This window comes from Daktulosphaira vitifoliae, unplaced genomic scaffold (assembly GCF_025091365.1).
Source record: "Daktulosphaira vitifoliae isolate Bord-2020 unplaced genomic scaffold, ASM2509136v1 Scaffold_1, whole genome shotgun sequence".
In the NCBI taxonomy this organism is placed as follows: Eukaryota; Metazoa; Arthropoda; class Insecta; order Hemiptera; family Phylloxeridae; genus Daktulosphaira; species Daktulosphaira vitifoliae.
In genome coordinates, this window is record NW_026099572.1 from 65,050,960 (window position 1) to 65,195,138 (window position 144,179).

General features: G+C 27.3%; 10 protein-coding genes and 1 long non-coding RNA gene across 17 annotated transcripts; 5 read left to right on the forward strand and 6 right to left on the reverse strand.

The window, feature by feature from the left end:
* Positions 1-5,575: 5,575 nt before the first annotated feature.
* Positions 5,576-11,747, reverse strand: LOC126896249 (T-complex protein 1 subunit eta). The gene is made up of 7 exons (XM_050668888.1): positions 11,581-11,747; positions 10,556-10,975; positions 10,303-10,494; positions 9,927-10,091; positions 7,207-7,340; positions 6,248-6,552; positions 5,576-6,180 (listed from the first exon to the last, which is right to left on the reverse strand). Exons 1-7 carry the CDS (start codon positions 11,581-11,583, stop codon positions 5,777-5,779), a joined length of 1,623 nt encoding a protein of 540 aa, XP_050524845.1. The 5' UTR covers positions 11,584-11,747; the 3' UTR covers positions 5,576-5,776.
* Positions 11,748-14,704: 2,957 nt separating this feature from the next.
* LOC126896267 (uncharacterized) lies at positions 14,705-15,567 on the reverse strand. Its single transcript, XM_050668916.1, has 2 exons — positions 15,204-15,567; positions 14,705-15,140 (listed from the first exon to the last, which is right to left on the reverse strand). The coding sequence occupies exons 1-2, from the start codon at positions 15,565-15,567 to the stop codon at positions 14,890-14,892; spliced, it is 615 nt and encodes a 204-aa protein (XP_050524873.1). The 3' UTR covers positions 14,705-14,889.
* Positions 15,568-15,569: 2 nt separating this feature from the next.
* LOC126896270 (biogenesis of lysosome-related organelles complex 1 subunit 5-like) lies at positions 15,570-18,382 on the reverse strand. Its single transcript, XM_050668920.1, has 4 exons — positions 18,216-18,382; positions 17,650-17,732; positions 17,396-17,584; positions 15,570-15,749 (listed from the first exon to the last, which is right to left on the reverse strand). The coding sequence occupies exons 1-4, from the start codon at positions 18,232-18,234 to the stop codon at positions 15,570-15,572; spliced, it is 471 nt and encodes a 156-aa protein (XP_050524877.1). The 5' UTR covers positions 18,235-18,382.
* Positions 18,383-19,383: 1,001 nt separating this feature from the next.
* Positions 19,384-24,299, forward strand: LOC126896259 (sideroflexin-1). Its single transcript, XM_050668902.1, has 8 exons — positions 19,384-19,772; positions 19,887-20,060; positions 21,294-21,392; positions 21,479-21,554; positions 22,988-23,073; positions 23,130-23,257; positions 23,316-23,500; positions 24,117-24,299. The coding sequence occupies exons 1-8, from the start codon at positions 19,621-19,623 to the stop codon at positions 24,168-24,170; spliced, it is 954 nt and encodes a 317-aa protein (XP_050524859.1). The 5' UTR covers positions 19,384-19,620; the 3' UTR covers positions 24,171-24,299.
* Positions 24,300-25,020: 721 nt separating this feature from the next.
* Positions 25,021-62,749, forward strand: LOC126896239 (protein split ends). 5 transcript variants are annotated; one of them, XM_050668857.1, is made up of 17 exons: positions 25,021-25,043; positions 41,090-41,338; positions 48,883-49,074; positions 50,274-50,447; positions 50,603-50,782; positions 50,862-51,007; positions 51,080-51,305; positions 51,394-51,520; positions 51,595-51,897; positions 51,989-57,968; positions 58,034-58,329; positions 58,539-59,639; positions 60,224-60,446; positions 60,524-60,738; positions 60,810-61,001; positions 61,081-61,239; positions 61,340-62,749. In XM_050668857.1, exons 2-17 carry the CDS (start codon positions 41,181-41,183, stop codon positions 61,466-61,468), a joined length of 9,801 nt encoding a protein of 3,266 aa, XP_050524814.1. In that variant the 5' UTR covers positions 25,021-25,043; positions 41,090-41,180; the 3' UTR covers positions 61,469-62,749. The 5 variants fall into 5 exon arrangements, with proteins under 5 accessions (XP_050524814.1, XP_050524813.1, XP_050524812.1 ...); XM_050668856.1 differs by lacking the exon at positions 25,021-25,043 and adding an exon at positions 25,397-25,419; XM_050668855.1 differs by lacking the exon at positions 25,021-25,043 and adding an exon at positions 26,366-27,004.
* A 1,703-nt stretch (positions 62,750-64,452) lies between these two features.
* LOC126896268 (39S ribosomal protein L13, mitochondrial) lies at positions 64,453-67,858 on the forward strand. 2 transcript variants are annotated; one of them, XR_007701808.1, is made up of 6 exons: positions 64,453-64,624; positions 64,756-64,879; positions 65,189-65,343; positions 66,166-66,423; positions 66,786-67,364; positions 67,446-67,858. XR_007701808.1 is itself a non-coding variant. In XM_050668917.1 (5 exons), exons 1-4 carry the CDS (start codon positions 64,601-64,603, stop codon positions 66,406-66,408), a joined length of 546 nt encoding a protein of 181 aa, XP_050524874.1. In that variant the 5' UTR covers positions 64,453-64,600; the 3' UTR covers positions 66,409-66,423; positions 66,786-67,858. The 2 variants fall into 2 exon arrangements, 1 of the variants encoding a protein (XP_050524874.1); XM_050668917.1 differs by having other exon boundaries at positions 66,786-67,858.
* A 1,161-nt stretch (positions 67,859-69,019) lies between these two features.
* Positions 69,020-99,263, reverse strand: LOC126896272 (uncharacterized). The gene is made up of 4 exons (XM_050668922.1): positions 99,021-99,263; positions 79,755-79,834; positions 69,870-70,106; positions 69,020-69,174 (listed from the first exon to the last, which is right to left on the reverse strand). Exons 2-4 carry the CDS (start codon positions 79,785-79,787, stop codon positions 69,022-69,024), a joined length of 423 nt encoding a protein of 140 aa, XP_050524879.1. The 5' UTR covers positions 79,788-79,834; positions 99,021-99,263; the 3' UTR covers positions 69,020-69,021.
* Positions 99,264-108,447: 9,184 nt separating this feature from the next.
* LOC126896281 (uncharacterized) lies at positions 108,448-110,046 on the reverse strand. Its single transcript, XR_007701816.1, has 2 exons — positions 109,747-110,046; positions 108,448-109,517 (listed from the first exon to the last, which is right to left on the reverse strand). It is a non-coding gene; the product is annotated as an uncharacterized LOC126896281 (long non-coding RNA).
* A 7,563-nt stretch (positions 110,047-117,609) lies between these two features.
* Positions 117,610-123,510, reverse strand: LOC126896266 (larval cuticle protein A2B-like). Of its 2 annotated transcripts, XM_050668914.1 has the most exons (4): positions 123,343-123,510; positions 120,444-120,524; positions 119,764-120,088; positions 117,610-118,018 (listed from the first exon to the last, which is right to left on the reverse strand). In XM_050668914.1, the coding sequence occupies exons 1-4, from the start codon at positions 123,415-123,417 to the stop codon at positions 117,876-117,878; spliced, it is 624 nt and encodes a 207-aa protein (XP_050524871.1). In that variant the 5' UTR covers positions 123,418-123,510; the 3' UTR covers positions 117,610-117,875. The 2 variants fall into 2 exon arrangements, with proteins under 2 accessions (XP_050524871.1, XP_050524872.1); XM_050668915.1 differs by lacking the exon at positions 120,444-120,524 and having other exon boundaries at positions 123,343-123,502.
* An 8,160-nt stretch (positions 123,511-131,670) lies between these two features.
* LOC126896257 (uncharacterized) lies at positions 131,671-134,366 on the forward strand. Its single transcript, XM_050668899.1, has 3 exons — positions 131,671-131,857; positions 132,683-132,805; positions 133,086-134,366. The coding sequence occupies exons 1-3, from the start codon at positions 131,834-131,836 to the stop codon at positions 134,043-134,045; spliced, it is 1,107 nt and encodes a 368-aa protein (XP_050524856.1). The 5' UTR covers positions 131,671-131,833; the 3' UTR covers positions 134,046-134,366.
* A 7,464-nt stretch (positions 134,367-141,830) lies between these two features.
* Positions 141,831-143,631, forward strand: LOC126896275 (cuticle protein 16.5-like). The gene is made up of 4 exons (XM_050668925.1): positions 141,831-141,966; positions 142,041-142,131; positions 143,135-143,404; positions 143,506-143,631. Exons 1-3 carry the CDS (start codon positions 141,955-141,957, stop codon positions 143,392-143,394), a joined length of 363 nt encoding a protein of 120 aa, XP_050524882.1. The 5' UTR covers positions 141,831-141,954; the 3' UTR covers positions 143,395-143,404; positions 143,506-143,631.
* Positions 143,632-144,179: the final 548 nt, after the last annotated feature.

The window sequence follows — 144,179 nt, forward strand, 5'->3', positions numbered from 1 at the left end:
TAAAAACCATATATTTATAACCATATGATGTATGAATTTTTGCATTCAACTTTCACATGTTTATATAAAATTTATTAACTCACATACTTAATATATATTGTAAAAATTGAATATACTCATGAGTACATTAATTAAAATATAAATAAATTCAAGTATTCATGAAATGTATTTATCCTAAAACCTAGGTGAAACAACCTCTCTATGTAATGTGCATAGATTAAAATAGCTGGCAATTTTATTAATTTCAATTTAGTTTTAATAATATTAAAAACTTCGAAATAGTATCTGAAAAATTAACATAATCTTGGTTCCAGTGAAAAGGGCCTTAAGTCAATTTAATATACTAGATAAAATTAAGTGAAAAGCTACTGTACATAATACAGTGCTAACATTGGTTCTTAGGATACAGCAGTACAATCTTCAAAAATTAATTGACTAATCAATCTCAAAAGGTAAATAGAATATATATATATTTATTTAAGTAAGAAGCACATTATGCTAGTAACTTATGACTGTAATATATGTTGTAAAGATACAATATTCTATAAAACTAAAAACCTTGGGCCCCATTTCTCTAAGTCCAGAAATAATGAAATTATATGAAATGTTATACATTATAACTTAAAATCAAGGGTTTATAAACTTAATAAATTATACAACTAATCAGAGCTTGAAATTGAAATTTTTTTTAAATTAAGCTTATTGATATATAAAATGATTCTTTTAACGCTTGCCACTCAATTTCTCCTATGATCTCTAAAATAATTTAATTAAGAATGTGACTGGTTGAATTAAATTAAATTAAATTCAACAAGTCATTAAATATATTTAGTTTAAAATATGTTTATTTAGACAAATTAAGATTATTAATTAATACATATGATTGTTGCAAAATAAATTTATTTTCCTATTTGTTATTTTTTAATTTAAGGGAATTTTTTAATTAACTTGAGCTTTAATAAATGTTAATCTTCATTTTAGGGAGTAACATAGAAATAATTTTGGTTGTTTACAATCTATTAAATTTTTACATTTTTTAGGAAAATTTCTTTCCTTTACTCTTATCTTTATTTTTATTAAATTTTGGCATTTTTGACAATTAGCTACTTCAAAAATGGGTAATGAAACCTTATCTTTATAAACTGAAACATCATCCTTAGTTTTGTTCTCTTCTGTCCATGTCCGGCTCATGTAAAAAATCTTTTTTTCTTGTATGTATCTTTCACCATTATCTTCAATTAAAAAAGTTTCTTCTTTCTTCTGGGTTATCAGTTCTCTCACCATATATAATATTTTTGTTGTCTTCATCTGTATTGTGTTGGTCATTTTCATATTCTCTTTCATTGTGTAAGTATCGTTCACCATTACCTTCAACATAAAGAGATTCTCTGATTACTTATAGATTGTCTATAATACTACCTGCTACATCGTTTTTGTCCTTATTTTCTGTAATTTGTATGTCTGGTACAAAATCTCTTTCTACGTATATATGTCATTCACCTTTTACTTCAATTTGAAATGTTTCGTTATTTTTTCATTGTTTCATTCATTTTTCATTTTATCATTGTCTTGTTCTTCATTATATTTACATGTTCTTTATCATTTTTCTCTAGGTTATTGACTTTACTCATTATAGTTTTGTATATATTTTTGATAATTGTATTATTAGAATTCTTAATTAATGTGGTTTTTTTTTTTAAAAAAGACATTTTGTTCAATATTCCTTAAAACGTAATAATATTTATTACTTGTATTTTGTTATTATGTATGGCCAAGTGGTTAAATGTAAATACAATTGTAATGGAAATGCATTATTATTAATTTTTTATTTATACTTAAACATAATACTATATATTCTAATAAGATTAATGAATTACCCCATTTATGTACATATATCCCACTTGACCTATGACTGTTGTTAGTTTGGATGTATCCAATATGAAAAATTAGGTTCATTGAATATTTGATAATTTTACATTTAAGGGTGTAAATAAGTTTTCTTCTGGAAGATATACTATATTTTTTTATACAATACACATACAAAGTGTTCAGTAAGTAAGAAAATAGTAAGGTATAATATTATATCTATATACATGTTAAGCAATTTTTTGTATTCTAAATGATGTACAAGAAGCAAAATAAGTGACTTCATTACTAACCTTCATCGGGCATGATATGTACTCAGTATTGAAGAAGTTAAAATATTTAAAAAGTACTAAAGAATTAAACTATAAAAAATAAATAATCAAACTAGAAATTTATTATTTACTGGAAATGAATGAAATTTCGGAGAGGTATAAGTTCATTAAGAGTATCAAAAGGATAGGTAGTGTATTGTGAAATACATAGTAGAACTAAAGGCAAAAGCTCAAAATTGCAAGTTTGGTGTATTTTTAGAAGAGGCTTTAAGAGGTCGTTTCGTTTTTGGTGTCGGAGAAAGCAAATTGAGGGCAATTCTACTGAAAGAAGGTAAATTAACTTTTTCCAAAGAGCCACATGCTGGGAAATGGCAGAAAAAGAAATTGAAAAAACCTCTAAATTAGTTTGCGATACATAAACAATAAAATGATGGTATTGATAGTCATAATAAAACCACATGTAGCAAATGTGGAAATAAACATGCGTCTGCTACTAAATGTCCAGCAAAAATGGTACAGGACCATAAACGTTCTAGGTTTGGGTATTTGGCACATTTTTGCTATAGGAGGATTAAACAAACGAAAATAATTCCAACTTATGTTAACGTTGGCTTCAAGGTCAGTCAAAATCATCTGACTTCATCGAAGAAATGCCAGATTTAATGACGGGACAGGTGGTGGAAACAAATAATACTAATATCAATCAAATATCATGTAGTCCGTTAAAGATTTTGGTTATGATCAATGGAATTAAAATGAATATGAGATAAACACAGCGGTATGTGTCTTTGTGATAGTTGAAAATACTATCAACAATTATGTAGTAAAATAAATCTGTGTAAAACAAACTTCTAAGTTCATGTCTGTTATAATAGAATTAATTGCTGTTGTTAAAACAAATATGTAAATGTGTGTCTTAATAATATTGTCGGTGATGTATATAAATTAAATTTATTGGCAATAAATAGTACTAAAAGTATTTCTTCATTGTTGGGCGATCATGGATAGATAAATTACGTCCAGACTGGCGAAATAAATAAAAGAAAGTGGTGTTATAAAACTAGTAAGTGACACTGAATTAAATAATAAGGATAGTATTGTAGGATATGTTAAAAATAAATTTCAACTACTAGTTAGTAAAGATGTGTCGTTCGCGAACGAACGGATCGCATTGAACGGGTCAAAGTAGTGAACGAAATGAATCAGATTGCCGAACCGTAGTGATCCGGATCCCCAAAAACTAATTTTTTCCCGTATAAATCACACTGAAACGATTTGATCGCTTACCAAATAACAATGATAACATATTCATATGTCATTTGTTTATACGACACATCCCTAATCCGAATCGCGAATCGAGAACCGCAAAAGAATCAAAACTATACTGAATGTTCCATTCAATTGACTCATAATATCTTTTAGATCGCGAACGGGTCTTTGAACCGGATCTTCTAGTTGACCTGATTCGAATGAATCGGATCACTTAGGTGAACCATAATTCCCATCTCTACTAGTTAGTGATAAGTATGGCCAGTGTATAAAAAAGTTTTAAGCTGAGATTGTGTTAAAACCATGAGTAACTTTTATAATCCATAAAACTTATACAATACCTTTTAGTATAAGAGATAAAGTGTCTGAAGAAATAAATAGATAATTTAAGCAAGATATATTATAGAACCCGTGAAATATAGTGATTGGGCTAGTCCCACAGTGGTAGTTCCAAAGCCTGATAGTTTATGTATTCTATAGATTACAAGGTAACAATAAATAAGATGATTAAGACTGAACATTATCCATTATTTAAAGCTGATGAACTGTTTCCTAAAAAATTTAATTTATTTATGGAAATAAATTTACAATATTTTCAGACTAGCAAGCATTTAAAGAAATATTTAGTCCAAATAAAGGCAGCACTACTGTAGTAGCTGTGTTTTTATCAATGTATGATTATGATTACAAGTATAAACCAGCCAAACAAATGGTGCATATAGCTGCGTTATCACACTTATCTTTAACAAATGGAAGAGATATTGAAGAAACTTATTAACAATTTCAGTATTATGGCTGTAATCTAAATATTGAAGAATTTAAAAAAGGATATCAAAAGATTAAAATGTTATTAAACATTTTTTTCTTTGACATTATAGTGTTCCAATAATTTAGATCAAAGGAATTTTATAAAGTTAAATCCCTATTTAATTAAACTTAGCATTAGAGAAAAGCGGACATTATATTCAAATATTTAACAAATCACAATGCATGATAGATGTGCTTCAAATGATCTTATTAAAGTCAGCTTATCTGAATGTACCCTTGACTCACCTTTAAATTTCTTTTTATTGAGTTCCTTGTTTTTATTAGATTTTGGATTTGTATTATTAAAAACCGTTAAGTCAGTAGATAAAACTTTTAGACCATCTGTTTTAATTGATATGAATATAAGTTGTAACTAAAATATTAATTCGTATCTGATAATTAAAATAAAGAGTTACAGCTTAACTAGTGTGTAATACTTATTGTAGAACACAAATAAAATATAAGTACACTTGTGTATATATATATATACGAAAGAAAAATTTTTAAGTATATAACAAATTAATGTTCAATACAAATATTTATACTGGAGTATAATGATTTTAATTAAAATTATATTTTTTATAATTTACTATTGACTTTAAAAAAAAAAGATATAAAACTTTTATTGACTTTAAGACTCTACTGCCTCGTAATTTTTAGATTATTAATATTAAAAAAGGCAAAATTAGGTAAATTTTAAAATCTTCTAAAACATTAGAATACATTTCCTAGTTTGGTCGTAAAAATATTAATATAACAATGTTTTTTTAAAAATTTATTGTCAAAATTATAATTTTAAAATAATTCAGAAAAAAAGTTGTATTTTGTATAATTATATACATTTAAATGCATTCATATATGCAAATAATAATAGTAATTGCATCAATTGTATGATTGTAATTTTTTGTTTTTATTGGACATACTTGTATTAGAGATACTAATGTTAGGATCAGGGGAGTGAATATCTATACCTGTAAGGGTCCCTCTTAGAAGTCTATAGATTGTACCTTTTTTTATGACCCCCAGAAACTTTGATCTAGTTGGGTCAATAGGCGCATAATTATATTAAATTATTATTACACACACAAAAGTAGCTACTCTTAAATGATAAAAGTAACAATCTAGAACTATAAGTAAATTAATTCTTAGTTAAAATTTAATTTAAACCTTAATTTTTTGATAAACTTACAATTGAGATAGTTCTGTACCAACATTCACTATGTTTTAGATGTAAATAGAGGGTATATATGTTACCTAATTAGATAACATATGGTCATATATAGTTATCAGAAACCCAATTTTTCACAGAAAATAATTCATAAAACTGAGGTAAAAATTTAATAGACATGAAATTATGCCAATTAAGTAAAACTTTTTAGTTTTATTTTAATATCTAGATATTTTAGTGAAAATATTTTTAGACTTAATATTAATATCAGAAATATTAGTATATTAAACTATACATAAAGGAATATTAGTATTCAACGTGTATGTGAACAAATACAAAAATCTTGTACAAAAGGTATTAATAAAATTATTTATGTAGTTCAAATAATTATCCATTACAAAGGTCTTCCCCTTCCTCGACCAGGTGCCTGTTGTTCATCACCACCAGATTTTGGATTTTTAACAGTTTGATCAACTGATAAAATAAGACATGAAGCTTCAATGGCAGCAGCTAAAGCATTCTTTTTAATAATTACTGGTTCCCAAACACAAGCTTCAAAGTTATCAGCAACATGTTCTTTATTTATATCAACACCAAAAGCAACACCACCTTGAGCATGTTTCTGTCGTAATTTGTTCAAAATATTTGTGGCATCAAAACCAGCATTATCACACAATTGACGTGGAATTATTTCAAGAGACTTTGCAATAGCTGCTACTATTAATTGTTCTTTGCCAGCTATTGATCTTGAATAATCACGAAGAACTTTACTAAGTTCCATCTCAACAGCACCTCCCCCTTTAAAATAATCAAGATTATGCATATTTATATAAATAAAACATTAAAGAAGAATTGTGATACATACCAGCTACAATAGAATCATTTTTTACAGTTCTACGCACAATCATAATAGCGTCATGTAAAGATCGTTCTGTTTCATCTAACAAATGCTCACCTCCACCACGTAATATAATTGTACAGGCTTTAGCATTAGGACAACCAGAGAAAATATTGAATCTATCACCTCCAATTTGTTTTTCTTCAAAAGATTCACATCTTCCCAATACAGAATCATTCAAATCATAAGTAGTAGCAACAATAACACCTCCACATGCTTTCATGGTACGTTTCAAATCTTCATCCACAACACGACCAGCACAAAACATATCTCTACAAAAAATATTTATTCATTAAAAAAAAAAAAAATTGCAATACCAAGAAAGTATACAGAATTATTCATTTATCATGAACTACTTAATTAATTGAAAAATAATACTGAGAATTTTATTTCTTGGTTTCTTTTAGGTACATGTGTTTTTCTCAATTTATAAATTATAATGTATTCTTATATTCATTCTTTATACCTTATAAGGGTAATTTGTTTAATAATAATGTAATTAAGAAAATGACTGATGGATAAAAATTTTTACACAAGTATTTATAAAGTTATTAACATTTTCTAATGTTGGCTGACGATTGTGAGAGACAGCTGTTGTTATTTTTAACAACTTTAATAACTTTCAAAATACTAGTCTGAACTTGTTATAAGCTAGTTAATTTCCTAATTAGATCATTATCTATTAAAAAACTAATTAATTATTTATGTAATGTTACCATTAATAAAAATAATTCTGACATATTTTTATAAAGGATGAATATAAAAAATACTTTATGATTGATAAATAAAAACAAATATGTACCTATAGAAAAACAAAAAAAAAATGTTCATTATATTTTATTTTTGATTCACTTATAAATGAATAACCCTGTAGTTTTTTCTCAAACCATTTTTTTAAAAACATTTACTTCCTTCTTTTTACTCACCTATCTGCAAAATACTGAGTAGCAACATCACCAATAGGCAATTTAGATAAAATAACTTGTGCTCCACTTTTGTAAATATGCTCCAATTTTTCATAAAGAATATTCCACTCAGTATCTACTACTTTTTGAAACTCCTTAAAGACAAAAAAATAAAAATACCAATGGAAAAGTAATTTTAGTATTGTAAAATGTTTAGCATTTTGTTTATTAACATATAAAATACACATATTATTTTTTTTATACAGGCGAGACCAAATCTAACTGCAAATCTAACTTTTAATATACTTAACATTTGACATTTTTCAAATACTTCGACTGTGAATATGTCAACAAATTTTCCAAAATATAAAAGGATAATATATAATTTTATAAAACTATTTACGTCATTTATTTTTAATTTTCCAACATTTTTTAGTACACATTTATAAAAAGAAATACAATTTACTATTAAAGTCAAATGACATAACTTTTAAATTTTATTATTTCTAAGAAATAAAATTATAAAACATTTTTTATCTAAATGTAGAATTTACTATAGACATATGATAACTATGATGAAAGGGAGATTTAATAAGTGTTATTCATTTATATTCAGTGAACCATTAAAATTAATTCTAGCATTAGAAACCACTTCTATCAATTTGAATTAAATTAAATTTTAATAATATTAATATTAGGTGCTCATTTGAACAATTATGATTCTTATTGGAAAAATTCAACAGCATAATAAAGTTAACATAAACTTTTATCATTTTCTTTAAAACTCAGACTAATGTGTATCTATTTGGCATAATAGAATAATTAAAAGACAATTCAAATATTAATAAACTTCAAAAAGGTGTAGAAATGTAACAATTAAATTAATATAAATTTTTGAATACAAATTGTTTTTCAAATCTATTCTAAAAAAAGGCCATATTACTCATAAAATTTCCAAAATTTTTTTTTTTACTAATAAGAAGTTAAGAATGTAGTCATGTAAAAAATTATTTAAAAAAAACCCAGCACAGGGGGTCGCGGCACAGTGGTGACGTGGCATAGTTGGATCAAGTATAATGATATCTGACAGTGATTAAAATCACTATAAAAAAAAACGGTTCATTCATGCAAATCTTTAAATAGTGTTTAATTTTGAAAAATTGGTGTATTATTCCAAAAGCTACACAATCTGCTAGTTCCTTATTAATATCCTGATTAAGATAAAGTATGTCTAATGAAAAAGGGATTATCTAAAAATATTATTTCTCATAAAAAATTGTGTTGATCCATACACTTTTCAATAAGTTATAGCATTATAAAGTTAAAAATGTAAAAAATAAAATCGAGAATTTTCACACAATAATAGCATTTGGTAGCCATTTTCACCGTGAAGACAAAATAAAGTCCGAAATTTTTTTTTTTCATAATAAAGTACATTATATTAACTTTAATTTAAGATATATATAAAAGTGTCAGACTTTCCGGAACACTTTCAAAAGTTAAGTGTAAAAGTAAATTTTTTGTGAAAAAGTTGTCATTTTAAATCCCCCCCCGTAGGCAGATAAAGGGTCAGATTTATAAAAAAAATATACCAAATAATAAGTAAAGACATCAAGCATCTATATAAAAAAAAAAAAATTTACTGAACCATAAATTTTCTAAAAAGTTATAGCATTATTAAATTAAAAATATAAAAAAGAATTATTTTACTAAAATCGTAATTTTTTATGAACTTTTTGATGTCTATTTTCACCACGAAAACAAGTTGAGAGGTCAAATTTTTTTTTTTCAAATTAAAGTATATTACATTAGCTTTAATTTAAGATATATATAAAAGTGTCAGACCTTCCGGAACATTTTCAAAAGTTATGTTGAAAAAGTAAATTTTTTGTGAAAAAGTTGTCATTTTAAATCCCCCCCTGTGGGCAGGTTAAGTGTCAGATTTATAAAAAAAATATACCAAATGATAAGTAAAGACATCAAGCATCTATATAAAAAAAAAAAAATTTACTGAACCATAAATTTTCTAAAAAGTTATAGCATTATTAAATTAAAAATATAAAAAAGAATTATTTTACTAAAATCGTAATTTTTTATGAACTTTTTGATGTCTATTTTCACCACGAAAACAAGTTGAGAGGTCAAATTTTTTTTTTTCAAATTAAAGTATATTACATTAGCTTTAATTTAAGATATATATAAAAGTGTCAGACCTTCCGGAACATTTTCAAAAGTTAAGTTGAAAAAGTTAATTTTTTGTGAAAAAGTTGTCATTTTAAATCGTCCTCTGTGGGAAGGTTAAGTGTCAGATTTACAAAAAAAATATACCAAATGATAGGTAAAGACATCAAGCATCTATAAAAAAAAAAAAATGATATTGATATGTTTATTTTTGAAAAAGTTACGGCAATTTTTAGTAAAAAAAATTGAAAACATTTGTAATTTTTTTGGACGTTTCCCCCATTTACAGGGAACGAGGGAAATTTTTTTCAATTTTTGAGGGTAATGTCTTCGACTAGATACGATTTGTGATCTTTTGACGTATTGTTGAAAGAAATCTATTTGGTGAGAGCTGAGAAAAAGTAGTAACAGACACAAAAAAACATCATAGTAAAACCAATACCTTCTCAGCTTCGCATCGAAGCTAAAATGTAAAATATTTACTAGATAAAGAGTTGTCAGTTAGATCTATTCCTATTCCTACATATAAAATAAAAATCATGATTATTTTTGTAACATACCTCAACAGTATTCACTCTCACTTCAGCATTGGAACGTTCGGCTTTCAATTCAAGTTCTATATTAAGTAAAGCAATTTTAGGATTTTTGTAATGTTTAGGTTGCATCTCAAAACCAGCATATGAGAAAGTTTTTTTAAATGAAACACCAGTAATAAGTTGCGAGTCCTATAAAAATAAAGGTTAAAGTATATGAAAGTATTCAAATCACAAATTAAATAGTTATATAAGTATATTAATAATTTGAATCAAAATTTGTTAGAAAAAATAAAAAATTTCCCAGTGATCACACATGAAACTAACTAATAAATAAATTTTTAGTCATTTAACTCCACAAAACACTTTAGTATACATTTTTTAAAAATTTTAATGGAATTACCTGTAAACCTCCTCCTTGAACTTTTTTAATACCTATCATATTTAAAGGTAATAATTCATCTAATAACAATACTGCATCAACAGCAATCTTTGAAAAGAATTCTTTTTCTTGATGTATAAGTTTTGAATTAAGAGCTGTAGCAGCACATTTTTGAAGAAAAGTCCGATATTCATCATCAGATGTAAATTTCATCTAAAAAAAAATAAAGGTTAATTTACATCTTATTTCAAGCTGAATAAATTTTTGTAATGACCTTAAAAGCAATTTGATCAATTCTATCCAAGGCAATTTTCAATGCTTTCCTTAATGCTTTGATGATAATTCTAGGATGTACTCCTTCTTCAACATATGGCTTTACTTGCTTAAGGAATTCTCCAGCAAGTAAAACAACACTAGTAGTTCCATCACCAACTTCTGCATCTTGAGATTTTGCAATATCAACTAAAGTTTTAGCTGCTGGGTGAACAATATCAGATATTTTCATTATGGTAGCTCCATCATTAGAAATAGTTACTGTTCCACGGCTATCAAGAATCAATTTGTCCATTCCTCGTGGACCTAAAGTTGTACGGATTGCTTCTACAACTGCTTGGCAAGCAGTTATGTTAGACAAAAGTTGCGATTTACCTTGACTATCTTCTGTCCCTTCTTTTAGCAATAATATAGGTGGACGCTAAACATAAGTGGACAAATAAATACAATGTATTAATTAATAATAAAAATAGAAACAAAATTAAAAAATTGTTTTAACTAAATAAGTACATAAATGTAAAATACAATGAAAATATAAAATATAAACTCAATTATTGATTAAATAACTATTATTTATAACAAAAGAATCTTTATATAATATACCAAGATTCATTTCTTACAACATATATGATAAATAATTTTGTACAACAAATATCTAATAATACAATGGAAATCATAAAAAAATCAAAGAGATAATAGTTTTAAAATATAAAAATTTCCAACATTAAGGAAAAAATATCTAACAATTTAATTAATAATAAAAAGTATGTAACATAGTTTAAATGTATATAATTAAGATGATATAAACTGTATTATATAATATAGCAATGATCGATAGTTTTCCTTTTAATTTTCCATGCTTACGAAATGAAAAATGGAATATTTAATCTAATGAAGATTATATCATAAAAATATTAGATTAATTACACTCATGTGGTAAAAAAAAGAAAGAAACGCCTTCCAAACATTTTACAAAAATTAAATAATAAATCTGTAAAACAAAAGTAATAAAAGTGAAGTACAAACCATTTTGAAGATTTTTGGTGTACTATTCAAACAGACTAACTCCAATTAGTTAAATAAATTTCAAAAAGTTTATTCACTGTAGAAAAAAAACTTTAAGTTTATTCACTGTTAGAAAATTTTCTCTAACCTCAAAGATTATCACAGGCTATTAAATCCAAAGAGTTTATACATAAAAACTATGTAAAGGACTACCATAATTTCTTTAAGCATTGCCATTGATTAAATGTATCAGTGGCACCGTTAAATCGTTGAAATTAAGAATAATTATATATTAAAATGTAATACGTTAAGGACATAATTATAAAACATTTTAAAATTGTTTTTTTATTAAATCAAGTCAAATAATAAAATTCAATATTTTTAGATTTTATTACATAATATAATAAAATCTCGTGAATTTGCATCACTGAACAGTTAAAATCCGTTTGGATTTATATTTTTTAAAACAATAGATTTACTAAAATCTTTAATTTCATTTTCAGATAAATTATCTTCATTTTATTCTTCCTCACTTTAATTCCAACTACTTGGGGTCGGCTCCAAATTTTCTAAAAAATATTTTTCTTATAAAACACTTCCCAGGCATCAAAGTTTATTCACTTAACTCTTGTCATTTTAGATCTCTAATTTCATCCTGTGGTACTTAAAATAAAAATTTACTTTTTAATTTACAAATACTGCAATTTTAAGCATTATTTAAAAATCATAGATAATTCAGTAGGTTACACTACAGTTAGTGAATATGTAATAATTTGCTTCATCTTATAAATGCAACCCTTAAATATACTCCTTTACATAAGTACATTTGACTAAATATTAGTTTTTTAATTTATAATACAACACTATCTATTAATTGAATATTAGCTGTTTTAACTATTTTCAACTAGATCGCGCTGTATAGACTAGTCCGAACGCTATACCAATAACAACTCAACTTGGTAGTCGAAACCTGTCTTTACAACCGTGTTCTACATGTTCAATATTTTACGCAATCCATAGTGTAATACTCTATGGTTTTGTCACAAGTTAGTTATCAGCTATCCATTGATCATCAAGAGTACATTTTTAAAGTGATAAAAGAAACAGCTGTTTTGCTTATTATGACTATAATACTTGTACTAATCTCAAATAATCGTTAACTCATTCAAATGGCATCTCAATTTGTGCGAACTAGTTTTTTTTACAGTCCAGGACTTGACGCGAGACACTTGTACAAATCAAATTTTTGTTCTTATATCTGTTGATACGTTTAAAAATACGTTAAATTTGAACGTATTAATATTGTCTTCATAGACAATAATATTATGGATATGGTATCATGGTTTAACACACAGCATTTCTACCAAACCTACCTATGTATTTAGTTATTTTATTTACACCATGTATAAAATATAAATTTTTATCGTCTATTAATAATTAATAGATGATATAATTATTATAGGTACGATCATACGAACTCGTAACGAAATAGATTAATAAAAATCATAATTTAGTTCAAATGATTTAATTAAACTTAAAATTAATTACCACATTATTTGAGTGGTGAGATATATCATCCATTGGGATAATATATTTTTCAGCTACCAACCCTTTGCCATACGTCTTCATATGCATGTATACTTTTACATGAAATTAAAATCATTTAATATAAAAATTTCGTAGAAACCAATAAAATAAAATTATACAGTTGTAGAACTCATGTGATGTTCATTTAAAGCAGTGTTTCTCAACCTTTTTACCACTACGGACCACTTTGGCAATATTTTATAGGTCGCGGACCCCCTCAATTTTATGAAAATTAGGAAAACCTTTTTTTTCTCATTAACAAGAATACACAAAATTTATCAATAAATGTTAATTTTTATTACTTTACTTTATATTTTATTACTATACTTAACTAATATATAATTATACTTTACTATACAAAATAATTTACATAATGTGATTTTTGTAAAAAATCTATGGGACCACGAACCCCCTATGAATGGCTCGCGGACCACCGGTTGGGAAACACTGATTTAAAGTATCCAATTAAGTATTGTTTTTATGTGAATTCTAAGTTATTTAAATTATACATTTATTTTTGGATAAGCTGAGAATTTATTTTTTTTTTTTTGCTTAATAAATATTTTAGAGGAGCAACAAAATATAAACTATATAAATATTGTTTCTAAAAATTGTGTGCTATTATTATATTCGAACAACATAAACATACATAAACAACATAAAATTAAATAGATCGCATAAACGAGCAAAATACCGAAGTCATTTTGGTTTTTGTACATTTTTCTTATATTTTGTAAATTAGTTTATCTGTATGTTTTTTATGAAAAAATTATTACATAAACCAAAAATATTACGCGACTGCTTTTGAAACCTTAATAAAACTTAAATTTGACCTAATTCAAATTGAAGTTTGGTTAAGGTTTTAAAAGCAATTTTATAGTATTTACGGTTTATACAATTGTTAAACTAACAAATTATTGAAATAAATACGATATAGCTCTACTATAATGTCGAAAAATCTAAATTATTACAGATTCTGACTCAATAATATTTATTGTATTGATTTTTATTAACTAGTAATGTAAAAATTTATTTACTATGGTTATAATTGTTGGAAGTACCAACATAAAACCAGATAAAACTATAATTTATACTTTATGATACTGGACATTATTTTACATAACATTTTATTTTGTATATTGTAACATATAATTATTATGTGTCTATATATTTATTTTTGGCGTATACAAATTTTCAAAAAGTAAGCACGGTTAATCGGTGTTTTATTGTACTATTATTATTTATTACAAACTCAATTGCGATAAAAATTAATTACATCAACTAACTTTCCATCATTTTTATTTATTATAATTGTCATAAATAATGAAATGTTAAGAATCAGTGTCATATCCAGAGATGGTATTAGAGGGTTGTAATCTTTATCGAAATGATAAGAAATGTTTTAATTTTAAACATCCATAAAAAATTTGTTTAATGACATTTTTTTGACTAATCAATAACTAAGCGATTTGCGGATCAAGAGGATAACTTTTTAGCAAGCAAAAAATAAAAATCAATAATACATGTTAAATACCCCCCCCACCCATGCAAAAAAAAAATTCTGCATAAATTAATATTTTAAATTCAATAGAATTGTTTATTTCTTCTTCAAAAATAATAAATTATTAGCTAAATTTATTTTTATAATAACAATAAAAATACTAATTTTTTTATAATAATTTATAGCAACTTATTTAACAACTATACAATATAATTCAAACCCATATTTATATTATAATTCATTTAATCTTTATGTTCTTTAATAACCATTTGTTCTTCAGGAATTTCAAAATCTTCAGCCAATTTCTTAGCTAAAAAGTAAATTTCTGCTAAAGCTATTATTAAAGCACAAATTATTCCTAACAGTAACTTGAAACCTAAATCAAATGTTTTGTTTACTATTAGTTCAATTCCATGAAATCCAAAAAGAAATCCTGCAGCAGTAGAAATAACAAATTGAAGAACAGCTATTAATTGTTTGTTAATTTGTTTTACTGAAAACAACATTATTGATACATAAAAAAAATACATTAACTTAAACTGAAAAATTATCTTACTATGATAGGAAATTGTGTCTTCTGGTAGTTTTACTCGGCGAAAATCTACATTTTTTGTCATCGCATCATACTGTTTATTCTTAAGACGGTTTTCAAGCTTTCTAATTCTTTCCTTATATTCAAAACTTGGTTCAATTACAGGTGGACTAGGCAGAATTATGTTATCTTTTTTTAATAATGTATGAAGTGGTGGACCATTTATAAGTTTTAAATTTATATTAAGCCATTTTAAGGCATCTATATCCAAAAATTTTGTAGAAAACGATTCATTTATATGAATAGGAATGTCTATTTTGGAGTTTTTTATATCTAAAAATAATTCTGATAATTTTTGATCAACTCTTATTTTAATTTTGTAATCCATTTCTATTGGTTATCAGATATAAGTTTATTTATTGTTTCTTCGTATTGTAATTTTATTGATTTAATTTTTTCTTCAATGTTTTTATCTATAGTTTCATATCGTATTTTCAAATCAGATTTAAAAAGATCAAATTCTTCTTGTCTTTTTCTTTGACGTTCTTGTTTATCATTCAATTCTTCTTCCTAAAAGGATATAGAGATATAATATTTTAACATTTTGACAATATAATTTATTGTTATAGAACAATATAGTTCTAATTTATTTTATAAGTTGATTAAAAACTTAATGTTATACAAATTTGATTCCTTAAAACATATATATTTAAATTGTATTTAATACATATAATTCTTTATTTGACTTAAATAACCAAGTATAAATTATCTTAAATAAATCTATTAACTTCTTCAGCTGTAATATGTAGTTGAAAAATAGAAAATGAACTATTTACAGCTACAATTTATTTTTTTAAAAGCAGAGCTAAACATAATAATGTGTGCCTTTTTAAAACTTTCACTGGTTAATTTTTAAATCATGGTATTTATAATAATCATAAAGACACAAGTAAAATTTATTTAAATATTATAAAACATAGTGTGTATACAGAATGGTTCACTTATCATGAACCACTTAATTAATAAAAAAATTTAAATAATATTAATAATTTTGTTATTTTGTTTTTTTTGTTCAATGTATCTATACATTTTTCAATCATAAAGAAAATGATTAGTCAATAACAACTTTTTGGTATCTTGGAAGTTAATGATATATTTATATCTAGGTGAGAAGAAGAGTACAACCGTGAATTGTGTAGTCATAAAAATAGCAGCACCCACTTATCACCACCAGTAACATAATTTTAATATGTTAACTTCTAAATTCTGGTTCAATAGTTGTTAACCATCAGTTATTTTTTTAAATAAATCATTATCTATTAAATAAAATAGTTAATTAGGGGTGTTGCCATTTAAGAAATTAAAGGTTACACTCTGATAAGGTATAAAAGATGAACATAAGAAAACCTTAAGATTAAAAAATTGAGAGAACATTGAACTAAAAGAAACAAATAACAAAATTACTAATATAATTTTTATTTTTCGATTAATTATGTGGTTTATGATAAGTGAACCACTCTATATATACACACTATGTGGAAAGAGTACTTTGAAAAATTACTGAATGAGTAGCCAAAAGAGACATTGGAGGATATCTCGTGGAATGAGGGACTGGTAGATTTAATTAGTGAGAAAGAGGTATGGGAGGCTGTGGCATCAATGAAAAAGAATAAAGCAGTAGAACCAGATGAAGTGCTAGTAGAAGTATGGAAAATATAAGGCGATGTTGGCATAAGGTGGTTGTAGGAACTTTTAAATAAAATCTTATTAGAAGGGAAAATTCCAAATGAATGGAGGAATAGTATTGTGGTGCCAGTATTTTGTGTGAGGTAACTAATAGAAAAGTTTAGGGAAAAGAAGAAAAAGCGTTGTATGGTATTTATAGATTTGAAGAAAGCATACAATAGAGTACAGAACGTTGAAGGAAGAAGGGGTAAAGAAAGACAAAAAAAGAGATGGAGGGATGCTATTGAATGCGATATGAGGACAATTGATGTGAGTGTAGATGATGTGGGAGATCGTGTCAAGTGGTAGTTTAGAATAAAGGTGGCCGACCCCAAGTAGTTGGGATTATGGCGAGGAACAAGAAGAAGTGGTTCATGATAAGTAAATAACCCTATATATACCAATGAATTTTTTACTAATGTTTTAAAATAATACGAATAAAATTTGTAATACTAATAATAATAAAATATTGAGTATATTGATATAATTACAGTTATGATTTTATTTTCTTGATTTAAAATGTCAGCACTTAAATCCAAAGCTTTATTTATAACTTTACTTAAAGAAGATAAATTTTGATCACTTGTTAGTAAAAAGTCATTAATTTTATCTTCCTTTATATCTCCTATAAGTTCATTAACGTTTTTGAGATTTTCTTCATCAAATTTATACTGCTTTTTCTATAAATAAAATATTAAACATCTATTAGCTTAAATATATCTAAAATTCAAGAAAACTTTCTTACATCAAACTCTGATAAAAAATATTTTATTTCTCCTTGTAAAAATGGCCGATGGCTAAATAGCCTGTCCCAGATATCACATAAATCTAAAAATTTGAAGTTATAAGTACAAAAATTAAGAATTGATTTTGATATAAGGGTTGACAATATCGTTTTTAAAATGATGACGAGATGTATCAAAAAACACAATACATACAAACTGAATTGGCTAGTGTCAAAGCTCTAGAGAAAAAGATTCAACTGCTAAATTAATTTTAAATTTAAGAACATAAAATAAAGATTGAGTTTTAGTAAAATGAATTGAGATAAGAAATTATTGTTATTAATAACTGTAGATATATATTGAAAAATAGAATTTTTTGTTGAAGTATAAAACAAATTCTTAATATGTTAATATTAAGATGAATAAATTATTTCTATCTTTTAACAATTTAACATTGGATTACATTTTAATCGACTGTTAAGAAATATAATGTATAAAATTTATAAATCATAAATTATAATTTAAAATTGGGCGTATTAAATTTTAAATATTGATTACTACATAAAAAAGTGACTCTATTTCTTACCTTTAAACACGTCAGTCATCTAGCAAAATAGATTTATATTAAAAATTACAATTAAAAAAAATTATAATAATTCCCTCATGAATTAATTGTAATTTAATTGAATTTAGTATTATTAATATATTAAGGACATTTACAACAGATTTTCAATATGATGTAAATGTTATCATTTTTTAGCTTTTGTGTTATATTAATGCTAAATCAAAAAGTTACAGTGTGGCCATTAAACAAGAACAACAATTAATCAAAAATTATTAAGAGCTTTTTTTTTTTATAAAATTTACACAAAACCATTTTATTTATTTTTTCAAATTAATATTATTTTTTAAAAAGCTTATACGATATTAAGAGAGACCTCAGATTATTAAATAGTTAGTACATTTGAGGTTCCCATTAATTGTTAAATTGTTGCATTCATACAACATGATAAGTCCTTATTTTTAGGACCTTAAGGCAAAAACATTTTATACAATGGTAATCTATAGCCAAAAGCATATCATCGCAGTGTCTTGCAGTTATATTATTATAAAATGAGATCATAAAATAATTGTTGAGTTTAATCTTTCTAACAATCAATGTAGTAAGAGTAATTAAAATTTTAGAAAGGTCAGGCTCGGATTAAAGGTGGTATTGGGATGGGGTGAATGACTTACGAGCTTTAGACGCTCATCTTGAATTTTACTGGCCTAGTCTTAATTAGTGACTATTTATTTTGTTTTTTTGCTCATTACTTTTTTTATAGTAGCTATAATTTTCAATTTCAAGGTACTACACTAGGGCTCATATAAATTTTAATTCGGCCCTAAGAAGAGCACAAGTTACAACTTAAATATTTCCTGTGGAGGGAGATTTATCATCTTAGATTAAAAAAATTATTTCCTGTATTCAAATTCCTCACATAAAAAAAAAAGTACAAAAATGCCATAATCGGGCTTATTTTGATAACTAGAATACATACTACACTTTTAAAAACTTTCTGAGCAATAAAACTTATTTTTAAGAATAATTATTCATGCTAAAATACAGAAAACTAAATATTATGAAAAAATATGTTTATATGGCTACCATATTATGGCTATTAAACAAGCCATTCAATTGCTAAATATAATACAAACAATTTAATTCATTATCATTATACTAGCTGATATAAGAATTATTAATGATTCAAGAAATATACAAAGTATAACATATTATATTGTTAAACGAATCACCTTCAAACGTAGTTAACAGCAAGAGATAAAAAACTATAAAAGAAAATTACTAGTTCATAAATTCTGATACTCGAATCGATCTCGAACAAGTTAGTATACAGTTCTATCTGATAGCTTTTAGGTCGTCACAGTCAAAGTACATTCTCTTCACAACGCATGTGATAGATATATCTATTGAGGCGGTATAAATATTAAAAATGGTCGACATAATTAATCTTGATGAACCCCGATGGGATCAGACTCAATATTGGGGCCGTGCTAAATATTTTTTTACCACTACTAATCCATTAAATATCTTCAAGTCTAATGCTGAATTGGAAAGATGTAAACACATTGTTGACACATACAAGTAAAAAGTTAAAAATTTAAATTAAACATTTTTTATTTTAAATTATAATGAAATAGTGTACATTATCAGCGATTAATAATTTATTTACTAAATAAAAAATGTCTATGTTGTTAGAAAAGAAAATCGTATAATCGATGGTTTAACATTAAAAGATCTTTATAAAGCTAAAGATGTAGTTGACTCTGCATATCACCCAGAAACTGGAGAGAAAATGATCATTTTTGGAAGAATGTCTGCCCAAGTACCAATGAACATGATTATAACTGGCTGTATGATAACGTTTTATAAGTAAGAGGAAACCCATTTTTATAATTATGATCAATTGGAATTTTTATTGTTATTTTTAAAATCTAAAAAGACATGTAATAATGTATACCAAGGACGAAATAAAAAGAACTAGGGAGGAGGGAGCTTGCCACCTTAAACTTGGGAGTTTCACGAATACGTTCCGTATACCTTTCATAGAGCCCGAATACATCCGCGATTTTATATACGACTTTATGGAATAATCTTCTGCAAAAATACAGATTGACAAAAATAAAATAAATAAATATGATATAAAAATTAAAAACGGCTGGAGAGTTAACAATGTAGATTTTGTCAATGTAAGTGTTAAAAAATTATATATAAACTATATAAAGATTGAGCTGCACTAGTAAAAATTATAAATCATACATGTAAACCTATACAATTGTTTAATAATTTATTGTGATAAAATAGTTTTTGTATTATTACTTAATGTATTATTTATGTACAAATAATTTATACTCTATGTATTTTAGATAAAAATTATAATATCAATTTCACCTTCTCACAGCGTACCCTGGATAACGCTAAATAAAAAGAAACACATTTGACCCATGAAAAAAACCCATTTTGATTTCATCATATGCACTCGGGTAATGCTATTAGGCGGACGTTTTTAATATATTACAAATTGGTTATTTTGGGACTTCATTTTATATTTATATCATTATACTCATATTTATATATATAAATTTATATTTATTTTATTTTATATATTAATTCCTTTCTCAAAATATTTAATAAAATCTATTAGCATTCTTTACTTTTATTCATAAGGTGCATAAAAATTAAATAAAACATAAAGTTAATATTATACCAAATATATCAATATATATGGTATTATATCAAATATATACTATTAAAAAACTGTTTATAGCCGTTTTTAATATTTAATACTTTTCTTGGGCTTATTTATATTTTAAAGTGCTTTTAGAAATAATTAATCTTTAAGTTTATTTAAATTATTTTTATAACTAATTGGACTATAAAGTGGGTATATCAATTCATTATTGAGAATACAAAGTTCATATAAATATCAAACTTTTTTATTTCCTTAATGTTTTTATTAAATTTTGGTTTTATATAGTGTAATGTATATATTTTATTTATCAATGATTCAAGTTTTAATCCTAACTTAGACATAAAATTACACGAAGTTTTTACTCGTTTTCATACATAAAATACAATTTTTATATGAAAATAATTATTTCATAGATCAACACCAGCTGTTATATTTTGGCAATGGGCTAATCAGTCATTCAATTCTCTAGTTAACTATACAAATCGCAGTGGTAATTCATCCATGTCTATAGAGTATGTAACTGAATGATGAGTTATAACTTAAAATATTTATTGATAATATGAAATTTGTATGCTTTTCTATTTATTTTTTTTTCAAGTGAAGTATCCAAATCATATTTGTTAGCTACAAGTGGTGCTTTGGTTACAGCTCTGAGTTTAAATAAGCTAGTAAAAGTATGTTTTTTATTAATATAATTTCATTATATTAGTATATAATTTATATTGATAAATAATGTAAATATTTTATTATGAAAAACATTTTTTTGTGTTCATGTTTGGTTCAAAATAAGTAAAAAATGGCCGTAGTGTTTTTTATGGTATCTTGCTAAATCCGCTACTGTTCATGTCTAGTTTTTAATTTAATAAAATTATAATGTTTCATGAGATTTAGTGCATAATCCTATAGATATATTACAATTAATTTTGTCTTAGGAATGATAAAAAAATAGTGCCTTGGCGATAATTGGTTTATTCAAGATTTTCGTAATAAAAATCACAAGTAACCGAATAGTGCTATCAGAATTCATTTATTTGAATAAAAAAAAAAGATTTATGATACCTTATATATGACTTTTAGCTTCGATGCGAAGCTGAGAAGGTATTAATTTTACTATGATGTGTTTTTTTTTCGTGTCTGTTACCACTTTTTTTCAGCTCTCTCCGAATCGATTTATTTTAACGATACGCCAAAAAATCACAAATCGTATCTAGTCGCAGACATTATCTCAATAATTTCCCATGTTCTTCGTAAATGGCGGAAATCTCCAAAAAAATTACAAATTTAAAAATCGCTAATTTTCCAAATTTTTTCAATTTTTTTTTACTTAAAACTGCCATAACTTTTTCAAAAATGACAAAATCAATATAATTTTTTTTTTTATAATAATTTTATGTAATATACTTTATTATGGAAAAAAAAAATTCGGACTTTATTTTGTTTTCATGGTAAAAATAGTTGCCGTATGCTATTTTTGTGTTAAAATTCTCGATTTTATATTTTATATTTTTAACTTAAAAATGCTATAACTTTTTGAAAAATATATGGATCAATACAATTTTTTTATGAGAAATAATATTTATATACCTCTTTCATTCAACATATTTTTTCATTAAATTGGACCATTTCCTTTAATACAGGGGGGGTTCAAAACTTAAAAATGCATATAGAAAGTAGAACTGTTTCAACTTGTCTTTTTAAAGTGTTTCGGAAATATTGACATTTTTATATAAACCTTAAATTAAAATTAATGTAATATACTTCATTATGGAAAAAAAAAAATTTGGATTTTATTTTGTTTTCGTGGTGAAAACTAACATCAAAGTTAATAAAAAAAATACGATTTTTGTAAAAATATTCTTTTTTATATTTTTAATTTTATAATGCTATAACTTTTTGAAAAATGTATGGATTAATACAATTTTTTTAATGATAAATACTATTTATATATCTCTTTCAATTGACGTACTTTTTTCCCCTTTATATATTCATATATTACACTTTTATGAAATCTAAAATACATAAAATATAATGATTTACTTAACTTTTAAAGTTAAGTGGACCAAATATTAATAATGGATTAAAATATATATATATATATTTATTTTAGAGGTTACCAACTGTTATTGGACGATTTGTTCCATTTGCGGCTGTTGCTGCAGCTAATTGTATAAATATTCCTTTAATGAGGAAGAAGTAAGTAATTGGTTTTTAAATTAAGATTATATGACCAAAGATGAAATTTTTTACAGAGAATTAAATAATGGTATAGAAGTATACGATGAGAATAAACAATTTCTTGGATCATCTCAATCGGCTGCGTACCGTGGTATTGGGGCAGTAGTGTTTAGCCGTATTGTGATGGCTTCTCCGGGAATGAGTAGGTTTCAATCTTATTCATGTCAATTTTAATAATTTGATGATATATTTCTTCAAAGTTGTAACGCCAGTAATAATGGAAGCGATAGAAAGAAAAGGGTTAATAAAGAATTTTAAATGGGCATCGGCACCAATACAAACTATTTTATGCGGAATCATTTTAACATTTTCTACTCCTCTGTGCTGTGCTCTGTTTCCACAAATATCACCAATCTCAATTGAAAAACTTGAACCAGAGTTACAAGTAAAAAAACATTCATTCTTTGTAAAAATAACTGATTTTTATAAGTGATTGACAAATTGTTAGTTAAAAGTTCATTCTATTCCTAATTGAAAAAATTCTTCATTTTTTAAAAATATTTTTATCATGTATAAAATATTTAAATAATTACAATTTATTACGTCAATGAATAGACTTAACCATGTTATATAAAAAAACTTAATAATCTACAATGTATAAATTATGTATAAACCAACTAATTTTTTATTCATTACAAAAATGTAATAATTATAAAACATGTCTCAATCTTTTTTAACGTGTTAGCTGCGATAAAAATAGACAAATTTATTCTTCTTGTGAATGATAATGTTTCATATTCTAATTTATTATAGTTTTTTATTTTATGTATAAGAATACCATTATGAGAGTATCTAAAAATTGATTGTGGGAAGGGTAAAAAATATTTTCAATTTGATAAGCTACAGTAAACATTTTTGACATATTTTTTGTTCCTTAAATAATTAAATTGAGAGAAAAAAAAGGATATTTAAAATTTTCATAACAGCGTAATTTTAACAATGGAAGGGCGCCTGTTTCTCATAAAATTATCATTAAGTCAAACATTTTTCTTATTTTACAGAGTGCTGCAGCAAAATGTAATTCACGGACAGGTTTTTACAATAAAGGTCTCTGATAAAATGTTATATATTAAAAATCTTAATGTCAATTATTCTGCTCAAAAATGTAATAATAATAATAATAAAAATTAAGATCGTAATGCTTGTTATTCTAATAAATATTACTTGATTTAAATATTTGTAAATGCTGATTTTTTATTACAAAAATATAGGTAAGAATTGTTGTTTTAATTTTACCAGTTAGCTGGTAAAACCTCCTATTAGAAATATTTTATCATTATAGTCTGTATGAGGTCACTAAATTAAAAAAAGAATTTCAGTTGGTAAAAAAATTTTTTTGCTACTTTTTTTTTAGATCTGGAACTAACCTGATATAAAAAACGTTTCACATTGCCTATGTTGAAATTTACTTTCAACAATAGACCAAGCAAGATTGACATGTTTAATTTTGAGTAAAATTAGCTTTTTTATATTAAATAAAATCTAAACAAAAATTCAAATGAAACTAACTACGTTTATTTTGAGGAAACCCTCTTTCTGAAGGGTTTGCTTTTTTTCTTTTTAGGATAGTTATTCTTACTTTTCCTTTTTAATGGCCGTCAATACAGAAATACTCAAATTTTTATTAAAAACGCCAAAAAATATAAATTTATTTTTTGTTTCCGACATATTTTTAATAATAAGTAAATCTACTATATGACAATTGAGAAAATATGTTATTCATGTTGCTAAATCAGATTACTTCATATGCAAGTAACCTCAAATATATACATATTAGTACACTTATTCAAATATATCGCAGTTTAAAAACTTAAAAGTCAATAATAATAAAATACAAGTCTGCGTCATAATAACAATGAGATATGTAGTACATTTGTAGCATAATATAATTTACAAGAAAAAAAATGGGCAGAAGTAATTGTCAATCGGTAAGTGTTTTTTCAAATTCAATGTAGTTTTCGATTTTTTTGGTTTCAGTAATAAAGTTAAAATATGTAAATATTGAGTACTTTTTCATCGAAAATTACAACATTTTTTCGTGATATAATGTTATCTATTTAAAAGTTATTGAAATACCTCAAGTCAAATATTTTCTCAGTTTTCTTATTTTTTTCAATAGATAATTTCATCCAATACATTATACTTTGGATTCAAATACACATTACCTTTATGACCAAAGAATTTTGTATAGATGATTACTTTAAGTAGTTGTATGAGTGAATAATTTTACTTCTTTAATTCAATGGTAAAAAATTTAAGGAAAAATTTTGAGACGGGTGTCAATACATTGATCATAATGGAACGGTAAATTTATTAAATAACAAAATAACCAATTATTTGACATGATCATGTCAATAAAATAATATTTTTATATTGTTATTGTGCCGTTCGGTCACAGACACGTTTTGTACACTATACATCGTATGACGCACCATTTAGGTTAGTTACTTAGTATTTGCATTGAAGTACTTTTTAAGTAATCGCTAGCAATAATATAAAAAACCATAAACAAAACAGAAACGATAGAATAGGTTATTATTTAGCTACGAAATAACGTACACGGTGACGAGTGTAGCACCTCTCACATGAACAACATCAATGCAACAATGGTGAAGAGCTAATAGCAAACGCGTTACGAGTACCGCCGACGACGGGCGTTAACGTTCGTATGCACGTCCCAAATACGTTCGCAAGAGTGCCGTCGAATGATAATGCCAGCGCTGACTACGGCAATTGCTAATGAATGTATGTGACCGTGTTGGTCCCCTCTTGGATAAACGAACCTTTTTATTTTGATGAGAGGAATAGTGTACATGAGGAGGAATGAGTAACGATCGTTGTCGATGGGGAAGCGGCGGTCGGGAAAACGGGCGGCTTTTATGTTATAACGAGAATAGTGCGAGAGTGAGTGAGAAAGAGAATCAAGAAAAAAAAAACCTATTCGGTGGCGGTGGCCTAGTAGATGTTGAGTCACGTCCAAAAATTGGCGGCCGCGCTGGGTTCCATACCCGATAGAAATGGATTTGCCCGATCGACGGCTGAGCTGAAAAGTGGGAGGCGAGTTGTTTTCGTGCGGTTTCTATCGTCTCTTCCCCACCGCTCCGACCGTAAACGCTACGGGTCTCCGCAACCACGGCAGCCGCGGACTACGGGTTTTGCGGTGACGTCAGCGCGCCAGGCGGACGGTATGCTTGCAGCGTCAGTAGGGGAGGGTGGGGGTACTCGTCAACAAACCATAGCAACTCCCTGCTCCGTTTTCCGCCGCATTCGCCGATGAGATTCAAACGAGTACGCGTGCCGCGTTAATTTATCGGCTAAATAGTAGTATATAAAATATCCGTGTGGTATAAAATATATACGTATATACATCTATATCATATATAAATGATAATATTTGTGTTTTAATTTTTGTTTAATTAATTAAAATATTGTTTGATATTTATTTTTTACGAATCAATTAGTGCGCTTGTTTAAAATCTGCCGCCCGATGGACGTGTTAAAGTGAAGTGAGTTTAGTTCAGTTGTGCATTTTTAGTGGCGATAATCATTGTTGTCAGTGTCGATTATCGCATAAAACGTGCGTGTTTCTCAGTGTGTGTGTGTGTGTGTGTGTGCTAACTGTGCGATGTTAACGCTAATTAACTGTTGACCGTCGTCGTTGGCTTTGCCCGTTGTTGAGTTCGCGTCGTCGTCCGCCGCCGCCGCCATCCCGGTCTCTGGTGTCCAAATTCGTTGGTCCGGTTGATTCGTTGTGTGCGGCCAGTGTGTTTGGGCGTGTTCCCGAATGATGAAGAGTTGGAGACATAATGGTTAGGGAGACTCGCCATCTTTGGGTCGGAAACCTACCGGACAATATACGCGAAGAGAAAATCCGCGAACACTTCAAGAGGTAAGCAGAAAGCGGAAATTACCGTTTTCGATGTCGATCTAATCTTAACGATTCCTTTAGCAGATGTTATGACTAAATTTATCGTTGTTCGATTACTACTATCATATCGGTTATATATCATGTGCAAACTAAGTGCACACTTGAAAGAATAGAATAGTGTATCTGCTTATATCGCAGTGAGCCTCTGTATGTTTTTACCTGTGTATGAACACAACGAGTGCTCCAGTTTAGGTTAGTGTGTTTTTACCTGTTTATTTGGTTTATACTTGACTGAAAATCTGAGCGCATAATCAAACTAGCCAATGGATTTGACAGTATGGCGCAGGTAGATCACCCAGGGAAATCTATTGAAAGTCAAATCGCTACATTGATAACACGTTGGTATCATACGTCATTTAGTATCTGTGGTGTCGTGTAATAAATTAATTGCACTTTATTGGACACGAATACAGTAAACTATTCTACATGTCTGGCACCTACGCCCATACATTTCTTGTCGTATATGTGTACTCGTGAAAGATTATTTCGGGTGTTGCTAGTATCAACAACTGTATAGTATTATCAAAAACCATATAATGAATAGCAAGTTTTTGATTATGACGTATAGCGATTGTTACTATTCAAATATAAACCATGTAGATGTTGACGAGTTTCGTCATAGGTAATTCATTACGATATAAAGATTGTCAATATAGGTTTTTGATGTTGTGATCGACGAAGGATGAAGTCCCTGGACGTTTTAAGTCATTTGACATTAGTTAGTTGTCCTATCTTTTTAGGATATAGCAAATTCTTATTAGTCTTTTATGTTCTCTGCGATTCTTATCAAGAATTGAATCGAGTTATTATTAATTTTATTATTGTTTGTAAAGCAACGAAAGCAAAAAAAATCTAGTGATTTTATAGTAAAATATTTTAATACCAAAAGAGAATATTTTTCAATCTAGGTTTTCATTGTTTACCATTTGATCGCATTTAAAAATGTGCCCCTTAGTCAAGTAATGTATTTTAATTTTTTTTATTAAAATACGTTCCGACAGTAATCAACAGGAATCTTAACCACTTATCTGCTTGTGTTGTGCATATGACTTTTCGTTATTGAATAATTTTGTGATTTTTTTATTAAAGACGTTTAATAGGTTTCAGTTTTAATTTTTTATGTATCATTTTAAGTTATAATTACGTTAAATATTTCATTGTTATTTGAACAATACGTAATTTATGATGCGAAAATCTCAAACAAATCGTATTATTAAGAAATGATAGGCTTTACTTTGATTATATTTTTAACATGCGCTAAATTTAAAATTAAAGAATGACTCGAAACTTTTATTAACTATTTACTTGTTGTATACAAACTTAGTATTTCAAAGTTTTGGCATTGTATATTTCATGCGTATAACAATGATTTACTTTTACACCAACACTTAAATTGCCAAAATTCCTTTCCACACTTTAAGTCCTTGAGTGGCACAAACGAGAAACAAATGAGAGGAGCATTTTCCATCAGTTTAATATTTACGTTAGATGACGTTGTTGGTTTTACGTCTCGTTTGTTGTTTCTTAGGATTGAATTTCGTGTGAGCCGGTCAACATTGATTAATGAAGATCAATTGATATACGAAGATCAAAGAATTATTGTTTTATACTCATTTTATGTGGAAATCCAACACCATATAACTACGTTTATTACCTAGGGAAAAGGAATGTCGGTTGTTACATGAAATTGGGTAAAAAATAAAAATACCAGTTCTGCTTGAGAGGACGTACTAGGGAAATGGGTTTCTCATCAACATGTGACGTTTGTTGTAAACAGCCCTTCTTCCTTCACTTCGGTAGGAAGACCAGTATGTGTTCCTTTTGGTACTATTATACTTATTACGCGATATTCTCCACTTAAAAGTAATTTTCTCAACATTTCTACGGGTTTTCTTATTCTCTGCTGGACAGCAGGTGCAGGGTTCTGTCTGTCGTCCGTTTACAGTTGATTTTGTTATAATCCTCAGTTGATGTTTCCGTCGTCGAAATATAAAAATGAACACGAAACACTGTGTGGTAGTCCCTCATCGTCATAATAGTATGTCGTCAAATTGTGTGGGAGAGTATTTTAGTGAGCAGGGAGTATTGTGCGATAGAGAGGAAAAATACTGCTGTCTGCGCGGAATTTACAGGTCGAAACGGGCAGGGCTGCTCCCGTACATGATAACGTCTATTGATTTCTGGCCTCCGCCTGAAGGGAATGTTGCTGCTGCGTAAAAGGGCGCGCTTTTGTCGTCGGGTGTGCCTTCCTCCACTACCATCACCACCACAGCCATAGTCGGCACGTTTATTTAGGGGACACAACCCTATAAGCGCGATTCTTATTGTTACAAAATGTTATAATAATACATGTTAAAGATTATTATAGAGTGTTGCCACTTTCCTCGTTGTTAAGTTTTTGTAAACCCCCTCCTAATATTTTGGAATAACGTAATCACGACCTTATACGTGTACATCTTTCGTTTGTATTTCGTTAGTGGCTAAGTTAATTCATTTTTTTTTTTTAATGAAAATAAGAATCAGATGTGTGTTTGATGGTTTATAAATGATATATTGATATTTTCATTAATTTTTAATAACCCGTTAATATTACATATATTTATGTAGCCTTTGATTGAAACAAGGTTTTCAAGTAGGAAAATTTAATTCTAATTACCCACAGAAATTTTATTATAATGTACTATTCTTAAGTGTTACTTTTCCCGCCAAATATTCAGTAAATTGCTGAGAGTAATTTTTTTTCTATATTATTCAAGTAATATCTATAGAGCTTGGTGTTAATTCTTTTTAAACAACATGAATTTTTTTTTGAATGAATACACACTTTAGTGAAAGTTTACAATTGTTGAAAATTAATTAAAATTTTTCTTTTAAACGTTTTATAATTTAACACAATTTTTTAACGAGTATTCGAGAAACCCTGTTATGAAAACTGTACTAGCTCAAGATAACTATCCTAAGGCCTTAATAAACATTTAATTTTGAGTATATTTATTAACCATCGGGTTAAATTATACTTTACAGTCTTTTTCATGTACATATTAAGATCTTTACTAGGTATTATGGTGTAGACTTTTTTTGATATGATTTGGATATTATTTTTTTTCAGTTAGGTTTTAGTTTTGTTTATTGTTAGATATATGTTTAAAAATATAATTGTTAACATGTCTCATAGATCCGGAAGAAATGGAATAGGTCGAAAAATATCTTATCGCTAAGCGTATGACCTCGTTAAATATTGCCCTGTACCTTCAGACTTGTATTTATTTCAGTACAGTGGTTAATGATAATTTCAATGATAAATTTTAAAAATTAAGTAATTAAACACTATGTTGCATAAACTTTTTTATGTGCTTTGTGGCTTGTATGAACTAGATTTTGTTGGAAATATATACCTGCTTACATTAGTCTAGAGATAGTACATTTATTTAATTTTGTGATTTTAGTGATATACTTAAGAAAGATGATTTGTTTAAAATCAGTTTTTTATATTTAAGTAATTCGCATTATTTTATACATTTATTGTGAAATTGAATTATATTTTAATGAAAATTTAAATTAATTTTTAATGACAATTATATTATTAAAAATTAGATAACGCTTAATTAATTTTTACAATACAAATGCCTCATTTTCAAAATATGTTAAAAAGACAATATTTTGCTTAAAACAAATTCTATGCATCGATGTGATGTTTGATAAATCATTTAACAATTACATCCTTTTTTAAATCTCTGTATTTGTTGAAAATTAAAAATTTTTTTTATAATGCGTTTATTTCGCAAAAAACCAAGTCCAAAAATAGATAATTATTAAAAAATGTACTATTAGTAACATATATCCATACTTAACTGCTTTGTGTAAATGAAAACGAAGTCTATCGAAGAATAAAGATATTAGGTGCTTCATTGAAACATAAAGTTTGTACCATTTTAAAAAAGCTTATTGTCAAATAAACATGTTTAGACTTACACACATTTTGCGTAAATCAGTATCGTCTCCATTGATAAACTGTTTCAAATTAATCAAATAATATTCTACAACGTTTAAATTAACATTTATTGTGTTATTTTTAATCAAACCACAAATCAATTAATGGAATATTAGTTTTAAAGATGAAATTTAGTCCTGGATATTATTCTAATGGTAAACGAACATTGACCTTACATAAAATGGTTTCTCAAACAGGTTGTGAAGAGCATAAAATTCTTCGGCTCGTTAAAATAAATTTGCAAGTCACTGGAAATTAGCTAGGACTATGTTTGTCCGTCAATGGGAGTTAAAAAATTCGATTATTTTTAAAAGATGGACTGATTTTCTAATTATTGTTTTTAACATAGATACGTGAAAAATATTCTTAATTCTACGTGCTTTCTTATTATAGGAATATTATTGTGTGAACTAATATATTCGGGATAATCTTATCCCAAGTTATGGCAGGTGAAATAACATTTATTTTTTACTGTCATACTTGAAATTAGCCTATGAATAGATTTATTTGTATATATAAATATTAATCTGGATGAAGGAAAATTAAAATGGTTATTTATTAAAATATCAGCTACATTATTTTTTAATTAGGTAATCGATTTCAGTTTTAAGTTAACATTTTTTATGAGTAATTTGAATTATATTTCAGACGTAACGCATCGTCTATTAGTTAGTAGCTAGTAAATTCAACCTTTGGTATTGTATAATAAATGTGTAGTTTGTATATTGTAATGCATTTTACACTTTTTATTGACATTTTCAAGATAAAACCCATCGATTGTTTAACCTTTAAACTCAATTGATAAAAATCTTTTTTATTGATCATTCTCTCGGTTAAACTATACGTTTTTTATTCTATAAATTTTTATTTATTTTAATTATAATTGAAAAAATAGACTATTTCAAACAAAGTATAAGACTCTTGTATATCAATATCAATTTTTTAATTTAGTTTCTTATTCAATTCTTGCTACATGTTATAGCGATTTCACTAGGAGGGTGTTTCATTGGTTTTAATTGATGATGCAATAATGAAGAACAGCGTTGGCGTTCAGAGCCAAGCAAAAATTTCACTATACTTTTGCCGCCATAATAAAATGTTGTTTGTATTTCCATTGTACATGACATTTGTCTGCTGAAAATCTCAAAAAGTTTAGGGCATTTTCGCTACTAAAACTGAAAACGTTTTCAGTCGTGTCAACATCACCAAACCGCTGACAGGTGTTCGCCATGTAAAATATATTCCCATCGCATTTAGCTGCAACTGTAATTGCGACCCGTATGACGGCGGCAGTGGCATGTGGTTGATTCACGAACTGGTTCAAAAATAAATTAAACCGGTTGGGTTACACACTCACACACACGTATGTACTTTTTATGTTATTTTATGGCGACGTGTTCATAATATTTGAAACGTCGTTGTGTCTGTTGTACGCCTTGAAATGGACTACTACAGACGACAACCGTTCTTTCTTTCGTTATTAACAACACACAACTCTATGCTTGGTTGGGTAATGCGGTTGTACTATAGAAGTCCGGCTAGGTGTGGGATAATACACCGATTGGCGTAGGTAGCCGATTAAATGTGATCGGTAAAAGTTTATTTTTTATCATTTGATTGTTTATAGGTGTGTGTGTGTGTGTGTGTGTGTACTCTGTATACGTTCTGGTCACTCTATAATCCTAATAGTCAAATAAAAATAATTTGAATTTGTTTACTCAATCAAAACGTCTGAGGAGGCTTCACCAAAATCTTAGTACGAATCATCACGTTGAGAAGTATTTCGACTTATTGCTCCATTTATTACGCTAGTTACTTACAGTTTGTTTTTCATTTCGGTCAAAATAAATCACACTTAATTCTTATAAAAGATAACTTTATTACGATGAAAATTTGTTGTCGTCTCTCTCGAGCTTAGAGTTTCCATTTATACTGCTGTAAGTAATACAGTATATTTTTAAGTATTTGTCTTGGAATATTAATAATGCTAATACGACTACGAGTATCATTAATGGCGAACCGTTAGTTGTATTTCATTTAAACATTTATTAATTTGTCAAGTAGGTACACACTTTTGTTATAGAAAGTGCACATTACAATGTGACCGGGTTGAATGAAGCTGCTCCTATTCAATTGACGAGAGGGGCAACGAACTTTAAACTCAATATCATATTAACAACATAATGTACGCGAACAGTTGAGCTGCTGTGAACTGACGTATCGCTTTTTAACATTTTTTGCACAAAGGTGTACTCCTCACGTGTACCGCAGGCTCGCAAAGTTGTTACCGATTCTCTCGACTATTTGCACGATAAGTAAATGCAAATTGCCACGCGATTCTCAAACAATGATTATTATTCTGACATATTGCTATGAATATTTCCACCTTGTTCGCACAACTATGCCTAGAGTAGGTCACCTTTAACAGCAGAAGTATTATCACGGTCGTTCGATGTCAGCAGCAATGAACAACAATCGCGACGTTTTTAACTTTCTCAGTATTTATGCTTTTCTATATAAAGACAAAAAAATACAAAGAATAACTGGAGTAGAAATACTTTTAAATATCAGCGAGTTGATTTTCTAAAGAGATGAGCAGTAGTATTGCCGGTAAGAATATTGCTAAAAATTTCGCGAGTAGCTAAAGTATTTATCCGAAAGATAATAGTATTCAGTTACTTAATCGATTATGAGAATAGAATTTAACACATTTCTATAATTGTTAGGAATGTGTTAATATGCGTTTTAGAAATTTTTACTTTACACGTGATTTTCGGTCGGTTGTCATGTGTAATTTCGTGTGCTGTTATTATAGTGTTTAAAACTGTCGACTTGTTATTTATTTATACTCGTTATACCCTTTCGTTTGCAAACGGGAGATCCCGTTTGAATTCCAAAAATACTTATGTGGCACATTTTTATTTTTACTTGCTTATGTAGATTTCACTCGATGCCCCTTTTTCGGATGGGTTCAGCAGGAATTCGTAGTTCACTGTGGTCGACGTGAGCACGCAGTAATAAGTAATACGAGTCGTGTAATTTGTAGAATGATTTTTTTTTTTTTTTTTTGGTCCCAACGCCAAATTAACGCATTGACCGTTCATGTTATTTTATAATACTACGCGTTGTTTAATATTGTATATTAGAGACAAAATTTATCTCTCGACTTAAGCGTTCTCCTTATTTTTAATTTAATCGAACGCAATAGTAACGTACGTTCAATCATTCATTATCAATACGAGTGACGACTATTAATAACGACTTACTTATTTTGTAAACGAATAGAGCTTTTTTACGGGTTTTATGATAATGTTTTATTATTCGTGCGATTTGGTACGTCGGTTTTGTTCATAGTAACTGAACTGTGTTCTTCTTCTAAACTTTGTATGGTTCACGCCAAACTTTTTATGTTTTGCTTGAGCACGACTAACTTTATTACAATATAGAAAACGCGGTTATTGTCGTCATGCACGGAACTCTGAAAGTCGATAACATGTTGAGAATAATACAAAAACAATCTGATGCATTCATCAACAACCCGTGTACACACAATATTTATTTTAACTTAAATTTGATGACTGAGTGTGTAGACTGCAAAATTGGAGTAAAACCAGATGGTTCGGTCAACATCCGGTGCGTTTGACGGGAAAATTACAAAATTACACATTTGACTACTACTCGCAGTAGTGACGGAGTTGTGCCAAAAGTACACGACGTCTTCTAATTTTGGCTTCAACCGTTGAGCTGCCGGGTAAAAATAATGATTTCTGATGTTGGCTATTATGATTGTAACCACCGATGGTTGTTGTTTTTGTTGGAGTACAGCAGAACACGGCGTGTGTTGCGTAATGCAAACTGCAACCAACTCTGAGGCCATTGAAATGCACGTATTTTACCTGTAATCGCACGTGAGAAGCCGCTTTGAGGAAAAAATTATATTTTATTCTTGATAAACTAGTACTTTCTCTTGATCTGCGTTTCTGCGAACCAATGCAAATTTTTTTATAAAATATTCTTGTCAACTATTTATTTTGTTGTTGATTTTTAGTTTTTGAATTTCGAGTACGCCTCCTGTACACGAACATTTTTACAATACATAAATATTGTTTAGTGTTATTCTTTGGTGTTACATAACTTTTCAAAACTTATTTAAAAAAAAAAATCAAGGAGTTCTTTAAACCTATATTTGTCTGTTAAAAATAATTATAATTTGCTGTATTTTAGAGTCTGTTTAGAAATTATTTGTTTACAGTGAACTCTTAGATTATAACTATAATGCAATGTAGAATACTTAAAAATGTTAAAATCAACACGTAACTCAATTTATATGTATATATAAAAAAGAAAGAAAGCAGTAGCGTTTTCTTTGATGTTTGCTGGAATTTTCGTTTAAAGAAACCGTGGTCGCCTTTCGTTGTGCGTTGTCTTTTCCTCCTTTTTATAAAATAAATATTGTGATTGTCCGTTATTTTGTTTGAATCGAGACTACCACACGTCCTCCGCCGTCGCCTGGTCAAATCAATAATAACTCATGACGAAAAAACCGTTCATTGCAATTATCACTATATAATGAATATGGGTCATCATCATCGTCTCTTAACCGTTATTTAGTAATCGTGTGGCGTTGAAGCGCATAAAAAAGTGTGCGTTCACAAATGATGAATTTATTTAAATGCTACGACAACATCAATTTTCTAGTAAACAACGCCAATGATTTTGATATCCGGTTAATAAAATCCGTTGTTCTTACCAATTCTGTCTGTTTGTTTTTTCGATAATTAATTTACTCTCGAGCCTTGTTTTTTCTGAACATTTAAAGCTTGTGTAATTACATATATATATATATATATATATATTTTTTTTTTTATCGTCCATGAACTGTTTTTATTTATCATGAACGCGTTACGGCTTGTTATGTGAGATAGTGCCACACCAATGTCTAGTCACTTAGTTAACCCCGACTTGGCATTTTACTAGTTCTGTGCTCACAACACAACACTACGCATGCCGCCGCCGTCCTTACGTAATTGCACCTCATATTGGCCGCGCTAATAATTATTACTCTCATCGTTCCCGCCGCTATGTCGAAATTCAATGTTGTGTTTCTGTTATGATTTTTTCAAGAATATTTTTTAGCCGGCCGTTTTAAATTATTCATAATTGTTGTGGGTGAATAACCCAGTAGGAACGTTCGTGAAGGTGTTGTCGGTGGCGTAGCGTATAAAATAAAACATTATATATATATATATATCATTATAGCGCACATAGCGTTCGTCGTTTGTTGTTCGGCCACAGTGCCATAGGAAGGTTCGACCGTCACGGATCAAAATATCGAAACGGCAACGTCGCACCGTTGCCGCCAACGACGTCGATCTTACCGCCGTAAGTGTTCGGTTTTCTCTCTTGCTACTCCTCACCACACCATGACTCCCTTCCGCCCTCCCCGTCGCTGTTGTCTCACGATCTGCTGGAGCACATATACCGCAACATCATCGCCGTATTCATACAATACCTGCACGATAATATCCCCCAGTACTACTCTGTAGTAGCAGGGAATCTCTCTGTCTTTTTTTTCGACCTCTTGCATTTTATAAAGACTCCGCGCAACTAGTTTATAATAAATAATACACTATTAATTTATATACGTATCCATACGCTTACCATCCAGTTAACGATAATAATCGTCTCGGTTTGTTTACAATCTATGGCTGCAACGACCGAGTACACCGCCGCACTGTGGAAAAATAGATTTTGAAATAATTCAATTAAAAACATTGTGTTTGAACCGTTGCAACACCAACGAAAACACATTGGACTTTCCGTGTGTTTTTTAATTTACGGGAAAACCAAATAAGAAAACAACGTACTAACGTACGAATGTGTGTCACATGTGTGTGACAACGATGTTTTCGCCGTTTACCTTCGTCGTTCCCGGTGAAATTTTGCTATATTTCTACTGTTTGTTTAGTTTTCATATAAATCGACGCCAACGACATCGTTTTCGCGGTTTTGCGTAGGGCGTGTCTCAAGTAACGTATTATCTTTTTGAAAACCGATTCGTATCGAAACTATCGGGTTTTTTGTAAACTTACCATATTTAGACTTAATTCTTGTTTCTCGATTTCCAGTTTTCGGTCGTTACTGATTGAATAATTGGCATTTTCTCCATTTCGTGAACGATTTGGATAAATCTATAAGTGTATTATCGGACAAACAACATTACAGCGAACGAAATTGATTATCTGTCGTTGCCCCATTCGTTTAATTCTTACATGTAATATTCATGTATTTAAAATAAGAAACAACTGTGGGCTAGTAGTTAAGTGTTTGTTGTGTGTGGGGTGGTGTGGCCGTCGGTCGGACGGACGGGCCGGCCGCCTGGCGTTGTGTATCGATGTGAAAGCCGGGAAATAGTTTAGTGTGTGCGTGGTGTGCGGCGTTGTTGCGTGCACGATTGGGCAACGTGGCGCTTGCGGGGCCAGCCTGGAAACACATACACACGCACACAGACGTGCTCGGGTCGGTGGGCGAACACCGCTGTGGCGGCGGGGGGTTCCCGGCTTCCCGTGATGCTCGTGATCCGCACCGCCGACCGAGCCGTGTCCGCCGTTATTTTGCGTTCCAAAGGCTTTTTAACGATGGCTGCTGCTTGCCATCCTTTTGTTTTTGCCATTTTTACCGCGCCGAATTTGTTTTCCACGCAAAAACCCGCTGAAAAATACTACTGTTCAAATTTTTCCGTGGTCAAGTCTGTAACATGTATAGCGCGTTAAAAACATTTGCATTTAGACTACGTGTTTTTCTTTCTAAGTCGCTAAACAAAAAAAAACTCGATTAAATATGGTCAAATAACGCACATAAGATGAATGGCCGATTTTCATGTGTACGTAGTGCGTTATTCCGTTCATTTTAATTTATCAAAACATATCATATGCATTAATTTGCCAATGTAAATTTTAACTAATGTTTGGGTTCATAAACGTGTAAAAAAATTTCATTGAGCATAATGGAGAGAATTTTCTCAAGTCGGTGCTGGTTATTCTTCTGTCATAAACAACGACGCGTATGTGAATAGTTTCTTTTATATTGAATATTGTTATTTCGTCGTTACCTGTATGCTTCAAATAAATGCTACGTGTTGGCTTTAAGATAGTGAGCAATTTTACGACCTTAGGTCAATGCAGTATCTATATAGAGATTGAATTCGCTGTATTAGGAATAATATATGTATATTATAAAATTATAATATTGCCAACGGATAAGATTGAAGAACCGGATTTTTCTTCACTACAATCATTATTATTATTATTATTATTATGTTAATTTATTTAGCCGTCAGTAGGGCTTCAGTATTGTCATGGCTGACTGTTTATTTCTTAGGGTAATCGTGGAAACTAAGTCGCTCTTTCGTTTTAACTGAGAATAAACGCAATTTTTCACTCCTAAGCATCTTTTAATTTTTCATTCAACGCTTAGCTGAATCGAGTATGCCTCAAATCCATTGGTGTTATTTTTTAGATTGTTACTGTTGAATGAAAAATCCAAAACATGTCCACGTGATAACTCAAACTTATGAAAAAACTATTATTATTGTTTTGATCTTGTCTTATCTACAGACACAGGACTATAAATAAACACATAGTAGCACACTAGATATACTGGAATGTATACATTATTTCACGTGTGTGTTTATATGAACTCTACGCTCATAAAAGTAATGTTTATGTTTTTGATTGACATGTAGATTTGGCATTTTGTTGTTCGTCGACTTTGCTTTTTAAAAAAAACTTTACCGTTTATTATTTATTAATTATTCAATTAACTCAATTATTGTAAAACGTGTTCTCGATTGAAGAATTCCTTTGCATCTGCTGTTTGTATCTTATAATATGTGTCGTTGAAAACAATTTTGTCGAATTAGCGTTCATTTATTTTCTATAATTAGCGTATTTGTTTGAAGAATAAAAAATGCTTTGGGTTGTTTTGTACACTACGCACATTGAAAGCTTATAAGAGGGATTGGAAAAACCATTTGGTGTATTCGGCATGAAAACATCTTTCCATTGTTGTGTAAAGGAACGTTGGTATCTCATTCGCTATTTTTACTAGAATTATCATTTTATCGTATGGATTGCCCGCCAACTAAATAATTTATAAACACAAATGATATCGAACGTCTAAGAATTTAAAACAATTGCACGTGTTGGATATCGGTGTACCATTTTAGGACACCTCATGGTTGTGAGTTATTTTTAAATATTCTTAAGTATTGCTTTCTAGAACACGATATATTTTTATAAAACGTTGTTAATGCGTATTCGGTTATTTATTTTGGCATTTTTTTTTTTTTTACAAACCCTGTTCAGACAACCGTTTCAGTTATTATTACGCGCAATATATTATTTTAAAATGGGAAAAATCCAATCTCTAAATCGCCGCCGGTCCATCGCAAGTATAACGTCGTTTAGATAGTTTTAACAAACGATAACCGCTTGTATTAAAAAATTTGAATAGCAAGCGGAAGCGTTTCGTTCCCCTTCGGACTGAAAAACACACTGAGCATTGCGGTTGCACGAAATTTATGAAAACTGTGTTATTTATCTTCCCTTAGGCACCGCAGTTTGTGGTGTACGTGCTCTTAAATTACGTTAAGTGCTTTGAAAGTGAAAAACGCTGCCTCGTATACTGAAAACGTTTTTCTTCTCTTCAACTACTTACCTAGTGGCGTGTCAATGGTACCTCGGGGGCGTGAGAAAAACAATTTTTCCATTTGAAATGACACGACACGATAATGTCGGTCGATTATCTGCAGATGTGCTACGCGCGCGTGTATATCAATTTTCTAGCGAAATTTAGCCACGTAAGTTCTTTTTTTATTAGCGACTAAAAATAAGTATTTTGAAAATGTACACGTTTGCGGTAATAATTCAATAGATTTTAATCTGACTTATCTCTCGTACGATTTGCACACGTGAAAAAAATAAAAGCTCACTATTATTATACACGACCCAGGGTATTATAAATAATGGCAATGCGGTTAATAATAACTGCGTCTAGGTTTATTTGAATAAGTTTTTTCGTCATTCCATAGCAAATGAACAGCGTTATTATATATTTTTCCGAAGTTATTATTTTTTTATTTAATTTCTCTACAAAACAGTTTTATCTTTAATTTTGGCGGTATGAAACGTCCTAATTATTATTATTTTATTCGATCGGTTACTCGAATCCACTCGTCTTGTATGTATTAATAATGTAAGTTGTAATTTGAATTTCGTTTTTCCGATTTGTTCATTCCTTTTTTTTTTTTGCGGTTAAAAAGAGTGTCTCGTGGCACACAGTCGCTTAGCATTTGCAGTTTTTGACCTTCAACGATGTTCAATATCGATCACGGCGATACTTATTCATTGAATTGTGTAAAATGAATTACTTGTATTATTTAGAAATTGTGTGTGTAACTTTGCTACTACTACCATGACGATTGTTGTATGTAAAATTGTCGTGTGAGCCGTTCGCTGGGGACATCTTATAGTGCGTGTCCTGTGTGTGCAGCAAACGTGTTTCTTTTTTTTTAACAGGATAAATAACTACCAGTGTATCTATGACGAACGCACGGGGCCGGTATTATGGGCGTCACGCAGTTGTGTGCCCGACGACAATAATAATAATAACACGACCGTTGTCCTCCGGAGACGACGACGAGCGAAAAAACTGTGTACGCTTATTGATTGACAATTCGGTGTAGAAAACGGTCGCCCTGTGGTAGATGTCACCCGGAGGAGTGTGCGGCGGTCGCCGCCCCCACTAACTTTTCTCTTTTTGGTTCATCGGCCTCGATCCATCCAGATACCGTGGTGTGTCGCTAAAAAATATCACCAAGAATAACAGCAACAAATAATTAACGTCGCTTGTTGTTGTTATTAGCCTCCTTTCCCCGTCTCTAGCATATGTTTCACCGATTTCGATCATTGTGCGATTATTGTTGTTTTGTATTAATTGTTTTTTTTTTTTTTTTTTTTTTTTTTTTTTTTTTTTTTTTTTTTTTTGTTCTACAGGTATGGACGCGTGCAGAGCGTTAAGATACTGGCGAGATCGAAAGAGGAGGTGGCGCTCGGCGGCAGTGGCGTGTGCGCCACCGTGTCGTTTATGGACATCAAGTCTGCCTCGAAAGCGCACAACGTGGAGCAAAAGCTGGACGACAGGTGTCTCAGCACGGAATACCACGAGCCAGCCGCCATCCCATCGGCTAGTCCGACGATATCGTCGCACCTGTATCCGGCCCCCACTAGGCCGTATATTCACGGGTAAGAGAAACGTACAACTTGAACTCTGCAGTTAGTTTATTCGAACTGTTCAACGATAGATGTGTATAAACAATAATATTAATGAGCCACATCGTGTATTATCTGTGATATATTAACTTTTGACGTATCTTTGTTTATTTAGCAAAAGCAGAATACTATTTGTGTACAACATGAAATTATTCATATTTATCAATTTAGTCGCATTAAGTTTTTATGGTTTCTTAAAGTTTTAATATTTTGAGTATACTAACGTTCGAGTCATCTAAGCTTTACTGTTATTTCTTTCATATCTGATCGTATAAAAATGTAATTTTCTTTGTTTTTACGGTATGAAATATTTTTTTATTGTCCTTGGTTTAATAAAAATAAACGACCTAGTCGCTTGCAAAATAGTACGTCATTTAATTAGGAACACGGCACTGTTTTTATAATGTTCAATATGAGTTTTAGCTGTATTTTCCATGTGTGCGTTTACTCACCTTCTGTTATTTTGTATTTAGTCCATTCTATCAAATTTCGGTTAGAAAAAATTTGTCATGAAATTGTTTCTACTGCCGGCCTCAATATTGATCTTATTTCCCTGTTGTTGGCGCATTAACATTGCATAAACACATTTTAATTCGATTTTAACCGTGTGTTGTAATGGTGCGCGATAATACTTTAAGATAAAAAATAACGGAGCAATTTTCGGACTCGGTTCTTATAAAGTTATTCATAGTTATTTACCTTTTCCCATTTTACGTTTGGTGCAATTTTCTGAACAATTAAATACACACGTACTCAGTAGTGTAGTTACAATGAAGACAATTAGAGAGTTTCATTAAGGAAATATAATTTGAGAATGTACAGGCTAGTCATTAGTATGGTTTTTATTTTTACTTATAGATCTATATCTTTGAGTTGTTCTCTTTAACTGTTCGCTACTTATATTTAACAATAAAACTCTCGTGAAGTAATATCATTTTATATTTTAAAAAGAGTAGAATTTTAACGTGATCGTTTTCTAAAAATAAAATTTAACTCTTTGAAGTTCAATGGAATATTTTAACTGTAAGGTATTTAAAATAATTATTTAGATCAAGGTTCGAAATACCGAAGTAGTAAAAATAGTTTTTTGTTCTTAATTTCAAGTTTAAACAAATGAAATGGATTAACGTGGTGTTTAACTTGTAATTTAAAAATATTCTTCTAAATATGATTTATTTATTAGCTTAAAAAAAAAAATATGAATTACTCAGCTGTTATTTTAGATTTAGAACCATTTAAAAATTATCGAGTGGAAAACCTATTAAAAACCCATTTTGCCAACGTCTACAAATTATGCAGCCAAATACATTTCCTATGCGCATTGCGTTTAATATTATTTTTTCCATTTAGAAGACGACTTGATTAGCTAGTAATAAAAATCGATCCCAAGTTTTATTGGTAGGTTTAAAATTTGTCTTCGGCGGAATATTAAAAAGTAATTTTTTTTCATTGATATAAAATTATTTATTTTTTATAAGAATAATATTAGAGCAGTAATGTCGTTTTGGCTCAAATTTGTCCCAAACGGGTTGCGTCAACTACTGTTATTCCTATAAGCCCTTCAGTTCAGTAGCATTTGAAAATGCATCACACTCTATTATCGGTTGTGTTTTGTGACGTAATATTGGTTAAAAAAAGAATATTTAAGATGAAATCATTTCGATTTATGCGAACCAAAACATAACCGTGTTGTGATAGCGAATTATTGTTATTTAATTATCTTTTCTAAACGACCTTATCCATTAGGACAGTAGTTTTGTGATTTAGACGAGCAACTACGTGCAATAGTTATCACATTTGCCTTGGTTGTGTCAATAAACAAAATGTCTTAATAGCTAATCGCGGAAATAATATTTTATGAAACGTTGCACGTCATTAATTTTGTCTATTCTATTAACACCCGACCGTAGTTTGTCATTCGGTTCCTTTGCTACGACGCTATACAGAACGATTATAGAAAATTGGTTATTTTATTATGGTAATGAACCTAGAAATGTAAACAGAAGTTTGAGAAATTTTGTTTTTATCATCACGCCGTATTAAACATTGATGAGAGGACAACAACAATCAATTATATTTCAATACGTTCCACGCTTGTATGAGTGCGCGCCGCTGACGTTAAGGAAAATTGATTAAACCGCGTTTCAATTATATTTTAATAATTAGTACTTTGAGAGGAATCAATCATTATCAAGTTTTATTGAAAATAATTATGACAACCATTAGGGTTTATGTATTTTGGCTTCTAAACCTATGAATGTCGAGTCTAACTAGGTGATCGTACTGACATTTATAATTATTTCACACTTTGGTCTTTAAGTTTGTATTTAATTTGATAAATTAGCGAGTATAATGTCGTAAAATTAACATTCGATACTATTTCTCATCATTAGATTTATTTTATAGTAGATTGTTCTAATTTTATTCGTCTAACAACCGACTTGAGTTATACTATCTAGTTTTTTAAAATACAAACTCGTTTGTTACTATAGCCTTTGCACGCATCCCAAGTATTTATCACTAGTGTAATATAATCTCGGTTTTGTTAATGCTCAACTAGTACATTGCGTTGTGTTTTCAATACCACTTTGATGAGTTCTCTTGCTTGTGCAACAGTTATCGATGAATTATCTTGATAAGTACTTCTGGCGTAGTAATCCTAAGTAAATTCATTTAAACACATTTTGTCTTGGACAGATAAATTTAAATTCTACAGTTTTCATTAATATTTGTACCTCATAATGTTCTAATGTCATAATTATTACTGTTAATTATGAAATGTTATTTATGCATAGATTAAGTAACGTTATATTGGGCTTGAATAACGAATATTAATAATTTACTTAAGTCATAAATAATATTTTAGTCGTACGTACGGAATTACTTTGAAATTCGATTACTTGCATCATCCTACTTAAATATTTACGTATTAATGTATTATTTTATATTTACATAATGTTAGAAAAAAATGAACTCTAATAATAACTTCCTTAATTGTGAGCGATACAACCATTCGATTAATGTTTTCATGGACGTAATGGTGTACTGCATATTGTGAGATCTTATATCTATTTTGTTTAAAAGTTATTTTTTTTTGCATTATTCTAATATGTCGAAATATCATTAATATGTGATGATATGAGAACTAAACAAGACTAGTGACTGGCAAAGACAATCCCTCGCCCAAAGAAACTAATGGCAAATGAGCACATACAACTATCGACTGACAACACTGATGTTTACAAATATAGTAAACTGTCTAACAGGTTATACTAAAAAAGATTCATTTGAAGGTCTTCTAATTCGCAGAAAAAAAAATACACTGTGTACTATTCGTGAAATGTCTAACCATTTTAATTCATTGAAACTGTTTACTATTTAGCATTGAGTGTATGTACTTGCACGCGCTGTAAACTCAATATTAGTAACCCGTGCCGGATTTTTTCTTGTGGGCGTTTCAGGTAATTCCCTAAGGTTTTAGGTCCTAAAAATCCATTATTAACAGTCACGTGATACGCGTGTGTTGCAAACGAATAACGATTTCATATTTTTTAGCATTAATAGTTGCTGTTTAAAACAATATTGTAGCGTATGCCCTGTAAAATCTCCGGTTCTTCTCGTGTTGATATTTTGGGGTTTTAATTATTCGACTATAAAATATTGCAGTATAATTTTTTGTTTTTACAAAAAAAAAAAATAATAATAATAATAAAACGTGTTTTGAAGTCTAGTAGATGATCCAATTTAATAGCTTTGAGTCGACATTTTATTGACGGGAAGTTCATTCATCACTGGTCGTTATGTAATCGAGTGAACATTTATTTTTGCAAAACCGTTTTCCGAACATATTGCTGCTAAACAATATTGTGAATATTTTGTTCGAATCGCTGCCGCCATCGAGTGCACTGAACTCGATTTCGTGGGAGCTTTCCCTATTGCCCCAACTGCGCGCGCGATGACGATGGCGACAGACGGCTCAACAAAGCCGTCGCCGCTTTCACAAATTTTTATAATTTCTCTCTTGTCTCATTGTGTGCAAAAGTCGAACGATTGACGGGGGAAAAAAAGTGTGTAATTATGTTCATCGCGAAACCCTTTAAAATAAAAAGAGCAGTAGAACGTTTCGTTTTATCATCGAACGCGTTGGTCACATTTGTAGTTTTTAATTTTGGCGCGTTGATGGATTGCGGACCGCGCGACGTCAACTGACCGCGGCGGCCAATGCTGGGCGACTGGCTGTCGATGAGCGGAGAGAACACGTTCGCCGACGGCCCCGTAGTTGTTGCCAAATTCATTCAACTGTCGTGTCTTGTTCGGCTCGTCGGCCGGTCCCGTACCCGCGTCGTATTGGAGTTGCCCGTCCCGAGTACGTACATTATTTTCTTAGCCCGCGAAACCGTCGAATGTAACGTGGCCGCCGTCGACTTCTCCACCCGCGGATCTTCACCTTCGTCATCACCCCCACTATTCCTATCATTCTGTTTGACCGATTTTTTCCATAATAACAATAAACTGTATACGTGTTATATATATATATATATTGACTCGTTCACCAACATGTTACGCGATGTTGGCCATCGTCTCTGCCCAGCCTCTCCTTAGCGATTTTATTCGAGCGAAGACCTCTTGACGATCGACGACGTCGCTGCTATTTTTTTTTTCACTCCGTCACGCCGTTCGCCTTTTGTCTCTTGGCCTGCAAATCCTCTGGACCCCGAAAACAACAACAGGGCGACGGTTTTCTTATTGTATTACTTTGTGTTGTATCGATACTTTTTTTTTTTTCTCGTTGTTCGCACTCTGTTCTCGTGTCGGTCGTTAAGGTGTGAAGGCCTAATGAACATCTCTGCCGTGTCCTCATAGTATGTGAACGTATACAACTTGATGTTTTTATTTTACTTTTATTATTGCAATTGAATTTATCTCAATTAAAAAACGCCTCGTCGGTCCAGTATTTTTTAATTAAGAATTTCTTTGAAAGTACTCAATTTACCATGATACGTATTTTTCAGGCAAACGCCATTGTTTTTATTCCTCTATTTTTTGTTTCGCGTAGTTGACAGCAATTGACTTATATCAGAAATATCACTTACTATTATCGGGCATTATTTATTATTATATATTAATTGGTATGATAATATTAGCTATTTAAAGAAAAAAGAAATATGTGAAATTACACTTATTGCCATATACTGAAAGTATAAATAAATGCTTAAATGCTCATGTAATCTTATATTATTTATTAAATATCTTTATATTTATTTGCGTTATTAATTAAATATTCGTTGTAAAATGACAAAACTTTACAGTTTGAAAATATACCCGTTTTCACCATAGACCGTATTTGACATTAATTATCCATTAACAAAAATTAGCCAATCAATTATTTTGATTGTAAACCACGAAAGAAAATTTATCAATGTTAAATTCGAGCCGAATATTTAATTTTTAAGTTTTATGTCAAAAAAAATATTTCGACTATTGTTAGTCGCTGGCATTTCATTTTAGAACTTTCGTCATTTTTCAATTAAAATTTCATCATCGGTTAATTATGATTGATTTATATTGGCATTTGAAATATCCTAATGCAACCTTTATTTTTTACGTTTAAAAATGCTTATTTGTTAAACTCTTGGAAAGTATGCAGTTTGATTTCTTAATGACTGTGAAACGTTATTTTCAATGGTGAGTGTATTTTGAAATTTCTTTAAAGTATTTCTTACCTTTTGAATTTTGTTACTTATCAAAGCTGGTCAAAGTCAAGCATACCAAACTATTGCTCTATGGCATGTCCCAACATAAAATGTACATTGTGGTGCATTATATTGTGTGATAAATTACCAAACCATTGGCTTACCTAACAATTTAATTTTCATGTTCAAGCAATTATAAATCTGACAGTGTAATAGTTGTGTTTTTTGTAACTTAAATTGATTCAAAACCCACTTGTTTAAAATGCATTCGACCTTTCATCGAACTATATTTGTCTCTGTTTGACTTTTATTTTTATTATTTAATCATATCGGCAAAGGTATTTTTTTCGCCGAGTTCAAAGTTCCTGTATAAATTACTAAGAAGTACGTTTCACGGATTGAATATAATAGAGAATAATAATGTTATAAATTCTATTTGTTGCATTTTTATTAATTTGTGATGAAAATTTTGATTTCTAGAAAATATGTACATGAAAGTTCTGTTTAAGGTATGTCATTAATAGTAAAATGTAAAAGTTTTGTTTGTAGGATAACAATTAAAGTTTATTTAGGTTTCCGGGTAAGTTTGGTATACCTAACCATTAATAATCTATTTTTCGGTATTATTATTTTGTTCAATATATTTACCGGGATTTTTTTTTTAATTGTACACATGTAAAAAAATACTTCTTTATATTTACTTAACCTTACAGTGCGCCTTGTCACACATTTACAAGTACAAAAATAGATTTTATTTGTTTGCTAGGCATGCATTTTAAGTATGGTGCATTTTGTTTGTTGGTAACTAAATTTAATAAATACATTTTTAAGCGAATATAATCATTTTGGTAATGAATTTAATCAATTATTATATTTTTTAATAAAAAAAAAAATTGTTTTAAAGAATTAAACTTGCTTCAGAAAAAGTATAATTTCTACAACTTGAGATTTTAATTTAGATTAAGTACATTTATATTTTTTAATTCAACCATTTGTTAATTAGTTTTGATTAAAATGATATTTTAGCCATCGGGTGATTAATTTAAACGTGTGGATCTGTTATCGTCGATGATCCAAGAATTATTTTATCAATGGTTATTTCAATTGTTGAAATCAACGGTGCCTACTAGAAAAAAAATTAAGTAATCTCGTTTTTGGTTAAAAAAATTTGCTGCTAAAATTTCTTACTCTTAGTACTTACTGTATTGCAACAAAAAAATTAATTCATGTATTTTAAACACAAACATTGTACTGACTAATATTTTGTCTGTAACGCAGATAACTGTTATTATCTATTTAAAATAATAACATGTCAGTAATACAATATTTTTGTTTTTGCCATGTTGATGAAATAACTATCGTCTTGAATTCTCTGCTGTGTGTGTGTAATACATCCGAGTGTAAATCTATACGTTTTATTATTTTTAGAAATCTCAAGTCGAATTTATCATACAAACTACGAATAAATTGAAATAATTTACAATATTCAAAATATTGAGTATTATGTGATTATTTTTTTTTTCCGCTACAGTTACCTGTATAAATCAATAAAAAGTGTGTAGTTCTAATGTGGTGTACCCATTTTTCAGCCATTGAATGCGTACCAGTGTTTTTATTTTCGATCGAATCCAGTTATTATTACTTTCACTTTGGCGTCAGGTTATAAAATATTTAAAATATACACAACGTAACGTGAAACGGTTTAAATGTTAATAATTTGAAGAAGAATCAGGCTAATTATTATAATTGTGGTTGATTTTTATAAATGGTTCCTATCTTCTTTGTACAACATCTATAATTAATTTTTTTTTTTTTTGTTCACAGGTCTCCATTAGAGGAACTCGGCAGCTTTGAACGTTCTAGTCATTTTTACGAACGCGAACGAGACGCTGGCTATCGCGGACGACCTTCCCCCGCTGGCTATCATGTCGTGTCTGCTGTCCAAGCATCTCCAGATCCACTTCGGAGTCGAGCCCGGGACCGAACCGTCTTTAGGGCGTACCCATCACTTGACAGGTATAACTATCATATGCAGTAGCGTTGTTATTATTTATAAGTTTTGGATCCTACTCCTCTGGATCTATTGGATTTATTGTTAAGAAACTTATAGCGATGATTCTGGCTGTGTAATTACATTTTGTGTTTTTGAAACACAACTACAAGTTTGAAGCGGCTGGCGGCTGCGCCTCTCCATTCACGAGTTTCCGTAAACTACTGATTTCGATAACCTTTTTTTTTTTTTTTTTTTTTTTCGTNTAAACTACTGATTTCGATAACCTTTTTTTTTTTTTTTTCTATGTCGTGTTTAGATATTATTTTGCGCCCAGGTTCTCTTTTGCAAGTATACTAATTTATTCAAGTAAATAAATGGAATTCAGCTCATATTTTAGGTTGAGCAAAAGTGTCTGTTGGATTTACAATTTTAAAATGTTGACTACAATAATAAAAAAATGTTTTCAATTTTACCAAATGCCGTAAAATATGAGAAAAATCATTTCGTTTCCGTATTTTTTGTTAATTTACGAAAGCACCAGAGATTATTTGTGTCTTTCACTGAATTCTTTGATTTTTTTTTTATAAGTTTGTCCGGTCGTCTCGTTTAGGTTAGGGTCGCCCACGACCACGTTCATTCGTTTTCGTGATGTAGAATACTGTGGTTTTTTTTTGTTTTTTATATTAGCTACAAAATAATAACTAACCGGGGTGCCAATTTTTTTTTTTTACTATTATCGCGGAAATAATAGGCAACTGTCGCACTTGTGTGTGTATTGTATAGAAGCAGCAGTATTGATTTGTTGGTGTTTACGGCACAAGCGAACGACGGCGGCGGTAACAGGATGCAAGCGAAGGGGTGTGCGGGAAGGGACTAAAGTCCTGGTCTTGCACAGCCCCATTAGTATTCCAACAGTTCCCTGGGGTTCTTTCGACATTTCGCTATTGCCTCGTTTGCGCCGTTGCTCCGCGAATATCTTCTCTAGAAATACAAAGTTTATATTTGAAACACTATTTTTGTTTTTCTATTCGTTTGCACGAACAGTAAATGTACACGTCATGAATGTGATCAATCGAGCAACGAGTTTTGATTAAAATTTTTAATCGTTACGGAAACCTAATAACTCGTAGGTGGTGTAACTGTGATACGAATGTACAGCAACAGGTCACTCTATACTGTTTTGGCAACGCACAACTTAAGCGATTTTTATTTTTTATTTTAGCGTTGTCGCTTCAAGTAGAGGTCACCATCATCGTGTAGGCGGCTGGGGATACGACTCAGGCAATCCGAGGTACACTCATCATCTAAGCAGCTCGCCGGATTTGTCCTATTCGGAAGACAGGCGAGTGGAACCGCCTTTAATCATCGTCCGAAATAAACACCTCAAACCTCCAAGGTATGCCATGGCTAATAGGCTATGTTTTTTAGTAGTCTACAGTTTTTGTCTGTTGTTTATCGTATTTACGTGATATTGAAAAATCTTATGTCTTGTCTTCTTGTATGCATATGAGTATGAAAACTCATTTCGAATGGTTTTGTTTGTTATTATAGTGAGTCTAGGGGGTGTAGTGAAGATCGTTCAGGTTCGCCTTCGAGTTCCGGTTCAACCGGAAGTCATTCAGGAGCGAGTAGTTCGTGTAGTTCGTCTTCGTCGCCCAGTCCTATACCACAGCTACCACGCAGTCCTAGTCCAGATCCCCCATTATCTGATAAATCTTCTTCGAGTCATAGGTAAGAAAAGATAACATGATCCATCAGCGCACTGAAATGTGTTTATTTTTTAATTAATATTGTCTTGCTCTTACTACAGCCATCATGGTAGCTCGAAGAGCAGCGCTGTTCCGTCCCACGTATCTGGCGTACAGTTACCGAACCTAGGGGGCTTGACGCAGACCGTTTCCGAACATAAAAGGCATCACGCCATTTGTATAAAAAACCTACCGTTGAGGTCTAGTGGTAAGTGAATTAATATATATATATATTTTTTTTTTACGTTGTTTTATTTATTTTACCAATATTGATAAATAGATACTAGTCTAAAAGACGGTTTGTACCACGAGTACAAGAGGCACGGCAAAGTGACGTGTGTCAAAGTGGTGGGCCAAGGGTGCGATAGGTACGCCTTGGTGTTCTTTAAAAAGACTGATGATGTGGAGAAAGCTGTACAAGTGTCTCACGACAAATCCTTTTTTGGTTCCAAAATCGAGGTATCGGCATACCAAGGATACAAAGATGTCGACGACAATGAAAGCAGGTATAGTATAATTTTATTATAGGTGGTTATTATTCTTTTGTTTTCAAAATAGAAATATGATTGACTTTTAATTGTGTATTTAATCTAGACCTTATGAGACGGAGCTGGATGAGTTTCATCCTAAAGCAACCCGAACTCTGTTCATTGGTAACCTAGAAAAAGATATTACTGCTGTTGAATTGAGGAAACATTTTGAGCCTTTTGGTGAAATTATAGTAAGTTTTAATTTATGATCATTATGACGAGTTTTTAATGATTTTGAAGTTAAATGTAATGAATACTTTTTTAGGAAATTGATATAAAAAAAGGGAATAATATCAATGGCAGTAGTACAGGAACATATGCTTTTTGTCAATATGTTGATATTACTAGTGTTGTTAAAGCTATGCGGACACTTGATGGAGAATATCTGGGACAAAACCGTATAAATCTTGGTTTTGGTAAATCTCTTGCGACCACTTGTGTTTGGATTGATGGTGTTGCAGAATCTGTTAGTGAGAAATACCTTGCATCTCACTTCAATCAGTTTGGCAGTGTAACTCATTGTGTGATTGATCGATCAAGAGAACATGCTTTAGTATTTTTTCAGCAGGTAGTTTACTTTTATAGTTTAACAGTGTTCTAGAGATACTGTTTGACTATTTCTAAGGAAATAAGTTAGTAAATAATTATTTAATTTCCAGATCACTCATGCACAGCTAGCAGTTACTCAGATGCGTGGTGCTATCATGAAAGGAAGAAAACTACAAGTAGACTTTGCATCCAGAGAGTGTCAGCAAGGGTTTTATGAACATTTGGATAAAACATCTGGTGAACTGAGTCCTAGGTTTACTAGCCAGCAACAAGATAATATTGTTCAATTATCTCCTGGTAGTAATAATGGTCTTGCTATTCGAGGTTTTGAAACTCCATCATCATCGTGTAGTAGTGCTGCTGGTGATAAAAGTTACCCTAGGAATTCTGATGAACCACGAAGTAACTCAAGCTCAGTTCCTAATCCTCAAGATATGCATAATTTACAAAAAGAGCGTGTCTCCTTATTGGAACAACTTGAAGATTGCAATAGTTCTGGTGATGAAATTTTAAATGATTCATCAAAAACCAAGCAAGTAAAAAGCCGTTCTGGCACTCCTTTATGTGATGAACGCCCACCGGAGAGTCTCACTCCTCCAACACAAGTTCCTAGATCTCATGTACCGATCTCGCTACCATTGCCCAGATTTGCTGTGCACGTCTCTAACCCTCTGCTCAGCCCACCTCTCAGTTCTCCAAGAAGGCCGCAGTCATCAAATTCTGATGATTCCCAAACGTCTGATCCTGGTGCGCCCGGTCTAGAAGAGAGGTTGAGAAGTCTTGATGAAAAATATGAACAGTGGAACGGTTCCAGAACAAGTGTATTGAAACTTGATTCTTCCGTTAGATTACGCTCTAGGTATAAACTGTTAGATACAGTGGATAAATTAGAACCATCAGACATTGTCAAATCAGTATTGGCTAAACCAAGTGTTTTTGACGAAGATTCTAAAAGGCTCGAAAACTTCTCAGATAAATATATACCTAAAGAATTTGTTCCAACAAGGACAAGTCCTAATTTACAAAATTTCCGACATCAACAACTGGGTTCATTTTCACCTCTAACACCATCAAGTAGTGGTTCTTCAAAATCTCCTCCAGCTTCATCGCCAGCCACTGTTAAAACACAGTATCCATTTCCAAGTCATCCTCAATCAGTTACAACTACTCAAAGTTGTAGAACTTCACCCATAGATCCTCGACTTCCATCAGATCCAAGGTTGTTAATTGATCCTCGTTTATCTGTTGCTGATCCTAGATTATCAGCTGATTCGAGAGGATCATTTTTAACCAAACAAAATATATGTACAATTAATGACAATAGATATGTACCCGATATATTAAATACCAAAGACCCTAGACATCCAATACATAAAGATGCTGAAATAAAAGACGGTCCAGAAGCATTTTATAGAAGTAAAATTCGCGATGAATATACTAAAAATTGGTTACATACATTTGAACGAAAAGAAAGTGAACCAACTTACAGGTTAGTTGACTCTTACGATCGTAGAAGGTTTAGTGATTTTAGAAAAGAAGAAGAAGAAAAAATTAAATTAGAACAAATAAACAAACAAAAGCTCTTAGATGGATTTGTCATCAAAAGAAAAAGTTCTAGTGAAACTGTTGTTCATCCTAGTCCATTTCATGTTAGTTCTAGTGATAAAACAAAGAGTGTTGATGAAGCTAGGAACTCTATTGAACCCAAAAAGTGTGAAGATGTAATACTTAAGCAAGAAGAACACACTGAATTAAAACAATTAGCTGAAGAAATAAAACCACCTGAACCTCCACAACCTCCACCTTCTTCTATAAGTAACATAGATGAAGAAAAAATTGATCTCATTACTGCAGAAAATACAATTGCAAATATTTTACTTTCATCTATTGACAATGTTCAGAAAAAGACAGATTCTGAGGATGTAAAAGTTAAAATAGAAAGAACTAGCTCTAATGAATCAGTTAGCAAATTTACTTCAGATACAGATAAAAAGAAAGATGAAGTTATAAAAAAGAAAGAACATGAAAGAAAGAAATCTATTGATTTAGATACATCTAAATTAAAAGAGAAAAAGGAGGTTGATTTGAAAAAGAATTTATGTTCTTCTAAATCAAAAGAACTCGAAGTTAAATCTAAGGAATTAGAGTTTAACATGTTTGAAATTAACCGTCTTAACAATAATAAGAAGAAGGAAGAAACACTTTTATTGAACGGTAGTAAAATAAAAGATTCCGAAAAGAAAAAAGATACAATCAAACAAGATAAAAAAATTGAATTAAAAAAAGAAGAAAGAAAGAAAGAGTTTTCTCATTGTAAAGAAACTGATAAAAAAGATGACAGTGACAAAGTTAGAGAAAAGAAAAAAGAAAAACGTGATAAAGATCCATCAAAACATAAAGAAAGAAAAAAGAGTCTTGACGAAAATGGTAAACAAAAGCATGAAAACAGTAAAAAAACAAAAGAGTACAAAGTCAAAGAGGATGAAAAATCACATCAAGTAATTGCCACTGATTCAGATTGTAAAGCAAATGAAGATAAAGAGCCAAAGAAAGATAAAAGAATAGATAGAAACAGTATAAGTAGTAATAGTTCGACAGGTCGTTCTTCAAAGAGAAGGATGAGTGATAGTTCAGAAAATTTAGATGATTCCAAACGTTCAAAACAAGAAAATAAAATTTCAAAAGACAAACAGAAAAAGAACTCTGAAAAACACATTTCATTTATATCTAAAATTTTAGATGCCAAAAATAAAGATCAAAAGAAAGACTATCATGAAAAGAAAATTGAAAAGAAAAAAGATGAAAGAAAAATGATTAAAACTCCAAATCTTACTGAAACGGATGATGATGATGAAGACGAAGAAGCCAGAGAACGAAGGAAAAACCATTCAATATTTGAAGTGGTGCTTGATGAGCCTTATGTATCTATGTATGATAAGGTAAAAGCTAGATCCACCAAAAATATGCAAAAACAAGAAGAAGAAAAACGTCAAGAAAAACTGAAAGAAAAATTCAGCCAATTAAAGCAAAGTCGAGCAAAACGAGAAGAGAAAAAGAGATCGGCATCTTATGATGGGGATTCGGATTCTGATAGAGGTCTTAGACGTTCTTCAAAACTTATGATAACTAGTTCAGATGATGATGATGACTACTTTCGTCGTAAAAATCAAAGACCTGTTTCAGATTCTTCTGAAAATGAAAGACCAAAAATTCAAAGAACTGTTTCAGATTCATATGGAAGTGAAAAACTTAAACAAAGAATATCAGAATCGTATGAAAATGAAAGAATTAAATCTCAAAGAGTATCAGATTCTTCAGAAAATGAGAAAATTAAAAAGTCATCCAAATTTAAGTCCAGAATTCAGTCTGAGTGCAGTGATAGTGATGATGCATTTATTCGTAAAAGTTCATTTAGTTTTGATAGAATTCAAAATGGTATTGAAGCTCAGATCTATAATGGTCATCAAAAGAAAAAGAAACAGAAGAAACCCAAATCAGACTATTCAAGAATGTCATCAGTTGACAATGCTTCTGATAGCACTCTTAGATCTATTAAACAGAAAAAGAAAAAGCATTCTACTAGTCGCAAATCTAATATTAATGAACGCATGCAAGATATATTTGGTTCTTTATCAGACGAAGACAATGATAAGACAATTGTCAATAAATGGAGTGTATCTGATGTTTTTGGAACTGACTCTGATACTGAATTTGAACGAAAAGAAAATAAACCAAAAATTGACATTAAAAAATACGAGTATGGAAATGATGTATTAAAATCACTATCTCATAATGTTGATGATGTAACTAGAAAGAAAAAGAAAAGAAAGAAGGACAAAGAAAGAACAAAAGAAGAACTTAAGGATGAACGTAAAGATGAATGCAGAGAAATAAGAAAAGACGAACGTAAAGAGGATCGTAAAGAAGATCGGAGAGACGATCATAAAGATAACAGAAAAGATGATTGTAAAGATGAACAGCGAGATGACCGTAAAGCTGAAAGAAAAGATGACTATAAATCTGAATTGAATGATGATCACAGAGCAGAACTTAAAGAAAAACAAAGAGAAATTTATAGAGAAGATCATAAAGATGAAACTAGAGATCATCGAAAAGATGAAAATAAAGAAGATTATAAAAATCGTAAAACTGAATTAAAAGACAACATCAAAGACGTTGAAATTGAAGAGAAAAAACAATTAATAGTCGATAGAAAAAATGATATTAAAGAAATGAAAAATGATAAGTCTTTATTATTAAGTATAGATGAAAGATTACCTAAAGAAACCAAACATTTTGAAGAAATAAAAGTGATGGATAATCTCCAAACTATAATTGAATCTAAGAAAAAACCCGAAGAAGAATTTGTTGCTCCTAATAGTGGTGTAGCTATCACTCCAGAAAGAGAGAATGTATTTTCTTCATTTTTTGATTTTGATGATTCTAAAGGCCCTGAAGATGAAACAATTACTATTTTTAAAGGAGATGATGACACTATTAAAACTGAAGTAATGTTTAGAAAATTAGATGAGTCAAAAGAGGATGTATCATTATTTCGATCTGCTAGTACATTTGAACCAATTCAAAGGGAAATTATTGGTTTTGGATCACAGATGGACGATGAAACTGCTGTTAAAAGTATTTCTGAAACTCCTGAATGTTTAATTGAAGAATCAGACCATGTTGAATTGTCTTCCACAGAGGAAAAAACAACTCCTGTAATATCCCAAGAAGAAACTGAGGGTGCTGTTGCTGCATTACTTGAAGCATCATTTGGACAAGATTTTTGCGATTCTTCTTACTCAGATAGATCCGCTAAACCAGATACTCCTATTTCAGATAGTGAACTTCAAATTGATACCGATGATGAAAATAGTGTTAATTCAATAGACGATGAAAGTAAAAATAAAGTATTAGAATCATCTGGAAACTCAACTAGTATGAAAAAGTTAGAAGTAGTCAATGAAAAATTAGAACCAAGTGATCCTGTAATATATTCAGAAAAAGAATCTGAAATGGTTGATTTTGAATCTAAAATTGCTGAAAAAAAATCAAAATTTAGTGAAGAAGTACCATCTCTTAAACACACTGATGTAAAACCCCTGTCTCCTCCTCCCTTAAGTCATAATTTTAGACTTCCACAGATGGTTATTCAACAAACTAGTATAAGACCTTTGAATATAAATTATGCCAAACCATTAATTGAGCCTAAACCAGTTCTACACCAAGAAACTGCCGAAACAGTTCATAAAACACCCAAATTAGAACATAAAACTGAAGATCATGTGTCTGTTGTCAAATATTCAAATTCTCAAATATCGACTAAATCGATTTTAAAACAATCTGTTATATCCTGTAATCCATTACCTATTGAACCTAAACAAGAATTTATCAGTCAACCATCAGTTTTACAACATACTAATAATACTCAAAGTTGTATTATTTCTCCAAAAATTATTACTGAATGCGATAAATCAACAGTTGGTTCTAACTTAGAAAAACAACACACTGAAGAAATCATTGAAAAATCTAATCGCCCCTCTGAAGATACACTATCTAGTCAAACATCTATAATAAATTTTGCTAAAAAATCATTTGTCTCTGATGAAAAGTTAGAAGCTAATGATGTTTCCAATTTAGCCCAAAGTCAAACTAAATCTCTACCATCGCCAAATATTGAACTAGCTGTATCTGAGACTGATGATAAATTTATGCCGAAACATCCTAAAGCAAAAGGCTTAGAACGTATTGTTGAACAAATTAATGAGAAAATGCGAGCTAAAGCAAATGAAGTAGCTTTGAATTTGACTAAAGAACCAAGAATGATGCCGTTAAAGAAAGCACTTATTGCCAAAGAAAAAGATGAAAACAGAATTGAAAACAAAGTTGAAAATCATGATGTTAAATTAAAAATTGTGGATATGGAGTCACCCGAAGATTTAGTTGTGGCACCATTAACACCTAAAATCGAGGACACTAATGAAATATTTGCAAGCCCTGGAGAAAGTAGTTGTGAACCTAAAGAACTTGATGCTGCTAGAATAAAAAAAGAAGATGAATTTATCAAAGATATGTCTAAGATTGATAGAGGTAAGATTTTTATTTAATACTTTTAATTATAATAGTCATAACTAATAATTTAACTTATTCGTTAGATTCAACTGTAAGAGGAAGACGAAGAGGTGGTAGAGGAGGTCGAGGTAACCGTGGAAGTAACTGTGTTGTAACTTCACGTAAAACACGTCAAAATTTAGTAACGTCAAATATGTCTCAACAAAATTCATTGACAGATGTTTATGAATTTACTGATGAAGAAGAAAAGATTAATCAAAAATACAGTAAATCTCCAGAACCTCCAATCATGAATACTCCAATTAATGTTGCAACATCCCCTCAACCTGGAGCTTTAGCTAGTACTTCACCTTTGACACGAAAATCTAGAAGACTTCAGGTGATTATTATTTTAAGATTTATATCAATATAATTAATCAATTATTTTCTATTAGATGTTAACAATATAGTGTTTAATGAGATATTAAAGCATTATTTATTAAAAATTATATTATCTCTGATATATCTTAGGTTATAAGTAATTATTTTTAGTACAATTCATTTATATAAAAAATTATTTTATTAATGTATTTTATTTTAACATTATAGGAAAAAGATGGTAGTAAGAGTACTTTAGAGGAAACAATTGATGAAGTTGCTCGTGGGCCATGTACTAGGCGTATTACTCGCTCTAAACCTCAAACTGTACCATTGTTAAGTCTAGAAACTTCTCCGCGAAGAATAAAACAATTAAATGGAAAGAAATTAAAAGCTGAATCGCCTCAACCAACTTCTAAAATAGAAACTGATCCATCTAATGATCAGAATGATGATAAAAATCAACTTTCAATTTCAACGTTATCTACATCTTCAGCTTCATCTACTACTTCTGAGACAACTACACTTATTGATCCTGTTAGTGGTTTACTAATTGCTATGCAAGAGTCTGAAGAAGGACAATATGTCCCAATTGAAGATGGAGGTGATAGTGACAGTGGAATGAAGTTCATGTCTGATGAACCACCTGAAAAGAAACAGCGTATTGAAAAGACACCTACTCTACCTAAGAGTAGTAATACTATTCCAGCTTTAGCAGTAACACCAAATAATATACTTCCTGCAACTACAACAACATATGCTGTTACACCTGGAATGTCTAATGTAGCTAAAACACCATGTGTTATGACTACTGCAAATTCTGCACCAATTGGCCTTGTAAAACCAAATATAACAGCTTCTGTAATAGCACCTACAAATATAGTAAAGTCTACTGCTGTCATGGCACCATCTCCCCCTCCTTTCAAACCCCAAGCAAATATTAGCAAAATAAATCAACCCGGGTCAAATCATCAACAAATATGCAAGTCTGCAGTTATGCATCCACCTATCAAAACCCATTTAAGTTCTATTAGTCGCACACCACCTTTGCCAAAATTATTATCACCTAAAGGACATATTGTGCAAGCTTATACATCATCACAATCTTTAGAGGCCAATAATTCTAATTCTTCTTCACATTTACCACTTCAATCACCTTTGGCACATGCTCAAAGTGTAAGAAGTCCTCCAATGAGAAATGTGTTAAGTCCGCCTATTAGAGTTTTAGTAAACTCTCCATCAAGGGGTTTGTTAAGTCCTCCTTCTAGAAATATTCCACAGTCACCTCAACCACCTCAAAATCTGCATGGTTTAGCAGTGCCACCACCCAATGTAAGTATTACAAAAATAAATGTTTTTTAATTAGAGAAATTTGTTTGTTGTACAGTAAAACATTTACTATTTGCAGGCTAATTGACATAAGCGATATTTTATCAAAAAATTTCAGATTTAGTTGATTTGAAGTATCCATAAGTTACTTTCATATTTTTAGGGAAAAAATGTTGCTTATGCCAACTAGCCTGCAATCAATTAATATAATACTCCATTATCATAAATAATGATGTAAAATTGTATTCACCATATCAAATAAATAAATCGTAATCTTAATAAACTTTGATTGTCTTAAAATCCGATTTATTGTAAAAAAAATTCGGTTTTAACAATTAATTCTGAAGTTAGAATTTCATAAAACTCTTAATAATTAATACAGAGTGATTGATTTATTGTTGATCACTTAATTTCTTCTAAAATAATAGTAATTTAGAGAAAGTTTTCTTCTGCTTATTTAAGTATTTAAATAAGTAATAAATAATTATAATTATAACTAATAAAAATTACACTCAAAATCCCATTACGGATTTTTCCATCATTAATAATTCCATACTTAATTAATATTTATTTATTATATTTTTTAGATAATTTGTCCTAAAGGCTTTGATGGTTCAAAAATGGATAACTCTAGATGTATAGTTATGAGAAGCCCATCACCCCATCCATCATTACCTGGTCAGACAATAGCATATGACACAAGTGTTGATCCTGCTGCAATAAACATGGTTTCAGCACACCATTATATGCATCCACAGCTTTTATATCCACATTATATAAGAGACTCTTTGGGAGCTTACATTCCACCACGTAAGTTATTATTAATTATGATAATAATGATATAATGATTTCAAATAACCAATTATATATTTATTTAACTATTCTAGGTACTGTTAAAGTAGTTTCAGAAATTGATGAAATGTCACCTCTTGAACTACGTAAACGACTTGCTGAAGAGAGTATACCTGATAGAATTCAGCATGTTAATGTTCCTCAACATTACATCAGTTCAAGACAATTAAATCATCCATTAGGTAGTCTTCCTTATGGTCAAGTTGTGCCAATTCATTACAATTACCGCCCCATTAATTCAGTGTTAAAGGTAATATATTTATATATATAATAGTTATATATATATATATATATAAACTTAAAAAAAAAAAATTGTTTCAGAACTATCCTATTTATTGGCAAGGCACCCTTGCACTAAAGAACGATAAAGCTCTTGTGGAGATGCATTATCTGTTTGGAAATGCTGCAGTGGCTGAGCACTCACTGCAACGAAATATTGATGGAGAACTTAAACTTTCACAAAGGATGAGATTGGAACAAACTCAACTAGATGGCGTAACACGTAAGATGCAGGTAAAAAATTTTATATTTAACAAATAATACTTTATTAATTAAAATTTTCATGTTTATTTCTTGTGTTTTTAATTATTAGATTGAAGACGAATGTTGTGTCTTAATTGCTGTGCCAATTGGTATGACTGAAGAAGAGTGGAATCAGCAAAGTTGCACATTACATAATGGGTTTATTACCTATCTACAACAGAAGCAAGCTGCTGGCATTATTAATATAACAGCACCTGGGAGCACTCAGGTAAATAAATATATTAAATGAAAGTATTAAAAAATTATTTAATAATGAAAAAAGGTTAATTTTCATTTAATTAAAAAATAATTTTTATTATTTGTTTCAGAATGCATATATTGTACATATGTTCCCACCTTGTGACTATATCAACAGTGTTCTATCAACAGCTAATCCTTCTGTATTGAAACAAATAGCATCTATGGCACATCTAATAATTGTCATAGCAACAGTGTAAATAATTTATAATGAGTACAAATTGTTTCTTCTAGCACATTAGGTGCACAAATTATATTTAGTTAAAAAAAAAATCATTAAGAAATTTAATGATATTGTTAACAGTTTTATTATTATTTTTTTACGCATTAACAATTTGTTATTGAAATATAATGCTAATGATTTCAAATTGGTTACCATAATTTAAGATGTTTTCTTGTAAATATTGAAAATCCTGTAAAAACAAAATTTACTGTACAAAATATTTAGGAGTAAAAATTGTTTTTTTATTTAAAATTTTTGTTATTTATTTTTCAAAAATTCTAACTTTTTTTATCTCGATTTTTTATTATTATTATTATTATTATTATATAATTATTATAATTATTACTATTATTATTTATTTATTTGTAGAAAATAAGGTAGACTTAAAAAATTAATGTAATGTTGTTGAAATATTTTGAACAGCCAAAAGGTAATTTAAGTAACAGAAAACAATGTGTGTTTATTATTGTAATTAAAGTTTATTAATTTAAAAATTGACAGTATTATTTGGTAATATGTTTAATGTACTTATATAGAATAATATTTCTTGTACGAGTTTTCGTGTTAATATATTATGAAAAAACTTGTTGAGAAAAATAACTACAAAATATTTACCTTTATGTATAATTCATACATTACATATAATAAAACAAAGTAAAAATAGGAAAACAAAAAAAAAAATAATCTTTACACTTATGTATATAATATTAAATAGTATTCTACTGTTTAAATGCGTTTTGCTCAACTAATTTCTAATTGCAGTCAAAATGATAATAGTAATATCATAGATGTTCTTACAATGTAAGTATGTATAGCATACTTTTACTATATATAAATATATAATTAATTTAATTTACATGTTAGATTTTATTTTTTATTTTGTGTGAATATTATATTAAGTTTTTAGATCCATTAAACATATTGCATTGTAAATTGCCCTCTTTAGTATGTATTAAACAAAACATAATAAATATATATATATATATATTTATATATATGTAATATTGTTCTTTGGCTGTGATCTCTGCATTAAGGTTCACTGTTATAATTTGATTGTATTATAATTTTTTAAATGTAACATGTGTATAAGATATGTATTTAAATTTTATTTCTATTAGTTATCATTATGGAATATTAAATAATAATAATGATAATAATAAAGAAAAACTCACTGTTTAGAAAAATAAACATGTTTTGTTTAATATATGTGTATCGTTATATTATTATTTAAAAATAATATATTATACTAGCAAAGTTAGTTAATGGCTTTAAATAATACTTCAATATTTAATTTTCTATCCAAATTGTCTAGAATATTACTAATGAGTTTATTTATTAGTATTATTTATCCTAAATTCAAATTGTATTTATTAGCAAATCAGATTATACAATGAACATGGTTATAATCTTTTTATACTAAAACAATTTCATTCTATTGAAATTTTTAAGATGATTTAATTATTTAGTGCTTATTTTTAACCGAAAGAAATTATAATTATAATTTTACTTAAAATAGAAAAATTTGAATTTATTACCTAAGAATTATTGACTTCTAAAATGTTCACACGATAACAAGGGTCAGATATGAGTTAAAATGTAAACTATTGTTATACTACAATTGTTGAAATGTGAGCAATTTATACATACAACTAATTATTAAAATGGTTTTTACTTAAATATTTACAAAATTTTATGTAAAAAATAGTATTCTACCATAGTTTACTTATTTGAAAACCTTTGGTACTTGATTTCAACATGTTACAATACAGATTTGTACTAAATTTTAACGAATCTTTATTCAATCAATGAAAGTGAAATCTATTTAACTATCAAAAAATTAAAAATATCTGAAGGTGATCATGAAAACTAAAATTGTAATATCTTCTTTTTCCAGTATCTAAATTACACTTAAAGGAGTAAAAAGTGATATTGATGTTGTAGAAATTTTGATGAAAATTAAAACTTTAGTACTATGAATTCTTAGGAATCATCGTCGGCAATATTAGATATCATTAATTGCACAATCTCGTGGTAAAATTTTGGTGTCGATAAACGTTCACGAAATTTCACAGGCGTCTAATGTTCCCGTGTTGGTAGCCCATTGAAAGTTCTTAACGAGACATCCGCACATCGTGTGTACGATTATGATATTGTATACATTAGCCCTTATGAATCCCTGAATTGATTTTGCTGTTTGTTATAAAACATTGATATTTTGTAAAATATTAACTGTGTAAACTTGCTGTGGATTACCTTATGAGCCCCGTTATGAAATTAGCAAATTTATAAAAATTTATAACTAGTGCGACGGAAGTGTAATTAAATTTGATTAAAATATGGTTTGCACATGGATGTGGGTAAAATTCACTATGGCGAAAATAATAACATTTCTAAAATACACTTAGATGGAGCAGTTTAATTTTTCTTTATGTATAAACCTTCTATGAAAAAACCATTCACGTAACTTCAGGAAGTATATTTTTAAATACTAAACATTTATAAGGATGATTTTTTGCGAGCAACATTACTTATTTTATTTGTAGATAGATCCAGTTCTGACTACTGATAGTCTTACATAATTGAGTAACGTAGGAGTTGTAAGAAGTTTGATAAACTAGGTTTTGAATTAAAATATATAAATAGTACCGACTTCTAAACTATATTTTAGACCTTTATTAGTGTCGGAATTATGAGGAGTTGACCCAGAAACTTGTCAGAGTTCTGTACAAAAATTTGTTTAAAAAAAGTTTTTAGGTAATTAGTTTATTGTGTTTGATTCCTGTGTTTATAATATTCCTACAGACAGATATATTAGAGAGCTAGTATTAACTGTACGATTGTCAAAATCAATTCGTAACAATTGTCAATTGGAAATAATGAATTTCCGTGGTAATGTTGTTATCTTTAGATAATCTACATTTTTTGATTAGTTAATAGTACAGATAAAGTTATCACTAAAAATAATGCATGTCTGTTTTCGAAATTGCCGACAATATTATTTCATGATACTAAGTACAATTCATACCTTGTAAATTTATCAATTATAATATAATTTTAGATAATCATATGAAATTATTTCTTAATTAGATATATTTTTAAACATTTTTTAATGGCTGAATTGGGAAGAGTTAAGGTAAATTTACATATAGTATGCTTCAGTAAAATTAAGTTTCTACTTTTAAAATTAATCAAATTTTTGTTTGAATATTATTAATAAATTTAAGTATGATTGAAATCGCTATATATAGCTATTTTTTTTTTCAGCAATGGAATACATTTGCTCGCTGTTGGCATTTATTTGATGCTACTTGGCAAAACCCTTTGGAATGTGCAGCAACTATTGAAAAATATCTAAAAGGACTTCACAAACCAATTTATCATCCTTATGGTAGTTATAGATAATTTAATTTTTAGTCAGATGCATGTATAATGCATCAAACAAACTTAAAATGTATATTATATTTGCATAATTTATCCAACATATAATTAAAAACAATTATCAATAAAAACAAAAATACAACAGAGTTTTATTAGATGATTTATATTATGATTCATAGAGTTTGTTATCACTAATTTCAATATTTTAAATGCACTCTTTTAGAGGTTTGATTTTACTAAAAAAATAATTAATTAAAAACTAAAATGTTTAAATGTTTTACTAAAGAAACTAACTTTAATTATATAATAATATTTTTAGTGGATTCTGGTGATCATGTTGTAGTTATTAATAGTAAAAAGATTGCTTTTCCTGGTGATGAATGGCGAAGACGTGTATATTTTCATCACACTGGCTATCAAGGTGGAGCAACTTGGACACCAGCTTGGCAATTGCATGATAAAGATCCAACAATGGTAAATAGTTTTTCAAATCAATCAATATATTTAAACAAAAATTAGAATGATAAGATTGCATTTACTTATATCCTTTTTTTAGCAACACAAACTAATGTATGGTAATTTAAAAAAAACATAAAAAAATTAAAATTTTTGTAAACTATAAAATATTCTATAATGAAATATTGAAAAGAGATTATAATACCAACATTTTTGTTTGCATTCTTACTCGAAAATATTTTCAGATTGCATTAGTTTTTTTAATGTATGCCTTAGTTACAAGATGAATACATTGGTAAATCTATATTACATTATACAGGGTGATTTATTTAGGATACAATTTTGATTTTCTTAGGAACTACTGTAAATTTTTAATTTTCATAAAGTAAAGATTTTGGATTTCATTGGCTAGACGTTCTCCAAATATGGTATTCCAAATAGGATTGAAGGTTTTTGTTGTTTGAAATTGGCAACTTATCTATTTATAAATAATTGTCTTCTTAATGATAGTGATTTTACTTTTGGATACTATTAATTGGGCTATTTTTTAAGCCGTCTAATAGTTATTTTAAACAAGTATTTTGTATAGATTCAAGGAGTGATAGTGTTTTGTTTTAAGCAATATTGTAAATTATTGATTCATAATTATATATCTTAAACCTTATGATTGTTTTGTATATTTTTGTGAGAGATTTTGCATCATTATCAAAATTATACGACATTTAATTGACTAAATTATATCATTGTTATATGTCGTGTACATACTTACATATTTATATATACACTTACTGATACTTTATCATACTTTTCCTTTCTCTTATAATTTTTATACATTTATAGATTTTTAGAAAAGCAATTTATCACCACATGAAAGGAAATTTATTTAGAAGAGTAGTTATGGAAAGATTACATATTTATCCAGATTCAAAAGTACCAAATGAAATAATGGAAAATGTCACTAACCAGATCAGACCGCTTCGGTCTATTCCAAAAACTTTAGATTCATATAGTCCAGAGGAAATTGAAAAATATCCTAAAATTATAGATTATCCTGAGGATTATGTTTTGAAAAAAAAAGAATAATTGTTAATATATTTAGTATGTATATATTCAGTTTTGTTTTTAGTTGATAAAAAAAATACATTTTTTTCTTAAATTAATGTTATTTTTGTACTAATTATTATTTAAAAACATGCTTTATTACACATTTACAAGAAATAAATGTCAAGGTGATAAATTTTTTAAATTATTTTATCAATAATATTGATGAAGATTTTTAATTAATTATTTCTTCAATATTTAGTTTTAGACGATTGATTTGTTTTGATAATAATAATGATAATAATTTTCATAAAAATAATGAAATAATTCATATCACTTAAACTCTTATTCATTAAACTGTTATTGATTATGGTATAAATTTTATTTTTGAACTCTAATGTTAATATTTTATGTTGTAGTTTATTATAATGTCTTTTTTAATCACTATAAAAGATAAAAAAACAAGACGTGAAATAACTAATTTTAAGAAAGTGTCAGTTATTTGTTATCGCACTAACAAAGTTTGTGAGTATTTGGATTTACTTTTGATAAAAAATTCACCTAGAAACCTCATATAAAAGAAATTAAATATAAAGTAGGGCCTAGCTTCAAAATCACCAATGTATTATTTTACTTTAATCGGGGAGCTGATTGGAACATACTATTAAAAATATACAAAACAATCATAATACCCAAGAATATAGTTCAATAATATTCAATTCAGCTAATTGAGAACGTATACACAATTAGAATCTTTACATTGTTTAAGTCTCTGACTATCATCTGAACTTTTTAGAACTAGCCCAACAGTTAAATACTATGCGAATTAAATGAATTTTACCGTTAGTACTAAAACTACACTAAATCACGTCTGACGGACGTTAAAAATATAGATAAGTGTGTAATCACACAATTACACTCTCTCTTATACCAACCAGTAGCAATAAATCCACTGAAAATACTACCGCAAACACTTCTACAACGCTTCATAAAATACAGTAAGTCAATTTTTCTTCCACTAACAAAGGTAATACATAATAAAACATTAAACCAACCATACCAAAAAATTAATTTTTAAGAGTCAATATAAAATAATCGGAATTTATAAAACAAATACAGATCAAGAAATCTTTCAAAGCAAGTTTATTAATATCATTAAAACTAAATTATTCGATTAACACTAGTGAACTATCATTGTAATTATTTAAAGTCTTGTAAACGAGCATATGATTGATGTTAAAACCCAAAATATTAAGTAAAAAAAATATGTTTTTAAAACAAATTTCTGTAAAATTTGTTCATATTTTTATTTTTAAATTTTATGTTTTAGTTTATAATGTTTCTTTTAGAATATTACTTATTTGTTATAAATCATGCATTCAAAATGTATTCTTAGTTTGAATTATTGTTTATTATTAAAAATATTAACACACTTGAGCAAAAATTTGTTATAGTATTGTAGAGCAAATTAAAAAAATTTATTAAGATCTTATATAGTTTTTTATAAAAATTAAAGCACTAAATATATTAAAAATATATGTTAGTGTTTAATATTAATTTACTAGCAAAATCTAGTCTCGGGGTGTTAAATTTTATTTGTTTTTTATAAGTCATTTTTTTGAAATTTCAAATCATCTTGGAAAGAAATATATAAGTATTACCTATCTAATGTTGATAAATAAAAATATAATAATGTAATAATGAATTTGAATTTTATTCAAAGGATTAATGGTGAATTTTGTATCGAGTATTCTGATAATAATTTAAATGTGTTTATTGCGATGTAATTCAAAGGAATTTAATATATTTATTATTATTTACGTATTGTTTATATTTTGATTGATAGTTAGTATGAAAAGAAATCTATAATTTTTTTTGATAAAATACACCGAATACTAGTCTGTAAATATATATTTTTAAAACTTTAGAACTGTAAAGGCTGAAATTTAAAATAATTTTTAGATTAAAATTAAAATTAAAATTTATTAACCTTTTCAAATAAATCAATTGTACGAATACCCATTACGAAGTTGTAAAATCTTTTAAAAGGTTGTAAAAAATTAGGTTAATTATGGGCTAATTTTTTAATTGTCCTAATTTTCACTTATAATTATTAATAATGTAGAATGTAAAACTATACTTAATTTATTTCATTTTTCTTTGGGCATATATTATCATAATAACTTAATCAAAAGTTACAAGAACATTCAGATCTAATAGCCAATTTTTAAATGTTGAATTCATCTCAAATTGTATGTAAATTTTATGTATTTAAAACTTTAACTTATGATTTAATTAATTGCTCTTGTGATTTGTTATTTGAAGAATCAATTATAAAAATTAATAAGTTTCAATATTTTTGTGTTCTTTAATTCTAATAAATTTAACATTTGTCATTAAAAACATATAAAATGTATATATAACTACACTCTAAAAACTATAGTTATTATATTATTACCTCTACACAAGTTTATATAATACAAAAATACATTATTTATAAAACAAATAATTGTAAGTATATCATTAGTTGAAAAAAAAAAGATTTTACATTACATTCTGTAATCCATATCTAACTTATAAATTGTATAAAACATGGCAAATATGTTCAATATTATTATTAAGGATGCTTCATATGCAGTTTAATAATTTATTAAATTAATTATCTGGTATTTCGTTTTGTTCTTGTAAAGTTGAGTAATACTTTCGCCTTAAATTGTCGTTTTTCATTAACCTTTGATACTTTGGAGCTGAGAGAAGATATTTTTCATATTTAGAATACGGCCTTTGGATCTTAATTTTCATTGGAACCTATAATGAAGTTTATAATAAAAATTATTTTACATTAATCCATCTAAGTAATAGCCTTACATCTAATAATAAATCACATTACTAAGTTTTCAAATCTATTAATACAAATTTGTGCTGGATGCTAATATGTTTGGAATAACTTAACAAAATTTATAAATGCAAATAATTCTGCTCTCTAGTAATAAATAATGCATTAATTACAATTTTATTAATAAATTTCACCAATTTGATGGTAAAAAGAGCTTATAATAATCATTTAAATAAGTTTTTATTATTTCTAAAACCAATTTTAAATTTCTATAAACAAAAATTATTTATTGAATATTTTTTGGAGGATAACTTATAAAGGTTAATAGAAATTTAAATCTATTTGAATATTATTAGATAAATAATTTTCAAAAAAAATTGTTTGAATAACTAATTAATGAACAAGTTTTAATAATTTGTTAAAATATTAAATTTTATAACTTATATAAAGTTAATAATTCAGACAATAAAAATTGTAATTAATATTATGCAATAATATTTTGAGTCGAGTTTAGTATTTAATTTTTATTTATCAGCAGACTAAATATTTATTCTTTAATATGATCATTATAAGAAAATAATTTTAAAAATACATTACAACTGCAAATATAAAGTATGTATTTTTATTCTAATTCGCACTTCTAATAAATGCTTGTGTTATTTTTTACCAATAGTATTCTTCTAGGTGAGAGATATTCAATATAATCATATGGAATTGGTACAAAGGATGGATCCAAAGGTGGAGGTTCTGGTCGTTCTTCAGTATATTCGTGTACGGGTGCTGGTGGCTGTAAATTGTTTCCAGGTATTGGAAGAATTTTGGGTTGTATAACTGCAGGTTCGATGGGAGTATCCTTGCCGGTCGGCACAGATATGGATGATACCAAGTTAATTAGGTAAAAATACTGCAAATAATAATTTCAATTATATTTATTTAAATAAAAAAAATGAAGCAATACTTATTTAATTTTAATAATAAAATTGTCCTTTGTTCAAATCAGTAAATTAAACAATAAATTATTTTAATTAATTTGCTTTATTTACATGTGTATTTCACAAAATATATTTTAACATAAAAATATTATTTTGCATTAATTTTTTTAAATAAACGATCGCTTCTTAAAAAAATATGTTAATGTTTTCTGGAGAAAAAAAAACATTTAAAGTAAGGAAATACAAGAAATTAAGAAATGATATGAACAAACTCTTTGTAATCAGAAATATAATATTTTAAATTTAAATGTAAAGAATAGTGCAAGATTATTTGCATATTGTAAGAGTTTAGAGAAAAATATACAATATGTATATATATACTTTTAAATGAAGTTTTTCATACATGAAACAATACATTCACATCTCAATTGAACAATTACATGGAATAGCAGTAAGTTTCTTGTGTATAATAGTCAATTTTTTAAATAAAAGAACAATTTTTTAAAAATTTTATTTTTGTACAACAAATGTAAACAAAAAGTGGCAGCCATTTTATTGTAGGTATTTGGTATTAATATTTTTGCTATCGTGACAAAAACTAGCGCACTTTTAATCGGTTTATTTTACTATTTTATTTTTATTTTATTTATTTGGCATTATCTTTTATATAATAATTAGTAATCTGGTTTATTTTTGTGATTTATGAAATTAAAAAATTGACCTCTAAAACAATAATTGTAAGATGTTTAAAATGTCAATGGATTTTCCTAAGTTTTTTTAAGGGTGATTAATAAAAATAATATTTGTATCTTAATAAATCTTTATTTTATTCAAAAAAATAAAGAATGGTTACAGAATTATGGTTGAAATGATTTGTTAGACAAATCAATGAATGATATTTTGAATAAATGTTATGTGGTTTGTAATGTTCATTTCAATAAGTGTTCATATGCGGAAAAATCTAGACTTCTTACTCATGCTGTCCTTACAGAGTTTCGTAAGTATTAATCAGGTGTATAATTTTTTATTATTTAAGTTGAATTTAAACTATTTTAAAATCATAAAAATTAATTATACTGATTTACAAGATGCACTTAATGTATGTGAAGGGAATATCACTCCAATAAATTTGTCAAATCCTCTGGAAGGTAAAATATACAAATTTTTCTTTTACATTAATTTAATTTAAGTGTAATATTTTCATTTTATTTAAAAATATTCAAGAATATGAACAATAATCATCCATTAATCAAAAAATAATTATTAAATATATTTAGGTAATTTTTCTAGTACTATCACGTTGAAAGAGATAAAATTCAGGATAGTCCATCAATTCAAATTCTTCTTTACTTACTCTCAGAATTAAATTAAAAATTAAGAAATGAAGTGAAATTCATATAAAAAAAAGTGCTAACTTTAGAAACAGGTTGCATTTTTAAGTTAATAAGTATCTTTTAACTTAAATTCTGAAATGTGTGACATACATTTATCTCCTAATTTGTCACTAATTGTAAAAAGTTTTGTTAATTTTACTTAATAGAAATCTGAAGATATTGTTAAAGAGCTCAAAAGGAGCTAAAACATAAAAAGCTTGATAGTTTAATTAATTTACACGTTTTAGATCGTTTGAAAAAGTTAATTTTGCATTAGACTAAATTTTTATTATATTTTAATATTATAAATTGTAATTATTATATATTTGATGTAATGAATGTATATGTTGATTTTGAAACTTCATTTTTATGCTAGTTTATTTTTTTTTGTGTCCAAAAGTACAATATAAAAAATGATATAAAATGAAATATGTATCAATGAAAATTTTTATAAAATCTTTCATCCATTTTTTTAAAATATATAATTTTATTGAATATATATCGTTATTATTTATTGTATTTTTATTATTAAACTAATTATAGTATAGTATTGTTTAAAAATATAAACATCTTGATTAAAATTGTTTTGTTAAATTTAGAAAAAGGTTTACACAATTTTAGTGTTGAAAAGTGGTCACACTGAATTCCCTACATAAAAATGACAGACTATTTCTAATCATCTCCCTAAATTGTTTTGTGTACATTTCTATAAATGTCCATTATTTTTATTCTGTGATATAAGTTTCACCTTATTTTTATCAACTTGTTATGTAGGTAGGTCGAAGTATTTAATAAGAAATTAATCATATCCTTAAAAATATCAAAATATTAAAATTTAGTGTGAGTGAGGATTTGATATTCGTGGAAATTATTGATAAAATTACTGAGAATTACAAGTTTACTATAGAGCAGAGGTTCTCAAAGTCAAATGAATCACGGACCCCCATCTAAAGACCTACAGTTTTAAAGACCTAACCCTGATATGTGCTCNATCAAAATATTAAAATTTAGTGTGAGTGAGGATTTGATATTCGTGGTAATTATTGATAAAATTACTGAGAATTACAAGTTTACTATAGAGCAGAGGTTCTCAAAGTCAAATGAATCACGGACCCCATCTAAAGACCTACAGTTTTAAAGACCTAACCCTGATATGTGCTCGCGGACCCCTGGGGGTCCGCGGACCACACTTTAAGAAACTCTGCTATAGAGTATATGTCAATTGAAAATATTTCTATTTAAATACCGGATATTGAATTTGATATTTTGTAGATGATAGTAATAAATAAGGCTCAGATTTTTATATAAATGCATATTCTTCAGTTATCTAGGTAAAATAATTTTTATTAAAAATGTTGACGTTTCTTAATGTATAGATTCTATATACAGGTTTCCCACCATGATTTACTAATTTGGCCATATAAATTATTAATAAAATTAGTAAATTACGTTGGATAATATAAATAACTTTTGTTTTCATATTTTGACGTATATCAGTAAAAAAGAAAAAAAAACTCCATATATTTGCATTATTACATAGAAGATACATTTATACTAATACAAACACATATTTTTTGTATGTTATATGCATATTTTCCAATATTCTTCGATATAAATTCAGGCCATAGTTATAAAGACTTTGGTGTGACGACAAATCAAATACAATAAATTGCTACATATATTTGAAAAGTTATTTAACAAGGATGTCTACATCCAATGGTGTAATTACACTACTGTATAATCCTTAGGCAGATCTAAAATGTTGATTTTATTTTTATTTTTAGCCGTATTATTATAGAAGCTTTTTATGGGTATATAGGCAGCACTATAGAAACTTGATTCGAAAAACAATTTCCTCAAATTTCAAGCTTATAATATAGGTAAAATTATTATTTTTTTTTGTGTTATATTTATATTTTGTATCATAGATATATATAATTATTTTAAAAATAAAAGTAATCTACATGAAAATACAAATAACATAAGTTATAAGGCTTCGAATATACTTGTTTTTTTAAAGTTATAGAATTTTAAGATTGTTATGAAAAATAAAATAAAAATTGTGTATCACAGATAAAAAACTATGAATATTTAATATAAAATAGGAGATTAATGAAATCTCAACATTATAAAGATCTGAAGAAACGTGGAATTTACTGTACACACTTGTGATACATGCAGAGTTACTACTACATGTATTTTTTTAATTTCTTTTTCTTGACACAGTTTTTAAAAAAGTGATTTCCAATTATAAAGTAAAAAAAATATATTTTACTAAATAACTATTTGAGTACACCATTAAATATGTTCGTTGTAATTATCTAGCACTTATTTCAATTATATTTTATTAAATGTTTACGAATGATATTATGTGTTCAGTATACTATGACATTTGTCAATTTGAAGTTTGAAGTTTGTGCAACTTTGTCGTAGGATTATATAGTAGCTTAGAAAAATTTTTCGTTTTAGGGGAGATAATTTTTTCAATACTATAATATCAATAACAACGTATTGATAAGTTCTAAGGGCATTTAATAAAAGTTTTGTACTGGTTAATGGTGTGTTTGGAATGACTTATCAAAATTTATAAATGCATATAATTTTGTACTCTTATTATTACGGAGTATTTAAAAAGTAAATTTTTATGAAATGTTAATGTAGAAATTAAAACAACAACACCTTAAAGAATTTTAGTACTATACTACATATACATACATTTGTGTACTTAACTATGGTCGCATAAAATATTCTAAAAATCTTGTATTTTCAAACTTTTTAGTAGAACGAAATTGAATTGTCATAACATCAGGCCAAATAAATGGTGTCTTAGCTAAATAAAATAGTTTATTGACTAAGCGCAAATATTACTTAATACACCCATAGTTACGACACTTAGCATATATAAATAACAAAAAAATTTAATCAGGAGAAAAAAAATTCGGGTTTGAAAGTATTTATTATTTATGAACCCAACCCATTTCGATAAGTCTTAAAGCATTGAATAAATATTAGAACACTCGGTCAAGAGGAGAAAAACGATATTACTTCTTAGTAACTATAGCATAGAAATTCAAATGAGGAAGTGTTCCTTTGTTATAAATCTTTGAAAAGTCGAGTCAAACAATATTATCTAACAAAATATCAACGACATTGAAATTTCGATAAAATCCATTGAGTAAACAAATCATACGAAACTAATTGTATGAGTTTCATGAACTCTGAAAGGAAACCTTAAGAGTACACAATATATAATATAAAGTTTATTTTTATACACTGATAATTTTATTTTAGTAAAAAATTATCAACTAGTAATTCAATATATACTTTTTGTTTGAATAAAATTTGAGTTTTTAAGTTTTTCAAGTGTAATATTACATATGAAAATTATGTCATTTATCATGTGAAATTGTGATTTTATTAATGTAAACATTGTATTTTTACCAATCAAACTAAAAACCAGATAAATTCTTAAATCTAAATCTTAACTCCATTTATACACGTATAACATTGCCAGAAGCTAAATTATTTGAAGTAAGATGATTTCATAAGAATTATAACAATTGTTACAACCACAATCAGGTGTTAAATTGTATTATAATTATCATCGTAGCACATATTATTGTTGTTGGTGACCACTGTGTCTTCATAAATAACTTTTCCTAGTTGGTTTGTGTGGTGTCATCATCAAAAATCTAGTTTTACAAGTTGTCTTACTATTGGGCAAGAATACTAAGTCTAAGTAGATATACTTGTTCAAGATGAGCATGCAATATCGATTTTTATCTCCATGAAGAAATCTTATTCTCAAACAATGTTATTTAAAATGGTATCGAAATATTTATGTTAATATCAAGTAACAATTCATAAAAAATTAAATTTAAAACTGTTCTTTTGTGTAGACAAAGTAGGTGTGCATTTTACATTTGTTTATATGACATTGAGATTTAAACAGACGGTGTGACGAATACATTGTATATCAAGTATTTTAACTGAATTATTTCCTTTCTAAATATTAGAACATTTGCATAGTGTTACTGATCGTTGTCAATTATTAAAAGTAGAAATATTTTAATATTTAATGTGCAATGCAGACATTATAAATATAATTAAGCTGATAGAACAAGTGGCGCTAAGTGGGGTTTGGCAACAACTATTTTTGAATATCATTTAGTCACACATAAAACAAATATTTTTTATGATCTATTATCTCAATCCCTTAATTTTTATTTTCCCTTAAAGCTTTAAAGTAAGAAACTTTTATAAGAAAATTTTAATTTTTAGGTATAAGAAGAAATTAATCTTCTCTAATTAAGTATGCTATGATAAATCTTAGCTTTAGAAAAAATGAAAAAATTTTGTAGTATATAGTAAAATTAATTTCAATTTAAGTTTACTTAAGGTACTCTAGGAACGCGTTTCCAAATAATTATTGTTTGGGAATTGATTATTATTCAAAAACAATTATTATAATATTCATTTTAAATTGTTACTTGACACGTATTATTATTTTTAATTGAAAATAATTTCATATGAAATATATGCCTCGAGGATTAATTAAGTATACACAAAAAGGTTCTCAAAGACGTAACAGCTATACATTGAACAAAGTACCTATTGCAGGATTATTGTACACTAACTAATAGTTGGATCAGTTACAACATACATATAGTTTCTGTTATTTGATCCTAGACGATGGTAATTTTAAGAGCCTCAGTTATACAATTGATGTATTCGGTGGTATGCAATTACACACATATAATACGACTGAGCTCGCAACTTTGGATAAATATTAAATAAATGATTTCAAATAGCGTTGTAGTTCTAAAACAATTTGAGAAATTATAGAGTACATTGATGACTCGACGAAATTTAATTTTAAAGTAATTACTTGTTTGAGTAATGTGTCAACTTGTTGAGTGGTACTGAACTTTTCTGGAAACAGTAATTTGTTTTTATTTGTAAAACGACAGCCGTGAGTTTTATCATAACTTTTGAATCTTGCTTTTCCGACGATTATTTTGAGACTACCATGATATTTGACAATCAATTGACTTTTAAAAATTATGCCAAGCAGGGCTTATTGAAAAATTTCAAACTTCAAAATAACTTTCACTTGGGTCAAGTGTTGTTTTTTGATGTTATTAGTATATTTAGCAGTTAAATTAAACATTTTCTATAATAATATTATCAAATTATATAAATATTTTAAGAACGACTGTTTTTGTTTTTCAAGAATGTTTCAAATGAATTTAATGAAATATGATGCAAATATTTTATTTTATTTAGCAAACTTCATGCTAAGGATCTACAAGACGGTCAATTTAATTATTTTTTAAATTGAAACCGTAGTTTTAATTCTTATACAGTAAATTTATTGTTAAACGTATGCTCAATAACGTCATGTCAATAGTGAATGAATACTTTTTTAGTACGTTGGTTACGTTTATTAAAAAAATATAATTTTCTGTTTTTGAAGAACTGAATTTTCTTGTTGAAAAGAATGCTGCTGTTTACATTGGGCTTTTATTTATAAAAAAAAAGACTTTTTAGCAATTGTATTTTTTAATTTATTATTATTACATGTATTTAATAATAGACATTATTTTTTCATCTAGTATGACGTTTCGACGTTAAAGTCCTCCAAAAATTGTTGTAGTTTGAACATTGGATTACTATCTAATAGTTTTAATTATAAGTTAAGAGATTTTTCGTACTTGTTTTGTATCGTGTGCATTGGTTGGAAAATACTAAGAAAATTAAACGGAAATTGTCAGATTAAACATTGGAAAATAAATAATCTTCCACATCTAAAAAACTAACATGAGCGATCATGGCAAGGCTAAGGCGGTGCACGATTGTACCGTAATATAATGATACCTATGGTATGTTTGTAGGACTACTACCTATCATACATCATAGCAAATTATTATTTTTCACAGCTATCGACACTGCATCATTGTCTTCATCGGCAGTAGTAATCATTTCATGTGCATCCGAATAGAGGTCTATCTCGAGGCCATTGAACAACATACCAGAATGCCTTGTTATTTTCAGCGGTTATAACTTCCGTACTTGGGTGTTTTCAACGATACAATATTAGCCTTATTTACAATGTGACACGAAATATGACAATTATTCATTAGAAAAAAAAATTGAATCGCTTTCTTTATTAAAAATAGTCGGATGCCAGAGCAAAAAAATTAATAATGATAATTATTGCTTTAAAATTATTTTCACAGTCTAGCAATAATAGAACGAGATAAATTAAATGTATTATTGTTCCGGAGCTTTTATTCGAGTACATGGAAGAAAAATCTTTTAAAAATGTTTTCATTGATATAGTGGAATTTAATCAATTTAGACACAATCGAGATGCCAGAAAGGTAAATTTATTTGTGATGACAAACATTGTCTGTTTAAATTAGAATAAAATTTTAGCTTTCGTACGTTCAAAAACCGATTTATAAATGATCTTTTATGATCTGTTATGACCGGTAAACAAAAAAAAAAAAATGTAAATATAAGAATTATTACAATTTATACTTAGTAAATAGTTTTTTGTGTGTTCACTAGGGTTTTTATGTATAATACTATTTTATTCAAAAATTTGATGAGTAAAACAAAAATTAAACAGCAACTTTAGCAATATTTGAGCGTTTACCAAGGAATAAAATTAAGGGATGAAAATTATTATTCAAAGACTTATGAATAATACAAATTAATGAAGAATTAAACAAACAACAATATTATGGTCGAACGAGCTCGTCTCCAACTGCTTTGTTACATCCTATTTCGATGAGTACCTTTGAAATAAAAGACAAATGATTTTTTAAGTGCAAAATCGCATGAAACGCAAAAAGAAGAATACATTTGAAATGTGATAATTTATACAATAGTTTTTGTGCATTTCAAGACGGTGGCAATAAGATAACATGAAATCAAAGATTTATTCGACGTCATTAGGTATTGGTCGAATAGAATAATTTCACTTGTAATATGAGTCCTTTAATGAAAATTATATTGTTTAAATAAGTTTATCAAAGTTTCAAATTAATTAATTAATAGAATACGGTTATTAAAGTCAAAATAGTTTGTAAACACGAACAACAATTAGGATATTTTTCCGTGTAAGAGTTATTATAAGTTACTTAATGTAACAAACGGGATGGATCTTCGTGAAGTTATTTTTGACTGTGTCAGTGTGTTCAGGTACCAATCATAAAACTATATCGTATCAAAAGTAATACTGTAATAACCTACGTTGAAAATTACAAGGTATATTAAAAAAGGTTACTTTAGTTTTTATATTATAATTGAATGTTTTTTCTATGTCATAGTATTTAATATAAATATTAAATACTTACGACTAAATTTTTATAATTTGTACATATTATTTATTATATTTAAATCGGATTTTTATTATACTATAATAAAGTATTTATCTGTTACTAGTACTAGAAAATAATAAAATATAATTAAATTCTCTAAATAAGTTAAAATTACAACAATACTCAGTGTTAATATTTTTTAAATATTTTTCTAAGAAAGTCAAAATTTTTGTGATAAATCTAAAAAATTTGAAAAAGTTAAATTTATTTTGAAAGATTACTTTTTTTTTGTTTATATCAACATTTTTAGGTTTCTAAAAAATTGTTTTATGAAATTTTTGAAAATCCTTAAATATTAATTTAATTTTATAATTATTTTAATAGAATGTTTATTTTTTCTAACGTGAAAAAAGTGATGTAGTTCAAAGATGTGCGTAGAAAATTAAAACAATTAAAAAATGTATAAAAACGGTACAAATATATAGAATTTTTCTAAGCTACAATTTGCATCATACAGCACAGGAGGTCTTATTATAATTAATGATATTTCGATATAATTCATTGTAGTATATTATTCTCATATTAAATACGAAATCAACTGGTATAAAATTTGACTCCAACTCAATATATTATACTTATCGTATAAAGTCCAAAACAATGAACTTCTGGAAGTCGAAACTTTGAAATCGTCTATCCCGAAACGACTTTTTAGAGATACGGCCCTCTTGCACTCACACTACGATATTTTTAATAAAAATTTGATTTAAAAGAATTTTCAATTTATGTTTTGTTTTTTAATTATTTAAATTAAAAAGTAAATAATATTTATTCATTTATACCCAATATTGAAACTTTCAGTTTGAAAGTTGACTTTAAATACACTGTAGATAATAATGATAACTCTTTATTGTGTACTTACAGAAATGGCGGTGGTACTTAATAATGCAATCATTTCGAAGACTGAATCTGACAATACTTTTTGTAGCTATGTTGTGTTATCTGCGATCATAAGAAAAATAAAATCAAATAATATTAACGGAAAAATTTAATTCACTAATGTAAAAGTATTAAGTAATTTGAAAATAAATTATAAAACTTATTTAATATAAAGAATACATTTGAATTGAAAAAATGATGAGAAAAACAACATTATAGAAGACGTTTGTGAAGTGACAATGTGTTTATGTGTACATCAGAAGAACAGATACCACAAGGCCATTTACAAGACCTTCAACTCGGCAAAGCAAAAACAGCTGGGGGGGACACAAATATCATACACCCGTTAGCTAAGTGGGTCCTAAGGCATGAATTAGTTTATATTTTAATTTATATGCATAACAAAATCGGTTAATATTTTCAATGATAATTTTTATCACTGAAGAACAAGACTAAATGACAACCTATCATCGAACATTGACTTTAGAAAACAAGACTAATTCATGTTGTAAACGGTTTTTATAATTTTTAATAAAAATTGTACATTTGTGTTCAAATGTAAATTGAGCTAAAAAAATTAATTAATAATAATGGTGCTCTATATTTTCAAGAATACATTTTTATCATTTTGTCTTCATCAATCTCTTACTCCGTTGTTCCATTAAAAATATTTAATTACAATTTATTGTTTAGTTTTTTTTTACCGACTAATTGTATTTATGGAGAAAATAAAATATTACAATTAAAAAAAGTTTTCCGTTTATTATTCATACATAAAACACTATGAGATATTGGATACTTTAATATTTCTTAAAAAATTACAATAATAAAAGTTTTTGTAATTAGCACAGTAATGTTCATCTGAACATGTTCAGTCTATTTGCAATTAAAATAAATAATTGTCATTTGAGATGATATAATTTTGAAATTAATTACAACTCTGAAAGCTAAAACCTTACACATTATTTAATTTCTCTCTGATAAAATAAAGAATATCGCACTTTAATAGTGTTACTATTTGTTGTTGTAACTATCAACTTACTGTATAGTTAAGTAAATTGCGATCTGTTTTTAAAATATTTTACTTAAAATACAATCATGTTTTTCAACTCCAACAGCATACAAAACAATATATCTTTTTATATTTATAATTAAATAGTGTATTTATTGACGAAATTTTAATTAAACGTAAATTCCCAATTCATGGTTTAGTATGTAATTATTTTTTATTATTAAACTAAAATATAAGTTTGAATTAAATTTAAAATAGTTTTCAAGAATATTAGATAATTTTATTTAAAAACACAAAATTTACATAAAAAAAAAATTAATTTTACTTAGTTTTTTGATAGTAGATAAAAATAAACACAAAACATTTTAAAACGGGTTAAAATAAAGTAAGAACTAGTGGCGTATTTTTCATTTAAAATTTTGATTTAAAAGGGTAGTAAATTTTTTACTTTCTCTTAAAATGAATAATATNCTTATCGGTTACCAATACTAATGTTGATGATTCAAGTTTTGATAAATAGAATATTTGAGTAGTCACGAGTTTTAGTTTCAATATAAAAGCTATAACTTATTTGGATGTATTGCACTACGATAAATTTCTCATTTAGTTAAAGTGCACGTGATATAAGTTTTGAAACGACTTATGTGTCCACATAAACGGAGTAACGAGAATACTTATGCCTAGGCCATGTCCTCGGAGAACTATTTAAACTTAAATCGTATGGGAATATTTAATAAATGCAAACCAATATTTAAAGTTTGTTCTATTTCCTTTTCAGGATAAAATAATACTATTATAAATACAAAACATGTGTAATACATACTTCAACTTTAAATTTTGAATCGCATAGTTGTAATATTTATTTTAAATATAAATAAATGAATAAATATTTATTTATATGTAAATATTGGGGTTATAGCTTTCAAAATAACCCAAGGTTGTGATAATAATATGAAATTTTAGTTCAAAGAACGAGTAAATTATTAATTACTATGCGCTTATTTTCTACAACACAAAATTTACATAAAAAAAAAATTAATTTTACTTAGTTTTTTGATAGTAGATAAAAATAAACACAAAACATTTTAAAACGGGTTAAAATAAAGTAAGAACTAGTGGCGTATTTTTCATTTAAAATTTTGATTTAAAAGGGTAGTAAATTTTTTACTTTCTCTTAAAATGAATAATATTATTTGAATTTTTAATATTTTTTGGAATATTTTCATAAGTTTTCAGACATATTTCCGGAATATAATAATTATAAAGTAATAGAAATAGTTCAGTTTAATTATTTTTAATCCATTTTGCTTGTTGAAACGACTTAAAATTAATGTTCTTTCAATAAGAATGACATAAAATTGTTATATTTTAACATAATTAAAATAGTCGGGATACAAAATAAAATTTTATATTAGACTTCATTGCGTTGTTTTTGCTAAGTGGGCAAATTATTTCTAAGTCAATACATTTTTAATTTGGCACTTCAATTTGAAACTTGTACTGGCTGTGCACAACTTAATTAAGAAATTAATTATACGTTTTATTTTACATATTATCTTTACAGTTACAAAATCTTACATTACAATATTAACAAGTGTAATATATTCAATTATTCTCTACGTTTGATTTTATTTACCAGTTGTTTTTTGGATGCAATCGGAATATGTCTAATTTTGTTGTGCCTCAGCATGTCAGTGGCACCGAAATCAAAATAATATATTGCGAAATATTTTTGAGTTTCAACTAATTTTTATTTTATTTTAATATTTAAATATATAAATGAACAGTATGATTTTGTTTTTTTTTCTTGAAATTTACGATATATAACATTTTTTGGGGAAAATTTTGTTTAAGAAACTTTTGAAATAAAAATGATTTGCATTTTAATTATTTTTAGATTTGTGAAATAGAAATAATTGAGTTTAGTGCGAACTAGAAATTATCTATTAATTTATATGATACATACATTATAAATATAAATCATATAAAAATAAATTTAATGATCGTGTATAAAACACATTATACAACGTTTTTAGGGAATCAAATTAACGAAAAATCAAAATGTGTTATTCTAAAAGAGATAATAAATTATATTTTACTAACGAGTGTTTACTGGTTGAAACAAAATCCAGTTAAATGTTTTACTCTTATAACATAATATCGAATGATAAAAAGAAAGAACCTTTTAAACTCGTTTAACATTATAATTCACATATGATATTGTATAGTTTAGTCATATGTCAAAGCTATTAAGTATATCAAGTAATAACTGGCAGTAATCTTTAATGTGTTTAAATTTTACTTATAAAATGTCAATTTTTGTGTTTTCTCTTTTGTAATGTAACTTTAGAGTTAAACAAAATACAAATTTCTCATTTAATACTACAAGATTTTAAAAATTTAGAGTAGAACCATTTAAAGATTTGAATGTATTTTTACCATCCCCAATTTAAAAGTTTCGCGTGATCGGAACATCGATTTGATTGATATAAGCGAAAACAAGAATATAATTAAATAAACAAATAATAAATAAAAATTTCTAGTTGATCACTAAGAATAGTAATTTTTTTCTTTTTTATAGTAATATTATCATCTTGACCTAAATTTTTGCATTCTAGTTTTCTAGTTGAAACATTTTTAGAAACTTTGGTAATAAAGCAATTCATTACGTGTATTTTTCTAGTAAGAAAAATTAACTTAAAATTAACTTAATTTCATTTATTCGAACGACTTGAGATGATTACAGTTTCTTTCTAAAAAAATCTCTTATCATTTAAACCTTGGTTTTTCAATCACTTAAATTAAGCAAAATATTCTCTAATAAAAACTAACATTATAGATAACAATTTTTAAAATTCAAATGTTTTATTTGACTCTTTTTCATCTTATTATTATATTTAATTAGAATAAAAGCTTGCAGGGAACTATTTTAAATATCTTGTTTATATTGTCTCTATGTAATTAATCATAGTCTAGTTTATTGCACAAATAAAATATTTAAACTAGACTACGTTTTTTATCATTATTAAATAACTATTTTTTTTCATAACTTTCTTCATTCAAATAATATAATGAATGTGTTTGAGCTGATTTAATATTATACAATAACACTCAATTCTCATATACATATATAAAACCGGTTTTAAAATAATAAAAAACTGACTGCTGTAAAATCTATATTTTATATATTTTTTACTTATTTACAAAATACAATGAAGTATCTTCTATGGATTTTCCTTGATTATAATAATTTTTATAAGCAAGTTTTATCACTATGTTTGGGAGTATTGATTTTGAAATATTTATTAAAAAGAAATCGGATAGTCATTGAGTTAGTACATTCTGTACTTGGTAAGGATATTAAAAACATTTTTTTTTTTAATAATAATACTCGTAATACTCTTTTAATATTCTAAAGTGCGTTGTAAATATAATAATAATAATAATAATATAAAGCCATTATTTACAGTATGGACCTTAAAACTACATAATTAATTTTGTTTATCTATATTTACCTAAGAAAATGTTGATTATAGTTAATAATGTTCTTGAAGTAGTTAAAATATGAAAACAAATAACTAATGTATTTTATTAAAATTATAAACATTTATACTTAAATTATGTTTACAACCAATTTTTAGGTCTAGTTAGAAAAGTATTGTTAGATAAATATCAGTAAATATTTACGTATCTGTTACACAATAAGTACGTATTAATTTATCCGATAAATGTTTCAAAGTAAAGTCTTTATTTCATTTGTTGAAAAATAAATTTCAAGATTATTTTGGCAATTTTTTATTTCATAACTTTTATTTGATTTCATATATTTTATATGTATTAATGTTACGTATATAAAAGATATAAAATGTTTAATACGACGTATTGAAAATTGTAAGAATTTCTTTGTTAAATTCAATAGATTTTCTATGGATCAAATGATAATAAAAAATTGCTTGTTAGCATAATTTCCCATTACGTCTGTTTAAAAATCTGCCCGATAATTTTGTAAAAAACTGGTTTTCATAATAAGTAAAATTACCTGCATACCGCATAATATTTAGGGCTTTTGATTGTTTGGTAATCCAGGAAAAATATAGTAGACATAGTACATTATTATTATTATTGTTCATTTTCTTGTTAATATTTTTTTCGTATAATAATAATAATAATGACGAACCATATTGTCCATTAAATAGAAAGCGACTGTATGTGTATGTGTTATGGGAACAAACATAGTTTACTAACATCTAACAGTATAATATCCCAGAAAAATCGTGACTAAAAAGATTTTAATATTATTATTATGATTATTATTATTATAAAGTTATGCACTGATAAAATTATAATGGTTGATAATACTCGTTCATCGAGAGAAGGGATCACTGTCGCGAAAGTACACTGCTGAAGTATAAGTGTCATTTTTAAAATTCGTAGATGTTGTTTACCTCGTATGTCTTTCACTATAAAAGTTTCACAACTTAACATCGTATGGCAAATATGAAAACTCAATGGTATCATTTTTAAACCACTTATAAGTGGTAATCTTTCAAGATTCATATTTTTAAATTGATTTAGTGAATACTCCCGACATATTTTATACAGAATAATCTGTTTATCATAATTAATCATGAGTGGAGTGAAATAATTTTGGAAATATATTTGTTTTTTGCTAAACTCAATTACATATATTTCTTGAGTCATATTTGAAATCAGTGGCGCGACTAGAAAATAATTTCGAGGAGAGGGAGGGGGAGAGAGGGTGTATTACCTTTTTTGTTTTGAAAATACTTTTCATGTAAATTTTGATTATCTGTTTCGAACGAATTATTGACAATTGAATAGTATGGAAAATATATTATCAAAATTATTTGAAATTGTATCAGTTATAAAAATTAAGCAAAATAAGAAATGCTAAAAACATGATTCGCAAGTCTAGGTAATAATCATTTTGAAAAAATTGATCAAAAGTTATTTTATTTGTCAGTAGATTTGTTGAATAACAGGTATGTTAGATGTAAAAAAACATTGAATTATTTAATAATTATTTTAATTTGCCAACAGATAGCATTTATTTTGCGATTATATTGTGATTGCAATTTCAATCACGTAATGTGTAACCTTACAATGTATAATTTAGTTATTACTTCCTTGACGTGCAATGCAGTTAAAAAAATGTATGCAATTTTCACGGGGAGCTTAAACTGTCAAAAATACATGTCTTAATTGAATTTCAGTACGTGTTATCGCAAGTACTGAGACTTTCATTTTCGATTAACACATATCCAAATCTCCTAAGAGGCGTGTCGATAGATTTCCGATTATACATACATGTATTGGTTTTACTCACACGATACCTAATCTAGTTAGTTACTTATTTTACTGAATATTGTTAATTGTCATAAACCCGAAGATAATGTCTGACTGAAATCATATTGAATGAATTGATTGTGTCTTCGTCTGTTGGTTAAAATAAGTTTAGGTTTCATTCCTTCGGTTGTGTTCATCGAATACATATATACATATCGTACTGTCTGCTCTATTCGTTCAGAACAATGAAAATGTAAAACGTTTGATCGAAATGCGCTTTTCTACAATAAGTAATCGAAACTTACAATTGTGTTGTTATCTTTCGAATAACATTTGTAGTAGCCGGTCGCAAAAAACATAGCGAGTTGTGAAACAAAAAAGTTCTTTATCTACATTTTGTACACTGAGCTTTTATCGCGAGAAAATATTTCATAACCTACACACTAAAATTTAACCAAATTTGCCCAGTAATTAGCTACAATTAACAGTGAAACGTGGCACGTTCATTAATTGCCGTCCGTATATGGAGACTTCAATGGATAAAATCATAATTTATTGTTAGATATGGCAAGTCGTCACGAATCGGTCTCCTTTGTTGGCCATAATATTTCTATCATCTCTTACAGATGATAATCGGATGTTGACAAGCTATCGACAATCGCTGAATTCAATCGAACAATGAGTTTGGCTTTCTTCTTGGGCCGACCAAGGAAATATCGTGCACAGCCCAACAACAATGCGCCACCCGTAATTTTATTATGCGTCATCAGGAGGAGGCATTCAAATTGAATAAAATATTACAAAACGTCATCGTCAAAACGAAATCCACATGATCATGTAATAATATCGCTAATAATAATTGTAATTATTTATTCAACACTCACAGGAATGACGGCGGCCGAAACGTTTACGTTCGCGGCATTTCGAATGTGTTGCGGTAATTCCACAATGCAAATATTACCAAATACAATTGAATGAAGACCTACACGAGCATTATCTGTTAATCATACAGAACGACTGTTATGTTTTAACTATCGTGATGCGCGTACATACGCTGTAATCAAAAGCAGAAGCTTCGTTTACATTTGTTTACTATGATTCCATGCTAAACAAAAAGCAACCCATTCCTGCTTTGAATTGTCTCTGGCTATTTTGATCATAATTAAAATAGTTATTTTTTAATTTTCCGTTGTACAATAGCTTTTCTGTTGGATGGTCTATTAAAAAAAAAACCTTTATGCAAATAATACCATTTTAAGGTCCGAAGAGCAACATTTTTTACTATTAAAATGATATATTTTTCATAATAAATACAAAAAAAAAAATACGTTCATTCTACAAATAAATATAATTATAAGCATTAAACGACACAAAAAATACATTATAGTACTGATATTTCGGCTTTAAATATTAATGTATTACAAAAGCCCGAGCTTTTTTTAATCTCGTGCTCTATCGACAAAACAAAGTTATTTATTACGTGAATTATTTCTTCTGTGCAATTGGATATTCTGTGGCTTTTTAATAGAATGGTTAAATGTTATTCCCTTACAGTTTAAAATCAAAATTCGTTTATTGTTTTTATTTAATCGTAAAAGAATTGAAGTATATTTTTAAATACAATACTAAGCAGCATTCAAAGACTAAATATTTTTTTTTTTAATTTTTTTATGTATAAATTAGTAAAGAGATTTTAAAAAGTTGCCCTTTGATAGAGAATTTTTCTAAGGAAATTACCGGATATGGCTGATCATGCTAGGTTTTCAATTACACCTCAAGTTCTGCGCGGTTCTTAAAAAATAGTGCTATCATGTTTTCTTCGGCTATTATTCTTACTAGAAAGATAGATAATAAATAATGGTTTAAGTAGATGGCACGTTTTTAATCGGACAATATATAATTTACAAAATAGAAATTATAATTTTACGTAGAATTTTATTAAAAAATAATTAAGTCTACATATTTGGAACATTTAAATTCAAAATAAAAAAAATTGAAGTTTAATGTAAAGGACGTGTTTAATTGCGATCTAGAAGTTAGTAACAGCAGTTAATAACAAAAGCATCAAAGTAACAACATCAAAAGCAAATTATAAATACTATTCTAAAATTCCTATTTAATAGCCGTTGGTAATTGTTAAACTAAAGGCATCATCATAAACTGATGTAATTATCAGTATCTTATAGAGCAATAGTATAAAATATGATTATAATTTTTAATTACATTTCCTTGCAACTGTAATTAATAAGATTTAATTAATTTATTGTTGTAATTATAATTTATTACTTTTATACTAATTAGTTGGTAGTCAAAAAATAATAATATCTAATGAAATGTTTAATTTTTAGACTTTAAGTTTAGTAAAATATTAGTTACAATTAATATTTTACAAAAGTACTCAAGGGTTTATTATAATTATAACAAGCCCTCGAGTATTTTGTACGCTGTTGAATACACAATATTATCTAAGTTTATCTTTTATGATGGATGAGATTATTAATATAGTCGGGCGGTCTATTTGTTCCTAGTCAACAATTCAGTTAGTTCCATGTAGATGTGATCTAGTTCGTTCATAATGCGTCTACATATTGCTTCAGGGCTACTTTCGTATATTTTTTAATATTTCCACGCTTCAGGGCTTAACTGCACGTAATAGGTTATTAAACACGAGAAGGGTCGAAGTGACAGTATATTAACTCGTTTAACAAACGTCATGACAAAATGAATAATTTAGTTTTCTGAACTAAGCGTTTGGTCTTTTTCTATCATTTTATAAGCTTTACTAATATTGTAGACTTCATATCTAATAGGTTAACTATAACTCAAGACAAGTTGTAAACTTTATAATTTATTGTCAAGAGAATAAATCTATAATGTAAATATTGAAAACTTTGTTTTGTTATTATTGAAAAGCTCGCCGGAACGTAGTACTAAAAATGTTATCATGTTTTAGCCACCGAAATGTTTGTGTTATGAACCAATTGTTTTTCATTTTAATATTAAAAATTTAATGTTTTTAATATTTTTTATCTGAAGAAAGAACATGGAATCAAGAAAACGTTACAAAATAATTTGCTTCTTTAGTGTTATTATCTGGACGGCACTTGACGCTTTTTTTGTTATTTTACTACCCATTAAAGATACATTCAAATTTCAAAGGTTCTATACTGTTACGTCTGAAACATATACTGATATTTGATATTAAAGTCTACAAAAATTGTAATGATTCTGTACGGTCAACAAGTGTAAAGCCTCTACGAATAACGTTAAGAATGCGCACTTGAGTTTTTAGCAGGCGCCAAGCCCACGCTAGCTTCTCTATAGTGTACTTGAATAAACGACACACATTTTATTACAACAATAACAATATTATTACATTGTATTTTGTAGTGTACCTACCACGAAGATCGCATAACGAATTTTATGTTGTACGGGCTGATTGCGTAAGGAACAGCAAAAAATAATGTAAACATTTGAAGTGGATGCCATTTGGTGTCTGTAAAGCGAAGTAATGAAAATAATTTTATAAGTCCGATTGAACTAATGCTGGTGTGTTGCGTGTATCCAAACGTGTTTCGATTAGCCAGTGAACATGGTATTTAATGTCTTAATTTATGTTTACTCATGCGACAATGGATGTCTAAGAAAATGATATCATCACGACTACATGATTTGTGCAGTTACCAATAACAAATATCTAGTGAAAGAATATCTTTGTCTCCTAAGAAATTGGAGTTATTCTTACAGTGAAATTTTTCATGAGTTCTTTAATCAAAATAAACTCCACTAATACTGTGCAGATACCATTGAAAGTTTGTATGAACCAGACTACAGTACCGCTGAACGTTGTCCAAAATCGCAATATTAATGACGAGTGCCAACTGTTTATTTAATGCCAGATAAAAAAAAAATCACAAATGTTTTATAATTTTATGATGAAATAAATGTTATTTCAACATTTTTAATATATTTAACAACATTGGTTTGTGATGTAAAAGTATAAACGATCATTTTTTCAAACACTATTGAGAATTTTTAATTTTCATAAAGTGAAAAAACACCAGGTTCCAAAAACTCTACAATAATATACAGTTAAATTTTCGCCCTTTCAATGATACAAATCTTTATTTATAATTTTTTTAAATAGGAACCTCTTTAATTTTATAATATGACAAAAAAAAATTATTAACAACTTTGTTATTAGCATTTTTTTATTTATCCAATTACGATTTAAACTGTGTAAAAATTTGGATGTAAAGTAAAAATTTATCATTGATTTGGTTTAATTAAATCTGGGAACTGTTCATGAAACAGTGAGAAATTATATCACGTTCGATAAATGAATTTATCTCAAGATATCCTACTAAAATCGTATGTTAAAAGTAAGGTTAATTTATATATACATAATATATTTATAGGTAAAGTTTTAAATAAAAATTTGGGTAAATATGATATTATACCATTTTTTTATCAGGTTTTTGGTTTTATTCGTTTGCTTGGTGTGTTTTTAATTTTCTTAATATGTTTTTTTGGAGAACAAACAGTTCTTTTTTGTAAACTTATATACTATTATTTTTAGTATTATATTTCGGGCAATTTTCTATTTAAAAGTTTTATAAATTTATTAAGTTCACGATATTATTAATAATTTTTAAGTTTTCATTTACAAGTTAAAAAAAAAAAAATTGAATTGCATTATCGATGTTAAACAACCATTTGGAAATTTAAGGTGTATGTATAGAGCCGTAGACAATTTTATGAGGAGAGGGTGGGGTGAAATCATCCTAATATTTTTAATTTAATTCGATTCCATAAAATATATTATAATAGAGGCTGAAATTCCTTTGCTCCTTAAATAATTTTTTTATGATACAATTAATATAATGTCTAATTTATTTTCTCTTTATGGGAGTAATAGGCGGTTATACTCTTCTAATTGTATCTATCATTTTCATCTGTCTTTGAGATGTCAAATATGTTGAATATTTTTTTGCGATTGACGTCTGAGGGTCCCGAAAATATGTATCATGAGGCAAGTTTTCTTAAAACCTCCCGTTAAATCCATCCATGCGTGTATATTGAATAGTTAAGTAAATATAAAATGTGTATTTATTTATCACAAAACAAATAAAAAACGAAAAATAAGTTATGTCATAAGGTTAATAAAGTATTCAATTCAGACTTTTGCGAATGATAAAATGCATTCTTACTTCAAAACGCAATTGGTTTGTTGACAGTTCATACTTTTATCAATAATAATATCATTTTTTATAGCAACCATAATTGTTCATGCGATATTTTTTATTGAATTCGATAAACGATAAAAAATTTTCGAATAAGTTTAAGAATATAATTACTATAATATAATTATTAATCACTTTTGTTAAAATTTTACCATATTCGACAAATGTACCATGTGACTGTTTATTATAAAATTTTGAGATTTGATTTATTGACTGATGGACAAACTACAAGGAAAAACGTCATTATAATGAATTTAATCCTTCCTAAAAATTTCTGTGAAAAACAGCTTGTTATTGTATTTGTACAAGCAATACTTAGGATTTCTTAAAACTAAATCTTGAATCGTTATATCTTACGTAAGCACATTTTAACGTACCTTTTGTAGAAAGTATAATTGTTACAAATATGGTACTGAACTCGGTTGAATTGTAAGTAACAAGGTATTTAGATAAGTTTAACATAAGATACAAAGTAGACTTATTTTGCAGTATATTATTCAATGAACAAAATTTTAATTATTTTGTAGATTAATCTAGTGCCAGATTTTTTTTATATTTTGATAATAAATGGTCAGTAAAATTTTAATAACACAAGATCTTTTTTAAATTATCAAGTGCTTATTAAAATAAAATGTATTAATTGCTTTGTTATACAATAAATTGAAATGGCGTAATTTGTTTATAGTGACTATGTATTTTAATAAATCTTTCATAATCATCACAAAAGCAATTTTCCTATTGGAATTTTTGTTACAAATTTACTAACTTATAATTAACCCTTTTTTAATCCATTAGTGAAAAGTTACAGACCACAAAAAAAAAAATATATATATATATATATGTATATATTGAATATTGAATCAACGTAATATTAAATTTCAAGTTTTCAAGACCAATATAAATTTATAATATATTCGTATATAATATATTTGATGAAGTTTATGAAGAACTATTTATATCAAAGAACATTTATTATATAATTAAATAAATGTTAACTGTTTTTTTATGAAGTTAATTAAACTGAAGCTTTGCATTTAATGTTATTTGTTAGTATTATTTTTTATCTATCATCTTTTATTGACTTAATAGTGTTCAATTATTTTAAAATTAATATATATATATCACTAAAACAGTATTTTTTAATTTTTAATAATAATTATTGCTGTGATATAAGTTCATTAGTTCATATATTGATTGACATATTTTTTGTTGAAATAAATAAATATTTTTTGTATCACAAAAAATATACGTTAAAAAAATTAATCTAAAATGTTTATGTCTGCATGATTTCAATTTTCAAATTGGGTAAGCGTTGTTACAATTTGTAAATTTTAATTTATGAATATTTTCTCAACAGTTACAAACAATTTTATGAACTTATTTTAATTTATAAGTTATAAGCTTTTATAAAAATATAATTTGTTTAATAAATTCATATTTTTATTATTGAAAACAATGTTTTACTGGAGCTAGTCTAAATGTATCGACTTACCCCAAGGAAGGGTAAGTTGTTATATTATACTTTTTTCTAATATATTAACGTTAAAATAACAAAGTAGAGTAATTTTTATTATAAAATATTTAAAAGAGAACAGTATTATGACTTGAAATTTAATAGATATAAAAAATAAAAATGAGATATCACTTTATGCAATTTCATTACTTTCCTAGAAAAATATCTTAGCCGCTGAATTTTTAGATTTGTTTGTAGTATTGTTACTCAGGTATTGTAATTTTTTCATTTAAATCAAATAAATTTTACTATTTTGATAAAATTTACTGAAAATAAATTTTTTATGGGTTATAATAATAAAAAAAAGAGACTAATATAATTAGTATTGGATTATAATATATTGTAACAACTTGTCCCAAATAGAAAGTCATAAGTTATACAAAAAAACGCATAATTATTTTTTAAATTTCTAAATAAAAAATAAAATGGTATTATTTAATGACTGAATATTTAATATCAAAAATATCTTGATAAAAAATAAATAAAAAGCAAATGACCCTTAAATTGTACTAATAGTACCAAAAAACATAAATGCGAATCAATTTTAAAATTGGGAAGATATGATTAATTTCTGAAAAAAATATTTGAAGTATATTAATATGTCTATAAAAATCATATGATTTTGTAATTACAATTTAAAGTTAAAATATCTCATATGTAAAAACTTGTTCCTATAATAGCTTTTTAACAATCTTTTCCTATTATTCGTGAATAATCGTTCAATTGTAATAATAATTCTGTGAACATTATGATTGTTCTATTTCAATGTAGCATATATATGGCAAGTACTAAATGTGAATGGATTCCCAGTGTAAATGTATTGAACAATGGGTTTGGCACAACGAATCCAATGACCATATTGAGAGGATGATTAACTAGCTTATCAGTACTATGTCGATCAAAACCTAATGCTACTGTACTCTGAATAGAAAATATTACAATGTATTATAATATGTGCATTGTCATAAAATTTCAGTAATTTAGCTATTAGCGCTAAATTTCTATAAAATTGCATCACATATGCTTATAACAATATGGACAATAGTCACATAAGACAAGCTGTCATTTCTTGAGTATGATTCTGCTAATCCATAATAATTCACTTTCGGGTTTAAACAAAACTATTTAATCAGTCTAATTAAGTATTAATACTGGTTTATTACTTTAAGTCGTGAAATAACGCGTTTCTTATATAAACAGTCATATTACTAAAAGTTCAATCATTACATTGTTTAAAACTTAAAGGTGTGTCTATTAAATAATAGAATTTTAGCTATAATGCTTAATATAATTCAAATCAGTTTAAATTTAGTAGTACTCTGGGCATTTTTAGGTTTTGTGCACCGTAAGTGTATTTAATGTATTAATTTAATTTGGGCAATAAGAATACTATTACATCATCTTTTGTCATTTGTTATTTAAAGAAATAATGTGTTTCTCGTTTTAATCCGTAGTAATACACAAAATACATAGATATTTTAACTGATCCACACAATATTAAATTGATTTTATCTTGTTATTAAGATTAGCTGGCAAATAAAATGAGAAATAAGTGCAGTAGGTGCGCGCAAAAAAGAAAAATTGAGTACACCATCTGAAAATTTGTTAACAAAAGTTGTTGGCTTTTACCTAAAATGTACAAACATTTATATTTAAAAATTTTTATTCATTTTTCGACCTTAAATTAAACAGTAACGAGCTCGTAGTAATGATATGAGCGGCTTAATTTTATTTTCATTTAAAACAATTGCTTCGGGGTTACTTTTTTCGTAATGTATTAAAAAACAGGCACTAAGCTAGTTGTGTATATTATACAAAAAGTGGTTTTATGTAATAATTTAAAACAATTTGTAAAACACAGAAAAGTACATAGTGTGGTTATACATAAATCAAAATATTTTGGTTTGATAATTCGTAACTAATTATTGAAGTCAAAGAATAACTAGTTTTTAAAGGTACGAAATTATGTTAAAAATATTAATTAATTATTTCTGCTGATTGAAATTATTGAATACGAAAAAATAAATTTGAATTTTAAGCATATATTGAAATAAACGCTGTACTATATTCTGGTTAGTGAACTGCTCAGCGATGAATATTCATAAAACAATTGTTTAATTAAAACTTATTCATTCGTTTATATGTTCTAGTACATTATTTACTGTCTGGAACAATTCAGATTCGTTTAAAGACCAAAACCATAGAAACGTAAACATACGTAAGAAACAGATCGTAATCAATATTCTATTGAACACCATAGAATACATTTTTACGAGTAAATGCACAGTATTAAAGGATTACTTACGTAATGAAAATTGATATATTGTAATGTAATTTTATAGTTGTGGTGCTCGTTAGTATAGATCGATAAGTTTTGTCGTTATGACCACGTGAACTTAAAAAAACGATTTCAATAAAAATGTTTAATTTGATTCGTTTAAGTAATAAATCAGCATTACTTTTAAATGGTTTGACAACCTATGATCAATTTTATTATTATAGTGAGATTACGATATTAGTGAACGCGAGTAAAAGTTCAATCGATTGTCTTCTCAATTTTGTTGATGAAATATTATTATTTTAGGGTAATCGTTTGTCCGTTTCCTTTGTCAGGTCCTATGCAAACCAGAACAAATCGCACACGGGATACACCATATTTATAGTATGTTATTTCTATACTAGAACAATTGTTGTGTACTCATATGAACTATGTGTTATGAGTTAGTTGAGAAAAATGAATCTATCCGCCCCCAACGACATTAATGAGTGTTATATCAAACGTATTTGCATAATTTCTCACGGTAGAACGTTAAAAGTTAACATTATCTTTCAGACATAAATAACAGTGTCTAGATTTCAATCTGACGAGTGAGATATAAACGACGTTACCGGGTAATACGATTTCTATTAAAATAAATAATTATAACAACTAGTTTGGATAGACGGGAGGTACAGGCGACGTTCATATGATAAGTCACGAGAAAAAAAAAAGAGTTTCAGCTTCTTTACAATGTATCACGCGTAAAAATATATTAAAAATCCGCTCGTGTGCAAACCAGAGTATTGTATTTAGTATATGTAATACACTATAGTTGCAGGAGTAACGCGACCCGAGAGGGTTTGCCAAACGATCGTGACTTATCCGAATAGCGTAACGGATTTTGCGTATAAATTTTCATCATAGACGAGGTTTAAGTATTCACTATTGAAAACGATATTATATTGTCTTGTCTCCTGTCGTTATCTGTGCGAAATGATGAGTTGCTGCTGCAGCAGCTTCGTTATTCTACGAGAACAGTGATTTTTTGGGTACTTAGGATCTAAATAATGACCGTTTGCTGTGTTGAAGAGCTAATATCTTTTTTTTTTTTTATATATATAAAAGAAGCGGATATACAGTAGGATTATTTGCCTTAGTAGTTGAAATTATGGAAAGTCAAATAGTATTTAAAGTCCGATGTCTAGTATTAAAAAAATTGTACCGTCTCCAGAAGTAATAGATGACTTTTTTTGTTTCCATAACACAATTTGGAAAAGCACTTACTTTCTACTTCTTTATTTTGCATTGCGGTAAATTCTTTAGGGATTATAACCGCTGGCATTATGCTTCACTTTTAATACTAATTGGCTATTATATAATATCCCATTGATTTTTTATAAAAATAAAATCATGGCTTATAGTTTTAAATATGTAATAAAATATAGAACTAGTGTTAAAAAAACTTTAGGGAAAATGACCCAAAAAATGCTGTGAGAAATTTGAGATAACATGAACAGCTTTCATCGCAGTTTTAATCATTTTTAAATCCCAAACCTTTTTAACGACTAAAAAAAGGACTAAATACGGGTAATTATGTCACCGACAATATTAGCAATGATTAAACTCGTTAAAACTGTGATTTAATTAACGTCAAGTAATTTGATCTCAAAGAGAAACTTAGATTTATGATAACTGTACAATTTTTTGAAAATATTTGTTTTGCTTTAACGTAGAAAATAATTCAATTAACTGTATTGTTTCTACTTATTTATAATGTCAGTAGAAGATTTTATTTAAGAACCATTTTCGTAATAAAATTATTACTAAATTCATTAATAAAACTATTTATTCTAATTGAAGAATGGTTTTCAACTCGTTAAATAATTGTATAGTTTGATTTAATATTATTTTTCGTTTAGGGATAACAAAAAATAAAACTGAACTAGTTACACTTGTTTAAAATGTAATTAAATTTCTATTATACTCGAAATAATGTATAGTATTACAAATCATGTATGTGGATAGTAAGACATATGCAAGTCATGAGTTCAAAAGAGGAGCCTTCTCCACGGTTTATTACTGCTGGCAAATCATAGTTAATTAATATTCGCGTTTGATAGCCGGTTGTTTATTAGCCTTTTGAACATGCTTATTAGACGAAGCGTCAGTCAAATCAAAATTATAGCTGACCACAGACGGACAAGGTTTTTGCGTTTAAAAATGTACGGCAGTAATAACAACGATCATGAAAGATGTTTCTCAGAGAAAAGTCCATGAAAATACTAAAAAAAAAAATAATAATAATACTAATAATAATTCTGTTAATAATAATAATACTTGTGATGCATCAACAGGTCCAAGGTCGAGTAATATTTACCATAAAACAAACGTGTAGTCTATTTACTCAAAGAAGTATTGTTTGCGTTTCCGTCGTTTGGCTTAGGTGTCTAATTATTCATTCAACAACAAGTTCCCGCAATCAAATAAAATATCATTTGTATAATATATGTACGTATTGTGTTAATGATCAATATTATAATTATTCAGAGAAGTCATTAGCATCCGAAAATCAGTAGATACGCGTTACTTGTGATCAGCCGAAGCGCACGACGCGCGCACATTGCTCGAAATGTTATGTAATTAAGTAAAAATAAATTATTTCCCAGTTTCATTTGCCATTGAAACGTTACATTGCAAATTTACCGTCAGCCAGTAATTACTTCTATAATGTAGTGCACTTGTCAAGATTTGTACGTGGAGTATTTACGCGTCCAGCATCTTACATAATTTTCAGATGAAAAAAAGAAGAAGCTATGGTTGCAAATGGTAAAAGTATAGCGATTCGGAAAGATCATTCTATTGAGAAACTATCTCTTATATTACAAATGTGGAACACTATTATTAAATTGACAGATGAATTTAATAAACATGTACTTTTAGTCGGTGACCTGTGCTGTTACCGAGCACCGGATAGCATCGATAAATCAATTTTATTATTGAATTTAAATATTACATCACTGACAAAAATATACTTATAAAAATGTTTATGTTTGGCATTAAAAAAAATAATTGATTTATAGAGCAAAATGTATTAAACGTATATTTTATAAAATTTCTTATTTTACGTCCTTCTATAAATTTAATATCCTTAAATATTTTCATTTAAGGCATAAAGCTTGTTTTGTAGTCAAAATAAACATTTATAATATTCTTAAAACTATAAATAACAGAAAATTTAACTCGATCAAACATTGTAAATTTCTTGCGCGTGCCCTATTTTGTTCTACTAGAAATATTTTTTCATGTTAAACTTTTTATACATTTATATTTTACAATCATATTTTATTCATATCGAATCGATATTATTTTTAAATATATTTTCATTTTTTAGCTGTTCGATATGTGTTTGAAATACATTATAGTGAATTACTAAATAAACCTTTAACTTTTATCCGTTTTTGTTCTCTCCACTAATAAATATTAAATATGCCAAATTAATGTAATTATTCATTGAGTGAGCAATAGTTAAAGTTCATTATTATTTCATTGGAAATTAAATAATTCTATCATTTATTGAACTCGTTTAAACCACGTAATTAAAGAACTTGTTTGGTTATAGTCTAGTAAATTCTAATTTTGTGAATTTTATTAAGCGGTGTTGGAAGAGAATCAGTCAAATATTATATTATTTTCTTATTTTTGAGATTCTCATAAATACAAATTAAACTGACGACACATTTTATTTTTACGTTTATGTTCTAAACAGTGAGTTCCGAGAAAGAAAAGTTCATTCTACTATAATTATAAAAAAGAAATTCATTTTTATCAATTTTCCCAAATTAATACCTATTGAGTTATTTCGTTTTGTCCGCGCGCCATCTAATTTGATTTAAGAACAGCCTTTAAACACTTACATGATTACAAGCCTTTAGCTATTTTGATCTTGACGTGGTAAGCAAAATCAATTGTCTTTGGTTGTGGTACAGTGTTTGCCAACCGGTGACATGAGTAACGTTTTTAGCACGCGCAGAGCTTGAGCAACACGCACAATACAATGAAAACGGGCGAAGACGACGAGTACGGGCGACACGCGTTCCGACAACTTGTTGATCTGATAGTACAGTGGACATCACACCGCGACCATGAACGGAAAACATAGTGAACGTTTGCAGGTATGCCTTCCTACCAGTTACTATTGAGTAAAAATCGGTACTATCATTTTTTTGCGTTACAGCAACGGCCTAAGAAAGTTATTGTGTTTATACCGAGTGAACATGACAGCCTACAAAATAAATATTACTNAGTAAAAATCGGTACTATCATTTTTTTTGCGTTACAGCAACGGCCTAAGAAAGTTATTGTGTTTATACCGAGTGAACATGACAGCCTACAAAATAAATATTACTATTTTTACGATGTGTTATAAGAAAATACTTTAAAATGAATTCTGAGTAACCCACTTGAAGTAACCATTGTAGCTGAATGTTAAGTTTCTATTTTTAGTAGTCTTGAGTTGTAGTTAATTACAAAGTTTATTGCATAAGAAGGAACGTAAAAATAAAAATATGTTCATTTACCAGGAATTAGGTATTAAACCATAAAAAAGGCACGCGCTTCACTTAGTACTCGTACCATGAGGATATTTTAACCCGGGTGGCATTTTTTAGGTTGTGAAATTCAAGACACTACCGAGAGTCAACATATATTACGTAAACACTTCAATTCATTTTTTTGGAACACCATTTTCCAAGTTTTAGTTAAAACACGATAGACGCGAGGAACGATTTGATTTATAATTTAATTATGTAGTTACATATGTTAAAAACTTTTTTTCATGCCACTGCAAAAAAAAACTTTAATTCGTATTTTAAAATAAAACGATTTATTTAATAGGATACATGATATAAATCTACTGAATAAAAAAAAATAAAATAAAATTATTGAGAGAACTATTAGTTTGCGTTGATATCTGTTGATTAATTATATTTTAACGCTGATTTAATAATGTGCAACAAATGGTACGAGTGTTAAAACGATGAGTTGCATTGTACGAATAAATTTATCTAAATGAATAGGTCATTAGAGAATAATAACTTACTTTGCGTAGGTAAAAACTAGTAATTGCAAATTGATGACTTATTATTGATGATTCCACTTTGACTGTCAAATGATTACGTCTTGTGTTAGAACTTTTACTAATAAAATTTCTATGTTAGAAAGATTGTATACATAGTGGTATGTTATGGTGTATGTGGGAAATAATATACCATAATAAAACGTTCCCCAAACAGTATAGGATTTGATTAATTTTATATATTGTATAGCTAATAAAGAGCTACAGGGGTCGGGCTTATTCTGGGCTCGTAATATCTGGTTTTGTAAAATATACGAAGGGATGGGCTGGACTTATAAAATTATATAACGTCTAAATGTTACAATTTATAGTTCAGATACTGATTAGTATATTTTTATAATAATGGAATAATCAATACTATAATGATTAATGATCATATTGTAAAAGTATCCGCCTAAGTAACGTAAGAGATATTCTTCGTTTTGGTTGTATAAGATCCCTAAAACTATAACCTCGGTAACAACACATTGCTAATTTAGTTAGTTACTGTCTGGTGTGTTCGGAATAACTTAACAAAAAATTTAAATGCATGTAATCCCGGACTCTAATTTAGTATAGATTTAATTTTGGCAGCCATCAAAAAATTTTTATTTGCACTGTTAGTAGGTAAAGAAATATGTCGTAATATGTACAAATGCTTTGCTTTATGCATCTTACATTTATAAATGAAAAATTAATAATCTATATATAATATCGATTGTATACAAACAAATAATTTATTTATCATAACTTATACACTGCTGTAGACTAGTTATTCTATAAGTATGTACATGTTAAATTTAAAATTGTATATTATGCGTCCTATCTTAAAATAATAATCGTGTTATGTTCAAATTTAATACAATAAACTGAAAATCAATAAAAAAGTTGACGGGAACATCCTAAGATGGGGGTCTGATTTTCAAAGAAAGATTACTTTTGAAGCTCTGTATTCAATATAGAATTCAGAATTCTCTTGTCTAATTTATTTTATCAAACTAGCCACGACCCCGTGTTGTCGTCGGTACTTTTTAATGCGATATTGAAATACATTTGTTTTTCGTCGAGACTATATTTATTTATATAAAAAGAAACATTATAGAATTTCTGCGTGTGCGAATTAGCACAATTCAAGAGTTTCGTACTTAATATTTTAACCATCGACAATCTTTACGAAAGTTATCTAATAAAAGTAAGTAAATTCACATTAACCTAATTATTTAGATTTAATAATCTGAGTAAAGAACGGTCAAGCAATAGATTGATTTAAAAATCGTTTAATTTCACTATTTATAACTCTTGTGTGCTTGCTTCTTAGTGCTTGGTCATATACTTAGACTGGGTGTCAGAGAGGAGAGGCCTCAGTCACTACAATAATACCTCAGCGTATATTACCTCTATAAGAGGAACTTAAGTCATTTCTTTTATATCTACTTGTATTCATTGTTTTAAACCCTTAGTCATTGCAGCTCCGATAGAACCTCGATGCTAGCCAATTTTCCAAATCCCAAACATTTCAACTTGGTCAATAACAACCCAAAACACTTACTTTTTATCATTATAAAAAATTACTGGTTGAATTAGCATTAGCAAATTTTAGTTTTATGTATTGAATTACACTTACTGTATTATACAAAATTAATTTTTAAACTACCAAGAGCCACCGGCCAAGCTAAAATAATTTAATGTACCAAGGACCGGCCTAAGCCGAAATTATTTTATTATAATGTTTCAGATATATTGTGTTTAAACAACAAAATTATTATTTGATATTTTTAACATTTTCATAATTAAGTCTATTGTTATTTTACATATGTTGAGCTGTTCAAAATTTTAAAAGAGAGTAATATAGGCACAAATAGTTCTTCTTTTTCAAAAAAATTGAAATTTATTTATATCTCACATGGTGGAAATAATATGTGTTTTATTTTAAAAACACTTTTAAGCACATGTATCTATTTAATGGATATGGCCTATAGGCTATATCCATTAAAAGGTACTTGTTTTGGGTTTCCATAATGAATTTATTGGTTAATTTTCATCAAACTCAAATGAATAATTTATATTTTGATGGTTAACGTTGGTATAGGTATAAAATAACACAATTCTAACTAATATTTATACATGTTACCTAACCTAATGAAATAATTGATTAAGCGTACATACGGTGTAAATGTACAGAGTGATCTATTTTGAATAAAATACTAATTTCTCAGAAGCAATTAAACATTTTTAATTTTTGTAAAGAGAAAAATTCTATGGTTTAAAAAATTACAATAATATGGGGTGAATAATTTTTTCATCTTCTGTGGTTTACGAAGTCTTAATTTTAATTCATAAATATATATACATATACAGGGTGATTCATTAAGGATAAGACAATCATTTTCTCAGTAACTTTGTAAAATTTTAAATTTTTGTTAAGGAAAATATTGTTTAATTAAAAAAACTCTACAATAATATGTAGTAAAAACATAATTTTTTCCATCCCTTCAAGGTTAAAAAACATTAACATGAATTTTCTTAAATGGGAATCTGTATTTTGAATTTTTTATTATGATTTAAAATAAAACTACAATCAACTTTCCTCTTACAATTTTGTTTTCCCGATCAACCGATCGTCTGTTACAGCTTGTTAAAGTTAAATGATTTTGGACTAAATTTATATTATTATTTTACTGTTTTGAATACAGGAGTCACTCATTTTCTATGGTGTTACTTAAACTAATTTAACTAAATCAGTTTATGAGGTTATGCTACAACTTTTAATACGTATCCGTCAACAAAATTAAAGATTACTTTGTGTTAGCAATGATTACGATAACATTATTGTAGTATTCGATTATATTAAGAGTCACTATACTACGTGTAGAGTTGGGTTTTTCAAAGAAATCGATTCTTCAGTATTACAATTTGTCTTACAAGCCAATAGACTGTGCTATTAATAAAATAGTTAAGGCCCGATTTGAATCTATTACTATTATCTCTCAATTAGAGCGTTGTAAATTATTATAGCTATATTACATGTCATATCTTGGTCAATAAAAATTAGTTTATATTAAAAATAGTGACTTCTGTATTCAAAACAGTAAAATAATAATATAAATTTAGTCCAAAATCATTTAACTTAAACAAGCTGATCGGTTGATCGGAAAAAAAATTTTTAAGAGGAAAGTTGTTTGTATATTTATTTTAAATCATAATAACAAATTTAAAATAAGGGTTCCCATTTAAGAAAATTCATGTTAATGTTTTTTAACCTTGAAGGGATGAAAAAAATATGTTTAACTACAAATTATTATTATTTTTTTTAATTAAATAATATTTTCTTTACCAATAATTTAAAAATTTCAATAATTATTGAGAACATGAGTGTCAAAAATTTCCTACTCTTCCTTTCCTTTTGTTTTTAAAATTGCGAATTCGGTTTTTAAGATTTCATTGCATAGTATTACTCATTTTTGTCTAATTTATTACTATGTAAGAGTAATTGAGAATAGTTTGAATTTATTATTAATATTTTATTAATTTGTCAATTCAATCCATTTTACCACAACATAAAATGTATTTTCAAAAAATGAAACGTATGACTATACTTAATATTTTTTAATTAAGGATTTTAATTCACTATTATATTAATTTATAAAATATATGAATCTCATTAAATTTCATAGACGGTTAATATGTTACACATTCTATGTATGCAAGTTAATACTACTTACAAAATTGTTGTTATCTTTATAAGTAAAATTTTCAGGTTGCAAATTAATATTTTTATAAAATATATAATATAATATATATTACAAAAATAAAATATCGTACTTTGCTTCTTCTTCATACCTTTGTGAAGAAATAAAAAAACTGTAAGCCGTTTTAAAAATAATTTGTAACCAACATATTAGTATAAATACAAAATTTTATATTTAGCATAATGATTTAAAAAACTATTTTATATGATTATATTTATAGAGACAGTAATTTTACTCGAAACATTGAGGCGTCACTTAGTCATTTTATTGTAATATTTTGAGTCATAAACTTTCAATAGCATCATTTATATTTGATGAAATTCTTTGAAAATGTATTGTACAATAAAAATATGTTTGGTTAATAATGGTCTAATATCAAACAATTTTTGATTTACCTTAATAATTTATTTTGCATTAACAAGGTAACTGTAACTTTTTTTCACAAAATTTTGTTTAGAAACTTTATTTATTATGTATATCATTGTATAATTAGTACTACTTTTTTGTATATATTTTTTTACTGACTTTAAATGGCTTATAACATTTAAAATAATAAGAATGAAAATGAACAAATTAATTGAAAATTATTTTATTCAATTATATTTAAAAATAAATTGAATTTTCTTAAATAACATAATCAATATTTGACTCAGTCGACAGCATTCTTTTATCAAATCTGGATGGAATTTTGAAAACACAAATGAGACATCATTCTTACTAGATGTTATTCAAGACATTTGCGGAAATTTATTCTGTCAATGATATACCACTTTAAATTTAATGGTTCAATCTATTGAACAAACAGTTTTAATAATATAACATTTCAATTATTAATTAGTATGTTGTTTGACGTGAATTAATTTCACTATATTCATCAAAAATGGAAATATAACATGTGTTTTTTAATTTTTCTAAAGAAGAACCTTTAAGATTCAGAAAAGAAGTACAATTTACTTTCATTTTTAAAATTAAATTATTTTGAAGTTTGAATAAAAACTCACTAAGTACTTCAATAAAGTAGACTGATTTTTTACACTAACAATGTTATGTTCATGCGTTAAACGCAGAAACAAGACAATTAAACAACATAAAATGCACTTACTGTAAAAAACAACCACTTTTAGTGTTCATAGAATGTTGAAATTCTTTTTCATAATAATCCAATGTTACTAATTTGTCGATTTGTTAGTGTAAAACTTAGTATTCATAAAAACAACTGTTTTAAGTAATTTTTTTTTAAAATTGCCTTAAATTAGTTAGAATGTATGTCACCATTAAAAAAAAAAAATAAACATTGTTTACATATTTATTATACTAAAATTAAATATATTAATATGAATAAAGTTCTTTTTAAACTTCATTTAATTTAATTTTAAACTTTAAAGTGTCATTTTTATCCAAAATTTGATATTAGTACTACATTATTATGAGCGTATTCAAACATGTTTTTTGTGAGTTAAATAAATACATTTTTTGATTAAGTTACTTACACTACTATTGTATTCAACCTGTCGAAGTTTGAAACAGTGTTAGTTTGCTCACCGTCAAACAACGCTGAACAAAACTAACTTAACAAGAGCTGTAGTTATTATCAAGATGGATGTCAGACTGGTCAAAAAGGCGAAAGAGACTTCTAAAAGTGATCTTTTATGCATGTATCTTGGTGCAAAAATAAAAGAACCTGCAGGTTGTTCAGAATTTAAAATTCTATAAGAGTTTATTAGACAAGGTATCGAGTTAAGTCCAAAAGAAAGAAGGGACTACAGTTTTTTGAAAAAAGAAATCGAAATCGACAGACTAACAAAAAGTCAAGTCGTGTGTACAACTTGCACTAGTGTCAATGACAGCCGTATAGAAAAAGTGAATTATTCTTTGATGATTGTGAATTAATGTGCTCAAAACTTATAGCCCACGAAACCAAATATTGGTGTTGTTAGGTATCCACTGTCAGTTGGGGCTAGAGATTAATTGCGAGTAGCGTACAACCAGTTGGATTAACTGTAAAATACAGAATGCACCTGAAATTAGCAAATAAGCTTTAGAATCAATATACGAAAGTAGCATAAAGAACGGCATAACTTGTAACGAGCGAACCGGATAGATTAATTTTACGTGACTTAGCTCACACATGCCAAAAAACAAAAGTTACAACTTTACACGTCTTTCTTGAACTATGGAGAGGTGAAAGTACATAGTTAAACAATTAGTAGCCCAATTCCTGAATAAAGGTTCTACTTCAAATTAAATTGATGTTATAACTCCATATAAGAAAAACAACAGATTTTAAAACAAATTTAAAGGAGAACGAAGGGATAGAAGTCAATAGTATTGATGCTTTTCAAGGTCGTGAAAAGTAGTACATAATTGTATCGTGTATCCGCTCTAACGTTGTAGGTTTCTTTAACTGCTTTCGATAACTAAAAGTGGCATTTGCGTGCAAAATATGTTATATTTTTAAAAGGCAACACTAATGTTTTGATAAAAAGTCCAACGTAGAAAAATTAATTTCACTATTATGACGATATAAATTTAGTTGCCAAAGGGTCAAATTAATGATGTGCGCAGAACACACTTAAAGTTTGATTAATGTTTAAATATGTATCATAACATTCGCTTATAAAAAATTTTCTCTATTCATATTTCTTTATAAAATGATTTACTTTTTTATACTAATTCGGAGATATACTACTATTAACTAACTAGTAATATGATTAAATAAAGTATTGCTTATTATGGAAAACAACTCATTTTAATTGTCGAAATTATTAACATTTCTATTTCCAATTTTTCGATAATAACTTGAATTATAAATTAATGACCTAAAATAATATAAAATTGTTATAAACGCAATTGATCGATTGAACATATAAATTGAAGCCACAGATTTATTTTTTAATAGTCTTAACATTTTAAATACTTTGATTTGTATTAATTATAAAATTGTTTGTTAAGGACGTTATTTCTTTAGTTATGAAGCAAATTTATTTATGAAGTTTCCAAGTATACGCACTATAGTGATAAATATTAAGATTTTTTTCTAAGTAGAAATTATTATTTAAAGCTATTATCAGTTAACTATTGATCTTTAGTCTCCACTATTATGTAGTGAAACTATGTTTGTAAATTAGTTAATAAGAGTAAATTGTCATACATAAAGACATATACAAGTCCGACTAATATAAGCAATAATGAGTATAAATAAAAATAATCTACTGGCATTTTAATTTTGTTAAATTGTACTTAGTACTATTTCAATTATAATTATAAACATATATATGTATATGTACAGAATAAAACAGATCTAACTGACAAGTATAAATAATAACGTAGAAAAATATATTACGTATAAGATCACTTTGATAAACGAAATTACAGTAATCAGTAGTATTTTATATCAGCTTAAGAATACAGAGTTCCGAAAAATGATTTTTCTTCCTTAGATGTTTTTATATTTTCTTTTAATCGGAAAAAATACATATTTATTTTAATTTAAACTATAGATATATAAGAGATAGGTGGACAAAAATTACTATTTTACTTATACATAACTAGTTTGATTTTAGAAATAAATTTTTAATAAATGACCTTCCCTTTTAGTCTTTGACTAAAAATAGATAATAAATAAATATTGTCATATAATTATTTATTCATAGAAACGTAAATTTATTAAATTCAAGTCCTTAGGTAATATATTGTGTAAATTAAGATTTATCTTTTGTTTCTAACATCATAAAACAGTATAGCATATTAGAGTCATTATTTTACTACCTTTTATGAAAATAACTGTTTTATTGATGCACCGTTAATTAGATTATAGTAATCATTATAAACCGATGTAATGGCTTTTCATTATATTTTTTTATAAGTTAAACTGGTATTATTCAAACAATTTTAATGGGGACACTACAACCTCTATCGAGTATACTATTTTTAATATTCAAAAAAGTAACAGTCACGCAGTTCATAAAGGTTAAATGATAATAATAAAACATAAAATTGAAATTTGATTACACAATAAAAGGTCAAGTATAATAATATGATTAATATATTATACAATCTTATAATAAAAAAATACTGTAAATATTTCTTAAAAATTTTTCAAAAATAAAAACTAAATAAAACAAGGTTAGTAATCTTAAGAAATTTATAAGTTAATTTTCCGGTAATTTTTATTTTATTGATTAAAAAAATTTTCACTAATTATTTATGATGGAGTTTAGTCCCTCCGATTTTAAAATCATCTCTTAGATAAATTACAAATATAGTTATGTGTAAATAAATTTTAGAGAAATATAATTAAACCTTCCAAAAATTATATTGAAATTGCATTTATGGTACAAACCGAAATTCATATCTTCGTTTTTTTTTTTTAACACCTTTTCTATATAAATTTATAAAAATTTCAAAAACCTTTTTTTATGATTTATCAGATTTTGGATATAAGGCAGAGATATAAATAAAAAAAATATTATTGAAAGCTTTAAAATTTAAAAAATGTCTTATTTTATTTTATGTTTTTATAAAAAAATACAATTGATTGATCTAAAAAATGTTCTCATAGGAATAACGAAGAAAATTGTGATATAATAACTAGTTATTAACTAGTAGAACAAATAACCACTCTAGAACAGCTTCTAGTTTTCCATATATAACATATTTTTTATAATCTTGCGCTTCAATGACCTAATCATCAAGTAATTATTATTATCAAGTATTGTTTTCATGAAACGATTAAATTCATCAAGTGAACTAGCCAAAATGCATCATGGTAAATTGTCCGGCTTCGTCTGGTGTCACAAAAGGGAATTTTACTTGTGCTTCAGGAGTGATAGGATCCAACTTGATCATTAGAGGGAAATTTGGTTTTTTAACCTACGTATTGAGCTTCCTATAGTCAACACATAGTCGGTGATTTTTCCATTATAATAAATAACTGGACTTACGTATGAAGAATTAGTATCAACAACTATTTCAACCTTTTTCCACTCTTCAACAATTTTATAAATCAGTTCCCTCTCTTCTGCAGTTATTTTGTATGGTTCGCATACAATTGGTACATTACCAACTACTTTACTGAGTTCCATTTCAGCCATATGTGTAAAAAAAATGCATTAATATTCATTAAAAATTTTTTTTATATTTATTCAACATACACATTGCTTTATGGCTGACTTCTATATCTGTAGTATCTTTACCTACAGCCATCAGATCTGATACATATAGTGATTTTTCCTTTAGTTTCTATTGCGCTGTCACAATTTCAATTCATCTAATGATTTTCCTTGATTAAGAGTTGTCTCACCAATCTTAGAGAATCCTTTGATCGACTTAGTTTTAATACACCATTTTTTTTTATAATAAGTAACATCGGGTGAATTGATCCAATTCCTACACAGTAATAAATCAAATGGAAAAACGCTATTTGATAGTTACAGTGTCAGCTTACACATCGTCTACAACGATTTTTACCTTAGCTTTTCCTATGGTAATAACTGATGCCTTAGTCATATCGGAAGTAATTTAAGATTACTGTTTGAGTGTTCCTTTAACTGAAATTTAAAAGGAGAACACTAGATGAGTGTCATGAGTAGTTATATATAATAAATGAATTGACGAAAGATGTATAGAGTTGTATATTATTATTTCTATGTGAACATATTATATATAACATAAAATAACCTTAAACTAATGTTAGTACAACTTAACTAAAATAGGAATACATATATAAACATTAACAGATTATTTAATAGTAATTTAAAATAATACAATAAAGGCGACCTGTATATCCACAGATGACAGCGACCTGGTTTGCAGCAAGATTGTATGTCTTGCTAATGACAGGAAACGAAGATTAACCTTGTCCAAAAGATAGTGTATTATCGGTATCACTTTATATGTGAAGACTATATGTGTACGAAACTATGAGCGTATATTTTTATGATAGTTCAAAAAGAACACAAAAAAAAAAAAGAAGGAAACGATAATATACCGTTCAGTTTGATATCAACGATACTCGAGCGTGTGTTTAATTACGAATGAATAATGACTCGTTTAACGAGTCGCGTGGAACTCGTTCAGTTGTTTTTACAAGCGGTCAGTAGTCACATATTGTTGGGGCGGTCACAACAAAGACACCATACGACTGTGTACGCAACAATTACATTGAATTACAACCTTTTTTTCTTAATCGAATAATGACTTACAGTATCTAATAGATCTGCTACCCTTTATTCGTTAACAGTTGCGTTTATGTCATAAGTGAATTTTCAACAAGATTTGTTCATTTAATAAAATGCGTACACTGTTTACCCGAACACTGATAAGAAAAATTCTTAACTTCATGGCAGTAAAGACAAGTATTAATTTTGATGGACTTGATTTGATTACTAGTAATAGCTCCATCATTGGATGACTTTTTACTGTTTCGCCAAAAAGTCTTTGACCACTTTTTTCTACTCAATGCCTGACACAATTTTACTTTGTTATGGGAATAGTCTATCAGATGCTCCTCCTTTCCTTAAAAGCGATGTTGCATAGAATCCTGATTTTTTAATAATATCAGTTCACGTATAAATGTGCCTTAATTTTTTTTTGAAAGTCTGCCCAGCTTACAAACTATCTGTTAATAGACCGATTCCTGCCTGCGCCAGTTAAGTCTGATCTAAGAAATTGTAACCCGTAGGATAATAGCCTTGCTTTATTGTCTGCAAGTTTTTTTTATAGATTGAAGACAGTCTTCAGCAAGTTGTGGCCACAACTCTGTACAACACTTGGTCACATGAGGTTTCAAACCTAACATAATTTTGAAATACGCAAAACCCAATGAACAATTTAAAAGAAATATTTATTTGCCTTGTGCTTTCTTCACATCTGTACATTATAAGTTAGTGATTACGAAGTAAAATATGTATCGACAACACACATGGTAAAAAATCACAACTCCACTTTGGGACCGGAATTATTTTAAAATTTTAATTATACACTGCTCCGCTTTTGCAAATTTTTAGTGTAAAATATCAATTCTAATACAAAGTAATGAAATTTAATTAAAATACTTTTATTAAATTTTAATACGTTAAAAATGTTATTTAATCATATGTTTAAACAACATAAATCACTACTTTGTACTACTATATCTTTATTATAAAATTAAAAAACGAGTGAACATCTGACGACATCCACCAATGAGTGTCACCAAACAATTTATCAAATCGCACGTTTAACAATATATAATATGTAATAATAATTAACAAATAGGTTTAACAGTGTTGGTTATAAATATTTTCAGGGAGACTTTTTCCATCTTTTAATGTTAATCCAATAAGTACATTAAAAGGTAAAATAACATTTTTTTTTTTTTATGAAAGAAACTAATGTTCTAACTACCAATTATTTATGATAAATTAACAAAACTAACAAAGGTCAGAATAATGGAATTAAGAAAGTTATCTTTTTTTTGATAAATCTATAATAACAAATTTAATATTTTTTCGCCGAAGAGATAACAAATTATCATACTTGAGTGGAATACTTTTAGGATTTGTTTTTGTTGTTGTTCGTTTTTCTAAGTTATAAATAATACAATATTATGCATCTATATTTTAGTTAAACTAAAATAAATAAGAAACATTTGGGTTTTCTATGATGCTAAGAATGGATTATTTGATTGAATTTATTTTTCTTTTTATGGACATAAAATTCATGTTATGATTTTGACGAATTGTTATGATTCAAAAAATTTATAAAAGTAATTTAGATACTGCTCACAATTAAAAATAAATTTTATATAACTTAAGTTAATTTTTATCTTTAATAATAATTTATAATTTATTATATTGTATTGTTTTTTAGTAAATATATTAGTTTTTTTACATCAGTGTACATTACAAGCTGTGACATATCTCATTAAACCCGTTAATTATATTTTATGATATTAACAATTACTTTGATTAATATTTATTTAACAAGATCTTTTGAGGGTTAGCATTTCAAAAGTATAGAGCCCGAAAGAATAATGCACAATGACAAAAATAACATAACCAACCCCTCATCTCCACTCTATATTTTAAAATAATTATTACTTCTGAAATAATGGGTCAAAAGTTGTTATCGATCAGTAATTTTCTTAATTAAATAATTTTTTTTTTATAAGCTAGTTAAATATGTACATTGCCATTTAATAAAATAAAGTTGAAATCCGTATAAGGATTTTCTTAACAATTATTATTTAAAGAGGAATTGAGTGACTAATATTAAAAGAATCATTCTATATTTTCTTAAACAAAAGGCACGTGTTTAATTTATAAAATATTACGATCAAAGACTAAGAGAATATTAAAGTTTATACATTATATTTACATAAATACTTAAATATTTTGTTTACAAACATTGTAAACATTGCATACAACTATAATAGTTGTTATATTAGTTTTTTGGTAAAATTATATAATAATTGTTTCTTTGTACGTAATATGACATTATCATAAACATAAATAGTACCTTTTAATCAAAAAATGGAGTAGTAATAAAGTGTTTCCAAGTTTAAATGTTAAATGGTTCAGGCCAAACTACCAGAAGTTTATTATAATTAACAATTCATCATTTGAGTCAATTAAAAACTTTGTTATAAATGTGCGGAATAATAATTTACTAATTTATTATCAGTTTAGTAATCTACAGTTAATATGCTATTGGTTTAGTTATATGTTAATGTCCAAAATTATCTAATGAGTAATGTCCATAATTTTATTGGTAACATCCATGTAATAGCTCTATTGGGTACACACGTGACTTATTAGTTTGCAATCGCTCTTACTATAATTTTATTAATTTAGCCGTCACGAGTTGAAGAATTGAAAAACTTTATATGCGTTTTTCAAAGCATTCTCCTGCAATTCATCAAATGTCTGCAAAAATAAATAATTAATATCTTTTATTAAATTTTATAAATTTTAAATAAATAATTATAATCTCTTATTTAAAAGTTTTTGCTGGAACAAAGGGATTAAAGAAAGGTCATCATTTCAGTTCAAAACTTATAAAATATTAAGTGTTTTGTTATTTTACCAAAATGTATTGTCTCATAATCTTTATATATTTTTTAAAATTAAAATTTTTGTTTTGACTGGCTATCTTTGTAAAACTTTATAAATTAAGCTGCAGTATATAAAGAATTTATAATATCAAAATAATTTCGTTTTAAACACAATTTTAAAATGGTAATTAAATATATAAGTTTTTTAATTATTAATTAAACATTTTTATGTCAAGTATAGAATAAAATTACTCATTCAAAATAATTTCAACTGAAACTATTAATCTGATGAAAATCACAGTAATTTGTAGCGTTCAAATTGATATTATATTATTCTAGTCTAAAGACGGAAATAATTTTACTTACATAAGTATGTAAGTACTTATGTGTATAATTTGTGAGAGTAAAATTACCTATTTAAAAATTAAGACATAAAAAATATTCAAAATAATACAATAGGTTTCAGTTTTTAATTCTCTGTGCATTCTGTTACAAAATGTAGCTGATATGTTAGAATTTAATTGTCAACATATATTAGGAAGTAATACAACGTGATATTTCACATGTGATTCCAAAAAAATGCTGAAATATTACAACTAATGTTACTACGAGTATTTGGTTAATTATTTTTTATTAATGCCTACAATTAATAGGTTTAATGTATTTTAATTAAACATTCATAAATATCTAGAATATTAGAATCTAAAATATACACCAATAATTTTTGCGAAACTTTTTGTATAATAGTAAATTATAATTTTCTATTATATAAATAGTTTTTTAATAAGAAGTATTCCACGTTATTCCACGTTATTCCACGTTATTCTACTATTGAACTTTTTTCTTATTTTCTAAACAGGTTATTTTCAAAGTAAATCCATTAAATAAACTGAGCTTTTATGACTGGATTATAAATTTTATATACTAATTTAACAATCTGTTTGAGGTCGTGTTGACATGATTTCTCAACGTAATTGTTTATAATTAGAAAATAAGTAAGTAACAATTTCAACATGACTAAATTACTACTTATTAGGTTGTTTGAAGTTTGTATAAGTGTGATTATTGTTGTTTTTACACTGAACGCTTTACAATATTACATCAATGGCAAATATTTGATGGATTTCATTCACGATCAGTGGAATAGACGTTGAAAGAAATAAATTAAATGGCGTCTAAAACGTGAAACAAGGTTTGTTCATTTCTTAATAAAATTAATTGCATTTACGTTGCACCTTCATTCCTACCCATAACATGGTCATCTTTTACGATTTTTTATATGAAGTACATAAAACGTTATAATTAATTTTTAGCTCCGATGCGAAGCTGAGAAGGTATTGGTTTTACTATGATGTGTTTTTTTTTTCATAAACCGTTTTCTTTCACACAATACGTCACAAGATCACAAATCGTATCTAGTCGAAGATATTACCCTCAAAAATTGAAAAAATTTCCCTCGTTCGCCATAAATGCGGGAAACCTCCAAAAAAATTACAAATTTAAAAATCGCTAATTTTCAAAATTTTTTCAATTTCTTTTTAACTTAAAACTGCCATAACATTTTAAAAATTGAACAAATCAATATAATTTTTTTTTTATTATGAAAAAAGAAAAAATTTCGGACTTAATTTTGTCATCATGGTGAAAATGGCTACCAAATGCTATTTTTGTGTGAAAATTCTAGATTTTATTTTTTACATTTTTAACTTTATAATGCTATAACTTATTGAAAAGTGTATGGATCAACATAATTTTTTTATGAGAAATAATATTTATATCCATTTTTTATTCGACATACATTATCTTAATCAGGATATAAATAAGGAAATAGCAGATCATGTAGCTTTTGGAATAATCCACCAATTTTTTTAAATTAAACACTATCTAAAGATTTGCTTCGAAGCGTTTTTTATGATAGTGATTTTAATCGCTGTCAGATATCATTATACTTGAACCAACTATGACACGTAATCACTGTGCCGTGACCTCCCTCTGCTGGTTTTTTTTTATGAATATGTAAAAAATTAAACATGTTTAAGAATAATTTCCATTAAATAAAAAAAATGAGCTGTTATAATTGTTCACTAACAATTGTTAATTGACAATTTAACAAAATACACATTTTTTTATTTAATTTAATATTTTTTACGGAATAGTTGATTTATTATATACTCTCAGTAAATGTCAAATATTTAATAAATAATAATTTATTGTTTTTCTAAATTTTGAAAAATTATGCAATTTATAGTCAGGTAAGGCTATTCAGAGGCTTGAATCCTTATATAAATTTTTATAATATAATTTGAGCATATTTTTACAATTTTAAGACTAAACAGTTATTTCCAAGTATTTTAATAATTAATTCATGGTTTTCTTACTGTACAAATAATAAAATAGCTGTCACAATGGTACAATAAGTTAACTAATAAATAGCCGGCAAAAGTTTAAATGATATATGATGTTAAAATTACTATCATAAAAAACGTTTTGATAAAAGTCTACTGATACTATTTAATTTTTAAAGGGCATTGTTGGATTTTTCCAAAAACAAATCAACTCCTATTTCCATAATTATATTCTGAATACAAGTTTTATCATTTATTCTCTCTCCCTATTACAACAATACTAACTTACGTTTTTTTAATGAAAACAGATAATTAATTATCCTAAAAATAAGAAAATGACTGGTTGATATTGAACGAACACTATAAATATAATAAAACTTTATACTATGGCAGGAAGAGTAAAACGTTTATACGAACGGTTCTATTCTCTCTCTTCAGTATAAAAGTGCTAATAATTGTATTTTTTAGGGATTTACCCTATTTACGGGGAACAAGGGTAAAATTCTATATTTTAAGGGTAATTTCTTCAACTAGATACGACTTGTGATCTTTTGACGTATTGTTCCAAAAGTCAGTTCAGTGAGAGCTAAAAAAAAGTAGTTATAGACAAAAAAAAAACAATAATAATAAAAAAATATTTACATTGATATAACTTAATATGACCATGCTTTTAATTTATGCGTTTAAATATATAAACACTAATTTTATTGTTTTATTTACATTCAATAATTTCCATCACTTTTGCATAAGAAATTTCACTCGTATATAAGTAGCAAATCAACCTTCTATTGTAATAAATTACTTGACTTCTAAATGAAGATGTATTTTATGTTTTGTTTAAAATACGAATAGATTGCATTATTTGTTTTTTTTTTTTGTTATTCTATTCTGTTATGAATATTCATTTGTAGAGAATATGTTTATACATATTTTACACAGTTATGACTCTCAAGAGTAATTATTTTTATCAGCAAATTATTCAGCCAAGACCATTCAATGTGCTTTCCATTAAAAGTTTAAAAATATATAGAAATGAAAGCATTTTGTTACGTATATTATGATGTACGTATGACATTTATCCATTTACTGACACAATTTAAATGTTTTATTGAACTCAAAATGTCATTTCTAGGTTAACTTTTCATACTTGCAGAATTGCTCTCGGGTTTATTTTATTAATTGCATTTTATTGCGTATTAAAAAATTGTTATGTTGTATGTATAATCATCAAATTTTGTTTTTCTTAAGGGAATATTAAAAAAATATTTAGTTGTAGTGCATAATTTTAATTTAGTATATATGTGTTATATGTGAAAAATAGTGTACAGTTTGTAAAGATAAAATATTGAAAAATATTCAAATTACATTATTCTTTTATAGCTGTTTTCCATTCAAAATCAATCTTAAAAACTAATATACTAAAACTGTCAGTTATTTATGACAAATAGAAATAATATGAAATAGTACGTTGAAAAATATTGACATAGTAATACAAAGTCTTTGATAACTTTAACCAAAGTTGAAAGTTTTCTGTGTTTTAAAGTTCTTACCTACTTTAAATTATCAAATGAGATTTAAACAAGACAAAAAATAAACCAGGAATGTTTAATTTATGGTTTCACTAGATGTGGGATTTCATGAATAATTCATTAGTTCATCTATTCGAACCAAAAACTTTAAATAGTTCAGAGCTCAAAGTTCAATTTTGAAAGCTTGAATAAATAAATAGTTGATGTTATGAAAAAGAAAGAATTTGATAACGTGGTATGTATCCTCTAGAGATGTTTGTTAATTAGTTAATTTTTAGATCATTATTCAAAAAGGTAGATTACTTAAGTGTGAGATCCCATTAACTTGTGTAACTAGTTCAAGGATAATATGAATTTAATTGGTAATATATGTTTTAAATTACTCAAACGAAGATGCTCACGTTTTAATAGAAATCATTTTTTGAGAATTATTATTCCAAGGTTTCTTTTATAAATAGTAACCATTTATTAAAAAATATATTAGATAGGAAATAGAAAATTTTTTGTTTTATGTGAACTATATTATACAGATATTTCAAATAGGTTGAATTAAAATTAGGGAAAGATTTTAAATTTTTTTAAATTTAATATTTAAAAAAAATATATTTTTTTAAATTATACTTGAAAACTATCTTTGCAGTCTAAAAAAATTGTATTCTACTAAAAAACAGATCCTTAATTTTTTTTTGTATTGATTTGTAAAATTAACTAGGACCGACGATAGAAATCAAAATAACTCATAATACTATATTAAAATCTATGACAATAATTTATTATTAAAATTCTTATGTACATATTAAAATATAAAATATTTTTATTATTACTCAACAAGATATATTGCTATCATAATTTCTTCTTAATATGAAAAAACATACTAGTTTTAACTTAACAATATATGATACTGAAACTATCAAATATAAAAAATAATATTTAAGATATTGCCGAAATAAAAAGATATTGTGTAATTTTAAAATGTATTCTCTTAAATAATTATGCAACTTAATCGTATTCGGTATAGTATTTCTGTTGCTGGTCATAATGTTTGTATTGATCTTCATATTGGTTAGCTACATCTTCGTCGTAGTATTCGTAATAAATAGGGGCAGACGATGGTAAGACCTCTTGGACACTCTTGGGGAAAGCTTAAAAAAAAAACAATGAATTTAAGTAAACGGCCTTTGTCAGTAATCTGTCGCAAATCATTTAAATATAACAAAACCGAATTCTTTGTTGACATTGAACTTTTCTTCTAAAAATTACTGTTGTTATTTTCGTCTCTATTTACATAAAATAACTTTTAAGTTGTCGACAAAAACAAAGCCATTGTTAACCTTTTAGGTCTTAAATTGTAATTTTAAAACGTAAAAAGTAAGAAGTTCAGGACTCGATATACTATAAACTACTGTATTAACAGTTTTTAAAGTAAATTTTAAAATTAAAAATTATTTGTTAAAGTTTCTTTAAATATAAATTATTGTTTTTGGTACTTAAGAAACTGAAAAATCTGATTGACCTAAAGGAGTTAAATGTAGGCAAATTATTTTTATCTTGCTAATTGTGTTGAGAAATAAACGGAGTTGGATTCTATTTACTTATCAGTTGATAAAATTAACATAATTTAAGGATATACTTTTTGTCTAATAAGTTTATAATAAATAAAGAAATATTAAATATTTAGGCGAGTTATATAACTTATTTCGAGGTGTCGAGTTAATAACCTACTATTCATAACCTATTTGTTTTTATTGATTCTATTGGGTTTAAAAAAAAACGTACCTGATTTTCGAAGTTTGTAAAAAAAATTCAATCTATTATCTACGACTTAACAAGTTAATCAATACATTAAATATTTATATTACCTATTGTTTTGAATTCGACAGTATGTGTTAGTTATACCCAATATAGAAAATGAAATAATTACTATTAAGCTACAGCCTGACCCGGTACTTATTATAATTGACCATCTCTTTGTGCTCTGACTGTACTCTTTATACCACCTAATCATACCTTTTGTTCCTTACATAACTTTTTCTGGGTTGTATAGCAAACGAAAATAAAAATAAAAATATTGATAAATTTTTTAGTAGAGTAACTTTGAAGTTAAAGGTTCGTGACAACGTTTATATTTTTGACTAGCGTTATCGTATTAAATATTTTAACGTTATGCGGCCTTATGGTGAAAGATGTGTAAAAATATCTACAGTTGCAAGCCCAGGTTTATTTTTTGGTTTTATTTTAAATTATCTTAACATAAATGTCTCATGCAATATTTAGTTTTTATTTTATTTATACATTCTAAACAAGAAAACGTGAAACTAAAATCTTGTTAAAGTAATGCGTTTTAACTGAAATTTATTATAAAAGAAAGTCTGTTTTTTCACGATTCTTTAATTGTATTTTTTTAAGAATAACCAACAAATTTTTCTCTTATTTCATCTTTTGTATTTTTTTTTGCTTCAAATAAAAATAAAAAGTATAATAACTAAAAAAATACAAATAAGCACTGAAAGGTAGATTCCGGTTGATTCTTTTATCAAAGTACCTTTGACAGCATGGATATTACATAAAAAGCTTAAACAAGAATATTAGGGCATCAAAAACAGTATCCCGGGGAAAACATAATACATTCAATAGAATAATATTGTTCGACCGTTTGAAATCAACCCAATAATCATTAATATTAAAGTCGCATAAATCAATAATTTTCTTCGTGTTTCTTGGAAGGTATAGCTAGTTAAAAATGTAGTATACTAGTATAAAAAACTCAAATAAGTATATTTCTCCTTAATATTTTTTTTTTTTAAATGTTTTGGTATAGAGTTAATACTCTCATCTCACACAGTGTATATATATTTAAATAACTGTAGAAAATATTTAAAATACTTACTAAGAGGGCCTTTGGATAAATTGACATGTCCTCGCGGATGAGACTCGGAGACTGGAACATTTACCGGGACCACAATAGCTGCTGGTATTGGCTTTATGATATGCTTTTGGGGTATTACATGGTGAGATTTACCGGATTTTGTGACCACCGCATTAAATCCATTTATTGGATCTGCCGTGTAATCTACTGTTCGCACACTGCCGTCAGGTTCAACAAGACTGTATTGGCCTCTGACAACGTCACCCGTACGTTCTTCCGATTGGTGCTTAATGTCACCTGTAGATGGATCGTGTACACCATACTTGTACGAATAGCTGGCCGGTGACTAAAAATGATTAATTGAAATTAACTAAATTAAACGTTACGAGTTTCATGAAATTTGTTTCATGCGAGATGGTTGAATTCGGCCATTATTTATTCAATAAATTAATGTTATCGGCTAATTTGCAATTGTCAATCTTTTTTTTTATTTTGATAAGATATGTAACAACTACAAAAGTATACCAACAACTCATTCAGTTTTGTTATCGCAATTACACATAGTGTAGGATGTTTTTTTTTTTGCTTAATAACATGTTTTGTTGATTGGGTTAGGAGGTATTTATTTATTATGATGTAACAATAAACTAAAAAACCCTTTGGTTTTTTATGTAAGCTAATGTATAGTACAGTGTTCTTACATAATAATCAATATCCGTTTGACCTGAATATCTTGGCCTTGACTGGGATAGAGAAATCAAGAATAGAACATAAGACAGCACCTGAAAATTTACGTACTTTTTTAGGTAAAATTCTGTAGTTAGTTTTCAGAAAACAATGTTAGTACATAATTAAAACGTATTATTGTTCAATTTAATTAGTAGGAAGATTGAAATAAACTGGATACATAATTTATGATGTATGATATTTTAATATTAATTATACTAAGTAAATATAAATGCATATAAAATCTTATTAAATTTATAGTTTGTAAAGTACAATAAAAATATGTCTATAGGCAACTACTATTACATGTATGCTGTTAAGTTAGAGTATAAAGTTCCTTTTTTGACCTAAAACATAAACCCTAAGACTTACAAATTGTTTAAATATTTATAAAAGTTGATCAATAACTTTAATTATAGATAGCGTTTTAAATAAGAATGAAAGTTTAACTAACTTGAATTATAAAAAAAAAACATTATATAGTATCCTTGTAAAAATCGTGTATCTCGACTTATATTCAGGATATTCAGGAAGAGGAAAATAATATACATATTTTGTGTAGCAACTATGAAAATAAGTTTTTAACACTCGATTATCTCAAGAAAAAAATTTCAAAAACGTTTGTTATGTGTAAATGTTTAAGTATGAAGTCTTCGAAATAAAAATCCCATAATGTCAAGTTACGCGGTTTTGCCATGGAGACGTAAGTAAAACATACAAATAATATAAATTATAGTAAATGTGAAATACAATTAATTATCTAAATTTAATTAATGTAATTTATAATTATAATATCTATTAACTCTAAAAGTTTTATAGCATTAAAATATACATTTTCTCAACTCCCAACAAAAATTCTGTTTATTTATAAAAATTATAAAAGTTTTTATCCTACCAAAATCATGAATGATGTTATACTATTTACTTATTTTAGATAAATTGAAAAGAAATTTAACCATAGAATAGTATTAAATTAAATAATTAATTATTACGTCATCGTTTGATGCGATAGTAAAAGCTATGATTTTTCAGAGGATTTGAGAGATAATGTAATGTATATTGAAAAAAATGTTTAAATTTAATTTTAATTTATCGTAGGTAATTTTAACAATTTTTTTAGTAATAAATTTTCGGTTATTCCTTTAATATGTGAAAATAATTTGTAGTTTTTTTGTTTCATATCATAGTATTGCGAATTGAGGTAAATCTTAGATAGTGGTCTTCTTTTCAGTTCTGATTTTTGTGTAAAAGAATTTTTTTTAAATAACACCATGTTGAAATAGCGTTGTTAACAACATTTTAAAATTATCATTTATCCATTCTCCGGTTACAAGTATTGTAATACTGAAAAATTTAACAATGTATTCATTGGGCAATATAGCAGTTCAAAATACAATGTAGATATATGATACATATTTGCTGTGTGTATCAACTATAATCATATCGCTTTGTGAAATACAACGTTTCACAAATAATGTTATATTGCGGATCGTTATTCAAAATGAGATTATTTGGACCAGCAACGATAGAAACTTATAATAGTTGGATCACTATGAAAATTTACTGAAAATTGAAGTAATATTTATTCATTAACGTTTATTAACAACTATATGCCTTACAAAACCTAGTGTATTATAAAGAAAGGCAACGATATTAAAATTGCACATGCCTATCATATTATTTCGCCGATATTATCCTATCAATTTCTATTCTCTTTCCGTTTGGCTATCTTATACTCAGTAGGTTTACTGGAAATTTTTTAATATCCAATTGCTGTTTCCTTCCAAGGATATGGATACTCTGCTACAACAAATGGAATTGATTGTTTTTAGTGTAAAAAGCGGATGAGATTAACCCAAATCTCAGCACAGAAGGTCATCGACAATGAATTTTGTTATTAGCTGAATTTACAAAGGACTTCTGGGAAATAGTGTTCATATTAGACAATTGACAGAAGGTCGTCGGCTTACTGGAAGGGTCTACGTTATTACAGCGAGACGATAAAAAATGGAAACGAAGTCGTAAGGATTTGTGCTGAGTTCATGTTGACATTTCATAATCACTTCACGTTTTAGCTCTATTTTTTTATACTTAATACCACATGATATATTGTCATTCATTTTCATAACTCGTATCAATGTGTTTACTAAGATAATCAAGGAAAAAATTAAACTGTCAATCCTAACAAGCATATAATAAAAACAATTATTTTTATTTTTATACTTTTACCTATTTTGATATTAAATAATGTTTCTTTTTAATTTATACATATTTTCAAATATTTCAAAACTGATTAATCCATTACAAATATTAAATTTGACGTCTCTTGTGATATTATTGAATAGATATTCAAGCTATTACAGATATTTTAATGTCTTTTTAAATTACAGTTTCATACAATATAGTTCAATATATTTATGTTTTTTTTGTCTATTTGAAGTTTTAAAAAACAAATTGTCGATTCATTGAGTTTTTAATCATTATAAGTACGTAAGATATTTTAATAGTTTATGAAGTTGTAATTTCGGAATACTTTGAAGAATTGTACTGTGGTAGATTTAGATCATAAATATAAAGCTCATTAAATAACCTTCATAAATAATTTCAAAAAGAATAATTCTAGTTAATAGTAAGAATATAATTCTTTCAAGAATTAAATCCATAAGTTTTTAAGCCTTTCATTATTTCGAGTGATAATTGCAGATGAGAAATAAAAAAATAGAAGTTCACGTTTCATTCAACAACAATGTATTCTCTGATTTTATTTTTATGGTTTTCATGAAATAAAAATGTTTTATTGTAATATCCTTAAATCATTAAAAATGAACAATGATGAATAACTCTGTAAAATACTGTTTTATAATATAAACTTACTTTAATGCTACTGGAGATCATCGTGTTTCGGTTAAATGTGGAATAAATAAAAATGTAATTTAATAAAGTTAACATCAATCCCGGCGGCGTTCGTAAGTATCCATTTGACGTACCAACAAACACGAAGCACAGATAAACACCAACAGTACTATAATCTCACGATGGTCGTATTTATATGTCAAAATAAAATAATGTGTCAAAAATGATGAAAATTTAATTATAATAATAATGTTGTGCGATTCCATGGTAGACAATGGGATACAGAACCCAAGGCTGCTGACCTATGGGAACTGGACTACTCTGGACAGCGCACTTCGCATGGTGTGATGCAACGATAATACTCACAATTATACTATTCTGCATAAGACATAATAAAATCCATTTATTATTGCTCTAATATGTAGAAATCATTAATGAGTTTACAGGTCTTAAACACAGAAATAATATATTTTTACCTGAGTAAATGAGGGCACGAGTATTTTGCATTATGAATAGATTATTTTACCGATTTTTGAGTAAAACGAGAATTATTGCTGTAACCGTATGTATTGTTTTGTTAAAAAATTTTATATGTATTAAATTAATTTCGTTCCAAAACACTATTATCGACACGAGTGCACAATAATAGTAGTTATGGTTTGATTAGATGGTTTTTTAATCGGAAAATATAATTCACAAGAAGATTAAATATTCTTGGAGGTTGAAGTAGAAGTGTAACAATCACGTTTGCACACATTGTTGCGATACCAATTGCAAGGCAAATTCCCTACAGTAAAATGATGACACTACCTATCAGTATTAAAGTGCTGCGAGACATTTAAAATGCGAATGTGTAACATTCAAGAATAAAGATTATATATTTTGTGTAAAAAGGTACTGACATTTTTTTTTTAAATAGACATGAGGTCGTTTTTGAATGGATTTCATTCTCATGAAGTTGAAAAAGATTATTCGGCAATAGAAAGTTTTTAAGAGTTTTTTGATAAAATCACGTCTATTATACCATCGTATTAAATGTTGAAGTGTTTTTCAATATATTGTTCTTTTGGCTTCTTGGCATTTATCCTGTATCATTAAAGCGATGTATTCTATTCGTCTGATTACAAAGAGCACAGAGTTAAATGCACTTGAATACACTCTTTATTTTTATTTTGGGTACATTATTGTATAAGAGCCTTATAGAATTTTAAGAGCATTATAATTTTGAGTGCAAATACGAGATGTCCTACTTGTATAATTGTATAAGTGGGTATGAATTACTTTAATCGATAGCTGAAATCGGAGGTGAACTAGAAATATATTTAAAAATAATTATTTTACACCTCTCCCTTGTGAAAAATCATTGATTTTTATTTTACAATTGTTTTTCTCATTTACAAATGTTTGTAATTTTGAAATAGTTTACGGTAACATATAAATGAATAAAAAATGATGAATAATGAAAAATGGCAACTAATTTTACGGTCTTTACATAATTTTGAATTTAGTAAGACTTTGTAATGTGTATGAGTGTGTTGACAGTTAGTCGTGCATTCATGATTATTACTATTGTTATTATAGTAATTGTTGGATCTAAAGAGTGATTTGATTCATTGGAATAATATGTTTGTATTAAATATCTAATCGATTGCACTTAAATTTCAACCGCCATAATAACACATGTCACGTACTTACAATTACATAAGAACTTTTATGAATGTTTATAGACAAAAATCACGATCTCCTGGTACATATGATCATTTATTTAATAATTTATCATTGAGATCTACAGAATCAGTCATTTAACGGTAGGGGTTAGAGCTTTGACATTTGTTAAGGAGATAGTTGTTTTATTTCTAGTGTATTCGTATTTCGATTGTGTTAAATTGATGTTGCCCATCTTTGTTAAGTATGTGTGCAAAACAATTCGTAATTGAGTTGAATAGTTAATTGATGTTTTTAATTATTTGATAAATTAATTGAGGTGTTAGCAATGGATGACTTTCTTTAACAATAATAATGCCACTAATTAAATAATTAAAAAAACTTATTGTAAATTTTATGTGCAGATTATTTTTCAAAAAAAGTTATTCGATAATAGCTACAATGTTTTTGATTGTTTAACTATTTGTATTATATAATATAGTATTTTTAGCTACCGTATGCATCATTAGATCTTGTGTCAATATATCGTATTTATATTGATCGAATGTTCTGTTGCTATTTTATAATAAAACACTAAAAATGTGATAAATTATTCAAACATTGAGTTTAATTCACAATTTTCAATCCATAAAGTAACCATAATTTTTCAGTTAATTGCCAATTATATATATATATAATTGATTTGTTCAATTTTCAAAATGTTATGGCAGTTTTAAGTTAAAAATAAATTGAAAAAGTTTCAAAAATTAGCGATTTTTAAATTTGTAATTTTTTTGGAGGTTTTTCCCATTTATGGGGAACGAGGGAATTTTTTTCAATTTTTGAGGGTAATATCTTCGACTAGATACGATTTGTGATCTTTTGACGTATCGTTGAAAGAAATCGGTTCTATGAGAGCTGAAAGAAGTGGTAACAGACACAAAAAAAAACACATCATAGTAAAACCAATACCTTCTCAGCTTCGCATCAAAGCTAAAATAACAGTATAATTATATCAATTTATATTTCATTAGATAATTTGAATTCAAATTTTTCATATTTTAAAATGATTAATGAACTATTATTTTTATTTGAAAAAAAATGTGTTCCTATAGTTCCAAAAAATAAATTAAAATATTGCAAGATAATCAAGTGTTTCTTTAATATTAATTTTACTGCAAAGAATTTATAAGTATTCACAAAAAGACTTTTTTATAATAAAATATGCGTATAATTGGAAATAACAAAATGCATTGAGTCATAATCTTGTTCTATAATATTAAATCATTATACAACTGTTTCAAGCACGTGGTCGAATACACTTAAACCGTTTCATTGTCGAATATTTTTGCACTTAATTTTATTTTTCTCTTAATATACGTGATCGGATTCTGAGATGAAATGACAAGAGCGTAAATACTTCAAAATTGTAATTGATGTATTTGGTTTTATAAATTAAAATTGATTTATACCATTTTATAGTGATGTATAAATAATAAATACTTATAAAAATGAATAGTATTATTGTTCAGTATATTTTATAAATTAGTTAACGATTAATGTTGAAAATGATTCTTTAAAGTAGTGATATGATAGAGCTTAACTTTACATCTCGAATGGTCAAGAAAATTGATTCCTTTTCAAATTAAATAAGAATAAACGTTATTTTAATATTGATAATCGCATCATCTATTTACTGAAGATGATCAAAAGAAAGACTAAAATAAATTCTACTTTAACTTACCGGGTTACGTGTACGAGTGTAATCGCATTTGAAATACGAGTCAAAATACGAGATGTTAACATCCAGAAAAAATGATTATATTTATAACGACGACTCGATCGAATTACAGAATGGATTTATTTTGATATTCACAAAAAATATATAACTCGGTCAACTCCCTTATATTTTATCTTTGTGTTATGTGCAAACAATGATTCCTTGACGCCTCCCGAAATAAATTCGAAATTAACAGAGCTTCACATTATTTTATTTTTTAACAATATAGCTTAAACTCGTATCTATTTTCGATTTAATCCCAATTTTGTTTTATATCATCAGACTTATTTACGAAATACAGCTGCTTATAGTTTAGGGGTGATCAATAAAAAAGTGTACCTATTTTTAAAAGACTGCCACATTATCATGTCGTATTTGATGAATATTATCGGTTCATATAAAATATAATAAATTATATGCCTTATTATATTATAAACCGATAGAGCTTATCAATTTATAACGCAATAAAGATTTCGTTTTTCTAAAATATGTACACTATTTGCTTAAAACGTCTCTAATCTAAGCTTTAAACATTCGTAAATAAATCTAATGATATAAAAATAATTGGGGTTGCCATCGGAAAAGCAGCTCAACCACTATTTATAAAAAATAAAATAATGATTAGCTCTCATATTTTCGAAGATATTTCGTGAGAGGTTGTTAAGGGAATCACGTTGTATAGCGAAAAAACTTTACCGGAAAATAACGTAGCATTGTTTTTGTACTAATACGTATATCTACTTATAATAATTACTAATAATAGAATATATACAGTACACTAATCCATCCAATAATTGTAGAAACAATAGCAGCTAACTGTAAGAAAATGTTATTTAACATCCATTTATTCAGTCTAACAATACATTTTTCACATACTTCTGTGATAATAGAGATTTATAATATCTATTTTGATATATTTTAGTGGAATAACGATTTAACAATGTAACTTTTCCAAAAATTAAATAAAACTATAATTTACAACAAATTATTAATTAAGTGTAATTGTATTACATCAAAAAATCATTATTAATCGATAAAAATTGTTTAATATTAGTAAAATGTTGCTTCTATTTTTAAGCGAATTTTCTAAGATTAATTCGGAAAAAAAACAAAATATAATTAAAACTAATACATGTCCTAAATCAATGTTGTCGATAATTTAAAATATTTATTAAACCTAATTCATTGAGACATAAAAGAAAGCAGTCGTATAACGTGTTTCTGACACCAACTATTACGACACAGTCACAACGGAAATTAAAATACTCCTATGATTACTTTAACATTGAGTATTTTTATATAAATACACGTATTTTTATGCGCATTAGCACATTTGATGTGAAACAAAGAATGGTACAAACTTAATCACTAGACTCGTTTATGAAACTAACGGCTGTAGTGACCATTGTTATATCAAATTATAGTGTAACTATGTGGACATGTTAAATTAACTATTTGTAATATGTGATATACTGAAATATATACCAAAAAAAATAGAAGTCAAAATAATAATGATAGCTATATAATATGCAAAGAAGCCACATTCGACATATTTGAAAATTGTCGACACAGAAAAATAAAGAGTAAAATGCCAAAAATGTCGAAAACAACAAAAGCTAAACATAAACAAAATAAAGTAATCACATTGACCATGTCGATTATCGATATAAAAACAAGCTAAGCCGATAGTACAGCGATTGATTTATCATTAGTTACTAAATTTCTCCTAAAATAACAATAATTTATTTAAATATTATTTATTTATCGATTTTTGAGTGATTAAATATTTTCTGCATCTATCCCTTATCTATGATAAGTTGGATTTTTTTAATGGCAACATACATTTATCTTGAAAAATAATAAAATAGAAAATTATCCAACTAAGAAAATTACTGTTTGATAATTACTTTTGACACATTATTTCTGAAGTTTATACCATTTTAAAATATAGACTGCAGTTAAGGTGTATATTATATTAGTTTTAGCTTCGATGCGAAGCTGAGAAGGTATTGGTTTTACTAAGATGTGTTTTTTTTTTTTTTTTTTTTTTTTTTATTCCCTTTTNATAACTTTTTCAAAAATAAACATATCAATATAATTCTTTTTTATATAGATGCATAATATCATTACCTTTCATTTGGTATATTTTTTTCATAAATTTAACCCTTAACCTGCCCACAAGGGGGGATTTAAAATGACAACTTTTTCACAAAAAATTAATTTTTTTAACTTAAATTTTGAAAATGTTCCGGAAGGTCTGACACTTTTATATATATCTTAAATTAAAGCTAATGTAATATGCTTTATCATGAAAAAAAAAAATTTCGGACTTTATCTTATCTTCATGGTGAAAATGGCTACCGAATGCTATTTTTGTGTGAAAATTTTCGATTTTGTATTTTCCATTTTTAACTTTATTATGCTATAACTTTTTGAAAAATGTATGAATCATTACAATTTTTTTATGAGAAGTAGTATTTATATAGATCTTTCATTCGACATACTATTTTTTTAAATCGGACCATTTGCCTTAATATAGGGGGGATTCAAAACATAAAAATGCATATAGAAAATAGAACTTTTTCAACTTAACTTTTGGAAGTGTTCCGGAAGGTCTGACACTTTTATATATATCTTAAATTAAAGCTAATGTAATATGCTTTATAATGGTAAAAAAAAATTTCGGACTTTATCTTATCTTCATGGTGAAAATGGCTACCGAATGCTATTTTTGTGTGAAAATTTTCGATTTTGTATTTTCCATTTTTAACTTTATTATGCTATAACTTTTTGAAAAATGAATGAATCATTACAATTTTTTTATGAGAAGTAGTATTTATATAGATCTTTCATTCGACATACTGTTTTTTTAAATCGGACCATTTCCCTAAATACAGGGGGGATTCAAAACATAAAAATGCATATAGAAAGTAGAACTTTTTCAACGTAACTTTTGAAAGTGTTCCGGAAGGTCTGACACTTTTATATATATCTTAAATTAAAGCTAATGTAATATACTTTATAATGGTAAAAAAAAATTTCGGACTTTATTTTATCTTCATGGTGAAAACAGACATTAAACTTAATAAAAAAAATACGATTTTTGTAAAAAAATTCTTTTTTATATTTTTAACTTTATAATGCTATAACTTCTCGAAAGATGTATGGATCAATATAATTCTTTTTTTTGTAGATGCATGATGTCTTTACCTATCATTTGGTATATTTTTTTTATAAATCTGACTTTTTACCTGCCTACAGGGGGGGATTCAAAATGACAACTTTTTCACAAAAAATTGACTTTTTCAACTTAAATTTTGAAAGTGTTCCGGAAAGTCTGACACTTTTATATATATCTTAAATTAAAGCTAATGTAATATACTTTATCATGGAAAAAAAAAATTTCGGACTTTATTTTATCTTCAAGGTGAAAATGGCTACCAAATGCTATTATTGTGTGAAAATTCTCAATTTTATTTTTTACATTTTTAACATTATAATGCTATAACTTATTGAAAAGTGTATTGATCAATATAATTTTTTTATGGGAAATACTATTTTCTAATAATCTCTTTTTTATTCGACATACTTTGTCTTAATCAGGATATTAATAAGGAACTAGCAGTTTATGAAGCTTTTGGAATAATCCACCAATTTTTTAAAATTAAACACTATCTAAAGATTTGCATCGAAGCGTTTTTTTTTGATAGTGATTTTAATCACTGTCAGATATCATTATACTTGATCCAACTATGCCACGTCACCACTGTGCCGCGACCCCCCTGTGCTGGGTTTTTTATTATGTATCACTCTGTAGTGCTGCTACTCTCTCTCTAGGGTATAAAAATAATCATGACTCTTGAACTACTGGTTCAAAAGTTACCGTTTAAAAAAATTAAGTTGATACCCTAGTTATGGTATAAGGGATAAATTTAAAAGTGATTAGTAACTGATATGTCAAGAAATTATAAAATTAAAAAATACCAAAAATATTATTATAAGAGAAACATTAAAACTAACATTAAAACAAGAAATTTTTATTGAAAATATATGTGTAAAAAATTAATATTAATGTTATTATACAAGTGAAACCATAGGCCAACACAAATTTTGGATCTGGATTATGGATGAACCGCTTAGAATACTTGAAGTATAAGTGTCATTCAAAAAATAATTAGTTAAATTTATAGTCAGATAGTCTTTTTTATTAATTTTATAATGATTATTTACAACAAAATTGACGAAATTCTAAGTTGAACAACCTTTGTTGAATCATTTAAGTCCAAATGTAATCCTTAATTTGGTCAAAGTGACTTCATTAAGTTTAAATAAATTTTTTACGCAAAGCGATGAAAAGCTTTAAATTCTTTCAATAATTGTTAAAAAAAATTAATGGTAATTTTAGTCACCAAATTAAAACAGAAAAGAGTTATTTAAATAATTTTTTTTCTTATATAATCAGTATTTTTAATTACTAAAAAAATATTTAATTGAAGTAGTGAATCATTTGAATAAACTTAGTTTCTTTTTTTATTAAAATATATATACCAGCAATCACAGTTGGTAATTGGTTAACACTATTGTCATCCTTTTTTGTTTAACAATAATACTTTATCGTTTACATTGGAGTGGCTTTGATTTTGTTGAATATTACCTAGCAAATTAGGAGGATTAGGAATAAAGGGACAGTCTTAAGCATAAGATATTAGAATTGTAACAGATAAAAATGAAAATATTTTTATCTTTAAAATATAGATAAGTCGAAAATATCATGACGTAACCATTATGTGATGGATACTTATCACCTCTGTATTTCTCCACGTTATTATGTCATTTGGTAGCAAAGAAAATTCAAATGTGGGGTTATTCGATATGTAAAAGCGAAATGGAGGGAAAAATAAGTGATACATAATTGCCGGACACACATGGATGGCAGTCATAGATCATATCACCTCAAAATTGTCAACTCTGGAACGCGTTTTATTGAAAATAAGAAAATTCGAACACACGATTCTGTTGATTGTCGTTATCAAACACGTGCTGTATAAGTTGAACTTGAATACATTTTTTTCTACACATTAAAGAAATATGAATTCTGTCAAAATTTTCCAAGTGAGTTAAATGAATCATTTTATGATACATAAAATTTAACAAAATATTTTGTAATTTAGTTCAAATTTAGTTAGTACAAGCAATTTTAGTTTTAAAATGAAATGATGAAAAATCTAAAATATTTCTTAAAATAACTCACTCTATGTAAAACTGAAGTTTTCTTCGTTATTAGATTGATAGTTATTCCAATAGGAATAATTATTAATTATTTTAATCGTAATGAAGAATTTCTATAAAAAAAAAGTATACAAAAAAGAAATTTGTTTCGATTAAACTTAAACGTTTGTAGATAATTATAATTTTTAAAATCGTATGTTTATTTGAAGTCAGGTAAATCGTTTTAATGTTTTTGAAATCTTAATTTCATAATTTTGAGTACTAAACTATTTACAATTTACTTGGTTAAACAAATAAATTGTGATTTACTGCAGTTAGAGATAGGATTTGAACATCTATTATGTACATTGTAAATAACAATTGAAAAGATTCCCAAACAATTTTAAATAGATTTAATTAATATTTAAATAATTTATTAGAATTTGACATGAATGTTTAGTTTAATTTTCAAATGACTTTATTAAAAATTGATATTCAATTCACTACTTAAAATGTATTATGAAAAATGCTTACAATACTAAAGAAGAAAAGTTATTACACAGCGTGTATTTTGATATAAAATATCGTTCGGTAATTCTCGTGCGTTAAAACGATAAAGAGTTTTTAATTAATCCAACAAGTAACGGCAAAACTCAATGTGAATAGACACTATTGAATTATTCGTTTTTTAAACCTGAATTCAATTCGAAGTCTATAAATCCATTTTAGGTGTTTGGTGCGTACATAATTTTCGTCGCAGTGCCAATTGTCTTGTGTCAATATAATCATGAGCTAGATGAACAAAATAACCGCGGGGAACATACTTCTCCATACCACGAGGAAGACCACTACGTGAGTTGCTTATTGTGTAGATACGATATATGAAACACAAGCATATTTTTTTTTACAATTAAAATTTATAACGAATTAGAATGGTTGACGTTGAAATAGAGCAATAAGTTTTTACATTTTTAGTTGACGTTTTTTTGTAATAACACTTGGCGTTATTACTTAAAAATAAAATAAAAATGTATTCTGAATTTTGAAGTGATGAGATTAAATTTACCGATATTTGAACTTTTATTCTCTTAGTTCAAAAATGACGTATTTAACGAACATTTTGTTTTCTAAGGTTGCCCCCTTGTATAAATTCGGTTATTGGGTGCACGACCCTAAAACCCACGATATCAAAAACCATTGGGAGCATAGGGACGGCGACGCAGTGAAGGGATCGTACTCGCTAATGCAGCCGGACGGTCATCTGCGTATTGTCGAGTACACGGCAGATAAGCACAGCGGATTCAATGCGCACGTCACGTATGTGTACAAAGGAGGTCAGGACAATTACAGAGAGGAAGACCAACACGACTTCGGGTCTAACCACTTGGAAGAACAGAGTAGCGCGTACAAACAGCCTTTAAACACATTTTATAATAAACAGCGGGTAGAACAGCCGCATCACTTCAAGAAATCGACGCCGGAACGGGCTGGTCACTACAAGAAACAGGTAATCACTAACACGGTGGAACATCGACCGCATCCGACAGCTAACTATAACAAAAAACAACGGTTACAATATCAACCGCAGCAGTCGGCCGATTACAGGCCGTTCGAACAGTTTCCTGGGTTTCATTCGGTCAACGCGGAAGCGTCACAACGATTGAACGGTTTCGAGTATTTTGATCAGGAAGGACATTCGGAAAAGCCATCGTACTACGACGGGCCATTGAGCATTCAACAACAATCGTCAGAACCCACCGAAGTGATGGTGAATTTGCCAGCACACTTGCAAAACAGTGACGTTTTTCATTCCGAACAGGCGCAAACGACTGAAAGTGTTCAACAATTAGAGACGCCGCGTGAGTTCAGTGACTACGCTAATGATTACAACTTCGATGGGAAAAACCAAGATGATGTTAAGATACAACAACAGCCGCTCGAAGTGATCCACATCGAAGATGTCAACGATGCTCTCAGACATCAAAAAAGACAGTCAGCTGAGATTTCACCAGAGACGAGTGCCCCGAACGAAAATGGAGGAGGTCAAGAGACAGCAACACTACAACAGCAATACGACGACTACAATTATTAGTGAAACGTCGTCAACCATAAGAGATTATTAATAAAAAATTATAAAATTGAATCTTGTTTATATTATTAGGCTCGTGTTATTAGGTAGTTAAAATTATCACACGAATGAGGATTACTTATTTAAGACTGCTCCCTTTCTATTGTGTTACTTTTGTCTGTTGTTATTGTTCATTTTTTTTAAATGTATTTGTACAGTATGGTGTTCTTTATTAGTAGTTTTTTACGCGTTATTCTAGTTAATAAATTAAAATTAACAAAGAAAATGTTTTTATTTTGTTGTTGGTAAAAATTATTATAGAAATTCATGGTATGCAACAATAAAGCGAAGTAGTATTACATAATAAATAATATTACTAGATGTTTTAAATTACCAAAGTAGTTTTAACGAAATAATTTTTTAATGATATTATAAAAGTGAAACATTTCATTCAGTACAAAAAGCTATAAATGTCTCTACATTATTCGTTACATAAATAATGCTGTAAATTATTTTACTTATTATTAAAAAATATTCTATATAGGTGTGAATATTCAAAGATTTTCAATCTACTAAATTTACTTAATTTGCATGATTTCCTTTTTTTTTTAAATTTTAAAATATAAGAATAAACTTTTTTGTAAAATATTTGTTTATCGTAAAAACTCTGAGCTAATTTTCCATTGACATTGTTTCAAAGTTTTTTAAATATTCTATTGCGTTAAAAATTCATTACAACGCTATAATTTTAAATAATTTGTTGATTTTACTTTACACCGTGTACCTGTAAATATGTACACGCCTAAGATAAATAAAGATATATTATATTTTGATCAAATTAGTATTTTATATGTATTTGTGTCATACTAATATGCGTAAAACTTCAAATCTAATTTAAATTAATAAATCAACGCATTGAGGGGTGAAATTCTCTCAACTTATTCAACTTGAATACAAACATTAGGCATTAACAACTTATCCAAAGAATGAACGTAAAATAAGTTGGTTAAAATTTTAATTAACATTCTTTACCGTTTTTTATTATTTAAGAATACTATGGTAACATCAATAGCAACTGCCAGAGTCTTTAACTAAAAAATAGTTCAATCTTATTGTAACAAATTGCAGTTAGTAGTTTTTGTAAAAAAAGAAAATATCTAAATTAAGTCTCTTTGCAATATCACAACTTTCAATACAATATCAGTAACTGTTTACTCTGTGGAAAATTCTAATTTTCAACAAAAATAATTAATTAAAATATTTTGTTATTTAATTATAAATATTTTTATATAATTATTATTATTATTATTATTAGTGAATTCGTCAGAGAAAAATATTTTTAACTTTACGAGCCCATCAAAAAAAATATAAATTAATAAAGAATTTTAAAAGATGAAATCTCTTAACTGTTTATTCACTATTGAAGTCATCCTATAGTTAATTTTTTACAATTGAATTTGTATTTTTCTCGTGTTTGAAATTAAAAGAATATTTATTGAATAATGTAAAGGAAAAGAAATATGAATGCTTTTATATTACCTATATTATGTTAATAAAATTAAGTTGACAATTTAAAAATATTTTTTTCATAAGTAACGTTAGGACTGGTACTTCATATATTTTTTGTTAAAAGTTCATATTATATTTTATATCGTTTATGGGCAAGATTAATGTAAAACAATTTTTTCAACTTTTGCACTAACATGTATAAAAATATTAAATTTTAAGCCAACAATTTTTTTTGTTTTTTAATTTTATTGTTGAGAAAATAAAACTCCATTTGGACATGTTTTTAAGAATTAATTTTTTTGATAAAATTCGAAATTTCTTTTCCGTCACTTAATGAAAATTTTGTACCAGAAGTTCATGAAATATTGAACAAAGAGTTTATATAATAAATAATTTAGATCGCGTTTCTTAACAAATATCAAAATTTAATACTAAGAATTCATAAGATTCAATGTACATAGAGGGTGGCCCACCACTCACTGACAACTTAAATAACTTTTGATCCAGTTAATATTTTTAGCTGATTCTTTTTTTAAATAATAGTTATACGTTAGGTCCATAGCTATATCTCAATAATTAATTTTTTTACATTTTATTAAAAATATTATTTATTTTTAAATTTTAAATAAAATGTAAAAAAAAAATCTAAGATAGCTATTTTGTAGAGTAGAATTTAAGAAAAATTTTAGTAAAAAAATATCTTATTAATATTGAGTAGTAAACATTCTGTAGCGTTTTGAAGTTTGTGAAAATTTGAATTTTCATGTATTATTTTACGGTATTAAACATTGAAATACGTATTGAGAAAAGGTCAGAAGAAAACGCTATCTTTTCAATACACTTTTGAATGAGAGTGATAAGTAATAATTGCCTTATCTAATTTCTTATCATGGTATTAATGCCATGTTAGTAATGTATACATAGTAATCATGAAAAAAAGAATCAGCTAAAAATATTAACTGGATCAAAAGTTATTTAAGTTGTCAGTGAGAGGTGGGCCATCCTGTATATGTGTTTTAAGGTTGCCCTTGTTTTTAAGTGCCCAACGGCTCATCGCGGTTGTCTTTTCAACACATTTTTTGTGTAGTTTGAAATCTATTTACGATTCTGGGCTAGGCAGTTTAACAAGAGCTGAGACAATGCTTAACTGTGCCGCATCGACATCATTGGACTGCATGTCAAAACAATGTTATTTGGTGTTAATGTTAAACAATGTTAATGTAGTTTAAGACTTGCAGATTGAAAAATTTTCAACATGTAGTCGTAATTTAGGACGACATTTATTTACTTGAATTAATTACAACATATAAATGCCAATTTAATTCTGTACTCATAGAAGTTTCATACTCAAAATAGAACATACGTAGAACTCATTTTCTTATAATTTTTTATTTAAAAATATTTTATTTTAAAAATAATGAGTTATTATGTACCATCATTTAAAAATTACAGAGAGATAATTTACTGTTACAATTATTTATAATACATAAAATGTCTATTTTTTCCACATAAGTATTCACGTAATAATTTATCGACATTTTCCATTCATCCTAATTAATATTTTATATTAATAAACTTAACATTCCCATTACAAGCTTATATCACTTACAAATGAAATGTGTAACCTTACTTTATAGTTTTATATTTTATTGAATTTTTATATGGCTAAAAAATAAGTATAATTGTTATTTTAAGTTTGAATTGTTATTCGAATTTAAACTTTATTTTCAAATTCAAGTGCAAGTAAACAATTAGGCGGAGTTTTATTTTTCTAGAAGTATATGTTTTTCTATTATGTTGAATAAACTCGTAATGAGAAAACTTCATTAAAAATGTATATTTCTTTGGTTATTAATGTAACCCGAGGGCGTTATGTTGATGCTTTACTTATACATCAGCCAACATCGTCATAAGTAAAACCGTTCTCAAATGAAAGGATCAATTAGTAAATGATCATGTTATTAACGTCATAAAGTTTACGAATTTTGTATAAAAGAATGGAAAATTTTTAATAAGGTAAAACTTGGTTAATAATCTTACATTGTTAATAAGAAGAAATGTGCTTAATTGAATTTTTCTACTTATATTGTATTATTGACATATTTTGATGAATAGCTGTGTACTTATTATTTGTGGTTGTTTCATTTTGTACATTAATTTGAACTCATGTCTTAAACGTTTGCTTCATTGTATCTTTTACAAACTTTTACAATAGTAAAAGTCGATCAAACTAATAAAACCCAAAAAATATATGCAATTAAGAAATTCTAAAAAAAAAAATTCTTCCGAAGTTATTTTGTAAATAATTGAGTAGAATGCGATAAATGGATCACTCTGTATAGTCGGAAATTAATTGTTTTGAATTGTCTTGAATATTTTAACAAATTATAAGAGAAATTATAACCTAACCCAATAGCAATCTTCGAATTGATTCAACATAGATCTGAAAGTCAAGATTCGGAAATTTATTCATAGTCACACTGTATTGTGCCTGTCATTCTATTCAATAGATTAATTCCAATTCAGTTCGTTGACCAATTGTTATTACAATGCTTTGGAATTCTGTTATGGAAATGCGTGCAAACGTCCTTTACAGTAGAATATTTTTGAGAATGCAGGCACCGAAATATTACATCGGTAATTGCATAACAACAAACGCTTTGTATGCAAGATACTAGAATACGAGTTTCTATGGTGTTTATGTATGTTCTTAATTGAAGTGTTTGATGTCAAAATCAGCTATTTCGCCCTTTACCATATATTAATATTAAGGGGACACCAACAATCAATTTTCACAAGTATAATAATACAATTTCGTTGTCTTTTTAACATTTACATTTCAGTATTTTTTCTTAAGTCTTTGTCAGAAATAACTGTTTTCGTTAAGATTTTATTTTTGTGTAATTCTTAAGAATTATGAATTCCAGGCACAAACATCTAGAATAACAATTGAATAATTCAAAAATATTTTTTTATTCTTATCACATCATACTCTTAAATATATTTTTCATTTATTTGAATATTTTTGAAATGCTCTTTCAAGTTATAAAAACTTGTTAAAAAAAAAAAAAATGAACATTTTTTAAACAATTACAACAAGACTAATGGTCTTTAACGATAATACTAATGCGTATGTGATACGGAATTAGGTAGTCTTACATAGGAACTTTAGTATATTGTGCTTTTTATATAAATTTCATTAAATGTTTTTCTTATATATGTATCTATTATAAAATATCGGTATAATCTTAGGTCATGTTTTCTGTAAATGGCAATTACAAATGGCCTCTCGAGTTACACGCACATTCGAATTGATGCCATACCCACATAATTACTGAAACGTGATACGAGAAAAAGTAACGACATAATAATTGAAAGTATTTTCTTTACAACAGCCGCCAATCTAGTTTTCATTGTCATACGTTTGCAGTGGTCGAGCTGTGATATTCCGGAGACAATAACAGCTAATGCCAATATAATACTTGGATATTTTGATGGATTGATTCTACTTGATTCTTGGTACGACGATTTGCTACTATAATGTCAAGTACGTCAAGTACTTCATTGACGCAATACATTTTTCGAACAATTAGTTCATCAGTTTTCAAAATTATAATTAAATTTATCAGTTCTTGATAAATTAAATCGTTATTGTTAATTGTAATCGTAATAAAATCGAAGATTATAAAACTTATCATATCTAATTTCCGATCAACACTACATTTCATAATCATTTTAAAGTTAATACATCTAAATTAAATATTAGTTAGCTAAATTAATCTTCAGTAGTGTGGTTAGGATTTCTTAATTGAATCTCAATGTCATTAAGACAGTTGCAGATCTAGAGGGAGGACATAGAGAGTGCCTGTTCAACTTACACTTGATCGTTTAAAATATTATTTAAAAATAAATAAATTTTTTTAATCAAAGAACCATGTACCATTTATTGATCTTTCAATAAAATGAATTCATCTCGTAATTTTTAATCACATTTACACCATTAAAAATGGTATCAAAGAATTGTTGTGTTAACTATGCAATAACTTTAAAATAAACGAATAAATACAAAAAATGTCGTGAGATTAAAATGATTAATAGATCTTAAAAATTCTAAGGAACATATTTGATAAAGAAGTTCTTCAAAATGAGAGTGAAACGGTTCCAACAAAGCATGTCGCGATGTTATCTTGGCCAATATTAATCAAAATCAATTTGATAAGGTATCCATTATAAAATTATGTAGTAATCAATGTTTTCCATACACTAGCTACTTAAAATACATTATCTTGAAAAAAAACTCTAAGCTAGTTTTAAAGATGTATTATTATACGGTTTATTTAATGTATAAACGAATAAATTAGTAGAGTTTTAACGCTACGAGAACATTAAAACTGAAGTCATATTTTCTCAGGCTATTGTAATTGATAGCTTTGAATTTTATTGAATTATTTATTCATTAATTTTTATTATTACAATTAATTATTACAAAAGAGGAATATATTTGAGTTATGCATCTCGAAGCTTGATATCTCTAAGAAATCTCTGTTGATGTATACCTAGAGGCTTTTTAAACTTCTTTTTAATTTTAAGGATATCCGTTTAATGTAAATTTTGAGTTTTCAAAATTGAATAACTGCGTTCCAAAAAATGATTAAAACAAAGCGAGCCTTAAGGATATTTATAATGGACAAATACAATAGTTTAGAATTTAATTTATAACGTTATCATAATTTTTTTACAAAGCTCCCAATTGTACATGATATTTATTTAATTTTACGATGTAACGACAGACTATTATATAATTATACAACCTAATGAAAAGTATAAACTTTGGTATTATTATTATACTTAACTGAATATAATCAATAAACTAGTTGTAATTACAAAAAAAAATAATGTTAATATATTTTTTTCAGTATAGCTATTGTAAAATTATAATTAAAAAATAATATTGTAATATACTGAAATCTTTTTGGTAAGGTATACGTAAATTTTTAGATACAAAGTGTATATTTTTAATTAAATTTGTCCGTTTCAGACTACTATGAGTACCATTCATCGTCATTGCGGTCGTCGCTATCTGTGTCTGAAGGACTCGACATCTCAAATGCGATTCTTCTACTTAAGATCAACGCAAGTTCCCTTTGAACTTCTGGGCGCTTTGACTTAATACGTTTAATTTTTTTTAACTGAACGCCTATTTTTTTTTATAAATTAATAAAAGATTAACAGAAAATTTCAAGTGAATATAATTGTTATTCTACTAGTAGACCTTGAATAATTTCAGTCATTAGCTGTTCATGACATGCCAATGAGCTTTGGCGTTTCTGTGAAAATTTTGTTTTTAAAGATTTTTCCATTGTACTCTCAATAGTGTTACAAACCCTCAAGTATTTATTTTGTTATATGAAATTTTAAGGTATTAAAAAAATTAATTTGACACACCTATAGATTAATACAATGTTATTACTTATTATTTTTATAAAATACTACCATAGTAATGCTATAAATAATTACATAAATACATGTTGTTATTTTATGAAATAGTGTTAGTGCTTACTAAAATATACAGAATTTTAAATTTTGATGATCAAAGTAAGTGAAAAAAAAACTAAAAACATTAAGAATTTACTTATTATAAAATGCATAAATCAACATTGACCTACTAGTAAAATATTTACATACGATTTTGGGGAGTCCGAAAAATTGTTCCTTCTCTTTTTTTGTCAAACTAATAAACCTATTAAATATTAGTAAATTAGATAGAAAATTAGATAGAAAATCTGTCTTAGTTACTTTATGGTTATTAAATAATTTTTTAGTATAAAAACAATTAATAAAAATAGCAAAGAGTTATTATTTTTATTTAACTTCAAGTGAGATGAATATTCAATTTTAAAAATAATGCGTTTAAGTGTTTGAAGATTTTGTTGAAGAAACAAAACTAGATAAATAAATATCTGAAATGTTCACTTTTCAGAACATGACAGATTACCGTTAACCCGACGAGCTCGACGACCATCAGCACACTAAGATATTCTAATGTCCAAGGTTGCAGAATCTAATGGGACTTACCCACGCGCTAGACAGTGGATATTACGATTCAGTGCGTATTTCAATAAGCCGACCTTACATCAACTTAGTTTATCCAGGACATGTGTTTACTTTTTTGTCATTACGTCTAACCGTTCCAATTGTTGTCTCATTCCTTGAATGAAACATTCCATTTTCGGACAAAAGTCAACTTTACGAAACCATCAACTCCGTTTGTAGTGGAGGCAACTATGGGTACTAACCTAGTTCAAATCGGTCGTCTTGGACACACATAAATCGTATAAAAGTTGGACGCCTTATGTCCACAATCATCAGTCGATTTGTGCACTTTGTACGATAACATCAAATAAACAAACATAAAAAAATCACCATGCAATTCTCGGTAAGTCGTAAATTCGTCATTATTTCTAGTCTTTAGTAAATCTTGATGTTTAATGACTTACTTTATCTTGTTAGGTGTTGATAGCTTTCGTGCTTGTGGCCGCTGCCTCCGCTGCTCCAGCTGAAGACAAAACCCAAACCGTTAAGGACAAACGTGCTATCTTAGGTGAGTCAAATGTTTTTATAGAGATAAAAAATAAATATTTAATTATTCATTTTTTACTTCTGACTTATCAGTGTTTACATTTATTTGTCAAATAGAATATACAATTGCCTTTTTCGAGACAATTATAAATAAAACTGAAATATTTTTTATGATAAATAATTTTTGAAGATATACATGTATAAAGTGTTTATTTTTATTCTTTCTATTAAGACGATAATATTCTTTTCCACTTTTTATTTTTGTTACGTCGCATTATATATATACAGGGTGTTCAGTAACAATGAGAACAATAGAAACCCGTTTCCTGACTTACTGAACACCCTGTATATATATTATCAATACCTAACGTTGTCGTTTTATTTAAACCTTTATTCTTTTTATCACATTAAATTTTTTATTGTTTATTTTAAACAATTCTATTTTCGTTTTTGTATGGCTCTCAGATGTTTTAGTATATTAAGATTTTATACATTAGCTATGTAGAAGGCTTACACAGATCAGTCGAAAACGCATCATACCTCGATGTTAACGGAGTTCAATTTTGTTGTTCTGAAATATGTAGGTTTCCTCATTCTCTGTAAGAAAAACTATGACTGGTTGTCAAATAAAAATATAATAATATAGAAGCGTATTTTATGAGGCGTTCAACCTCCCCATAGACGGAGTGCTATACATATTTTAAAGAAACGTTATTTATGCAATGCGTCCCAAAAGACTCTTTTTCGCTCATCATTTTGTTTTTATGGAAGTTTTTAGCAAAAAAATTATCATAAACATGTTAACTGTAATAGAAAAAAATTTATCGCCCTCTTCCTAAAAAGTGTCTTAAACACCTGTTATAATATATTATAAATAAGAGCTTACATTAAAGTCTTCTAAAAACCTTATTTTTAAATTGCCTAAAAATAAAATCTCAATTTAAGTAGTCTATATCGTTTTTCATCATTTCAAATCTTTATTTTTAGACTTTATTAAAATATTAGAATAATAAAATGATTTATAGCTGCTGCTTACCACGCACCAGTAGTCGCTCCAGTTTACCACGCTCCAACTGTGTACCATGCTCCTGCTGTATACCACGCTCCAGCTGTATACCGTGCCCCAGCCGTATACCATGCTCCAGCCGCAGTTTACCATGCTCCTGCTGTGTACCATGCACCAGCAGCAGCTACCTCATACTCCAGCGTCAGTATCTCGCATCCAGTAGTCGCTGCCGCACCAGTCTATGCCCCAGCTCATCCAGTATACTACCATCGTCGTTAACATGAATAATGTGAGTTGACTGTTAAATTGAGAATTTTAATTTAACAATCTTATATTTTAATGTCATAAAAAATTAAAAGTCAACCAAATGTTTTGTTGGTTATGTTTCAGACACTGAATAAACTTCTTGTACTGTGACTTTAAAAATCTATTGTATTTAACATACTTCATTTCAATTGTAAAATTATATTGTAGATTTTTTTACACATAAATAAATGTTTTGAATTTCTATAAAAAGTTTATGTACTTGAATTTTCAAATGAAGGCCAAATAATATGAAGGAAGAAAATAATTGTTAAGTTTTGAGTTAGTTTAGTTGACTGACTCTAATGAGTATAGTTTTCATAAATATTTTTTATTTTATATTTTTAATTAGTCTGGTAATTCAAAAATAAGGCAAAATTTTACCTTAGACTAAATTAATAACAGACATGCAAATATTCTCCATTGTCAACGGCGGTTATAACAAATTTTCAGAGAACTTGCTATAAGATAGTGATTGTAAAAATATAATAAATAAAAAATATGTCTGTCAAGGATTATTTAATATGAGGGGAAGCTTATAAAATTAATAAGACCCGATCAGAGATATACCCAAAGGATCAAACTACTGTTCTTATAGATAAAATAAAAAACTAATCTTATATATCTGAATAGCTACATTGTACGTATCCAAAAAACACTATCTTTTCAGATTTTGATTATTTAAAGATCTTATATTTTATATAAAAATTTCCTTAGAAATATTTTTTCTGCCTTATTGAATAGAAGAATAACAAGATATT

What these genes read in the sequence shown, in the direction of transcription:
- LOC126896268 (XM_050668917.1), top strand. Translation starts at nt 64,601, where the DNA reads ATGGCTGAATTGGGAAGAGTTAAG. An exon ending in CTGAATTGGGAAGAGTTAAG is followed by an intron (nt 64,625 to 64,755) that starts GTAAATTTACAT and finishes TTTTTTTTTCAG; the next exon opens with CAATGGAATACATTTGCTCG. An exon ending in ATGATAAAGATCCAACAATG is followed by an intron (nt 65,344 to 66,165) that starts GTAAATAGTTTT and finishes ATACATTTATAG; the next exon opens with ATTTTTAGAAAAGCAATTTA.
- LOC126896267 (XM_050668916.1), bottom strand. Translation starts at nt 15,567, where the DNA reads ATGGATTACAAAATTAAAATAAGAGTTGATCAAAAATTATCAGAATTA. An exon ending in AGACACAATTTCCTATCATA is followed by an intron (nt 15,141 to 15,203) that starts GTAAGATAATTT and finishes TGTTGTTTTCAG; the next exon opens with TAAAACAAATTAACAAACAA.
- LOC126896270 (XM_050668920.1), bottom strand. An exon ending in ATTTTTTATCAGAGTTTGAT is followed by an intron (nt 17,585 to 17,649) that starts GTAAGAAAGTTT and finishes TTTTATTTATAG; the next exon opens with AAAAAGCAGTATAAATTTGA. An exon ending in AAGAAAATAAAATCATAACT is followed by an intron (nt 15,750 to 17,395) that starts GTAATTATATCA and finishes ATATCCTTTTAG; the next exon opens with GAAGAAGAATTGAATGATAA.
- LOC126896275 (XM_050668925.1), top strand. An exon ending in GGACAAACGTGCTATCTTAG is followed by an intron (nt 142,132 to 143,134) that starts GTGAGTCAAATG and finishes AATGATTTATAG; the next exon opens with CTGCTGCTTACCACGCACCA.
- LOC126896272 (XM_050668922.1), bottom strand. Translation starts at nt 79,787, where the DNA reads ATGATTGCATTATTAAGTACCACCGCCATTTCT. An exon ending in TAAGTACCACCGCCATTTCT is followed by an intron (nt 70,107 to 79,754) that starts GTAAGTACACAA and finishes TATTATTTGCAG; the next exon opens with TATTTTTACCTAATTAACTT. An exon ending in CACCTAGAAGAATACTATTG is followed by an intron (nt 69,175 to 69,869) that starts GTAAAAAATAAC and finishes ACTTCATTATAG; the next exon opens with GTTCCAATGAAAATTAAGAT.
- LOC126896259 (XM_050668902.1), top strand. Translation starts at nt 19,621, where the DNA reads ATGGTCGACATAATTAATCTTGATGAACCCCGATGGGATCAGACTCAA. An exon ending in CACATTGTTGACACATACAA is followed by an intron (nt 19,773 to 19,886) that starts GTAAAAAGTTAA and finishes CTATGTTGTTAG; the next exon opens with AAAAGAAAATCGTATAATCG. An exon ending in GTTTAAATAAGCTAGTAAAA is followed by an intron (nt 21,555 to 22,987) that starts GTATGTTTTTTA and finishes TATTTATTTTAG; the next exon opens with AGGTTACCAACTGTTATTGG.
- LOC126896239 (XM_050668855.1), top strand. Translation starts at nt 26,922, where the DNA reads ATGGTTAGGGAGACTCGCCATCTTTGGGTCGGAAACCTACCGGACAAT. An exon ending in AAACACCTCAAACCTCCAAG is followed by an intron (nt 50,448 to 50,602) that starts GTATGCCATGGC and finishes TTGTTATTATAG; the next exon opens with TGAGTCTAGGGGGTGTAGTG. An exon ending in CCATTAATTCAGTGTTAAAG is followed by an intron (nt 60,739 to 60,809) that starts GTAATATATTTA and finishes AAATTGTTTCAG; the next exon opens with AACTATCCTATTTATTGGCA.
- LOC126896257 (XM_050668899.1), top strand. Translation starts at nt 131,834, where the DNA reads ATGAATTCTGTCAAAATTTTCCAA. An exon ending in ATTCTGTCAAAATTTTCCAA is followed by an intron (nt 131,858 to 132,682) that starts GTGAGTTAAATG and finishes AATCCATTTTAG; the next exon opens with GTGTTTGGTGCGTACATAAT. An exon ending in ACCACGAGGAAGACCACTAC is followed by an intron (nt 132,806 to 133,085) that starts GTGAGTTGCTTA and finishes TTGTTTTCTAAG; the next exon opens with GTTGCCCCCTTGTATAAATT.
- LOC126896249 (XM_050668888.1), bottom strand. An exon ending in TTCAAGGAGGAGGTTTACAG is followed by an intron (nt 10,092 to 10,302) that starts GTAATTCCATTA and finishes TTATTTTTATAG; the next exon opens with GACTCGCAACTTATTACTGG. An exon ending in AAATGATTCTATTGTAGCTG is followed by an intron (nt 6,181 to 6,247) that starts GTATGTATCACA and finishes ATTATTTTAAAG; the next exon opens with GGGGAGGTGCTGTTGAGATG.
- LOC126896266 (XM_050668914.1), bottom strand. Translation starts at nt 123,417, where the DNA reads ATGTTAACTTTATTAAATTACATTTTTATTTATTCCACATTTAACCGA. An exon ending in TGATCTCCAGTAGCATTAAA is followed by an intron (nt 120,525 to 123,342) that starts GTAAGTTTATAT and finishes GTAAATTTTCAG; the next exon opens with GTGCTGTCTTATGTTCTATT. An exon ending in TTTATCCAAAGGCCCTCTTA is followed by an intron (nt 118,019 to 119,763) that starts GTAAGTATTTTA and finishes TTTTTTTTTAAG; the next exon opens with CTTTCCCCAAGAGTGTCCAA.